General features: G+C 44.6%; 1 protein-coding gene and 3 pseudogenes across 3 annotated transcripts; all 4 read left to right on the top strand.

Annotated features, from left to right (window-relative positions):
- Positions 1 to 34180: 34180 nt before the first annotated feature.
- Positions 34181 to 35248, top strand: LOC143749590 (trace amine-associated receptor 13c-like; annotated as a pseudogene).
- Positions 35249 to 38014: 2766 nt separating this feature from the next.
- LOC143750411 (trace amine-associated receptor 13c-like) lies at positions 38015 to 109562 on the top strand (annotated as a pseudogene).
- Positions 57071 to 59126, top strand: LOC143750413 (uncharacterized). 3 transcript variants are annotated; one of them, XR_013207161.1, is made up of 5 exons: positions 57071 to 57130; positions 57834 to 58069; positions 58375 to 58413; positions 58527 to 58590; positions 58860 to 59126. XR_013207161.1 is itself a non-coding variant. In XM_077243468.1 (5 exons), exons 1-5 carry the CDS (start codon positions 57080 to 57082, stop codon positions 58994 to 58996), a joined length of 315 nt encoding a protein of 104 aa, XP_077099583.1. In that variant the 5' UTR covers positions 57077 to 57079; the 3' UTR covers positions 58997 to 59126. The 3 variants fall into 3 exon arrangements, 1 of the variants encoding a protein (XP_077099583.1); XR_013207162.1 differs by having other exon boundaries at positions 58018 to 58069; XM_077243468.1 differs by having other exon boundaries at positions 57077 to 57130; positions 58046 to 58069.
- A 21978-nt stretch (positions 109563 to 131540) lies between the features above and the next one.
- On the top strand, positions 131541 to 133737 carry LOC143749591 (trace amine-associated receptor 13c-like; annotated as a pseudogene).
- Positions 133738 to 144179: the final 10442 nt, after the last annotated feature.

A 144179-nucleotide genomic window follows, 5' to 3' on the forward strand; every position in this document is an offset into this window, starting at 1 on the left:
CTCAACTCACAGAGCTTGTTGTCTAGAGACTGAACGTTTGCTAGCAGAATACTGGGAAGCGGGGGTCGATTTGCACGCCGTCTTACTCTGACGAGAACGCCGGCTCTTCTTCCCCTTCTCCGGCTGCGTTTCCGCGGCCAAGCTGCCCAGACAAAGGGCTCCGCTGCCGTGTTTGTAAACAGCGGGGCATCACTGAAGAAATGAAAGTCCGGTTTTCGGTGTTCGATTGTGGAACCAATGTCCAAAAGTGTTTGTATGTCGTACTGAATAAGACAGACAACATCCGAGACAAAAAACAAAAGAACTGTAAACAGAACAAACAAAAAACTACCATGTTGTGACGGAGCTCGCAACGCAGCAGCCATACTCGGCGCCATCTTGAACTCAATAGAAGAACTCAACAAGTTCTTCATGAACTTCTGTGACATCGCAGTCTGTTCATAATAGTCACTTCAGAGCTAAGGCGGGGCTACAGATTAGGTGTCCCTAAAGGACTGTTTCTAGTAGTTCTGCATTGTAATGGATTTGCTTTTTCGTTGGTTGTTTGACATGGATTTTGACCAGGGTTCAACAAAAGGTAGGCTCTAAATTACTACCTTCCTGCTGCTGGTGTATCAATGGGTGTCGTTGCGGTTCTAACCAACCAACTCACGTAGTTTTCAGTCAGTGGACTGTCATTGGAAGGCGAGAACTAGCATTTTATTTCAGTTGTAGCCTACATGTAGCTTTGTTTTACGGGCTGTGAATTAAGATATCCTACAAGCCTGCTCTAATGAATCGCTTGTTGCTGGATAAGTTGTTGATTATGGCTCGAAACGAGTTTGTCTAGTTTGTGAAGTAGCATCGCTAGCTAAAGGCTACCGCTAGCTATTACTGCATTTTGATAGCTGTCATGTGTCATTCTTACCTTGATCTTGGTGTTTACATTTCAAAGCCATTTCCACCATCATTTTCCCCCGAGAGTATGCTATTATTCAATAATCTAACAAAAGCAATCACTATGAAACATGTAACTTACGTGCGTGTCTGAGGTGATTTAATTGCCACATCATAACCCCGTAACTCCAGCGCGGCAATACTTTGATGGTCAGTCAGAACAATGCAGAGTGCCGAAACTTGCCGCCTCCAGCACCTGCTTCAGCACATTATGTGACCTGTAATGTATGTGCTCGTGCAAAAACAAACTTCCCTACCCCCAAACTTACATCTAAGCCTACATACACGTCAAATACACAAGAATGATTATCGCCGTTCACATCGGCCCTATTTTGACATCGGAACGATACCGATGTGTACACAATTGACCATATTGGCCGATATTATATCGGCGACCGATATATTGTGCATCACTAGTTGTTACGGACCCCTTTTCGAAGCTGTCACATGCATTCCCCTGTAAGAATCAGTCAGCAAAGCAGGTTGCCCATCGTCTGTGGAATGACTTCTTTTGCATATGTGACCCTGGACCACAAAACCAGTCTTATGGGTCATTTTCTTTAAATTGAGATGTATACATCACATGAAAGCTGAATAAATAAGCTTTCCATTGATCTATGGTTTGTTCAACCTGGTCTCACAGGATTCCGTGAAATGTCCACGGGCCCTTAACTCAAAATCCGCGTAGCCATCACGAAATCGCCCCAAATTCCGTGATGCGGCCACGGATATAACTCCAACGCAAGTCAATGACACTGACCTTCCGTGGTCCACACACGGATACCCGTTTCAATGACGGAGTACAGAACTCACTCAACGGACGTGCTTTCTCATTTGGAAACGCAACATTTGAAGTATTAGTTCCTTTTCCAACATCAAAAGCCATAATGACGTTAACCTGACTGTTATTGTAGCTATTGCACTGTCCTGTCATCATACAAATTCAGTTTGATTCTGTTAGCCTAACCGAAGTCCCGTGATGGCACCACGGACCTCAACAACCTGACCTCACTCACTGGACGTTGTAATGTTGCTGGCTTGTTTAAAAACTTAAGCTTTATGTCGACTCTGTTGCAATGGCATGTAATTAACTTGACATTTTCTCGTCCTGTCATCATAAAATCCAGTTTGATGGCGTTTTACACCTATTGCTCGCTTGGCTATAGTCAGAACTAAAATCTGTGATAGGAGCACAGAGTGAGTCTGTGCTGAGACCACGGATAACTCCAACGCAAGTCAATGACACTGACCTTCCGTGGTCCACACACGGATACCCGTTTCAATGACGGAGTACAGACTCACTCAACGGACGTGCTTTCTCATTTGGAAACGCAACATTTGAAGTATTAGTTCCTTTTCCAACATCAAAAGCCATAATGACGTTAACCTGACTGTTATTGTAGCTATTGCATTGTCCTGTCATCATACAAATTCAGTTTGATTCTGTTAGCCTAACCGAAGTCCCGTGATGGCACCACGGACCTCAACAACCTGACCTCACTCACTGGACGTTGTAATGTTGCTGGCTTGTTTAGAAACTTAAGCTTTATGTCGACTCTGTTGCAATGGCATGTAATTAACTTGACATTTTCTCGTCCTGTCATCATAAAATCCAGTTTGATGGCGTTTTACACCTATTGCTTGCTTGGATATAGTCAGAACTAAAATCTGTGCTAGGAGCACGGAGTGAGTCTGTGCTGAGACCACGGATAACTCCAACGCAAGTCAATGACACTGACCTTCCCGTGGTCCACACACGGATACCCGTTTCAATGACGGAGTACAGAACTCACTCAACGGACGTGCTTTCTCATTTGGAAACGCAACATTTGAAGTATTAGTTCCTTTTCCAACATCAAAAGCCATAATGACGTTAACCTGACTGTTATTGTAGCTATTGCATTGTCCTGTCATCATACAAATTCAGTTTGATTCTGTTAGCCTAACCGAAGTCCCGTGATGGCACCACGGACCTCAACAACCTGACCTCACTCACTGGACGTTGTAATGTTGCTGGCTTGTTTAGAAACTTAAGCTTTATGTCGACTCTGTTGCAATGGCATGTAATTAACTATACATTTTCTCGTCCTGTCATCATAAAATCCAGTTTGATGGCGTTTTACACCTATTGCTCGCTTGGCTATAGTCAGAACTAAAATCTGTGATAGGAGCACGGAGTGAGTCTGTGCTGAGACCACGGATAACTCCAACGCAAGTCAATGACACTGACCTTCCGTGAGCCAGACACAGATCCCTGTTTCCACGATGGTGCACTGGACGTTGCTTTCTCAATTAGAAATGCAGCATGTGAAATAGCCTTTTCACTTAGATTTATACACCATATGCCATGTTAACCTGACGGCCTATGTTGTCCTGCCATTATAAAATTCAGTTTGATTATCTAAGCCTAACCAAAGTTCCATCACTCACTGGATGTTTTAATGTGCTTGCTCATTTAATCTAAGTCTTCAGGTCGACTGTTTTACAATGGCAATGCAGCCTATAATCAATTTTACATTTGCTCCGTCATTGTAAAATCCAATTTGATCACGTTTTCCATTTAGCCTATATCTTTACATTGCAGATAAATGCCTCTGTGTCTCTTGTGACATTACCACGGATCTGGATTGGATCTAGACCGGTCAACTTGGTCTCGTTCTATGCATTGCTTTTGTTGTTTACTCATTAAACTTGAATACTTCAGGTCAACTGTGTTACAATGGCGCTATTGCATTGTGCTATCATTAATTCAGTTTGATCAAGTCAGCCTTCCATGGTCGACACACAGATTCCCTCAACAGCCTGATCTGGATGTTGGTTAATGTTGTCTGCTCATTTAGAAACCTAAAGGCTTCAGGTCGACTTTACAATGTAAATGGGAAATGTAATTAAACTGACATTTTGCCTGTCAAAATAAAATCCAGTTTAATCATGTTTTGCAGCCATTTCTTTCAGTAGATTAAAAAAGTATCTGTAATGCAACCACCGATTCTTCCGTGGGAGACACACGGACTACAAACTCAGGTTTCACTCAATTTATCGTTATTTTGTTTGCTCATTTCAAAATAATTCATTTTCATGGCGTTACTTTTTCGATTAACCGAAATCGTGTGATGGACCCATTAATCATTCTTGTCAAAGTGAATTAAGTAGGACTATAAAGTCATTGTCTAAAAGAAGGACATTGTTATTGTTAGGGCTACTCATGGATTACCAATGCATGAACAATCAGTCGGCCCTAGAGTGATCCTAGGCCTATGCACAATCCACATTTACAGAAAACAGGCAATCCATTTCAATAGTCATTACATTGTCATCACCTGAGCTGGTTAAAGGAGGCAACATTAAAGCATGGAATGCTTGTACAAGGGATTATTATTTGAGCAGTATTGGGAGTGTGCTCATCCCCACATGTGTGGTGCAGGGCAAAAGTGGGCTGGATACAACTTAGAATAATGAGATGCCCGCACTCTGCTATTTTTCCCATACATGTATTGTGCTGCAACGTTTTGGCCCTGCATTTCTGCACAATAAAAGTATGGGAGAAATAGCAGAGTGCGGGCATCTAATTTTTTAAAATGTATTACTCATATGGACAGAGTTGTCAAAAATACACACTTCCCATACTCAAGTAGGAAGACTTTTACATTTCTTGTGAGACAACGGGCAATAATATTCAAGGTGGATTTTTTTTTATTTCCTTAAGACCATAATAATTTATCCTCTATACCATTTCCACAAAACATCATGTGAACTAGCCAAAAAGGAATGAACTTACAGAGAAACAAGCATTGTGATATACAAAGTAGACAGGCCAATAATGCAGTGTAGACAGTAGTATACGGTTGGTTTACCGAAGGTGGTTTAGAGTAATATAAATGAACTATAAATATGTGCAGTGAATTAGCAGTTACCATATAAGAGCAGAATAAATATGGCTATGTAATATAAACAATGCATGAATAACATGATATGTGCAATGTAGTATCTGTAACATTATAATAGTAGTAAGAATAATGCGTATGCAGTGTAAGAAAAACAAAATAAATATGGATATTCAGTATGAACCATATAGACATATGTACAGCTATGTGCAGTATGGTAACAGTACCTTTGTAGTGCAGAAACATTATGAGTAGTAAGAATAAGTGTATGTTTCAGGATGAATAGTATGAAGAGCAGTAGAACATGGCTATGTATAAGTGTAATTACAGTGTACATGTACATTTGTACATAAGCAGAACACAATGGGTCTCATTCATGAGACACGAGCAGAAAGAATTTGTGTAAATCGTGTGTAAAGTGGTTCTGGCGTACATTATCGATTCTTTAAAATGTTAGTATTTTCCAAATGTTAGTTGGTACGAAAGAAATCGTCTCGGTTACGTGTGTAACCCTCGTTCCCTGAGTAGGGAACGGAGACGTTACGTCGGATGACGACGAATGGGGTTTCGCTTAGAAAGCCTATCAACTTCGAGTAATACAAAACGAGCCAATGGCAAAGAAATGCCATGGGTCTGCGGAATTTGCATGACGTAACTCCGCCCCACCTCGTGGGTATAAAAGGAGGACGCCGGCAACAGGCAGATATGTTTCTTCGCTGAGGAGCCAAGACTGAGCTCAGGCGATCCCCGCGGTACAGCGGAAAGTGGCAGGCAGACGTAACGTCTCCGTTCCCTACTCAGGGAACGAGGGTTACATACATAACCGAGACGTTCCCTTTCGTTGTCACTCAGAGTTACGTCGGATGACGACGAATGGGGTTACCAGTCTAATCACGCCACCTTCTCAGCTGTCTTCCAGTGCCCTGCGTAAATCTGAGATCCCTGTCGTGAGACTGGCACGGACAAAGGACTCCTATTTAGCACAGGAATACCAAGGTACACTGGGGAGCATATCCCAAAGTTCAGGGGAAATATGCAATTACTGCCAACCCAGAGGGGGGGACTTAGAGAATACACATGTGACCCGAAGGAGACATGGAGAACACTGGGGTGTCCAGCCGCAGGTGGAATATTTCAACCCCAGGGGTGGCAAGGTGGCTTGCCAAGGGAAAGACACATGCTCAAGAGGCTTTCAGTGGAAATACACATGTGGGGGTCGCTCAGGGGAGGGACCATGCACACGGGAGGCACCTAGCCGACGCACAGGCAATAGACACAGGCGCCAACGTCAGGAGTGCTGGAGGAACTCAGGGCTTTCGGGGAAGCTCACCTGAGGAGAATATCGCAAGTATCCAGTCCGTGGAGTGGAATGGCGAGCAAGCGAAGACACCTGAGCGGGTCCAGTACTAGCTGGTTGAAGCGAGTACATGAGAGGACACTGGCTCCACTCGGAGATTGTAGAATCTGGCGAATGTGTTAGGTGTCGCCCAGCCTGCAGCTCTGCAGATGTCTGTTAGCGAGGCGCCATGCGCTAGAGCCCAAGAGGATGCCACACTCCGGGTGGAGTGGGCAGTCACACCAAGGGGGCACGGTCGACCTTGCTGCTGGTATGCCAAAGCAATGGCGTCCACTATCCAGTGAGACAACCTTTGCTTGGAGAGAGCCTTTCCCTTCAGCTTCCCACCATAACAGACAAAGAGCTGGTCTGAGGTCCTGAACACTGCGTCCTGTCTACATAGGCGCGGAGGGCGCGTACTGGACAGAGCAGTGCCAAGGCTGGGTCTGCCTCCTCCGGGGGCAGCGCTTGCAGGTTCACCACCTGGTCCCGGAAGGGAGTGGTAGGAACCTTGGGCACATATCCAGGCCAGGGTCTCAGGATCACGTGAGAGTAAGCCGGCCCAAATTCCAGGCACGCTTCGTCAACGGAGAATGCGTGCAGGTCCCCCACCCTCTTGATGGAGGCCAATGCAACCAGGAGCGCTGTCTTCATAGACAGGAACTTAAGCTCCACTGATTGCAACGGCTCAAAGGGAGCACTCTGCAGGGCAGTTAGAACCACTGAGAGGTCCCAAGAGGGAACGAGAAGAGGGCGAGGAGGATTCAGTCTCCTCGCTCCTCTCAGGAACCTGATGATCAGGTCGTGCCTTTCAACAGACTTACCTTCGACCGGGTCATGGTGTGCGGCAATAGCGGCAACATAGACTTTCAGGGTGGAGGGAGACAGCCTTCGCTCCAGCCTATCTTGAAGGAAGGAAAGCACGACACTAATCGAACATCTCCGGGGGTCTTCTCGGTGAGAAGAGCACCAGTTGACGAAAAGGTTCCACTTCAACGCATAGACGTGTCTCGTGGACGACGCTCTAGCGGAAGTGATGGTAGCCGCCACCGCTGGTGGTAGGGTACTCAAACCTGCCTCGTCCCATCCAGGAGCCACACGTGGAGGTTCCAAAGATCGGGACGAGGGTGCCATAGGGTGCCCCGTCCCTGAGAAAGGAGGTCCTTCCTCAGGGGAATCGGCCAAGGAGGTGCTGTCGCGAGGAGTACTAGTTCAGAGAACCAGGTCCGGGCGGGCCAGTATGGCGCGACCAGAATGACCTGCTCCTCGTCCTCCCTGACCTTGCGCAGGGTCTGCCCTGTCAGAGTCAGACACCAGCCGACCGCAACCAGAAGTGCACGGGCGAGGCATCTTTAAAAAGACGTGCCGCGTGCAAGCTCTTTTTGTGAGAGAAACTTAGTGCTGAAGCGCCCGCGGAGAACACACTCGCTGGCAAACCACGCTCAGATAAGCAGGAAGTGTGCACTCGCCGGGAGATCGCCGTCACACCAACACTGGAGAGTTGCTTGTCTCGTAAGAAGCTGACAATCAGAGATAGCTTAAGGAGTGAAGAATTACACTTGGCTCCGAAGCGAAAACATATCTGCCTGTTGCCTGCGTCCTCCTTTTATACCCACGATATGGGGCGGATTTACGTCATGCAAATTCCGCAGACCCATGGCATTTCTTTGCCATTGGGTCGTTTTGTATTACTCGAAGTTGATAGGCTTTCTAAGCGAAACCCCATTCGTCGTCATCCGACGTAACTCGGAGTGACAACGAAAGGGAACTACACCTGCTCCCAGCCACCCGTAAATAGTGCGTTTAACATCCGAACGTTTTGCTCATTAATAAGGCTGCATTTTAAATTCACCTTAATCGGGTACATATTTACACAGCATTTTGAAAAAATATTATATGTAGTAATTACATACGGTTTTTCTTTTTACTTTTATTACGAGAGCCAGTAATAGCATCTGCAAACGGAACAAGTCCGCAAGTCTTTTTTTTTGTATATTTTTTTCAAGCTGTTTATTCAATTGTTGTTGGTTTTTTTTTACAAGTCCGCAAGTCACAAGTGTTGCAGCCAAGCTTCATGTCGAACCATTTTCTTTTCACTTCTGGGACTGTTTGATTAACAGATGCAACTCCATTAACTGAATCTGTAATATGCTGCCAAGCATTTTTACCTAAAGCATTTAGGTAAAAGCATTATTACCTAAAAAAATCATTTTTTTAGGACCTGATGATACGCCACTATGTACGCTTGAAAATAAAATGTGGCGTTTTGAATGAACTTCTGATAATAAAACGCTTTTGACATGTTGAAATCCTTCCTTTGGTGTCATAATATGATGCTCATAAATAGTTTTCAGTCAGTTTTAATGGGTGGGATTTATGGTAATTGAGAGAATGAGCGTGTACGCGCGTCCCATTTACAACTGATTGGAATTCATTAACACACACATTTCACTATCAAATCTGACCTTTACGAAGTATTTGTGAATCAGGAAAAGAATTTTCGGGAATGTCTCTTTACGCGCAAATCACTCACATATTTACTTGTATATTTACGAATGTTTCATGAATGAGACCCTATGAGTGGGATTGGGCTAAAAAAAAAAAGGAAAAGGAAACACAAAGTTGACCGATTTTAAAAACAAAACAAAACAGAGCTGTCTCTTTCCTAATCTTCTGACTCTGGACTACTAAGGTCATACTCGTCATCAGTGTCCGTACTGCATTCTGTGTCCTGTATCTGGAGGTCGTCAACTATAGCACTGTACGTGCTCACAGCATTTTGGAATAAACTCTCCAGTATGGAGGACCTCCGCATGAGGACACATTTCCAACCAGCTGCAGCATCCTCTGACATATCACCAAAATCTGTAACATACAAAAACATAACAACATACATAAACATAAGAATTATAAGTATTGTTCCAAAATCATAGCATGTAGACCCACATAGACAGAAACATTTGGTTGTTTGTTGCATGAAATATTAAACAAGGGATAAAAGGACATTTAATTGTCATATACTGTAGTTACTGGGGCGGTTGGGGTTAAGGGCTGTGACTGTGTGTGATCGGGGGGGGGTGGGGCTGCATTGAGGTGAGGATAGGGCAAACAAAGTGTGAGGGTGGAGTATGACTAATATGGGTGTGATGGCAGTGGGACAAAAAAAAAAACAAAAAAAAAACTTGTTGCTCTTTTCCAGACTGGTACCCGCTCAACTCGACTTTTTAGCACTCTGTACCTACCACTTTTGGTTGCACCTCTGTTGAGGTTACAAAAATGATATGTAATTATTGGAGATTGCTGATTGGTCATTGTTATTACTAGCATCATAATGTTAACGTTCTGAGCATGCCCTCAGCAGCTATCTGTCAGTGTTAGCACGACAGGACGGCTGATAAGAGTAAATATTGCCATCTCCCCAAAAACGTGTCTGTATTGTGTTGAATACAGAATGCTGTTGATTTTATCTGCTATAGTCATTGCTGTTACCATCTTTTACACGTTGGTGATGCTACGGTAGTTTACTTCAGTGTCGCTATAGCAACCAGTTACATAAAATGGTACGTTTATTCAGTGGTAAACAAAACGTCTGTAACCGAACGGAGTACCGTAATTTCCCAACTATTAGCCACGGCTTATATTGATTTTGCAAAATTTCTTCAGCTATGAGGTTAATACACGGGGGCAGTTATTATGGAATTAATATGGTTTTGTTTCCTTTAACTTGCATAAAACACTGCCCTGCGGCTTATACACAATGCGGCTAATACACAGGAAATTACCGTAGTCAAGTTGAGGCGAGTTGAGCAGTAGAAAAGGGACTAATTTAGTGAGGGGGAAAAAAAAAATCAGAATTTGACTTACAGCCCATTCTGATGTTCCCTTTCGAGGGAACTCGGACTGCGTCGAACGACACTTTGGGGGAACGCCCCTCAGCGCAGCATCTCTGAAGCATGAATGAAACTAAGCCAATCTCTGATTGGTGTTGCGTCATGACGTAATGAGTGACGGCATACAAGCGGAAGCTATAAAGGACGCCGGCACACATGAGATGTCAGCTTTTTGTTCTTCAGCAAAGCGCTCTCTGTTTGACTTGTCTGTCGTATTTGGTGTTGTCTGTCACAAAGCATTACAACTATATATATATATACACATTTTATGGCGAGCCCAAGTTTCACTCGGTGTGTGCATCCCTGCCCTCGTTATATCACGGGTGGGGACACACATCGTTTGTGTACACATTGTTTGGGAGTGGAGCACGCGCTGGCAGCTCTCGAGGGGGCTGCTTGCGAGGATTGTGAAAAACTTCCAATCCGTGTGCTGCGCTCCCGCCTGGCCATTTAAAAAAAAATAAAATAAAATGGTCAGGCTCGCGTGCCCCGTGGTGCTGGACCCGCGTCTGCTGAGGCGGCGCGGCAACGCTATTCATGGGGCTCGCGAATGGGTCTGTTGCAATATAGAATCTATAGTGGCTCGGATCTCGCGTTTTCGAGGCAGCGCGTTGATTACGGGTCTACTCTGCAATAAGATTCTGTGACTTGGATCTCGCGTTTGTCGAGGCAGCGCGTAGATCAAAGGTCTACATTGAGGGTAGGTCTACAAGGTCGGCGGCCTAACCCAAAACCCATCGTCCCAGGAAAGCATGGTCGTCATCTCCGGATCAGACTCAGGCACAGCCGTATGCACACCGGAAGGTGGCAGCTGTGACGAGCCCTCACTTCCAGAAGACTCAAACCCACCTAGTGATGCTGCAACAGACATGGCCTCTTCCTCTGTAGCTTCAACTGAAACACGCGGGCCACCAGAGGGTAGACTCGCGGGAATCAGCAGTTCACTAGCGGGCACCGTCATTGAAGAGGGGGGCTGGGGTCACGGACACATAGTCGGCGCCTTGATCCAGACCGTAACCCTCAGGTCACCCTGGCCACCAGCCGAAGATCGGGGGGTGGATGAGGGGACTCTCACTCTTGCGAGTTCACCGAGTCTCAACCTATATATGACGCGATGATCAGGTTCCCATCGAGAACATGAGTCACCCACGAGCGCTGTTCAAGCATGATCAAAGCCCAAACACACTAGACAGCGCTCGTGCCCATCAGAGTCCGATACCAGTCAGGGTCACCCCATGAACCCGCCCCCCAACCCCCCCCCCCCCCCCCCCATCCCACGAACCCACTATTTGTCCAATAACCCACTATATTGGGCAAATGCCCCCCCCCCCCCCCCCTCCCCAGGGTTCACCGTGCAGAGTTTGGGGCCCCTGGGACATTTCTATAAAAATCCCACTCGCCCATTAAATGAATGTATTCGCCGCAGTGGTTTCGCGGACGCCGCTTCGGAAGGGCCGACCGACTAGGGGGCGCCGTTTTCCGACTCGCCACGGCCCCCTGGTGCGGGGGGAGAAGTTTGGTGGCCCTGGGTCCTCGTTCAGGGGTCGAAAGGGTGAAAAACACGTCACGGGGTCAAAAAGGTCAAACCAACGAAACGCGCTGCCATAGGGAGACGGAAAGTCGTAGGACCCCGAAACTCGGCTAGTGCCGTCGTCTCCCGTCCCTGAGTGGGAACCCCGAGTTTGAGGGCCCTGGCCGCTTTCTAAGCGTTTCCTAACCCCCGTTTGTGACGGACAGGGTTTTTTTCGGGTCGAGATTTTGAGTTTCTCCAATCTTCTCGAAACTCTGGATTCTGATAGACGGTGATGGGACTTAGACCTGAGTGCAAAAATGGATGCTCTAGACCCTTCCTGACCAGAGCTATGGACATCCCACGTAGCATTTATTCAATAGTAAAAAATAGTGGGTTCGTGGACAGTGGAATTATGGGATGGGACTTGGTGCTACGGACTCTGGGGGGCCCCCTGAGTGAAGTAAAATAGTTTTTATCAAGAATTTTTTTTTTAAAAAATTGCCTATCACAGAAACTGTCAGATCCCACGTAGCATTTGTTCCATTGTAAAAATAGTGGTTTCGCGGTCAGTGGAATTATGGGATGGGACTTGGTGCTACGGACTCAGGGGAGGCCCCTGAGTGCAGTAAAATGGTTTTCATCATGACAGCAACTTTAATTCAAATGTCTATCAGAGAAACTCTCTGAATCCCCATTCAATCGATGGCACGTGGGATTGTGTCCAATTACAGCTTGTTGCATGAAGGCCGGGGTTAGTACTTTTCAAAAATAGTGGGTTATTGGACAAATAGTGGCTTCGTGGACAGTGGAATTATGAGATGGCACTGGGTGCTATGGACTCTGGGTGGCCTGCTGAGTGCAGTCAAATAGTTACCATCATGACAGGAACTTTAATTCAAATGTCTATCAAAGAAACTGTCTGAATATCCCCATTCAATCGATGGCAGGTGGGATTGTGTCCGATTGCAGCTTATTGCATGAAGGCCGGGGTTAGTACTTTTCAAAAATAGTGGGTTATTGGACAAATAGTGGCTTCGTGGACAGTGGAATTATGGGATGGCACTGGGTGCTATGGACTCTGGGTGGCCTGCTGAGTGCAGTCAAATAGTTACCATCATGACAGGAACTTTAATTCAAATGTCTTTCAAAGAAACTGTCTGAATATTCCCATTCAATCGATGGCAGGTGGGATTGTGTCCGATTGCAGCTTATTGCATGAAGGCCGGGGTTAGTACTTTTCAAAAATAGTGGGTTATTGGACAAATAGTGGCTTCGTGGACAGTGGAATTATGGGATGGCACTGGGTGCTATGGACTCTGGGTGGCCTGCTGAGTGCAGTCAAATAGTTACCATCATGACAGGAACTTTAATTCAAATGTCTATCAAAGAAACTGTCTGAATATCCCCATTCAATCGATGGCAGGTGGGATTGTGTCCGATTGCAGCTTATTGCATGAAGGCCGGGGTTAGTACTTTTCAAAAAATGTGGGTTATTGGACAAATAGTGGCTTCGTGGACAGTGGAATTATGGGATGGCACTGGGTGCTATGGACTCTGGGTGGCCTGCTGAGTGCAGTAAATTAGTTACCAGGAAGTTTGCCCAATATAGTGGGTTATTGGACAAATAGTGGGTTCGTGGGATGGGGGCGTGGCCCGGGAGTGGGGGGGTGGTCCCGTGACTTTTGGTAAATATAGTGGGTTATTGGACAAAAATAGGGTTCGTGGGACGGGGGCGTGGCCCGGGAGTGGGGAGGGTTGGGGGGGGTCAACGGGAAGTTTGCGCCATATAGTGGGTTATTGGACAAATAGTGGGTTAGTGGGTGGGGGGGGGGGGTCTGATCACTCTAGTGGTCAATCGGACAAATAGTGGGTTAGTGGGACGGGGCACGTGTGGCGCCCCACCAAAGACGAAGGCAGAACTGCTTAGGGTGGCCTCGGGCTTCGGGGCACTCCCGTCGGGCCCCTGAGGGGGTCGGGGCACCCCGACCCCGCCCGCGTGGGTCGGGGGCCCGGGGAGGGTCGGCCTGCGGCGTCGGCCGACCCCCCAAAAATTTCGGGGGGTCGGCGCGCTCGTCCGCCAACCCCCGTCCGATTCCCATCGGCCCAATGACTGAATGGACGCTTTTTATTTTTATGGACTAGCTAGAGTAATTAAACCAATAATCAGATAACAAGGGGGAGGGATTAAACAATGACAAGAGCACATGGCTCAAAATAACAAAACACCCATGTGCATAACAAGACAGTACAGACATGTGACATAATCCCCTCCCTACGGAGCGGCTACCAGACGCTCCATCCGACCCGGGTGGTACAGGAGGGACAGGCCAGGGGGGAAACAGGAGACAGACCAGGGTAAAACACACAACACAAGAGTTCAGGAGGGAGGTGGAATGGTGGAGGATCAGGGGGAGGGATGGGGGGCCAGGTCCATGAAAGGGAACAGAAACAGGGGGTGATGGTTTAGCCGGGGACCAGGGCGAAGCAGAGAGTCCATCGGGCGGCCAGGGCGAAGCAGACAGTCCATCGGGCGGCCAGGGTGAAGCAGACGACCAATCGGGCGGCCACGGCGAAGCAGACGACCCATCGGGCGGCCAGGGCGAAGCAGACGACCCATCGGGCGGCCAGAGCGGTGAAGACCCATTGGGCGGCCAGGGCGGTGAAGACCCCTCGGGCGGCCAGGGCGGTGAAGACCCCTCGGGCGGCCAGGGAGGTGAAGACCCCTCGGGCGGCCAGGGCGGTGAAGACCCCTCGGGCGGCCAGGGCGGTGAAGACCCTCGGGCGGCCAGGGCGGTGACGACCAGGGCGAGGGCGACCATGGCACAGGAACAGCAACAGACACCGGCTCATGAACAGACCCCGGCTCATGCACTGGAACAGGCACTGGCTTTGGAACAGATATTGGCTCCGGCTCTGGAACAGACACCTGCTCAGGAACAGAAGACCCCTCGGGCGGCCAGGGCGGTGAAGACCCCTCGGGCGGCCAGGGCGGTAAAGACCCCTCGGGCGGCCAGGGCGGTGACGACCAGGGCGAGGGCGACCATGGCACAGGAACAGCAACAGACACCGGCTCATGAACAGACCCCGGCTCATGCACTGGAACAGGCACTGGGTTTGGAACAGACATTGGCTTCGGCTCTGGAACAGACACCGGCTCAGGAACAGACACCGGCTCAGGAACAGACACCGGCTCAGGAACAGACACCAAAACTGTAACAGCCACAAGAACAGACACAAACACAGAAAAAAACACTGGCTCTGGCGCTGGAACAGGCACTGGCTCTGGAACAGACATTGGCTCCGGCTCTGGAACGGGCACTGGCTCGGCCTCCGGCTCTGGAACGGGCACTGGCTCGGCCTCCGGCTCTGGAACGGGCACTGGCTCGGCCTCCGGCTCTGGAACGGGCACTGGCTCGGCCTCCGGCTCTGGAACGGGCACTGGCTCGGCCTCCGGCTCTGGAACGGGCACTGGCTCGGCCTCCGGCTCTGGAACGGGCACTGGCTCGGCCTCCGGCTCAGGAACGGGCACTGGCTCGGCCTCCGGCTCAGGAACGGGCACTGGCTCTGCCTCCGGCTCAGGAACGGGCACTGGCTCTGCCTCCGGCTCAGGAACGGGCACTGGCTCTGCCTCCGGCTCAGGAACGGGCACTGGCTCTGCCTCCGGCTCAGGAACGGGCACTGGCTCTGCCTCCGGCTCAGGAACGGGCACTGGCTCTGCCTACAGCTCAGGAACAGCAGACACGGGCATATCCAGGATCCGAGCCAGACGCTTCAGATAGTCCGTAACTGCCTTGGCGGCCACACAAATGGGCATTTCCGGATCTATTTCAGACTGGGCAGACGTGACGTGAACAGTCTCTCGCTGGGCAGACGTGACGTGAACAGTCTCTCGCTGGGCAGACGTGACGTGAACAGTCTCTCGCTGGGCAGACGTGACGTGAACAGTCTCTCGCTGGGCAGACGTGACGTGAACAGTCTCTCGCTGGGCAGACGTGACGTGAACAGTCTCTCGCTGGGCAGACGTGACGTGAACAGTCTCTCGCTGGGCAGTCGGGGCGTGAACAGTCTCTCGCTGGGCAGACGGGGCGTGAACAGTCTCTCGCTGGGCAGACGGGGCGTGAACAGTCTCTCGCTGGGCAGACGGGGCGTGAACAGTCTCTCGCTGGGCAGACGGGGCGTGAACAGTCTCTCGCTGGGCAGACGGGGCGTGAACAGTCTCTCGCTGGGCAGACGGGGCGTGAACAGTCTCTCGCTGGGCAGACGGGGCGTGAACAGTCTCTCGCTGGGCAGACGGGGCGTGAACAGTCTCTCGCTGGGAAGACGGGGCGTGAACAGTCTCTCGCTGGGCAGACGGGGCGTGAACAGTCTCTCGCTGGGCAGACGGGGCGTGAACAGTCTCTCGCTGGGCAGACGGGGCGTGAACAGTCTCTCGCTGGGCAGAGGGGGCGTGAACAGTCTCTCGCTGGGCAGACGGGACGTGAACAGTCTCTGGCTGGGCAGACGGGACGTGAACAGTCTCTGACTGGGCAGACGGGACGTGAACAGTCTCTGACTGGGCAGACGGGACGTGAACAGTCTCTGACTGGGCAGACGGGACGTGAACAGTCTCCGAATGGACAGGCGCAGGTCTCCTCCCTCCCTTCTGACGGATATGCGCAGACTGTCTAAAACCATCGACAGGGCTGGCTAAAATAATAATAATAATAATAATGCATTTTATTTAAAAGCGCCTTTCTGGACACTCAAGGTCGCTGTACAAAGTAAAAAAACACCAGAATATGTCAAATTAATCAAGAGAATAAAATAAAACATAAAGCATAGCACAAATACAAGTAAACAGGACAATGGATATTTCACAGTAAATAAGATATTTTGAACAGGTAAGTCTTGAGTAACCATCGATGGAGTACCAACACTGGACGGATCCAGTGACGATGATTCTCTTCCCGAAGAGACCAGTGGAGAAGACTCTGCTGCCCTCCTCTCCTCATTCCTTTGAGCGCACAGGGAGAAATATTTTAAAAGAGAAATCCCATTCTCCCTTTCAGCAGGACAAAGTTCGCTCCGCTGAATCCACATAATGGCTCGTTCGTTCTGTCACGGTGCGTGGTGTGGAATAAATCCGTGGATTCAAGTGCAGAGTAAGAAGTATTTAATAAAGACAAAAACATAAAATAAACAAAAGAAAACTACAACGTACAAACTTAATCCAGAACAAACAAGGCAAGGCAGGGCAGGGCAGGGCAGGGCAGGGCAGGGCAGGGCAGGGCAGGGCAGGAACAGAACTCAACACGACGAATACACGTAACAAATACAACGAACGAGCACAGGACAGCAAACACAGGAAGACTAAATAGGGAGGCAAACAAAGGAGGGTAACGAGACAGACAGGTGGAGCAATTAAACCAATAATCAGATAACAAGGGGGAGGGATTAAACAATGACAAGAGCACATGGCTCAAAATAACAAAACACCCATGTGCATAACAAGACAGGACAGACATATGACAGTACTATTGAGCAATGTTTACAATATGAGAGGTGTACACGCATCTTTTGTGTCTTTGTTGGTATTGGGTTTGGCTACTCCCTTACTGACTTAATCCCAGGTGGAAATTTTCTAACTGACTTGAAAAACATTATGCTCCTAGTACGTAACATCTGTTTGGTATTTAATGGAATATATTTTCTTTTTATTGTGCCCCAATTTAGCAGGATTTAAAGGGGGTGTATGTAACATAGTTAAAAAGGTTCAGGTTAAATCCTACTAAATGGGATTACTGTGCCACTTGCTGTCATAAATTTGTACCTGCAGCAAATGCTAGTAATGACGAAGGATTATGGGTAATCCTCAAAGCAACGGAGGATTTTCCCTGAGGTAACGTGTCTGTGAATGTCCGTGGACTAAACAATGCTAACTCACTTGAAAAGCATGTAAAACTTAAGCTAGATTTCTTTGGTTAAATAATGTGTTGTTGATTACTTTCGCCATGTTTTTATAAAGTCAACCATCTGGTTATGTGTTTTATAGCCAATAGAAAGTCTCTCCAGTATAGCTAGCTAACTTTAACATGATGCCGTCTTTCCAGACAGAGCATGCGCTGTTTGTCCACATGAGATGACTATTCAACACTGTTGTTCTTTGTCATGAATGCAGGTATGTTACCATATGTGGTTATAAAGTGTTGTAATGTTTGAACATAAAATTGAAGTATTTTCTGCTGTTTGTCTGCGTCCTGTATGTTCAATTGTAACAAAGTTACATATTTGTTTGCACATAACGGTTAACATAAAATGAAAAGGTAACTGTAGGAAATCTGTGTAATTACATTGTTTTATGTTGTTTACTCGCAAGATTAAGAGGGACAATTTGGTGTGTTTTATTTATTTAGTTTATATGAGTTTAAGTCCACTATACGATCAATGTGTCAAACTGTACTGTACTTTAGAGTAGTGCATACAGTAATCTCCTAAAAAGCAACAGAGGATTTTCCCTGAGACAGGGCATGCACTGTTTGTCCACATGAGATGACTATTCAACACTGTTGTTCTTTGTCATGAATGCAGATGTGGAATAAACCTGCTGTTACCATAAACCTGACGGGCTCTGAGAGATTATATCAGACAGAAGACATATCACAGAAGTCACACCAGGACTTGAACTTGATTCTCCCAAAGCACATGTTGGCCCACTTGCCCACTGTCACTTTCACCAGTTCATCATCCAGCTCTTCACTACATTTCTCAACATCCTACTTGACCCACACCTTCACACCATCAGCCATCACCTGATTACCTATCACCATCACCTGTCACCACCACCACCTGCCTGCACTCAGCACAGCTAATCACACACTATATAGTCACCACATTCACAGCACTACATGGTCTGGTCTCGTCCTTACGTGATCTCACAGACGCTAACCAAACACTTACATGTTATACTTACCTCGAAGATCGCTCTTCAGTGTTTCACCTCCGATCATCTACTTCTGTCATCCGTCTTCTGTCTTCATCCCGCTATTTAAGGATGGGCAAATGAAGCCTCATGAAGCCCTGAGGCTATCCCCTGAATCTTTGAGGAAATACATTTGGGGATACAAAGCATCAAGAGTGTTGAAAACAGCGCCATCTTGTGGCAGGTCAAATTTATAGCACCCATATTTATGACCAGCTGAGTGCGCAGCGCCATTTTATCCATTAAAGGGTAACTAAACCCCTGGTCAGAGTCTGACTCCACCCACTGGCAATATTTGAAAAATGCTGGAAAAGTGGGCAGAGCCCAGTGGAGGGGGGCATGTACCTGAGACGCATCTCTTTGTATGGAACCTGCCTACGTCACCAAACATCCAATAGGAAAATTCAACTGCAGTAGCCACCGTTCAACCTGAAGAGGGCAGCACTCAGACGTTTTTACACCATATATTGTAGAATTAAAACACTTTAAACCCAAATCTCAAAAAATTTACTGGAATCACTGAACAGCATTTATGAAGCTCCATTCTTACAGATCATTAACTAAAAACAGTTGTTTTAGTGTTTAGTTACCCTTTAAGCAAAAATAAAAGCCTGACAACTTAAAATATTCAGTTTTCTGATAATATAATTCACATATTAAAGTGTGGCAATAAATTAAATGTAACAATTATATTAAAAATAATTATAAAATACCAACAGATCTGCTTGATGCAAGTAAATGTTGGTCTAATTATTTTATGGCTTCTATGCTGCTGTTCATGTGTCAGAATATATGATCATGTAAAATAGGCTATTGGCTTATTTAGCCGATATACTGTATATATAAACCTAGAGCAGTGGTCTGGGTTCAAACATTCCGACACGCAAAGTGAAGCATTCATGTGACTAGAAAGAAAGGAAGGCCCAGTCCCAATTCGCCTACTATCCGTCCTAAATAGTATTCGAAAATAGAATTAGTCCGTCCCAAATCGTAGTATGTTGAAATGAGTGTTCCAAAGATACCCGGATGGTCTACTATTTCCGGTCAGAATCCAAAGTGCAGATCAATGCACACTCTAACGGCTAATATTGCCCACAACCTATCGCGAGTTGGACGAGGATTCGGTTAGAACTACAAACACGAGAGAAAATTGTAAAAAAAAAAAACACACTACAGATATGGAGGATGAGCGAGTCCGGCGGTTATGTAGAGAGAGTAGTTCATAGCAGACACCACCTGTCAAAATGAGTGATTGACAGGTGGGCGTGTATATCCGTTGATCTTCCCCCGCCCCTTCCGGTTACACTTTCTGTCAAAATGATGGATGGTTACCTTTGACCTAGTTCCGCCCCTTGCGGTTACAGCTTCTGTCAAAATGATGGATGGTGACAGTTAGTTTGATCGTTTGAAGTTCATTTGATCAAGAAAAGGGAGGTATTGGGCTTTGATGTTAACATAAGCTTTGATTTTACAGTTACAAAGTGATGTGACAGTTAGTTTGAGATGTATTGTCTTTGATGGTGACAGTTAGTTCGAGATGTATTGGCTTTGATGGTGACAGTTAGTTTGATTGTTTGAAGTTGGTGTTTTGGTCACCGCATCCCCTAAATATCCCTGAGCTTTATCAAGGGCAGCTGTGAAAGTGATAAGAAAAAATGGTGGAAGTTTATCTGTTCTGTAAAACAATATAAAATAAAACCTCACAAAAAAAGTTTAAAATAAATGTAGAACTATTCACTGAACCAAGCATTTCAGTTTAAATAAAATGGTGAAAGTTTATCTGTTCTTTAAAAGATTATAAAATAAAATCTCACACAAAAAGTTTGAATAAAATGTAGAACTATTCACTGAACCAAGCATTTCAGTTTAAATAAAATGGTGAAAGTTTATCTGTTCTTTAAAAGAATATAAAATAAAATCTCACACAAAAAGTTTGAATAAAATGGAGCCACGAAAATATAGCAAACAATCCAATGTATGAATGATCTCACACTGTCTAAAATCATAGAGAGCGAGCGTCTATGTATGTGTGTGTGTGTGTGTGTGTGTGTGTGTGTGTGTGTCTGTGTGTGTGTGTGTGTGTGTGTGTGTGTGTGTGTGTGTGTGTGTGTGTCTGTGTGTGTGTGTGTGTGTGTGTGTGTGTGTGTGTGTGTGTGTGTGTGTGTGTGTGTGTGTGTGTGTGTGTGTGTGTGTGTGTGTGTCAAAGCAAGAATTTCCCTCCCTCCGCATTGCTGAGGACCTTGGAAGTTTATCTCACACAGAAGTTGAAAAAGCATTATGTTCACTTAAATGAAATGATTATAAAATTTACATTTAGTCATTCACAAATATTTGACACTGACTCAAGTTGAAAAACCATGCTGTTCAATTAAAAGTATATAAATTAAACAAAAATAAAATCATCTTACTGTTTCACCATGGTTGAAAAACCCACAAGTGTTTCCCCTGAAGTCTTTATAGTTTCCTGGTCAATGACGTCACCTATGTCGTAGCGGGCTTCTATTGGACTGATTTTACACGTGCTTCACGACGTATCACGCAGAGCGTTCCCACCGCGTCTCAAACGCAGCTCGAGTTCCCTTGAAAGGGAACCCAGAATTTGCCTCAACATACTCAGAGTTTTCACATAACCTCCTTACTGAAACAGGCCCCTGGTCAAAAAGAAAAAGAAAAAAGCTGTTTGCTTGAGAATCAATGATTGGATCATTATTGCAGTGATTATTTCTAGCATGTTATATGTTTGGCAACAGTTCTTCTAGCCCTAATTGATGAAGTGTGTAGCTTTTAATTTCTTAAACAATCATGGCGATGGATGACAATGTCAAGATTCATCTGGCTCAAATTTTGAAAAATGTTTTTTTTAAGGGAATGAAGAATCACTTTCACACATAAATTGGCACCTCTGAGTCCAGATCTTAAATTCACTGAAAGTCTTTGGTATGTTAAGTAATTGGTGATATATAAATTGTGTGTGATGATGAGCACATGGTGACATGCCTGCTGCAATATCTATATGTGTCCATTTTCAGGGATTGATCTCAGAGAAGTATCTCCAAGTTTAAAAAAAAAAAAAACACAAACAAATCTCCAAAGTACCAACACATCTCCAACTGCTGGACAGCTCTAACATGCAACACAATAGTATTCAAACATTTGACATATCAATATAAATGTACAGTATTTGCATTGGATATAAAATATAAAAACAAGTGACATCTGCAAAAAAAGAAAAAGAAAAAAAAATTGTTGTATGAAGCCAAATATTTTTGTCAAATGTTTTGTTTTAAAACTTTTTATCTTTCTTTAAAATAAATGCCTCTTCTTGTTATTTTTAATTTAAACTCCTACATTTTGTTTCTATGGAGAGTGTGTCCAAATGCAAATTTGGGTTACTGTATTATCATTGACATTTATAAGCCCCAAAACCAGTCTGTCTGTGTGCACCTGGCCACTGAACTGTCATTCAGATAGTGACTTTGCATCTTTGTTAGTTTGACCAATTAATTGGTTTTGGATTAATGAATTTATCATCTAAGGAAATCTGCTTTTATGTCTATTTGGTATTTCACATAGGTAAATAATCCTTTGGACCCTGTTAACCTTTGTTCTGTATTCAAAGTTCTGCTGCAGTGACAATCCTCCAGTGATCTGTTCATTAAGAGTGTGAAGCAAACATAGTCAAACAAACACAATACTGAATACACTGATGCTGCATTGTGCTCAGAGGTCTGTGAGTTTGTTTGACAACAAAAATGAGACACATGAATTTAGAAAATTCTGCTTTTATGTGATGCTATAATAATGATTACAGGTTTCAGTATAAAGTAGGAACATTGACGTATTGGCCAGTGAAACAAGTTTACCTAGTATATTGCTGTATTACAGAATTACTAAAGTTGTTTACCATTCGAAAATTCCCATAATGTACCACAGCCATTGACGCATGAAGTCATGGCTTTTGTAGGTGCATCAATGGACTTGATCACAATATATAGATTAATCACTGCAATTGCACACATTTACAGAGACATTGTGATGCTCATCATTAGCCATATTTCTATCCACCTATTTTTATGCGAAATTTAACACTTTATATTACGACCCGCAAACAACTGCGTAAGTAAACCGAAATTACAGTATACGTTTATGTAATTATAGTGTACTTCCGTGTAGGTATAAGGGAACAATATGTTAAGTTTTGGGTAATAAAGGGGTAACAAGGAGATATTCAACCTGCAAAGAGCTGCATAAGTAAACCGAAATTACGGTGAACGTTTCTGTAATTATAGTGTACCTCCGTGTAGGTATAAGGGAACAATATGTTAAGTTTTGGGTAATAAAGGGGTACAACCAGATATACAAGCAAATTATTTATAATGTAATTATTTTAAAACTAACAGGTACCTATTCTGTTAATATATTCCAGGCAAGAATTCCTAAAAGAAGAGCAAGAAAAGAAAGAAGAAGAAAAGCAAGAGAAGCAAATAAAAGGGGGGGATATAATGTGTTACTTTGTTGTTTGAGTATACTGTAGAAAAGACAATGTCTTATTAAGATGAAAAAGTGTTTTTAAATTTTTTTGTAAAATAAAAGTCAGAAATTAAATGGGAACCCTTTATTGTATATTTACTGCACTTACCCTGTAACTACACAGAACAAAGGGGGTAACAAGCGCCACTTTAATTTACAGCCCGCAGGAGTTACACTTACCCTGTAAATACACAGTTGAATCGGCTAACAAACACTACTTACTATAACAATACGAAACAAATTTTTTTAATTACACAGTATATTTGCCCTGACATTTAAGTGTCATTGCAATACAATGTGATAAGGTAAGTACTAAGTACTACATGGTACGTTCTAAATTAAAATCATAGCAGAAACTAATTTTTTTGGCTTAACGTTAAGTAGTTTAGTAAGAAAAGCCAATAAATTCATTTTTTATCATACTGTGCTTATATACAGCCATGTATATATATATATATATATATATATATATATATATATATATATATATATACATATATATATACACGTTTAATTTACAACCCACAGATGTCAAAATTACCCTGTAACTACATTGCACAATAACATATTTTGCCAGAAATGTGATAAAACCTTTTATATACAACAGACGTACAATTTTTGCCAGGAATATATTAACAAACTAGGTACCTGTTAGTTTTAAAATAATTACATTATAAATAATTTGCTTGTATATCTGGTTGTACCCCTTTATTACCCAAAACTTAACTTAACCCTTATACCTACACGGAGGTACACTATAATTACAAAAACGTACACCGTAATTTCGGTTTACTTACGAAGTTCTTTGCAGGTTGTATATCTGTTTGTTACCCCTTTATTACCCAAAACTTAACATATTGTTCCCTTATACCTACACGGAAGTATACTATAATTACATAAACGTACACCGTAATTTCGGTTTACTTACGCAGTTGTTTGCGGGTCGTAATATAAAGTGTTACCAAATAAACACTGAATGGAAACGCCAAGATGCGCATAAATTAAAAAAATGTGGATAAAACGAGCATGCGGTCCATATATAAGCTGCAAATGCTCTGCATACCAAAGTCATTTGTGGACTCGCTAATTAATAATAACTCTATACATTACTATAAATTCACCTGTTTGATGTGTAACATAAAGCCTAGATGATAAAATTTTGGTAATGTATCCATCCGCCATGTATTTTTTGCCAGACAACTGTAATTTTCTTTGAATCTGCCAGTTACCGAGGGTTTGGGTAAGCGGGTAAGCGGATCCACAACAGCTTTGGCGCTACAACTTTGTTTATTTATATTATTTTTTTTTTATTTATCATTTTTTAAATTTTTTTTATTTATTGTAATTATATTGTTATTATTATTTATATTGTACTTATTATTAATTCTTCATTTAAAAAAAAAATACTTCCAGCATACATTGACGCCTACCATTGTGTTTTTTATTTGCCATCTCTGATCTGAGCCAATGCGCCCTACCGTTTAAAGTTGAAGCATGTAGTTTCTGCGACACTAGTGTAACGCAATGTGTTTAACGATGGAGTTTTTGTTCAGCGCAAGTTCCGTACACTCTTTCTATTCAAGAGTAGTGTTAAATCATTTAAATAATGCCTCCTCGATTACCATTTCCCTTTTTTTGCATCAGATGAGGTCGCAAAGTGCCAATTTTTTTTCAATCAAGTGGTATTGTCATTTCAATACAAGCATCGGTATAGTGTGTGATATAATAGTGCTTTGAAAACGTCTCCGGTTACCTAACGTAACCACGGTTCCCTGAGAAGAGGGAACAAGACACTGCGTCACTGTTAGGTTGTGCTACGGGGTACAGTAACCCAGACCAATGAGCTGCTCAGTTCAAGTACACCCGCATTTGCATATCAGCTACAATATCAGGCTGCACTGAATACAGGGCAGCATAACAACATTAATCGCATATCAGCATGTATATGATACAGCGTCAGCAGCCGTAGAGACAACAAATATGAGCAAACGCAGTTAGATCAGAACAGCCAGTTTCACTGAAAGATACTGACACGGTTCATAAATTCATTGTTTCCTTCTTGTCTTGTGTTTATGTTGTTGTGTAGTGTACGTGTGTAGTGGTAGGGTCCGAATGTCATTGTCTGATCAGCGTCAGCTGATCGCTATCACTTCACCTGCTGCTGTTAATCTCCTCACCCTTTAAATACTCACTGTTGCCTTATCCCCTTTGTCAGATCGTTGTTTGATGTCTTCCGTGTTGGTGTTCCAGTCTCGTGCCTCTGTGTTCCTGCCTTGTGTTCTTTGTGGATTTCGTTCTGTGTTCCGGATTCAGCATCAGCGTTCACCACCTCACTTAGTCTCTGCAACTACTGTTCCTTGTCCGACCATCAAAGTCCCTGTGCCACCTGCATTCACTATCCTGTCTGGACTTTCTATTTCACCAAACCAATAAACTGTAGGGCTGTGACTCTTTGGGTAGGCAGCGAATCGGTTCGATTCAGGATTCATAGGTTTTCGATTCGATTCAAGAACGATTTTTGCAAATTCAGAAAGATTCGATTCAATGCGATTCAAAAATTTTAATTCACATTAAAATTCGATGCGATTCGATTAATTTGATTCTTCATTTTTTATTTGCATTCATAGGATTATTTAAATGCTTCCCCCAATGGGTCTTAGTCAGGGTGTGAATTACACAGTGGTCTTCGGGGGTCAGAGAGTGGGGACAAAAAAAACAAAGACATTTTGTCTATTGTTAATGTTAGTTCATGTTAGTTTTTAATGAATCTATTATTATAAAAAATATTTCCAAAGCCTATAAATTAGTATTTGTAGAAATGTAAGCCAAGATTTAAAAAGGCGTTAAAAGTATTGTTAGTTCATCATGCTAACTATTTTGTAGGATAGTGTTAATGGATACACAACCTTAAAGTGTTCCTGGTACATTAAACATCCTTTTATTGTGAGACTAAAAATAGCATGAACTTTCCCAACTAAACCTTAACTAACTTTTCCTCTTGGAATAGTAAGTATTCCTCATGGAATACTCTTTGTTCTCTTTATACTGAACATTTTCCTTATGATTCTGAAAGAAAACGCGCCGGGTGTCTACTTGTGCTATAGTAACGATTACGAATGCAACTTTAATGCGTATGTGATTGATGGATAAACCACTTGCTCTTATTTCAGTGTAATTAATATTGTAGTTCAACAGTTTCCTCCGTACATTCAGTTTAACGACATTAAGTTAAATTTCATTTATCATTCACCGGAAGCGTGTGCATTTTAGACACATATTATGCGTTTGCTCTTTCTGTAATAAATGCGCACCCTTGAATAAGTGGGGTTTTCAACTGCTCAGGCAAGTAAAATAACGGCGACGTTTCCACGCAACGAACGCGTTGTTTCATAGCAGTGCCCACGCAATGACATGGCAGCTTTATCAATGGCTTGAGCGGTTTGACTCAAGACTTGCTTTCTCGATAGAGAGATCTGCTCATGTGAACATCAGTGGCTGTCCTGAGGAGAGCTCAAACATGGACTGCTCAAAAATCTGTAGATGAGAGCTATATGGGACCGAGCGCGAGCGAAATCCAATGAAAGATGGTAGAGAGTGCAGCGAGTATCTGTGAAGGAGAGCTGTGAGGACGCGAAATGACACCACACAACGCCTCATTAATTTGCGCATGTAGTCATTTATTGTTTATATATTTTAAAGCACTGAATCGCTATAGAATCGCAAATTATTAACCATCTGTAGAGCATTCCTAACCAGATGCTCAATGCATTTCTCCCTTCAACCCAGGACTTTCAATACGGAGCGAGCCAAGGTCGCATGTTCTAACATTACTGGTGGGAGAGCAGCGCTATGGGGAACGGCGGTGTGGGAGAATCAAGACCCATGCTGCACCTCGTTTCAGACACTCTCCACCGAGATGAGACGGGTCTTCGATCGTGCCGTGGCCGGGAGGGAGGCGGCCAGAGTATTGTCCGATCTTCGCCAGGGGGAGAGATCTGACTCGGAGTTTTCAATTGAGTTCAGGACCCTAGCAGCAGAGTGTAGATGGAACGAGGAGGCACAGTGGGACATGTTCCTGCATGGGTTGGCTGACCACGTCCAGAGAGAGATCTTCGCCCTGGACCTCCGAACATCACTTAACGCCCAACTAGAAGCCCGAATATCGCAAGTCGAGCAACGGGTCACATCCACCCGCACGCCAGGAGGAGCCGAGGGGCCACGGATCAGCGGCAGGGACGTAGTCAGCCCCGTCTACGATCATGAACCCATGCAGGTAGGGCGAGCTCGGCTTTCCCGGGAGGAGGTCCCAGGGCCTCTGCCTCTATTGCGTAGGCGCTGGCTATTCCGCTTACAACTGCCCGGTAAAAGGCCAAGCCCGATAGTAAGTATGAGGCTACTATCGGGTGGGATCTCCGCCGAGAAGACCTCATCTAAACCTATGCTCCTCCCAGTAAGACTAAGATGGCTATCCACAACCACAACTGCAAAGCACTTCTGGATTCTGGGGCCAAAAGTAATTTTATGGACTACACATTTGCACACAAGTTTCAGATCCCTCTAAGACCCCTCACACACAAGATTGCTGTTCACGCTCTCAATGGTCAAGAACTCCCCACCAACTCATTCACCACTGAAGACATCACTCATATCACATCAGGCAACCACTCCGAAACTATTTTTTTTTTACATACTGGATTCACCCCTCGCACCCATCGTCCTCGGACATCCCTGGCTCATCCTTCACACCCTCGAGTAGACTGGCATCAAATATCTGTTTTGGAGTGGAGCAAGGAATGTCATAAGTCTTGGCTTGTGTCTGCTTGTCCGTCTGCGTCTGTATCTGTGTTTCAGGAGGAAGCAGTGGATTTGTCTAACGTGCCCACGGAGTATCTTGACCTGAAGGAGGTGTTCAGAAAGTCTCGGCTGCTTCTCTTCCTCCGCATCGTCTCTATGACTTTGCTATAGATTTACTGCCAGGTAAGTCTCCGCCTAAGGGCAAGTTATATTCACTTTCTGTCCCAGAGAGGGAGGCTATGGAGAAATATATTTCTGATTCTCTAGCAACCAAGTTCATCCGTTCTTCCTCTTCTCCAGCGGGGGCTGGGTTCTTTTTTGTGGGGAAGAAGGACGGTTCTCTGCGACCTTGTATTGATTACCGGGGGCTGAACAGCATCACAGTAAAGAATACTTATCCTTTGGCATTGATGTCTTCAGCCTTCGAGAGGTTGCAGGGAGCGTCCATCTTCACGAAACTGGATTTACGTAATGCTTATCATTTGGTTCACATTAGGGAGGGGGATGAGTGGAAGACTGCTTTTAACACCCCCAGGGGGCACTTTGAATATTTGGTCATGCCTTTTGGGCTGTCCAACTCCCCAGCGGTCTTCCAGGCCCTCGTCAATGACGTGCTGCGAGAAATTATAGATCAGTTCATATCTTCTCTCCAGGAACATGTGCAGCACGTCCGAGAGTGCTTGAGAGGTTGCTAGAGAATGGGTTTTATGTCAAGGCGGAGAAATGCGCTTTTCATGCACAGTCTGTTCCTTTCCTAGGGTACATAATTTCGTCTGAAGGAGTGGGTATGGACCCTGTGAAGGTTAAGGCTGTGGTGGAGTTGCCAAGCCCAGATTCCCGTAAGACCCTACAGAGGTTTCTGGGGTTCGCCAACTTCTACTGGCGTTTTATTCGCAACTTCAGCCAACTAGCCGCGCCTCTGATTGCCTTGACCTCCCCAAGAACTACGTTCAGGTGTTCGGACACAGCCAAGGCTGTGTTTACCAAACTGAAAGGCCGCATTGTTTCAGCTCCCATCCTTATTGCCCCAGATCCTTCACGTCAGTTCGTGGTGGAGGTCGATGCGTCAGAGGTGGGGGTAGGCGCAGTGTTATCCCAACGTGCTTCTGCAGATGACCAGATGCATCCTTGTGCGTTTTTGTACGTAATGACGACATTGGTAACAGGGAGTTGTTAGCAGTCAAGTTAGTGTTGGAGGAATGGCGTCACTGGTTAGATGGGTCGGGGTACCTTTTATCATCTGGACTGATCACAAGAACCTAGAATATATCAGAACTGCCAAAAGATTGAACTCCAGGCAGGCTCGGTGGGCACTTTTTTTTTGGTCGTTTTGATTTTTCTCTCTCGTACCGCCCGGGTTCCAAGAACATCAAAGCCAATTCTTTATTGCGCATTTTTGACCGTTCCCAGAAACGCTTGCGCCAACTTCAAGCAAAACAATTACAATGGTGGACTACATCGTCTTTCTGCAAATGTTTCTCCTGGCTTTGCCATCGAACGCCCGTCTACTCCCGAGTGCATTTTACCCAAGACCCTATTTGTCTCCACACTCACATGGGAGGTCGAATCGAAGGTCAAGACGGCCTTAGAAGGGGTAAGGCCTCCGCCCGGTTGCCAACCGAATCGTTTATTTGTGCCGGAGGGATTACGGTCTGACGTTATTCAGTGGGGTCATTGCTCCAACGTGGCTTGTCACCCATGAGTGAACCACACTAGTTTTTTAGTCAAACAACGATTCTGGTGGCCACTTATGGCTCGTGACATTCACAGTTTCGTTTTGGCTTGCTCGGTTTGTGCCACTGGTAAGACTTCCAATCGACCCCCAGATGGGTTACTTCAACCGCTGCCTGTCCCTTCGAGACCCTGGTCCCATATCGCTCTAGATTTTATTACCGCCCTCCCGCCCTCCTAGGGCAACACGGTCGTTTTGACTGTGGTGGACCGGTTCTCCCATGGCGGCTCATTTCATTTCCTCACCCAAATTACCCTAAGCTAAGGAGACAGCGTTGACAGTCTTAGATCACGTCTTTCGCTTACATGGCCTCCCGATGGACGTGGTCTCCGACAGGGGACCCCAGTTTGTGTCCAAATTTTAGCGAGAGTTTTGTAAGTTACTGGGAGCGACTGTTAGTCTGTCTTCAGGGTTCCATCCCCAGAGCAATGGCCAAACCGAGAGAGCCAACCAAGATCTGGAGAGGGTGTTGCGATGTTTAGTTTCCAAGAATCCTTCATCATGGAGCCAACATCTGTCTATGGTGGAGTACGCCCACAATGCATTTCCAGTGTCGTCCACGGGTCTATCTCCGTTTGAGTGCAGTTTAGATTACCGGCCACCAATTTTTCCCAATCTGGAATCCGAGGTCGCGGTCCCCTCCGCTCACGCCTTCGTCCAGTGGTGTCACCGCACTTGGACTAGAGCCCGTGAGACTCTACTCCAGGTGGGGGCGCGCACCAAGGCTAAAGCCGATCGCCACCGGTCGAAGCCTCCCGTGTACGTCGTTGGTCAAAAAGTGTGGCTTTCAAAAAGGAACATTCCTCTCCGCTCCGTTTCTTATAAACCTGCTCCCAAATTCATTGGCCCGTTCACTGTGACAAAGATCATTAGTCTGGTGGCAGTCCGCCTCAACTTGCCTCCAGCGTACAGGAGGATTCATCCCGTCTTTCACGTTTCTAAAGTTAAGCTCATGTTTCATTCTTGCATTAATCCGCCAGTCCCGGTTCCCCCTTGTCGCGACTCGTAGATGCAGGGCTGGACCGGGACTAAAAATCGGCCCGGGCATTTTGGCCCAGACTGGCCCACTACATATAATCATAAACACAACCGATCTTTTCACGCCCCTGAATATGTATACTAACTCCTATTAAAACCACTAAAGCCATGTAGCCTAATGAGTGAGTAGGAATGAGTAAGAGTTAATAGATGAAATAACAACTAATTGTAAAATACAATCGAACTACTCCACAATGATGAATCATGAAACAAGCTATAAGCTGCATTGGCATAGCAATACCAGTGTTTGACACAGGATTTTTGGTAAATCTGTGGTGGGTGAACTTCTGTCCCTTTAGGGGGGTTCGAGGGAGCCCCCCGTAAGAAAAAATTGTGCTTTTTAATGTTAAATTCATCTATCTGGTGCACTTTGAGAGTTAAAAATTAAGAGCTCCAACCCATAATCAGTGTGCAAATTGAACAAAGAAAAACTCAAAACACTTTTAGCTGAGATATAGTGTCTGTCTGCATTACACTACTACACAATAATAGTTATAATATTATAGCCATATAAAACAAATGCACTGAAAAATAAAAGGAACTTTCATAATTAGTTTTGTACAAATTTCCATGCTTTAAAGAGATAAAAACATGATCTTTTATTTAGGTGGAAAACATGGTTTACAAACGCGTCTCATTACAATTCTAGTAAAATGCGAAATCGTCAACTATGCAGATGTGTAAATAATGCGTATCTGGGTAATGGGTTCCTCACTCATTGCCTCAGTGTTCTGAAAATAGCCTATAGTTCTGCTTACCACAGTTCTCTACACTCACTTATTCTCTCCTGATCCTCCTCAATATCCTCATCAGACACTTGAAGGGCCCGTTTCTTTTTTTCACGCTATTTCTCTGCACATTCCTGGCGTTTCTTCTCCATCTCTGACTATTTTGACAGAGACACACTGACACTGCACGCGCGCTCAAAGCCCAAAGAGGGAGGAGTTTAAAGATGTGATTGGACCACCCTAGTGCCAATCAAGAAAATAACCAATGGGCCGCTGATCTTCGTGTTTCACGAAGCTGTGTTTTTTTTGTCCAATGCATTACACCGGCACAAAGATCCCAACGCCGCCAATTAAGCAAAACTAAACGAATGGGCCGCCGATGTATGAGTATTATGGGCCGTTTAGACAAAAAAATTGTTTTTATATTTTTTTTAAAGAATGATCTGTAGGCCTATCGGCCCAAAAAGCACGTCGGCCCACCGGGCAAATGCCCGGTATGCCAGATTGCCAGTCCAGCCCTGCGTAGATGGGGAACCCACATATTCGGTCAATCGTATTCTGGGCTCTAGGCGGAGGGGACGCGGATTCCAGTATTTGGTGGACTGGGAGGGTTACGGTCCGGAGGAGAGGAGGCTAGAGACATCCTAGATCACTCCCTTATGGATGATTATAATCGACAGGTAAGGGAGTCTGAGAACGCCAGGAGGCGTTCTTAGGTGGAGGGGTACTGTCACGGTTCATAAATTAATTGTTTCCTTCTCGTCTTGAGTTTATGTTGTTGTGTAGTGTGCATGTGTAGTGAGCGTGTCCGAATGTCATTGTCTGATCAGCGTCATCTGATCGCTATCACTTCACCAGCTGCTGTTAATCTCCTCACCCTTTAAATACTCACTGTTGCCTTATCCACTTTGTAAGATCGTTGTTTGATGTGTTCCATTTTGGTGTTCCAGTCTCGTGCCTCTGTGTTCCTGCCTTGTGTTCTTCTTGGATGTCGATCTGTGTTCACCACCTCACTTCGTCTCTGCACCTACTGTTCCTGTTCTGACCATCAAAGTCCCTGCGCCACCTGCATTCACTCTCCTGTCTGGACTTTCTATTTCACATAACCAATAAACTGAGTTACTTGCAATTGCTTCCTATCCTTCTTCATGACAGATACAGGGCAACATAACAGCATAATCACATATCAGTATGTACATGAGCACACCGTTAGCAGCCGTAGTGACAACAACTGTTAGCAAATGCAGTCAGATCAGAATAGCCAATTGCACTTAAGGATACTAGGCAACATATAAGCAGTAATCATATATCAGTGTGTACATAAGCACAGTGTCAGCAGCCGTAGCGGCGTCACTCACCGAAAGCACTTGTTACGCGATTTATGGCGGCACATTGAACTTGCACGTCCCTTAGTACAGTCAGCCATCATAGGCTGCACACGAAGTCCTGGAATGTTTGTCTGCGACTGACCACTGCACTGAGACAGGAGGGTATTCATCTCACGTGAGTGGAGGGAATTTCATCCTCCTTACACAACCAACCACTTCACTGATACCCCATTTTCACCAAAGCATTTTGAGAGCCTTTTCGGAGCCTGTGCCTACTCGCGAACCAGTTCTTTGTGTTTCGACAGGCAAAGAACCAGTTCTCGGCCAGGTAAATTGGTTCCAAAGCGGCGCCAACTCTTTGCTGGACTAGAAACGTTCTTATACCACGTCATGCTTACGTCGGGGGCTGGGGGAGGGGTTTAGAACACAAATGTGTTCTAAACGTCGTCTTCTGACCCCAATATAGGATTGTAAAGCCAAGAGAAACATCTGCAGAAAGACGATGTAGTCCGCTATTGTAATTGTTATGCTTGAAGTTGGCGCAAGCGTTTCTGGGAAAGCCAAGACGTATGGCAACGTACACAGTGATGTAACAACATTGTTCGCTGGGCTCTCTAGTCAGTTGAAAAACAAACAGGTTCTGAGAAGGTTCGCAAGTTGAACCAACTTTGAACCAGCACCAGTTCCGAACCAGTTCAAAGGGGTATGTTCAAAATATGTGAAAGGGGGTTGTTTAAGGTTAGGGGGTTGTCGTGGAGTGCTGGGAATTTTTTACTCTTTACACGACAAACCGCTTTACTGAGACAGGGGGCTGTTTATATTGTGTGAGTTCTTTTCCATAGACAGTAGGCCGCGCCTCTGAGGCGAGGGGCTGCTTATCGTGTGAAAGATGCATGAATGAAGACCCATGTGGGACCTGTACCGACATGAGGATACTAGCTGTGTTCTCCGCACTCGGCTCGCAGCTCTACTACGGAGGGGAGGGAATAACAAGCTGGACTTTCTTTATAACAAACAAACAATCCTTTCTTTGCTGCCGCTCGGCGTCGGGGGAAAGCATGATACTGGCAGACCATACCAGGTAAAGACCACGGCTCAGCACTGCTCTAAGGCAGGGAAAGCAACGCAGTATTGTCCTGAAGATTTGTCCTATCGGTGACGCAGTGTCGAGAGATCAACTCAAAAGGGAACTGCTTCGGAGCATTTGCGCCCCGGTGTCAACCGTCCCATCACTACTTAAGTCTACATTTATGGCTATTTCAAGTCAAGTCATGTTTTAGTTAAGTTCTTCAAGTCTATGTTTTGATTTGGTGTCACATCAATAAACTGAACGTGGGTTCATCATACTCGCCTTCAGTGGACCTTGTTACAGCATCACAGATTGTATTACTCATTCTTGTCTTTTGTATAGTATTCAAAGTCATTTTACGGTCAGTGTTGGAACCATTAGAAGAAAATAATTATTAGGCAGCATTAGAGTGGGTGGTAGATTGGTGGTTTGATCTAGACAGTATAAATGAAAGGACAGTAAGGAGAGCAGAACAAACTCCTAACAGGAGGAGACTCACTCATGGCCTATGAGACAGAGGATCATGAGACCCAATACTGCTTTGCCGCAATCAACTCATCATGTATCAAGGGAAAACGATCCACACATGAATACAATATCATGTATGTGTTTTTTTCATTGCTGTCAGCATGGACTGTGTTTCTGAATCTGCTGGTGATCATCTCCATCACTCACTTCAAGAAGCTTCACACTCCAACAAACCTGATTATTCTCTCTCTGGCTGTGGCTGATCTGCTTATTGGACTTATGATGGCTGTGGATGCCATCAAGTTGATTGAGACGTGTTGGTACTTTGGAGACACTTTGTGTGACCTGTTTATATTAATCATGGCTCTGCTCCTCTCAACATCTATTTGTAATTTAGTTTTAATTGCTGTTGATCGCTATGTGGCTGTGTGTCACCCTTTACAGTACCCACAGAAAATAACCACAACTAAAACCTTAATAAGCATCTGTCTCTGCTGGTTTTTCTCCTCGGCCTACAATATTTCCTATGTGGTTAGTGGCAGAATTTTTGAACGTTCACATAGAACTGACACATGCTATGGAGAGTGCTATTTAATATTTAATTTTTCATGGACAGTCATTGACCTGTTCTTTTCTTTCTTGTTTCCTTTGAGTGTGATCATAACTTTATATTTGAGGATATTTTATGTTGCACATCAGCAAGTAAAAGTTATAAACTCTCTGATGAAGGGTGGTAAATGTGTAATTGAAGGTTCATTGAGGAGGAAATCTGAGAGTAAAGCTGCTCTGACATTAGGAATTATTGTGACAGCTTATCTGCTGTGCTTCATTCCATTTTATATCTTGTCTTTAACAAGTACTACAATAATCTCTTCTGCTACAATGACATTTCTATTATGGACTATATATGCTAACTCAGGCCTGAATCCTATTGTCTATGCTTTATTTTACAGCTGGTTTAAAATATCGATTAAACAGATCTTGACTCTTAAAATATTGAAGCCATCATCCTCTCTCTTAGACATATTTACAAATTATTCATGATTCTTGTAGGAGGAATGGTTGTTGTTGTTTTTTTTTTCTCCTTTTAATAAAGCAAAAACTAATGTATAGTTATTATATCTAAGTTCCTAAACTGAACGTGAACACTAGATACCAGATGTATATGTGCCATAAGCTCATTAACAGGAAAAATGTAATGTAAGGTATTTAAAATGAAGGTAAATAATTACATTTACCTTGCAATTAGAATCAGATGTGCGTATGTTAAATTAGTTTGAGAGGCAGGTATGGCCATTACTTTAATTCCTTAATTGTGGGTATAATTAAGTCAACATTTTTTTATTAGTGTTTTATTTGATTGCTATGTATTTCTATTCTTATTAATGTATCATATATTAACTTGCATGTTAACATTTTAAAGTCACATTGTAATGAAATTGAATTGACTCTCCTCTGCTTTTTGTATCTTTGTGGGGCACATGGAGTGGAAGCCTATAGAGAGCATTTCCAAATCAGTCACTTGTGAGGTTCCATGACAGTTAGAATACCACTGCCTACTTATGTAGGTTGTTATACATAAAGTATCTGTAAATCACACTATTTATATGTAAATGCATCAGATATTATTTAATCAAGCCCCTGCCCCTTTTGTCTCAAAATGTATCGTGCCCCTCTCTGATAATTGTAAATAATAATTATTATTATTATTATTATTATAAATAGTATAATAAATAACAATACACTTATACACTTTTGCCACTTATAATAATAATTTTAAAAAATATGATATATTATATAATTATTTTGGTGGGAGCATTTGGCGGAGATGAAGTGCAGCGCTATGTGCAGCAGTTCACCGTGAATCTTCAAACTACAAGAGCAGCAGGCAATGTTAAGCTAATATGGTTGTTACATTTATCCTACCATGATACTGTAAAAGTTGCTACAGCATGCGAGTTATGCCTAACTAAAATAAAAGTATAACTCGATTTCAGCCGCATTCTGAGTCTGACAATGTCATTCGTTTTTATCCAAGGCAAGTGTTATTAACTTAGGGAAATACATCTAATGAAATTAAATCTTAAATCCATGTCCAACTCTAAATTGTAAGGAATTTATATCTTTGATTTCATAGTAACACTTTATAATAAGGTTAATGTGTTTATTATTCATGTATTAACTAACATGAACTAACCATGAGCAATACATTTGTTACAGTATTTGTTAATATTAATTAATAATAATACACCTGTTAATTGTTTGTTCATGTTATGTCACAGTCAGTGCATTAACTAATGTTAACAAATACAAATTTTGATTTTAATAATGTTTTAGTAAATTCTGAAATTAATATTAACTAAGATTAATAAATGCTGTAGAAGTGCAGTTCCTTATTAGTTAATGTTAACAAATTTAACTAATGAAACCTTATTGTAAAGTGGTACTGATTTCATGATAGCTAACACTATACGCATATAATAGGCGACATACATAAAATTTACAACATCAACAAAACTAAACATGAATTCCTCATAATTACCTTCTTGATTCTCACTGTTTTGTTTGGTAAAGTAGCCTACATGATGATGCAACATTTTAGCTCTTTTGGTTCTACTCTCTTGAAGTCAATGGGTTTTTGGTTAAATGCTTGAATGCTTTAGGTCTGTGTTTTGATATCTGTATTTGATAGCACAAGCTCAAGATATTTTCACTTTTTCTTATAACACTCTTATTAATTCTTTTATAAGTATACTATAATACTTATAATATAATACTCTCTTGTGATTTTTTAAGCTTTCACTTGTCTTGTAAAAGGCGGTTGCTTACAAGTTGCTAAAAAAGGCTACAGAGGTTGTCGTGGACATTAAATTTCATTAGCCGAACAGGTAAACTTATCTACTCACTAATGGGCTTTCACAGTCTTGTTGTGTTTATAATCGCTCTCTTGAAAACTTTAACTTTCAGGGAAATTGTAAATCGCAATTTTTTTTTAATGTTGTTGTCTGTTTGCGAAAACTTCTGTTTTTAGTACATGGTTGTCATCTAAACGTACCCTGAAAGAGTTGTTGGAAACTTAGTGATGGTTAAAGTCATGCAACCGTGGGGTTGTTCGTACGCTTCAAAATTCATAAAAGCTGTGTTCTAAATAATATTTAGTAATATTAAAATAATTCCCTATTTTCATTTGATGTGTTATGCATTCTAATTGTATCAACATATTTCCATAGAATGCCAAGGAAATAAAGGATAAAAAGGAAAAAAAAAACTCTTTTTTCTTTTTTGCCCTTTTTGGTCCTTCCGCCCCTGCCCCAGAGGAGGTCTGTGCACGCTACTGAGACAACACCTGATTTAAACAGCTAGAAACAATCGCTTGGCTCATCATAAGGACCTACTGTAGTCCTATGTGACCTACCCATATTGGGTCTGTGGTCACTGATGCACCTATAGTACAGCAGACAAGACTTCACATGAAGGTATGTTAGTGACTATGGTGCAATCTTAGCACAAACAATTCAGACACTGTGGCAATCTGTAATACAGGAACTCAATATTATAGAATAATATTTGAAAGTAAATAATTTTTTTTTTATGTTTTTGCTGGCTGATAAGTCAATATTCTTATACTTTGCATTGACACCTATTAGTGTGGATATTGCATCATGATTTTTATCTTTCATTTTGTCTTTAATGTCTTTAATGCACAGCAATTTCAAGGGTTGGAACAATTAAAAGAAAATAATTATGTCACCATGCATCATCAGAGTGGGCGGTAGATTGGTTGGTCAGTCTGATCCAGACCCTGTATAAATGAAAGGACAGAAAGGAGAGCAGAACAAACTCCTAACAGGAGGAGACTCACTCATGGCCTATGAGAGAGGATAATGAGACTCAATACTTATTCCTGTGATCAATGCGCATTACAGGACATGTGGTTCTGATTACATAAGTGTGATTCTTATGCCAAATTTACACTGCAAAGGTGGCACAGAAGTGCATCAGATGCAGCATTTAGGTGTCTTCACACAGAGTGTTTGTTGTTGCTCTGAGTTGGCACAAATCCATTTACACAGCAATTACAACTGTATACTAAAGGCTGAGGCAGGTCAAAGTTTATTTATTCTGGCTTTTAAGCAGCATTATGTCTTTACACATAATTTTGAGCAGACAAAGATCAGCCTACTCAGCTGTGTAAAGATACCTTTAGTTTTATCAAATTTTTATTCCATTAAGTTTATGACATTCAGTTTTGTTGAAGTAGGTATTGACACTGTATTACCTGGTATCTAGAATCTGATGCCGGGCCATGCACAGACATTCTGGGGGGCAGGTGCTCATATAAGAAAAAAGTTACTTTCATACTTCTTTCTTTATTTAATTAAGTAAATATGACCTTTGTTGGCATTATTCTGGAATTGGTAAATGAGAAAAATGAATGTTGTGCATTACTAAAATAAATTATACTATTTAATATCACTTGTATTATACTACAGATGCATTGGCATTGCAATTACAGTTGCAGTAATGATGTTGTGAAATTAGTGCTTTAAATGTAAAATTTTGAATATAGAAATATAAAAATAATTATTTTTTTTAATTAGTAAGTCTTAGTAAGTGTGTTCAACCGGTGGCGATCGGCCTGGGCCTTGGTTCGCAAACCCACCTGGAGGAGAGCATCCCTGGCTCTTCTCCAAATGTGTCTGCACCTCTGGACGAATTTGTGAGCAGAGGGAACCGTGACTTCGGATTCCAGGCTAGGAAAAATTGGTGGCTGGTACCCTCAACTACACTCAAACGGAGACAGGCCCGTGGACGACACTGGTAATGAGTTAGGAGTGTACTCAACCCATGAGATATGCTGACTCAAAGAGGACGGATTCTATGACACCAAACATCGCAACCCTCGTTCTAAATTTTGGTTGGCCCTCTCCGTCTGACCGTTACTCTGAGGATAAAACCCAGAGGAAAGACTGATATTCGACCCCGCAACCGACAAAACTCCCTCCAAAATTTGGATATAAACTGGGGACACCTGTCAGAGACCACGTCCGTCGGGAGGCCATGAATACGAAAAACGTGGTCTATGACAGCCACCGCTGTCTCTCTGGCAGAAGGTAATTTGGGCAGAGGGATGAAGTGAGTAGCCTTCGTGAACCTATCCACCAGGGTTAAAACCACCGCGTTACCCTGTGAAGCAGGGAGGCCAGTAACGAAATCTAGCGCAATGTGTGACCAGGGTCTCAAAGGAACTGACAACGGTTGTAGGAGCCCAGCAGGGGGTCGAGTGGAAGTCTTACAACTGGCACAGACCGAGCAGGCACAAAGAACAAAAGAATCGGGGCTGAAACAAAGCAGTCCTTGAGTTTAGTAAATGCAGTTTCAGCTGCACTAGACCACCTGAACGTCGTCATGGTGGAGGTCAAAGCAGTCAGAGGCGCGGCTAGTTGGCTGTAGTTACGAATAAAACGCTGGTAAAAATTGGCAAAACCCAGAAACCTCTGTAGGGCCTTAAGGGAATCTGGAGTTGGCCAATTCACCACTGCCTGAATCTTGTTGGGATCCATGCGCATCCCCTCAGATGACACAATGTATCCTAAAAAGGGGACAGACTGTGCATGAAAAGCGCATTTCTCCACCTTGACATAAAGCCCATTCTCTAACAGCCTCTGAAGCACTCGTCTGACGTGCTGAACGTGTTCCTGGAGAGACAAAGAAAAAATCAATTTGTCATCCAGGTAAACATATATGAACTGTTTGACCATGTCTCTCAGCACGTCGCTGACGAGTGCCTGGAAAACCACGGGGGAGTTGGACATCCCAAAAGGCATGACCAAGTATTCAAAATGCCCCTTGGGGGTGTTAAAGGTGGTTTTCACTCATCCCCCTCCCTGATGCGGACCAAATGATAGGCATTACGAAGGTCCAACTTTGTGAATAAGGAAGCGCCCTGCAGTCTCTCGAAGGCCGAAGACATCAGCGCCAAAGGGTAAGTATTCTTTACCGTGATGCTGTTCAGCCCTCGATAATCAATACAAGGACGGAGGGTACCGTCTTTCTTACCCACAAAGAAGAATCCCGCCCCAGCTGGAGAGGAGGAAGGGTGGATGAGTTTGGCTGCTAGAGAATCAGAAATATATTTCTCCATGGCCTCCCTCTCCGGAGCGGAAAGTGAGTATAATCTGCCCTTAGGCGGAGACGTACCTGGCAATGAATCTATGGCACAGTCATAGGGACGATGTGGAGGAAGAGAAGCAGCCCGAGACTTACTGAACACCTCCTTCAGGTCGAAGTACTCCCCGGCACGTTAGACAGGTCCACCTGTTCACTCTGCAACACAGAATAAGACACAGAAGAACAAGCAGACACCAAACAAGACGCATGACAACTCTCACTACAAGACATGATCGTGTTCTGACGCCATTTTATGTGAGGGTTATGGAGAGTGAGCCAGGGGTGTCCCAAAACCACAGGAGTGAAAGCAGAGTCAATGATTAGGAACCGAATCTCCTCTACTTGATTCCCTGACGTGATTAGACTCACCGGTCCCGTACAGTGTATGATGGAAGACCGGGGTTGTGTTCCAGGTTTCGGTCCATGAAGCTGCCCTGTGCCCCAGAGTCAACTAAAGCGTCACACCGATAATGAGACATGGCCCACTGCAGCCTGACCGAGAGGAGTGTGGATTAATGGGAGGATTCCTCCAAGGAAATACCACCCGTCAGTCACCTCATTCCTACTGACAGGCTCTGGCTTTTACCGGGCATTTACCCGCAAAATGTCCCACGGCTCCACAATACAGGCAAAGTCTCTGTGCTCCTCTCCGCTCCTTCTCCTCCCGGGAGAGACGAGCTCTGCCCACCTGCATGGGTTCAGGATCGAATGAGGGACCAACCGTATCGCAGGGAGGGATGACCGGGCGCATCTCTATATCCGGGAACCAGCTTCTATGTAGCTTGCGGTCTCGACGCTGCAGGCGTGAGTCAACTCGAATGGCCAAATCAATCAATCCGTCTAACGTTGTTGGTAAGTCCAGAGTGTAGATCTCGCTCTGGATACGGTCGGCCAACCCATGCAGAAACATGTCCCACTGCGCTTCGCTGTTCGATTTACACTCCTTGGCCAGCGTCCGAAAATCGATGGAGTAATCTGCCACCGACCTGTCCTCCTGCCGTAAGTCCGGCAAATCTCTCGCCGCTTCTCTGCCAGACACCGCAAGATCAAACACCTTCCTTAGCTCGTCACTGAATGTCTGGAATGACTCAATGCACTGATGTCCCTGTTCCCAAACTGCTGTTCCCCATAGCCCAGCTCATCCAGACAGCAGCGTTATTACAAACGCTACTTTAGAATCCTCAGTGGGAAATGACGAAGGCTGAAGGGCAAAAAACAGCGAACACTTAGTCAGAAATGTACGAGTTGGGGCTCACCCGAGTATGTAGCAGGAGGTGGCAGACGAGGTTCTGTGGTGTTGGCTGATCAGACTGTGGGTGGAACAGACCTTGAAGCTGGGTGGTAAGTTCGGAGACCTGCGCTACCAAGGCCTGAACTGCTCGACCGGTCGCCATAATCTGCTCATCCTGGATATCAAAAAGAGCGTTGTTGTTCCTCAAGATGACTTTTCACATTCACTTTCACTGGATCCATAACTGGTTAGATCGTTATGTCAGGTATGAAACACAATATCCAATAGCGAATTAACAGTTTATTGAATATACAAGAGAACAAGACAAAAGGCAGGCTGGAGAGTGTCTTGCCAAGCTGAATGAAAAGCAGAGGAATGAGGAAGTTTGATGCATTGTTTTGAGGTGATGGGGCGTTTACAGGTTCACGTTACTTCACATGGACAATTTGCATTTGAATTGCGTGTGCGCGCGTGGGTGTGGTCACATTAGAGATAACGAGCACGCTTGAGAAACTGGACCTCTCATTGGTTTCATATGGATTACTAAAACAGAGAATATTTGTTTTTAACATGAATTACATCTTTCTAAAGACATATCTCATGTCTTTGTGGCAAGTATTCGCTGAGTTATAGTAAATTTTCTGTCAAGTTTCAGAATGGACTTTACACTGAGAGAGATGGCAGAATGCACATCATGTTTATTTTCTTTATTTTACTAAAATCAAAACATTTTGTTTTTAATATGAGTGCATACAAATAAAAGACATTTAACAGTTTTGAATAATATATAACAATTATATAGACAAAAGTTATCTGAGTTTCTTTGGCACTGATAAAACAAGGGAAAAAAAGAAAGAAAAAAAAAAAACAAGGCTATCGTGATGGCTGACCCCTGGAGTTAAATCTGCACAGAAACCATTCAAGCCACAGCTGACAAAGACTGTATCGCAAATAGCTGTACATAAGCACTTAAGTTTCTGACTGATTCTATCCAGCTATTTAAAAATTAAAGGATGCATTATGTACGTGTGACTGTGAGGGACTGAGAGACGACTCTGAGAGAGAGAGGGATGATGTGTTCCATTCAGAAATAATCACCCTATTCTTTTCGACTTTATCATTCACTGTGAGAGCTTTGGAGCCCTGGGGCTCAAAAATAATTGGAATGATTTGGAAATCATTTACAGTTTTTTGTTGTTTTATCTGTTGATAATGATTAGACTATGAAAGCATCATTTAGGTAGTTTGGGACCCAGTGATTGTGTTTGTGTGTGCATGTGCATTATACAATACTACAGTTATATATATATTATTTAATGAATAATGTCTTAGTAGATTTGTATTCTACTCTTTAGAATAGAAAATCTTTTAGAAATATTTTTAGACATGTTTAAATAAAAAAGGAACTCTAATTAAAAACAATATTGAGCTCTGCTTCTATACCCTCATAGAACTTGGGAAGTAAGTGATTTGGAACACTCTACAGCTCTGCACACCACACAAATAGTGCTACTAATGTGGAGAGCAAAGAAGTATAATGTATAAATCAAGCTTCATGTTTGTTCAGGGAGGCCACGCCAGTCAAATTCACATCAGTTCACCCATGATTTGACAAGTACCTTGTTACAATGATCCTTTAAATTCACTCTATTCAGCCACCTTGTTAATGCTAGCTGCATTTAGACTCAACTACAACTTAGCTGATGGATGTCAGTGATTCTAGGCTAGTAATGTAATCTTGGTTACCTCTTTAGTGTATTTTCAATTGTATTAAGTCACGCTATCTTACAATTATGTGTTACTATCAAATATGTAAACTACTGAGTAGTGATTATCACCAAGCAACTGTCAAAATGATTGTTGACCATGTAATTGCTTGACCTCTTGGCCTTTCCCCACCCTGTGCCCTAGCGATTACCTTGACCCGGCTCCATGCCCTAGCGATGACCCCTGGGTATCCTCTGGGGATGAAAATGACCTATGACCATTGAGTAATTGGCTAATGTCTGTGACCTCATGAGTATAAGGTGTCTATTGATTAATTTTTGAACTTTGACAAGTTATAATGGAAGTCATGAAGGGTTCATTTTGAGTTCTGACATCAGGTTGTGTCACATGCAGCTCCCTCCCACCCGCCACATTCCAGTACAGGGGGATTGCAGGGACTGTGGAAGTGAGAAAAAGAGATGTTCTAATAATTAAACTAAATTTTAACAGAACATATGAATATGAATCACACACACACACACACACACACACACACACACACACACACACACACACACACACACACACACGCGCGCACGTATATTTCACAAGACTTCACTCTACCTGCAGTTGAAAAAGTTGAAAAAACATTCTGCTTCTTTAAAAGAATATAAATGAAATGATTATAAAATAAATATCTTACTAAAAATCTACTGAAACAATGATTTTAGTTTAGATAAACTAATAAAAAAAATCATCTTACATTTTTAGAGAGTTGAAGTATAGCTCCTAACATATAGTTGTCCATACAATGTATGAATGGGGTTTACAAAAATACAATAAGTTAAATAAAAAAGATCCCAGAGTGTTTCTCTCTCACACCAGTGTTTGACAGTCTGTGAGACAGAGGGGTGGGGTGTGTTAAGCGTCCAGACATTGTGAATGTTTGGTTTTTCATAAGACTTTAAATTAAAATATATATTTTATTTATCAGGGTATATGTAAAATAATTTGAAATTTAAAGTGTAATAAATCATCTCACCCATGTAAAATGTTCAGTAATTCCTCAAGTTGTATCTGTAATACAAATCACCACGTATCTTCAGAGAGAGCAACAATGAAGAGATTTAGAAACTGTGGAGCCTAGGGCTGTCCCCATTGATGGGATGCTTACAAGGTCGGTGTAGTGTGCTATTCAAATTTCTGTGACCTATCCTTAATCTGGTCATAACTATTTATTCTTTTCTATTCCCTCCCCTATTCTTAACCTGTTAAGGTCGTAAACCCGGTGTTCTGTCGATCTGTCCTACCTTGTCAGTTTTTCCTACCGTAGCGCAAAATTATAGCCATATCTATCGGTTCATCCTACCACATCGTAAAATCCTACTGCGCGTTTCTGCTTCGCGTCTGTGACTACATAAAATATTTCAGTGTAACTTTGCCGAATATTCTTATTAGGCCATGGTACGGTGATTTTACAGTGCAAAGTAACGTTACCTCATCAGATTGTCCTATGAAATAAACGGGTAGGATGATTTTACAGTGCAAAATACCTCATCAGATTGTCTTACCAGTATGAAATAAACGGGAAGGATGATTTTACAGTGCAAAATGGCTTTGTATGAATGTGCCCGTAAACAGTTCTCATTACTGCTATATATCTTTGTATAATAAAAATTAACATAAATAGAGAAAAACTTACCTCAGATGAAGAAGTTCTCACGCAAGTAGTAAAATATTATGGGCGTGTTGTTCAGCGTGACAAAAATGACGCAAAATTGATGTGCGCATGCGCAGTAAGCCTTGGTAGGACAATCTGACGGGTAGGATGGAATGTCAGGACACCGGTACCGTCTTGGAATTGCGTTATTAAGATCGTTATTATGATCGCCCTTTAATATTTAAAGGTCCTGATGAAACATTAACAGTCATATGTGATATCATTACAAAGCTTAGACCCTCTACTTTTCACACAAACCATCATTTTTTAATTCATTTTACATATTGCATAATTTAAATGTTTAAATTCCTCCACCCGCAACCGAAATACCGATCAAAAGTAAGTGTGATTATGAATTTGAATATTGATGGCATTGGTCAAATTTGATGAACAAAGGCAAGTCATATATCAAACAAAACCTTTCTTTCTCAGGATTTGTGCTATATGGTTTATTTAGTTGACATAATACAACAGATCAAATGATTGCAGAATTAATCGCGAAGTACATCTTTGATATTTGTAAACAAACTAGGAAAAGCGTTGCACTTCGTCTCCGATTACAGCATGTCTGAGCTAGTAGTCAAAAATATACATAGACTTTCACCTTAGACTGTTTTCTTCACAATGAGTCCATTTTCACCTTCATGTGAGTTTCGCTTGAGAAATAATCCCCCGTTGTGTCTCATTTAGTCCAGTAATGCAGGAAATAAATCATTGTTTTCATACGATCCACATGATATGTTATCGTCGCCGGATGATGATGAAGTACGCATCATTGGAAAGCTTATGATCTCAGCATTACATGAACATGTCGTGGACACACCTTTCCTCTAAACCAACCAGAGTCTGAGATATTCAGCGCGCATTTTTACCTCAGAGTAAAAAAAAAAGTAATCAGATCTTCTGCGGCGTGCAGTTTTGACGCACTCTTCTCAGATCTAATTTTTTTCTACCCCATTACTTATTTATTGCATGTATTGAGTCTCTTTTGAGAAGAACATGAAACATATATGGGAATATTTGTATTTATATGGGAAAAGTACTTTTAGCAAATAGTAAAAGTGAGATTTTTGGTGTAATTTTATTTTTTGCAGCCGGGACCCAAAAAGACACTAAAAAGCCACTTTGTCTCCCTTTGGTTTCAAAGCAATAACTTTTGAAAGCAAAATGTTAGACACATAATATTTTTTTCAGTGTTTGGTGACATCTAGTGGAATCAAATGGAACTTATAATATGTAGCTGTTGCACACAATACCAAAATTATACACTTTCAAAGAAAGATTCAAAGAAAAAACACACAAAAGCGCCTACTTTTTTGTGTTTCTTTTGATATTTTAAACACATACAATAATTTTTATTTCATTTGACACTTGATTTTGTTTGTTTAAAGGGTTTCCTATAAAATGACACCAATTATTTGCATTTACTTCACTGTATGTGGGTATGGGGAGCCATCAGATTTCGGTATGTCCAATTTCATGCGGAATTCCAAAATAAACCAAAGAGTTTAAGAACAGCCCCAACTTTATTTTGAATAGCATACAAATGTCTCCCTTTAGTTTCCCTGTCCCACTGATGTTGCCAATCTCTAATGGCTTCTTTCCATATTATACTCTTTCCTTCAGATTTTGACAGCTTAATATTTGCTTCAATATTCTCTTTTTTTATAGCTTGTTTGGCTAATTTGTCCACTTTTTCATTTCCCACAATGCCAATATGAGCAGGAATCCAAGTCAGTTGAATCTCATAGCATTTTTCCCTTATTCTTGTGTACTATATTGTCAACATCGTATACAGTAAATTCTGATGACTATTAGATATACCAGTCATGTGACTGTATGAAGCTGACATTGAATCACTTCCAAATTCTGATTATTTCAATCCATTCTAGAGCCATCATAATAGCGTATAATTCAACTGCATACACACTCAGATCATTTGGGGTTCGTCTGCTTACCTCACCTCTTTGATTAAAAATGTAAACTGCAGATCCAGTCTATCCTGTTTCTAAGTTCCTTTGATCCATCTGTATAAATCTAAACATACTCTTTATATTTAAAGTCTATAAATCTATGAAATTCCACCACCAGATTTGTACTATTGCTTACTGCTTTGATTCGAAGTAATTTAAAATCAACTTCCATGGTTTCTAGGTTCCATACCAGTGCATCAGGCCATATTACAGTTGGGCAGAATTCTTTTTCATACACTTCCAATTCTCTAACTGCCTCATCCCCTATCCACCCAAAACTGAACTTTTGTGCTCTCTCCCTTTCCCAATTAGCTTGCAGTATTATTTTAGTTGGATGACTATCTCCATGTCCTTTTAGATTTACCCAATAATTTACAAGCAATAGTTTACGTCGGATGTTCAATGGAATTTCTACCGCTTCAACCTGTAGAGCACATACTGGCGATGTTTTTACTGCTCCTAAACATATTCTCAGTGCTTTAGCCTGCATTACATCAAGCCTCCTAAGTACAGATTTGGTTGCTGATCCATATGCCACACTTCCATAATCGATCCTTGATATGAAAGCTTTAGCATAAAGTTCTGCCAGAAAGACTTAATTATTACGTCACTTATTACCTTCACATCTATCCAATCACGTCCTTATACTCGCTGTATAAAAGATTGGTACTTCCACACGTTTGAGTTTGCAGATGCTGTCGGGACAACTATCCCAGACAGCACTTCAGTCTAACCAACGTTGGCAATTGGAGGGCACCAGCGGCAAAGTATCGGAAGGGGTTTTCCCCTGCACACCAAAAAAACTTAGGTGAGGAAACCATCGGCGGGATGATTCTACAGCCACTCCAATTAATGCACACTCCGGAGATCGGCGGAGGAACCGCGAGGAACCATTTTGCCGATCCCGCTTCTTTTTTTTCTTTTTTCCACAAATGCTGCAGCTTACTAGATCTACGCAACCGTGGTCCACATCAAGCCGGTGGTGTAAAAGCGAAGGTATGTTGAGCTTGTGTAGATCCGTACGCCGCAATTTATTTTATATGATGATAATACCCAACAAACAGACAAAAGTATTGCCTTTTTTAACCAAGGGGGCGTTACACGTGCAAACGCATGCACGTTTGCACGTTTTTATGCTCGTGATCAAGTCTACACAGAAGCATCGCCTCGGTAGCAACGGACTCTCTTGTGATCAGTTAGTTGTTTATCCATTTCAAACACACAATTTCCAGGCCAGTATGTGATTATTTTGTTCTGTGTAACTTGTTACTTATTTTTTTATTGAAAAATATTATGTTAGAAAAACGTCGAGTTTTCTGAGAAATGTTTTCGATAAACGGATGACAGCAATTGGCCCCGGCCTGAGGATTAACGTTAACGTTACGTGTTTTTAGACATGGTTAGTTGTTATTGACTTGTTGACTTTAGTTACTGGCTGTTAATATGTTCGCATATTAAATATTTTCAGTGTGTTGTTTTAGACAGTATTTTTAGATGTGAGGGGAACTCGTTTTTCTCTTTCAGTCTGAGGTGAGGTAAGTTAACGTTAAGTTAACGTTAAACAGCCAGGTTAAACTAATAAACGGTCATAAAATTGACGGACTTCGTCACAAAAATGACATCTGTCCTTTTATAATATTAACCCCTTACACTCTGAAGGCATTTTTAATGATTTTGTCTAATTGACATGCTTAAAATTAAAGGCAGCTCTTTTGTTGTGCGTCTCTATGGTAACGTTAAAAGTAAACCTGTCAATCAAAGAGCTCAGTTTAGTAGGCCTACAAGCGCATCTGTAGACTGTAGACAGTCAGACAAAGAAGTGGTTATGAAGTAGTAAAGTGATAGTAAGTGAAGTAAGTGTTTTTGGACACACACCTATTCATCAAATATAGCCTTTATTAACCTTTGGAATTTAAACAAAATAGAATAATTGTTTTTTCAGTGCTCGATTTTCATCAAAATTACAGAAAAAGTTTGATAACCACTGCTGTGGGGTCACTCGTTTAGCTCTGTTAATTGGACCTGGGTGATTGTAACCCGTCTTGTCTTTCTGCGTTGTGTTCTGGGTTGTTCTCAAGTAAACACGGAGGCACGGGCAGTCACAATGCAGTTTATTATCTGCGGTCATAAACAATATGGCAATGAGTGTTGCGTGACATCAGGTTAGCATCTCAGTCAAATCCAGCATTGCTCTGCCTCTATTCACATTAATCACATTTAACCTCTTTTCATACAGAAAAACTACATACATTTGTAATCAAAACAAATACAAAGAAAATATCACAGATATTCCCAATAGAAAAACACATTGTAAATTCCCCTTAGTCATACATTAATTCCATTATATAAACTACACATATATTCATTGAGTCATCTCAAACAAATATGCACAAACACAAAAAAACATACCTGCGGTCATAAACAATATGAGTGTTGCGTGACATCAGGTTAGCATCTAGAAAAAATAGCATCACGTCAATACAATGTTAATGGCCTGCCGAACAGCTAGCTCACCACGTGCTGCAGCAGCTACCGAACTGCATTTAACATATAAAAACACAATATCGCGGCTCGTAGTTCATTAAGACTACTGCAAGATTCACTCATCATCATATACACTCTTACACGGTGATAAGTCAACAAATAAGTGATAATATCAACTTATATATCCGTTTTATTATCGGAGAAACCTGACGTGAACTCACCTCAGTCAAATCCAGCATTGCTCTGACTGAGGTCAAACTTGCGCGGCGCAAGTCCCCGGTCTGATGACGTCACACGCACACACTGCACTAACCCGACGCGCAGGCAGAATGAACCCAAAACGAAACTCCCAGTAATACAAAAAGAAATATATTTTGGTGGAATTCATAAGTATACAAATAAACCTGCTACATTCACCCCCCCTGAATTCCACCAAAATAACAACACCCCTGAATTCCATAATAAAACCAAAGATGCATTAATGTAAACACACTCGTACCCAGACCAAATAACAATGAGATCTAATCCCAAAGTTCAGTAAAAACTATCCGTAAAACAGATCAAGAGAAAAAAGAAGGTTGATCAGGCCCTCATCCTCTCAGGAACATAAAGGTGCAGCCTACACCCCTAAACATCTGGTCCCCTGGCTTGAAAAACCCCACAGTACGGTTTCACATTCAAGGATGGAAAAACAACAACAACAAAAAACTTAACGATGTGCACTCTAAATCAAACTTTGAGTCACAGTAGAGTCAGCATGTGAGCAGGCTTGAGTGGGGGTAGAGTCAGTCGGACTCGTATCAACGTCAGCAGGTTCATTTGACTGAACAGGGTCTGGGTCAGACAGAGTCGCTTCAGGTGGACTGGCCATGTCTTCATGAGTGCGAGACTCGTCCTCAAGTTCTGGAATAGAAGCTTCTTCAGCTGCTGAAGCCTCAGCAGCTCGATCTGGGTCTGACAGAACCCATGAGGACGTCCGTGCCAAGGAAGATTCTCGTTCCAGATTGCTCAGGTTTTCCGCATCTCCACAGACACTTGAGCCTTCAACTTCCAATGAGCTGACCAGAGACTGATTCTCCAGGGTGTCTCGGATAGGAAGGAAGCTCACGTCAAGCAAAAGGTTCCTGTGCACAACCTTGCTTCTGCCAGAGGCATCACTGATCTTGTAAATGTGAGTCTTGGGGTTCCGCTCCACTACCGTATACACTGCAGGTTCCCACTTGTCGGCTAACTTCTTCTTTCCTTTTTCTCTCTTGTTCGCGAGCAGCACTCGGGCTCCAATATGTAAGGAAACCCCTCTGACCTTTTTATTGTACTGATGAGCCTGCTGTCCCTGCTCTTTAGTGGCATGCTGCTGGGCGATGTTGGCTGCCTCAGACAGGTAAGATAGCAGGGTCCTTGAGTAGCTGCTGAAGTCTGTCACAGTGAGGTCGTGCAGAACAGACTGTAAGACATCATCAACTGGGAGCCTCGGAACACGGCCAAACATCAAGTGGAAGGGTGCATAGCCGGTTGTTTCGTGAGCAGTCGCGTTGTATGCAAATGTCAGCGTCTGGATCTGCTGTGGCCATTCTCGCTTGGCTCTGAGAGGAAGACTCCGTATCATGTTTCCCAGTGTACGGTTAAAGCGTTCTGTGCCCCCATTGCCCATTGGGTGATATGCCGTTGTATGAGACTTTGCCACCCCCGACAGCTGCAGCAACTCAGACACCAGCTCACTCTCAAAACTAGGGCCCTGGTCAGAATGGATGCGCACAGGGAACCCGTAGACACAAAAGACACAATCCCATAACTTTCTGGCCACTTGCTTGGCAGTCTGGTTCCTGCAAGGAAAGGCAAAAGCCATTTTCGTAAAGTGGTCAGTCGCCACCAGCACATCAACAGAGTTCTTGTTCTTATCCTCTGCTGACCAAAAATCAATGCAGACCAGTTCCATGGCAGCGGAAGTTTTAATACTTTCCAAGGGGGCTCGTGCTGAGGGCTCCGGAGATTTTGCAAGTACACACCTCTCACAGCATCGCACATGCTCTCTCGTGTCTCTCTCGATACTGGGCCAGAAGAAGCGCTGTCTCGCCAGATGGAGCGTCCTCGCCTGTCCTTGATGTCCTGCCAAGTCATGAACTCCCTTCAAGGCCTCACCCCTCAAACTGGCTGGCAGTAGCAACTGGAATCTTCTCATCCTACTCACAGGGTCCTTTGTTTCTCGGTACAAGACACCATTCCGAATGACTAGCCTCTCCCAGTGTTTCAGTAATGCCAACGAACTGGGGCCCATATTGTGCCTTTCTCGTCTGGATGGGCGACGTCTGCGGACCACAAACGGGAGTACCGAAGATATCGTGGGATCGTGAAGCTGCTTATCTTCCAATTCGTGCAGAGTGAGCGAGGGCAGGGTACACTGGCCTGCAGGTTGCAGCTGTTGGACATGTTGGCCAAGACAGAGAGCCCTGTTCTCCACACCACTCCTCCAAGAGCTGTGAGAGGCTAGAGCAGCTTTGACTTCAGCTGCACTGTAGGAGCCTGCAGTGTAATGTGGTGGCTCGTGCTGTTGAACCGCTTGGAGGTGTTGGACGCCCAGTCTGAATGTCTGTTGCACCTCCGCAGCCTCTGCACCTTCAGCCTCCTGCACTAGGCTACCATATGGCTCTTGGATGTGGGTCAGCGGGTTGTTGTCCGTCCACACAGTAAAGTCATGCCCTTTCAGCCAGTGACTGAACTTCTCAGAGACGCTCCACTTCAGTGCCATAAACTCAAGACGGTGAGCGGGATATCTTTGCTGTGACTTGCTGAGGGTCTTACTGGCAAAAGCAATGGGGCGAGCCTTGTCCTCCCCTACTGGCAATTGAGACAACACAGCCCCGAGCCCGTCCAGGGATGCATCAACGGACAGGATGAATGGTCTCGAGAAATCAGGATGGGCCAATACAGCACAGTTGAGCAGATCTGTCTTGAGCTTCCGGAAAGCCTTCTCGCATTCAGGAGTCCAATCCGCTGCAGTCAATTTCCTGTACATACCCGCACCTCCACCACTCCGACCAGTCCGGCCTCTCCTCTTCTGGCCTGCCGTCAAAGCAAACAGGGGATTGGCAATGGCTGAGCAGCCAGGAATGAAAGACTGGTAGAAGAACACCATGCCAAGAAATGACTTCAGCCTCTTTACAGATGGGGTACGACCATCCTCCTCCATCAAAGCCTCCTTTTGCATCTTGCAGATGACATCAACTTTGTTGGGATCCACCGCAACCCCACTTTGGTCAATGACGTGACCAAGGAACCTCACTGACCTCATCATAAGGTGGCATTTCTTGGGGCTCAGTTTGAGGTTGTTGTCTCTGAGCTTACCGAAGACCACTTGGAGCCTGTTTAGTGCTTCCTCTTCAGTGGGCGCAAAGACAAGTAGGTCGTCTAAGTAGCAGAGCAGGCTGGTGAAGTTAAGGCTACCAAAGATGCTCAGCATCATACGCATGAATGATGCTGGGCTGTTACAAAGCCCTTGCGGCATCCTGTTGTGCTCATACAAACCAACAGGTGTCGTGAAGGCTGTATACTTCTTGTGGTCTTCACACATCGGAACATTATAGAAGCCCGAGGTCAGATCCATTGTACTTAAAACAGCATTACCTCCCAGTGCAGCTAGACAGTCGGCCTGATGAGGCAGTGGGTGCGCATCTTTTAAAGTCCGTGCATTCAGCCACCTGAAGTCTGTGCAGATTCTGAGCCCCCCATCTTTCTTCCACACCATGACGAGAGGGGATGCATATTCACTGATGGACTTGCGGATGATCCCCCTCTCCTCCATGTCTGAGAGCACGCGTCGTAGCTGTTGGTAATGTGCAGGAGGGACTCTCCTGTATGGCATGCGAAATGGGCGATCGTCTGTCAGGCGAATGCTGTGCACAAACTCTCTCGCCTCGCCACAATCAAGTGAGTGTCTGGAGAAGATGTCTTCATACTCTTGAACCAGTTCAACAAGACGTTTCTTCGCCCAAAAGCTGGCTTGGCATGAGTCAATGTCCAAATCGCTCAACCCCAGGTTGGACAGGCGTTCTTTGAGGTCAGCATCCGTGACAGCTGAAACTATAACACTCTCTGGCTCCAAGCCCTCCATCTCACACAAACCTTGCTGAACGTTGAAGTCCTCCACAGCAAGACACGGGAACACATCAGCAATGATGGCATTACGTCTCAATGTGATTGGCTTCGGTGAGAGATTCGTCATCTTCAAGGGCACCCACCTGTCAGCCCACATCGCAGTGATGACACGACCCACAAGGACATCCCGTGGACCTGACCTGGAACCACATGGCTCCACAATGACTGTGCTGCCTGGAGACATCGACACCTTGCTGGACAGCCTACCCCACACTAGGTGTTCGTGCTGCGGTTCCAGTGTGACAGCATGAGGCAGCTTCAAAGGGCCGATCTTGTCTGGGACATCCTCACTCTTCCATCTTGTGGAGCAGGACAGCATATCAAGGAACAGGTCACAGTCTGACGGTACTTCCTTGCCTCCAGCTGATATGAGTCTCCAGTAGTTTTCATCGTTCTTCATGGTACGTGCGAGGTGCTTGAGGACGTTTGAACCGATGATAGGATCATCACGCTGGCCCGGCACAAGCAGAACAGTAACAGCGCACTTCACTCCATACACAGACAGCGTCAAGTCATAAACACCTCTGGGACGTGTCTGCTTTCCCCCACAACCCACAAGCACAATTCTTTCGGCTGATTCAGGCTCTTTAATAAGGACTCCCGCCACCTTGAGTAATGCTTCAGCCTCCTCACTCATCGTACAAGCCATGGATCCTGAGTCAATCATGCCCTTCAGTTCCACCTTGTCATTAACCACAACCTGGACGTAGAATAATTCACTGAAAGCTGGCACCTCTCTAGACCCTTGAACCACGACCTGAAGACCTTCTGGTACGGCCGAACAGGCATTAACGTAAAGTAGCTCCAATCTCGTCTTCAATGAGGGTTTCGTGATGATCCCCCACACTGCCCCTCTCCAAGTGTGGGCTCTCTAGTTTCCCGCCGGCGGCCCTCGTCTGGCATCAGCCTGGCCCACCCGCTTCCGTCCATACTTGTCACAGTCCTTCTTCCAGTGACCAGGAGCAAAACACGCGAGACACAGGTTTTCTCTCCTGCAATGTGCGAGCGTGGAGTGTCTGATATCGTCACAGACTCTACAACTCCTCCTCTGAAAGGGCATTGGAGCATATGATGGCTCTTGTGCAGGGGCTTGGACGTTCTGACGCACCACCAAGTGATCTAGAAGACTGATAAGTGCATTCATGCTATTCACACCAACAGCTGCGGCAGTGGCTGGAGTGGCGTGACTGGACTGGGGAGCGTGAAAGCATGCTGGTGACTGTGCATGTTGTGGAACAGACTGTGCATGGGATGGTTGAGGCAAATGAACAGCTGGTGAATTGGGCACAAACTGTTCTGCTAAAGGTGAAAGCTGTGATGTTGGTGTCTGATCTGATGCGTTAGCAAACATAGTGGCTTGAGGCAAAACGATCCCCTGGGAAAAAGGCAGCTGTAACTGGGGCTCTGCTGGCGCTGGTTGAGACAGCTCTGGCTCTCGTGACATGGCTGACTGGGTGTGAGTGACTATGTGTCTCTGTGGAGCATGAGAACTGGTCAGCGTGCGCATCCTTAGTTCCCTCTGGTAGGCGTCAATGCGTTCCTGGACCTCGCTCGTAGTCCACTCCTCAGCTGCCTTGAAGCTGAGTCTGTTAGAGAGTATGGTGTCTGGGCAAAACTTGATGAACATCATGCATACCTCCCGTCCCGGATCTTCAACACTTCGTTTCTGTCTCTTTAGGCACTCGTCAGCGATATCAATGGCGTTATTCAACCTGATCCAGTAGTCCATCACCCCTTTGTCTCGCAGTGGCCTGGTGTTGTAAAAGTCAGCCATTGGCATGGATGAGTAGGTCAACTCACTAAAGAGTTGTTTCAGTATGTCATAGACAAAGTCGGGAGTCGCATCAGTAGAGTTATGTCGTAGAGTAACCCGCACTACATCTCTTGCCTTTCCACTTAGCTTAGCTAATATCTCCTGTAGCTGCTGGTGTACTGGAACATTACTCTTACGAAAATATGCCCCTACCATTTCCACCCACTCCCGGACAGAACACTTATCACTGCTATCACCCCTATATATAGTCGGCTCCTTGGCATCAGATTGCATTACTAGCCTAACACCGGACAAATTAAACTCCGTCGGTTGCTGTTCAGGCCGAGAACCCCCCTTTTTTACAGATGTGTCGTGTGCTGTTACATCACTATTACGTTGCAGCTGGTCTGCAATAGACTGGCCAATCTGGCTGGCTAACTCTGTAATAAGGGCTCTTACATCATCACTAGAGGCTGATGTGGTACACTGCTCACTTGGGGAAAGACTGCGGGGAAACTGGACACGACTGGAACACGCCCTGGGCGTTCTCAACCCTCCCACATCAGGCGACTGAACCTCGTCCTTGAATAACCTCCCCCTCCCAAACCCCACAGTATCATACACATCTCGATAAAAAACCCCCGTACCGACTGGTGTATTTACTGAGTCCATTGTGCAATACTTGGGTGAAACAATACAGTCCCCACGGCGATCGAAGTGGCGTCGATACTCGAAGAATCCAGAAGGTCACGGCACCAATGTAACCCGTCTTGTCTTTCTGCGTTGTGTTCTGGGTTGTTCTCAAGTAAACACGGAGGCACGGGCAGTCACAATGCAGTTTATTATCTGCGGTCATAAACAATATGGCAATGAGTGTTGCGTGACATCAGGTTAGCATCTCAGTCAAATCCAGCATTGCTCTGCCTCTATTCACATTAATCACATTTAACCTCTTTTCATACAGAAAAACTACATACATTTGTAATCAAAACAAATACAAAGAAAATATCACAGATATTCCCAATAGAAAAACACATTGTAAATTCCCCTTAGTCATACATTAATTCCATTATATAAACTACACATATATTCATTGAGTCATCTCAAACAAATATGCACAAACACAAAAAAAACATACCTGCGGTCATAAACAATATGGCAATGAGTGTTGCGTGACATCAGGTTAGCATCTAGAAAAAATAGCATCACGTCAATACAATGTTAATGGCCTGCCGAACAGCTAGCTCACCACGTGCTGCAGCAGCTACCGAACTGCATTTAACATATAAAAACACAATATCGCGGCTCGTAGTTCATTAAGACTACTGCAAGATTCACTCATCATCATATACACTCTTACACGGTGATAAGTCAACAAATAAGTGATAATATCAACTTATATATCCGTTTTATTATCGGAGAAACCTGACGTGAACTCACCTCAGTCAAATCCAGCATTGCTCTGACTGAGGTCAAACTTGCGCGGCGCAAGTCCCCGGTCTGATGACGTCACACGCACGCACTGCACTAACCCGACGCGCAGGCAGAATGAACCCAAAACGAAACTCCCAGTAATACAAAAATAAATATATTTTGGTGGAATTCATAAGTATACAAATAAACCTGCTACATGATGCTGTTCTTTGTATAACGCGCATTTTCCTGTATTTCCTATTGCCACAAGATGATTGGCAGCAAGACAAACCCAGTGATGAAGGGATGTGCTCTCCTGAATGTAAGTTAATTAACACTCAGACGCAGAACAGAGTCTGTAAAACAACCTTGTAAGCAATTAAAGCTGTGTCACACACAGACATCTAGTCTGTGCAATCAGACTAGCTGTCTTAGTCTAAAACTACATACAGTCAAGTTAGTTTGACCCGAGAGCATGGTGGCTAGCTAGCTCTCTCTCTCTCTATAGCCCCTTTCACACAGAGATTCCGGAAAATACACGGATAAAGTGACCTGGGATTCGACCCGGGTTCGTTTGACTTTGGTTCATTCACACTGCCAGTGATTTTCCGGAATCAGAGAGTGCGTTCACACACAAACCTTAAAAATCCCGTAAAGACACGTGACATCGATGTAACATGTAATGTCTCAGCAGCGTCTATAGTTTGCTTATGAGCTGCGATTTCTCTCTCGAGAAACCACCCGTGTGCATTTTTTCTCTGATTCGATCATAAACTAGCGCATTACATACCGTTTCACTGCTTTCACTTCACTTCAGCGTCATCATTACGACACGACATTGATTACGGCTTGTGTTCACACAGCGCGCATTCCGGCACTGATCCCGGCAATGTTACTAGGTCCCCAACCCGGCATCGATCCCGGCATCAATCCCGGGTCGTGTTTGCGTTCACACAGAATGCGTTCTGGCAATTTCCTGGCAATTTCCCGGGATCAACGCGCTGTGTGAAAGGGGCTTATCACAGTTGACGCCGGTTCTTTGGTGTAGGCTAGGTTGTGCAGACTGCAAAAAGGCTGCCCTTATTCATACGGTCATTCTGACGGAATCTAATATGATCTGACACTGATTACCTGAAAGAATCAGTAATCTTTGTTTTAACCTTTTTAATCTTTGTGTTTCAAGTGTCAGTGAACACAAACATGCCGCAGTGTCGTGAAACCCCTCTATCCCGTCCAGGCCTACCACACAGGACCCCTCAAAGTAAGACATATTTTAGTGTATGATGTGTTTTATGTGTCTGTACTTCTTACTCTGTGTTATGCTAGGCTAGAGGCTGAGACGGAGTAGCTGGCTGCCTGTTTCGGTTTTAATTTGGGTAGGAAGTCTCTATCTCTCTCTGTCTCTGTCTCTCTGTCTGTCTGTCTGTCTCTCTCTCTCTCTCTCTCTCTCTCTCTCTCTCTCTCTCTCTCTCTCTCTCTCTCTCTCACACACAGTTTTATTAAAAACAGGACACAATTCGTACTTTGTATTTTTGTTAACACCTATATTTTTTCTGTTTTCCACAGGTCAAAGATTTGCCAGATCAGCTCCTGCTGGATGCACAGGTATTTTGGGCAGGTTCTCTATGCTGTTGTCAGTAAACTACTGTATTATGAGCTTTGCTTGTTAATTGTTTTTTTGTATAATTTTGTATATTTTCTTCCTGTACTTTCCCCAGCTGTTGAAAGGCTCCTTTTGGAAGACAGGCCTTAAATCACGCCCTATTCATCAGGTACTCCTGAGTAAGTCCTACAATGTGTTGAAGCAACATTCTGTCGCTATTCAACCCATATGTGGTGTCTGTATTTATATCAGTTGTTCTCGATATTTATATAGGCTACTGTCCTCACACTATTCTCAACCAAATGCCTTAAGTGTTTTTTTTTTGTTTTTTTGTAAAATGCTCTGACTTTTCTGAATTGTCTGTATAGAAACAATCAAACGAAGATATAGACTTTTGTGCTACCGTCTTATTTTTCCCCTGTTGCTTTATTTGTTTTGTTTTGTTTAGTTGTTGTGTTAAGAAATTGTGCCCAACAAAATTCCACTGAGGCTGACGTAGAGATGAGCGTGAGGAACTGGCTGCGGGTGAGCAGGGACAGGAATGAGGCGGGGCGAGCAAGCATCTTAAGTGAAATAATTGATTAGACTAATTTTTCATTTAAACTAACTAACTATTTTGGAGGGAATTTCTTATTTTTGTTGTACAGGTGAAACTCGAAAAATTAGAATATCGTGCAAAAGTTATAATTTTGATGATTATGGCTTACAGCTTATAAAGAACGTCTCGGGTTACAACTGTAACCCTCGTTCCCCGAGAATCGACACATTGGGGAACGCCTTCAGCGTGACGCGTCTGAAGCCTGTGTGGAACTAGGCCAATCTTGATTGGTGTTGCGTCATGACGTGAGCCGTGACGTTGCATGTGACGGTGAGCGGAAGCTTTAAAAGGATGCCAGGAACATAGCAGCGTCAGCTTTTGATAGTTCGAAGCAAGTCATTCTCAGGAGCGCGAGAAGTGTGGACGAGGGACGCAGAGCCTCGTTCCCCTCTCAGGGAATGAGGGTTACAGTCGTAACCTGAGACGTTCCCTTTCGAGGGAACTCGTGCTGCGTCGAGAGTCGACACATTGGGGAACGAAATGCCCACTGCGCCACACTGAGAGAATACGCCCTGATGTGAAGCAAACTGGCACACTCAAGACGAGAGAACACGTGAACCCAGTGTAGAGGCCAGATCCAAACTGTAGTGTTTTATAAAAGTGTGAGGGGAAGCCAAGCCTGCAGCATCACAGACTTCTTGGAGGGAAACTCCTGCTAGCAGAGCCTGAGAGGAAGCCACTCCCCTAGTGGAGTGGGCTTTTAACGCCAGAGGTGAAGGCAAATCACGCACCTCGTAAGCTGAAGAAATTGTTTCCACTATCCATCTGCTAATAGTTTGTTTTAAAGCAGGTGACCCCTTCCTTGGGGACCCAAAGCACACAAGTAGCTGATCTGATTTCCTCCAGCCCGAAGTTCTTTGCACATAGATCTCCAGGGCTCGGATCGGGCATAGTAGATGTAACTTCGATTTCTCATCCGACACATGCGTTGGAGGATGGAAGGCCTGGAGAATTATAGACCGTGCCACATTTGACGGCACCTTAGGCACATAGCCAGGTCTAGGGTGGAGAATGGCCTTTACTTTGCCGGGAGCAAACTCGAGGCAAGCAGGAGCGAAAGATAGAGCCTGCAGGTCCCCGACTCTTTTTAGGGACGTGATGGCGAGCAGGAACGCTACTTTAAAAGACATACATTTCTTAGTCACCTCATCCAAAGGTTCGAAGGGTGCCAGGGACAACCCCTCAAGAACCACTTCCAGATCCCACGTGGGGACCCTGGACTGGATGACAGGCCTCATCCTCCTAACTCCACGAAGGAAACGTACTATAAGTGGGTGTCTCCCCAAGGTTCCCACCCCTAGAGGCATGTGGAAGGCAGCTATGGCCGCCACATAGACCTTAAGCGTGGACGGGGAGAGCCCGTCAGAGAAACGACTCTGGAGGAACTCCAGCACTGAAGCCACTGGGCAGTTAACTGGGTCCACTTGACGTTCTCTGCACCATAAAGTGAATACATTCCATTTTAATGCATACAGTTTCCTCGTGGAGGGGGCTCTAGAGTTTAAAATAGTCTCGACAACCTCAATTGAGAGACCGGCATTTAAGAGTTGGTCCCCCTCAGGGGCCAGACCCACAGCTTCCATAGTCCTGAAATATTGTGCCCTCGGCCTGAGACAGAAGGTCCCTCCTGACCGGAATTTGCCACGGAGGGCCTGCTAGAAGAACCATAATGTCGGAAAACCACACTTACATTTACATTTACATTTATGCATTTGGCAGACGCTTTTATCCAAAGCGACTTACATTGCATTTCAAGGTACACATTTACATTCTTACAAGTTCTTGGGCCGGCCAGTACGGGGCTACTAGGAGTAGGCTGATCCCGTACCTCCGGACTCTCCCTAGAACCCCTGGGAGCCTCGGCCACGTCTGCACCATGGCATCCAGTCCCAGAGGAGCTGGATGCGTGAGGGAGTACCAGAGAGGACAGTGGGTGTTCTCATGAGAGGCAAACAGGTCCACTTCCGCCTGACCGAACTCCCTCCATATCATCTCCACCACCTCGGGGTGGAGTTTCCATTCCCCGGGCCTAAGCCCCTGTCTTGACAGGATGTCTGCCCCCACATTGCTGTCCCCAGGGATATACATGGCTCTGAGTGACAGAAGTTTTCCCTGGGACCACAGGAGAACCTGACGCGCCAGTCTGCACAGAAGGCGCAATCTCAGGCCCCCCTGTTGATTTATATATGAAACCACCGACGTATTGTCTGTTTGCACTAGAACATGATGGCCTCTGAGGTCCGGAAGGAAATGTCTGAGGGCCAGAAACACTGCCATCATCTCCAGGCAAAAACCGCACCCCAGCCTGTGAGGGATGCATCCGTGGTTAGAATCTTTCTCTGACACCGTGCTCCCAAAACAGTGCCTAGGGACAGGAAACCTGGTTTCTTCCACATGACCAAATAACGAAGGCATTAGCGCGTGACTTTTAATCGTGTGCGAAAAGGGTTGCCCCTCGGGGAAAACCCTCTGGTTCTGAGCCACCACTGCAGGGCTCTCATGTACAGCAGGCCAAGAGGAATCACGTTGGACGCCGCTGCCATAAGGCCCAGCACCCTCTGGAAGTGTTTGACAGTGATGGCCTGGCCTAGTTTGAGACTCGTTACTGTGATCAAGATGGTGTCTACACGAGCAGGAGACATCTGTGCCCGCATCGTGACAGAATCCCACACTACCCCCTGGAAAGTGGTTCTCTGAAGAGGGATTAAAGAACTCTTCTTGACATTGAGTCTTAAACCTAAGCACCTTAGATGGTTTAGAACAACATCTCGATGTTGAACCGCCATCTCCCTTGACTGTGCCAAAATGATCAGTCGTCGATATAATTGAGGATACGAATGCCTTGAAGCCTTAGAGGAGCAAGGGCAGCATCCATGCATTTCGTGAAGGTGCGAGGCGACAGTGCTAGGCCAAATGGAAGAACTCTGTATTGATACGTTTTTCCCCCGAAAGCGAATCTTAGGAACTTCCTGTGTTGGGGAAGGATGGAAATATGGAAGTAAGCATCCTTCAGATCTATTGTGACAAACAAGTCCTCGGACCTGACCTGACTCACGATAAGAGATATCGTCAGCATTTTGAACCTGTATCTCCTCAGAGAACGGTTCAATACCCTTAGATCTATTATAGGTCGTAACCCTCCATCCTTTTTGGGAACTATGAAGTACCGACTGTAGAACCCGGCTTCCCTTTCTTGGGGAGGAACCTGTTCTATGGCCTCCTTTGCCAAGAGGGACTGAACTTCTTGCTCCATAACCTGACCCTGCTGTGGACTGACAGAACCACCCCACTGAATCTTGGTGGACGATATTCAAACTGAATTCTGAACCCCTTTTCCACTGTGTGCAGGACCCACTGAGATGTATTTCGAAGACCCCTCCAGGCGTCTAGATAATCTACTAGGGGTATCAGTCTCTTGAGACTGACCTCGGGTGTTTTGTTTGAGATATCGGTGACCTGAAGCACTCGATTGGCAGGAACTAACCGACATAATTTTTCTACAGGCCTCGTGAGAGGGAACGCAGTCGACAGAGCCGCAACGTTTTCGGGCGGACACTGCGATTTGCGTTCGTTGAAAACTGATGTGTACCAAGGCGCACGTAGCGGCGGGAAGCACACATCGATTTCCTGAGGGCTCCGTGAAGGAGCGAGATGTTGTTGCTCGATCACAGGGGGACCACCCTCAGAGGCCTGCGCAACGCCTCTTCGTTGAAGCCTTCCTAGCCTGGATGACAGTCCTCAGATCTGCCCTTGGTCTGGAAGACTTGGACTGAGAGTGTTGCCCCTGGCTCCAGGCCTTTTTCGGGGGAGCACGAGAAGCAACACTCTCTTTCTGCTGCTGCTGGTGTGAGGAGCTGGCCGTCGCCTCATGGGACTGCCCCCTGGCAGCAGACCCGTGAGACTTGGAACGACGGCGGGGGATGAAATGTTTGAGTGCGGCTGACTGTCGTTTCGTCTCCTGAAACCTCTCGATGACAGTGTCGACTGCGTAGCCGAAGAGGCCAGAAGATGAAATCGGGGTATCGAGGAGGAAAGCCCTGTCCTTCTCCCCGATGCCCGACAGATTCAGCCACAGGTGTCTCTCCGTGGCTACCAGTGCTGCCATAGAGCGGCCAATGGCGCGGGCCGTCTCTTTGGTAGCACGGAGAGACAGGTCGACCGCTCAATGCATTTCTCGAATGTCGTCGAACGCGACCTCCCCGCTGACGTCCACCTCTTTGAGGAGGTCAGCCTGGTACGCCTGCAGTAGCCCCATCGTGTGCAGGCATGCACCAGCCCGACCTGCCGCCATACCTTCCCAACAAGCGCTGAAGTGGAACGGCAGGGCTTGGAGGGAAGCGCCGCAGCCCTCAGGGACGATGCAGCATCGGGCGAGAGATGAGATGCGAAATTCTCTTCAACCCGAGGCATCGTCCCATAGCCCTTCTCCCTCGACCCCATTATATTAGAATATAAATGGACATTGGGGCTAGAGAGACGAGAAGAGAAGGGCTTGTTCCACGATCTCGACACCTCGGTGTGGAGATCGGTAAACAATGGAAGACTCCGGTGTGGAGGTTGTGGCCAGGTTTGCAGGAAGCGCTCATCAAGCATACTTTTTTTTGACGCTTCCTGCTTTTCTAGGGGCCATTCGATTTTTTATTTACCCACAGCCCGGGTCACAACCTCAAGCAACTCCTCAAAGGCAGGGCAATGTGTTGATGGAGTTTCACATTCACCTGCCTCGATGTTCAAACTATCTAATCCCTCAGAGCCAGATAGTTTGAACATCGGGTCCTCTTCGCGGGCGGAAGAAGCCGCTGGGCGGGCTTCCACCTCGCGAGCGGGACCGCGGGAACTGGCCGATGAATGCTTGGAAAGTGTCTCAGCATTATCAGCCAGATCCCTTTGCGATCCCCATGAATGCAAGCTCCGCGCCGCCTCGACAGACGTGGGACCTGATCCATGGAGCGCGCGTGCCTGCCCTGATTCATCGAACAGGCCGAGGCGGGAGCGGAGCGTTCTCATGGGCATTTGATCACAGTTCGCACAGACAGCGCCCTCGAACGCTGCCCGTGCATGCTGCGCTCCGAGACAAACAACACAAAGCACGTGTGTGTCACCCTCGCTTAGATAGCGCGGGCAAGGGGACGCACATTGCCTGAATTGTTTCTCCTTCACACTTTTTACCTTTACCGAACAAACAACACCAAATAAGACACACAGTTTCACATATAACGCTTGCTGAAGAACAGAAAGCTGACGCTGCTATGTTCTGGCGTCCTTTTATAGCTTCCGCTCGCCGTCACATGCGACGTCTCGGCTGACGTCATGACGCAACACCAATCAAGATAGGCCTAGTTCCACACAGGCTTCAGACGCGTCACGCTGAAGGCGTTCCACAATGTGTCGATTCTCGACGCAGCGCGAGTTCCCTCGAAAGGGAACACAGAATTCAAAATCTCAGAAAATTAGAATATTACATGAAATCAATTAAAAAAAGGATTTTAAATACAGAAATGTCGGCCCTCTGAAAAGTATAATCATGCATATGTATATAATTTATATATACTAAATATATTAGTTTCACCTTTTAATTTGAATTACTGAAATACATGAACTGTTGTACGATATTCAAATTTTTGGAGTTTCACCTGTAGTTTTCTATGTGTGATTTGTGGAGTGTTAAAATAAATGATGCTGCTTTTGCAAAAACAAAGTAAAAAATGAACTGTCAAGGACATCTTCCGGTGCCCTCCTGTTTTGTAATTTCTCCCGGAAAACTCCTGTAGCCTAATTTGCATGACCATCAAACTTTTAAAATCACTGATTCATTCTTTTTTTTCTGTTAGACTGATATTTCCCAGGTTGTCAGAATGTGTATGATCAATTTAAACTTTTTTTGTCATAAAACCTGGCAACTCAAAAATAAGGACGCATTGCAAGTGGTCTAGTTGCCTAATTCTCAACATGTCAAATTGTTAGGGAAGAAATGTTATGATTAGCACATCACATAAACTGTTATTGAGTGTTGTTGAACTTGTGTCCTTGGAACACGATCTGACAGCAGTTATCCTAAACAATAAGACATAACGGTGGGATCCTACTAGAGCGGCGAAAGCATTCAGACGCCTCGCTCCCTTTGACTTAACCCTCTGGGGACGGATTGGGCGGTACCGCCCAAAATGACATACTTTTACAAATGTGTAATAATCTTAAAAACTATTAATGATAGAGAGGTGTGGTCTTTTTAACCGTCTTCCTCAGATTCCGCTGAAAACAGTGATAACTTATCCGACTTGTAAATATACACACTTCCTTGTTGCGCAATACCACTATGTAAAAGGCCAATGAAATCGATGTTGTCTGGCAGATTCCGCGAGCAACAACCAATGGAAAATTGCCGATGGAGGAATATTTTTCTTACCCAATCAGAGGAAGGTTACCATGACGTATTCTAGCAAATCAGAGGACTCTGTAGCCTTGCAAGGGGTGGTATTTTATAGCAAGGAATATGACGCAAACAGCGTCGAATGGAGAGAAGGAGAGAGAGCGAACGGAGGCTTATGGAGCGGATTATCAGAGATTCCCTTTCAAGGGAACTCGAGCTGCTTTGAGACACGGTGGGAACGCTCTGCGTGATTGCGTCGTGAAGCACGTGTATAATCAGTCCAATGGAAGAGCGAGACGTCATAGGCGGTGACGTCATAGACCAGGAAGCTATAAAGCACACCAGAAAACAGACCGCGACAGCTTCTGTTGCCTTCAGCAAGCGATCTGTGTATTCTGTCCTTGTCATATTTATTGTTGTCTGTCAACGCTCCGCTCCCGCCGGACGTTCTTCGAGGAGGACGGTTCGGTTCGCGCTCCCCGCGCGGGTCCCGCTGTTGCCGATGCACGGCGGCGACTCGCATTTTGGGGCTCGCAAACGGATCTGACAGCGGGGGTTGGGACGGGCCCCGCCCTATCTCAGCTTTCACCTGCCAGATCCAGTGCTGGCGATTTCCAGTTCCGAGGAATTGGTATCGTTAGTGTTTTGTTTAGAAAAAGAGAACAAAACAAATAAAGATATTAAGAAAAGGCAGATGTTTGAGTTTTCAATAAATGAATAAATAAGTCAGCTCATAACTCTGTTAAATAAAGAGGAGCTTTAAAAGGAGGTTTATCTAGTGCTGTTGCTAGTTAAATATTTTCTGGCCAGCTGAACATTATGAGAGTGAAAATAAAAAGAGTTTATTAGATGAAATAAATCTAAAAACAGAAAAACTCTGTATCTCAGCCTCCTCGTCGGGGACTGCCGTTTTTTCCCCATCTCCACACCACACTGAGGTGTCGAGATCGTGGAATAAGTCGGTTTCTATTTTATGTGTTTAATGCCCAACGTCTAACTATAGTAATGCTATGGGTATTAAGTATCATGGTATGACAGTGCCTCGGGTTAAAGAGACGCTTGCTAGCTTTCTCTCTCCCGAGTCGGCGTCATCATTTTTAACCCCGACGTTACCCACCAGCCATCTAAATAAAAAATTTTTATTAGGCAACGCTGGTGGGTAAATTATAAAGACATGGAAGAATGTGAGGTTGTCAGCACTGACGCTATTCGAGAATTGCGTCGTGCAAAACCAGATAAACTATACTGGGGAGGGACGGTTTCGAGAAATCGTTTCTCCTCTGCGTCCTCTGGGTGGCGACTCTCTGAGGAGGGTCGCAGCACGGCCAGTTCGGTGGCCACGGAGTGATATATTTATATATATATATATATATATATATATACGTTTTTCTGATTTAAAAATAAAGAAAAATAAGATAAAATTATGTCTGTTCTTCTGGACGCTCCGCTTTCAAAAAAAACAAAAACAAACTAAGAATAAACCGTTCAGCGGCGTTCCAGAGGTTTCTTCCTCACCAATCTAATGTTCCTGAGACTGCTGGGCGGAGCAGTCTCAGTCTACTAAGCTCCTCGCAGCACAGAGTGCAAGAACGAGCATCGCCATTTGGGCTCCTCCACAATCGAAGGGGACTTGGGTGGCGGTAGCAGTCTAGCCAGTTAGAGATATGCAAGATCTGAGGACTATTTTATCTCTAAAAAAGCTTGGACAATAGGAAGCCCTGACGCCGAGGCTATCAGGCTTCTAAAGGGTGGTCCCCTCCGGGGTAGGGATGGTTTTGAGAAAATCGTTTCTCCTCGGCGCCCTCTGGGGGGCGACTCTCTGAGGAGGGTCGCAGCGCTGCCAGTTTTTGGGTTTTCAGGTTTTCCTGACGGTTCGCCGTTCAGGACACCAAGGTGTCAGTGTCCCCAAACGATCCTCCGAGGGGGGTCGTAGAGCAGTCAGTTCGGTTTCCCTGCCGGTTCGCCGTTTCAGGGTGCCGAGGTGCCTGCTTTTTCCAATGATCCTCCGAGGAGGGTCGTTGGAACTAAATTATTTAAAGGGAGGCAAGATCTGAGGACTGTCGTCATCTCTAATAAAGCTTCTGAGGGCTCCTCCGGGGCAGGGACGGTTTTGAGAAATCCTTTCTCCTCGGCGCCCTCTGGGGTGCGACTCTCTGAGGAGGGTCGCAGCGCTGCCAGTTCGGTTGTTCCCTGCCGGTTCGCCGTTCAGGGCACCGAGGTGTCAGCGTCCCCATACGATCCTCCGAGGAGGGTCGTAGAACGGTCAGTTCGGTTGTTCCCTGCCGGTTCGCCGCTTCAGGGCACCGTAGTGACTGTTCAACCAAATCCAGAGGCCAGTCTTGAGAGACTGGTTCCCCTAGTAGAATTTCTGGCAGCGTGGAAACTACTGCCACATATTTCTCGGTGGGTCCTGCAAACTATAGAAAAGGGTTCAGAAATCGGTTCTTGTCCGCCCAGATTTCTAGGGGTCCTCCCCACTGTGGTGGACCCCGAGCAGGCTTTGGTTATGGAGCAGGAAGTACTGACACTTCTGCAAAAGGAGCTGTAGGAGGGGTTCCTCCTCCCGGCAGACAGTCAGGGTTTTAATGCCATTACTTCATTGTTCCGAAAGAGGATGAGGGGTTGCGTCCTACTCTAGACCTGCGTCAATTAAACAGCAGGTTTCAGAATCTTAAGTTCAAAGTATGCTTACGCTAAATATGATTGTGTCACAGATTCAGTCCGAGGACTGGCTTGTCACAATAGACTTAAAGGACGCTTACTTATATATCCATCCTCATCACAGGAGGTTCCTGAGGTTTGCTTTCAGGGGCGAAGCATACCAGTATCGGGTTCTTCCATTCGGCCTAGGTTATCACCCCACACCTTTTACAATATGCGTGGATGCAGCTCTGGCTCCTCTGAGATTCCAGGGCATTCACGTATTAAATTATATCGACGATTGGTTGATTATAGCTCAGTCCGAGCTTTTGGCAGTTCAACATCGAGATGTCGTTCTGTCCCACATAAGGAGGTTGGGGTTGCGGCTCAACACCAAAAAGAGTGTACTCCTCCCAGCTCAGAGGACCACTTTCTAGGTGTATTATGGGAATCGACAACAATGCAAGCACGTCTGTCTCCTGCACGTATTTCTGCGATTCTCACAGCCGTAAAGAATGTAAGACTAGGTCAGTCACTCACTGCAAACAGTCTCTGAGACTGTTGGGGCTCATGGTAGTTGCGTCTAACGTAGTTACTTTTGGCCTTCTGTACATGAGACCCCTGCAGTGGTGGCTCGGGACCAAGGGGTTTTCTCCGAGGGGAAATCCGTTTTCGCATGATCAAGGTCACGCGGCTATGCCTTCGTGCCTCGGTCATGTGGAAGAAAATTTGGTTCCTCGCCCAGGGCCCAGTGCTGGGGGCTTCTTGTCGACGCGTCACGCTATCGACGGATGCTTCCCTCACAGGATGGGGGGCGGTCATGAGTGGCCGCTCGGTGAAAGGTCTTTGGCTGGGGCTCATGGCAGTTGCGTCCAACGTAGTTACTTTTGGCCTTCTGTACATGAGACCCCTGCAGTGGTGGCTCGGGACCAAGGGGTTTTCTCCGAGGGGAAATCCGTTTTCGCATGATCAAGGTCACGCGGCTATGCCTTCGTGCCTCGGTCATGTGGAAGAACCTTGGTTCCTCGCCCAGGCCCAGTGTTGGGGGCTTCTTGTCGACGCATAATGCTATCGACGGATGTTTCCCTTACAAGTCGGGGAGAATCATGAGTGGTTGGTCGGTAGGGATGGGAATCGAGAACCGGTTCTTCTTCAGAACCGGTGCCCGGTGAACCGATTCCTTGGAACCGTTAGCATGCTTGCTTAACGATTCCTCTTATCGGTTCCGCTCGTTGCAAATGTGTCATGACGTCACACACGCGCTACGTTGTTTTGGTTATATTTCACATTCCAATTACTTTAAAAGCCTACATCTGGGCACATTTCGGCTTTTATGACCAACCTGGTAAGCGCGACCTGGAGAAGAGACAGTGCGTGTGCGCTCATGTCATCCACCCGCCCTAATGTTATCTGATTTAGGTATCCGCACCCGATGGTCAAATTACAAGTATTCTGTGTTACGCGTGATTATAAATGGATGATCGTCTTCAACAACGGACTCGTTGACGGATGCGCGCGTCTCTGGGTAACATTATACACTGATGAATGAGCGCTGCTTTTAAATGAACATTTCTTTAAAACAAAATTGATTTGACAGAATTTCATTTTCTTAATGGCATAAACAGACTTTAGTCCCATGAAACTTTAACTGGAATGTCACGGTTTCTGTCACTGCGACTTCCCGAACAGGCGAACACAAACACACACACACACACACACACACACGCGTGCGCACGCACACATCACTTTTGAAGTAAAATTGAAAATTGGATGCAGTGCATCGAGATATCGAATTGAACTGAATCGATGACATGATAATCGTAATCGAACCGAACCATGAGACCAGTGTAGGTTCAAACCACTAATACTCTGTGCTGTGTCTTCTGGTCAGATGTTAAAGCGAGTTAATACAAACAAACACATTTGTACTTATTCCCTCACCCAATGAGAATCGATAAGAGAATCGATAAGGAATCGAATCGATAAGCAATATCGATAATGGAATCGGAATCGTTAAATTCTTATCAATTCCCATCCCTATTGGTCGGCGAAGGGTCCGGACAACACACTGATGGTCTCGTATATCAGAGCAGATATCCTGTTGAGGCAGGGGCTGTGGCCCGGGGAATGGAGACTTCACCCCGAGGTGGTGGAGCTTCTTAGGGAGAACTTCAGTCAAACTACAAGTCGACCTTTCGCATCACTTGTACAATGCATTGCCCTTGTGGTTCTCCCTCATGCATCCAGCTCCGCTTGGACTGGATGTAATGTAATAGGTGTGGTTGCCGCTACACCTATACGCTTTTCCCGATATCTTTGCTCCTGGGAGCTCTGGAGTTGTGGATACTGTGGGCTCGGCCTCTGAGGGGGCCCAGCTCATAGATTCAGGTTTCTCGACCAAGGTCGTGGAGACCATACTCCAGTCTAGAGCTCCCTCCACGAGAAGACTAATATGCTGTTCTCTGCCTGGTGCAGAGAACGCCTTCTGAATCTCGTTTCTGCCCTGTTGGTACAGTACTTGATTTCTGTAATGAATGTTTCTTTGCTGGGCTATCTCTGAGGAGAGATCCTTAATTTCGTCTTCTCCGTGGTACATGAGGCTGAGGCCTGCACGTACTTGGATTTGCACCTGGTTGGTGGTAGTATTTCTTCACCCCAGATCGGGTTGTATTTCTAGGTCCCTACTAAATGTGCGAGTCATTTGTGCTCCAGGCCTTCTGTCCTCCACCTTTAATACCCCAGATCAGGAAAATCTTAAAACTGTTATGCCCTGTCCGGGCTTTGGATGCTTAGGTCCACAGAGCTGCTCAGTGGCGTTTATCAGAACAATTATTTGTCTGCTTCGGGTAACCTAAGATAGGTTGCCCTGCATCTAAACAGATAATGAGCAAGTGGGTAGTTGAGGTTATCTCACTTGCTTATGAAGCGGCCGGACAGCGTTCACCTGTGGCTGTTCAGGCCCATTCTACAAGGAGTATGGCTGCCTCTAGGCTTTAATTTCGGGTGTTTCCCTTCAGGATATTTGTAATGCGGCAGGCTGGTCCTCACCTCATACATTTGTCAGATTTTATGACCTACACCTCTCCACTCCCGGGGCTAGGTTGCTTGCTTCTAGTGTGCGCAAGGACTTCACACAGAACGGGCATTTGTCTTATGGCGTAGTGGGTATGGGGTTCCCACCGCGTCTCAACGCAGCTCGAGTTCCCTTGAAAGGGAATGTCTCAGGTTACGTATGTAACCCTGGTTCCCTGAGAGGGAATGAGACGCTGCGTTCTCCTGCCATACTTCCTGCATGCCCTGATCGACTTGCTTCAGGCTTTTTCAGAACCTGTCGCGGTCTGTTTTCTGGTGTGCTTTATAGCTTCCTGGTCTATGACGTCACCGCCTATGACGTCTCGCTCTTCCATTGGACTGATTATACACGTGCTTCACGACGCAATCACGCAGAGCGTTCCCACCGCGTCTCAACGCAGCTCGAGTTCCCTCTCAGGGAACCAGGGTTACATACGTAACCTGAGACGTTAATATGAGAGACAGAACAATTATATATATATATATATATATATATATATATATATATATATATATGTATACACACATACAATTATAGCATTATTTATTGTTGTAGCACTTTTATGATTGCAAGCAGTAAACGATTTACGGTGGAACAAGCTCTGGAACAATTACTGGAGAGTGACGAGGAGAAAGCATTGCTTAGAAAATTCTAAGCATTCCTAAGAAAAACGCCTGGGACTATTTGTAAATAAAGTTAAATTTTTCATTGTTCTTTACACATTTTATTTAACAATTACACATGTCTGTCAAGAAAAGGCTTTGACAAATATATTTTTTGTTCAAAAACTGTTCACTATTGTTGTTTGATGTGTGATATTCAGAAATAAATGACAAAAATCGAATTTCCGTTTTTGAAATTCTCTAGTTTATTGTACATTTTTCACTCATACTTCCTTTATAAACACATTACATGCATGCTTATGTTAGCTTAGGGTCTTCTGAATCTATAGATACACATAGTGTTCCATCTCCATTACATATGGTTTATAAGCCCAAATGTAAAAATAAAGAAAACGGACCAAAAGGTCCCCAGAGGGTTAACAATGGAACAGCTGATTTTCAAGAATGCTGTGGCGTTTCCAGCCGAAAATCAGATGTTCCAGTAGTCAATGGGAGAGCGAGGCGACCGAATGCTTTCCTCGCTCTAGTGGGATTGCGCCGCATAGGTCATAATAATTATATCGGGTTTACGTTGGCTCACAGTCGGCTATCATTTCGGGTTTTACGTTAGCTCACGGTCGGCGATCATTCTAATGCCACCATCTTTACGACATCTTGCCGATTATCTACCCATCTCCATAAGAGATCGGCACTTTATGTCGGGCAGGCACACGCGCCCCAACATCGGCAAGAGCTAAATTGTTGTCTGGGATTGCTCTTGTTCAGTCGCCAACCAACATGCTTCAGGACACGCATATTGTTTACGATTATGTAGTTATACGATGAATATGTCTCACCGTCTCTTCTGCTGCATGTCGAGTTCCTGCTTCAGTGCCGCATCTCCCTGTGGGCTCAGTGGTCTTCTGAGAATTTGATCAGCCATGGCTTCTCAAGAGAAGTCCTGCTCCGTCAAGGCCAAAACACCGGGTAACCCATCACTTTCTGCAAAACGAGAGGCGATCTTCTAACACTGGTTTTCACTGGTTGAGGTACTTATTGGCCCTTTTAGCTGAGCCATTCATAGCACAAACAAAACAAACCCTGACAATTGATAAAATAACACGTTTACACCTGATAATCTTATTAGATGACTAGATAATTGCATTTGAAAGATTTTTACTTTTAGTAAAAAAATTGCAATAGTTTGTAAAAGGTGTTTTAATGCATGTTTGCCCTGGGTTTTTGTTGCAATTACACTGTTCTGACCACTACTGGTCACAGTGGAGACAGGTGTCGGATTGTTTCGAAGCCTCGGCACAATATGGCACATTTGATTCAACGGTTTCAGTGTTCCACGAAGCCTTGATCTGCCCACCACTATGCTCACATGGGCAATTGCAAAATACTTACAACTGCGCAACTGAATAGAAATAAAATAAGCTTAAGAGTAACCGAATATTAAACTGGCTTTAAACTCATGCCATGTTCAGCGGGTGTGCTCCTCATAACGTCTGCTTTCACCACTGTTCGGTAACATTCAAAAAATAAATCAACGCCACCCAGAAAGCTGTTGCTATGGTAGCACGGGCCAAGTACCATGCGCTTATCAAAACGCAGCAATCTGAATTTCAATAAAAAATAAAATTTCCCCCATAATTTTAAATTTTTCATGTTTTGTTACCTTCCGTTAGCAACGCCAGCCACGTAAGTAACACCCTTTTCATACAAGGCTTCATTCAATTTTGCATGAACAACAAGGCCGATTCCCATACGCACAGGCAGTGATACGGACGCAGTAAGGTATTGCAGTAATACGAGTGATTAAAATCATCATTTAAACAACCAAAGCAGTCCGAAAACAATTCATACAAGTCACACAGGGCGCAGCTATCTTGGATTCCGTATCTTGCTCTGTGTCCTCATGGTGTCCGCCTTACGAGCTGGGTAATCTGAAAGAAGGGGGACGCGCTGGTGCGTGAACGCACCATAACAGTCATATGATTAGTTTGATAATAACGTCCTGGTTGCGTATGCAACCCACCGTTCCCTGAAGGAGGGAACGGAGGACGTAGTCGACGGTCGACTGAAATGGGATCAAGCCAGGGAGCCTATTGTCTTCCAGTATTATTGAACGAGCCAATACACATTGGCGTGCGAGATCTGCATCTCACACTCCGCCCCGCAGAGCGGGTATAAATACGGAAGTAGATGCACGCACCATTTGCTTTTCGCTGAGGAGCCGAGCGTAACTCGGAGTCAGCGGTGGTCCAGCGGTAGTGGCAAGGGGACTACGTCCTCCGTTCCCTCCTTCAGGGAACGGTGGGTTGCATACGCAACCAGGATGTTCCCTTTCAGTCCATAACGTCAGACGTAGTCGACGGTCGACTGAAATGGGATCACCCTTTGAACACACCACTAACGCTGCCACCTTCCAGTGCCTAGACAAAAGCCTTCTGATCCTCCCGACGTTTTAGCGGAAAAGGACAGGGCTTAGGCCAGGAAGTCGCTGCTGTTCCACAAGACCCACTCAGTTAGACTTGGTAACACTGGGAAAGCGTGCCCAACATCGGAAGGAAGGGACGCTGCGGAAGCCCAACCAACCCCGAAAAAAGGGGGGGGGGGGGGGGGGGGGGAATACAAATATGAACTGGGCGGAGGACCGGGCAGTATAACATATGGAATATCACTGGGGTGGCTCCAGCCTAGAGAGGGGGGAGACAACACCGATTTACAATGACGGCAGGACTCTGCCAAGGGAAAGACACGGGCTCACCTTGGGGAGCCGTATCGTGGAAGATTACACACATGGGGTCGCCGTAGGGACCGCAACGTATGGACCCAGTCTAACACGGGTTCCACACTGCATACGAGTGGTAGGCGTAACACCGGACGTTCCGCCACGTCCGACGTTGGAGGGGTGCGGGGGAGCTCAACAGGTTCCGGATATGGGAATTCAACTGGAGCAAAATGGCGCACGTATCCGGTCCGTAGGAGGGGAATGGCGCAGCAAGCCGACACTGAACCGGGGCTCACGGTGTTACTGGCTTCTATGAGAAGAGAGCACACTGGAAGCAACCGGTTCGACACGTAGGCTATAGAATCTAGCAAACGTATTAGGTGTCACCCAGCCCGCAGCTCTACAGACATCTGTCAGCGAGGCACCCTGCGCCAACGCCCAAGAAGCGGCAACACTCCTTGTGGAGTGAGCTCGCAGTCCGGGGGGACAGGGTTCACCTTGGGACTCATACGCCAAGATGATGGCATCCACTATCCAGTGGGCCAACCTCTGCTTGGAGACAGCCTTTCCCTTCCGCTGATCTCCGTAACAGACCAAGAGCTGCTCTGAGGTCCTAAAGCTTTGCGTTCTGTCCACGTATAAGCGCAGAGCGCGAGCGGGAAGAGAAAAGCCAGGGCTGGGTCTGCCTCCTCCGGGGGAAGCGCTTGCAGGTTCACCACCTGGTCCCGAAAGGGGGTGGTAGGAACCTTGGGCACATATCCAGGCCGGGGTCTCAGGACAACGTGAGAGTTAGCCGGCCCGAATTCCAGGCACGATTCGCTGACCAAAATGCGTGCAGGTCCCCTACCCTCTTGATGGAGGCCAAAGCAAGCAGGAGAACTGTCTTTTGGGACAGAATTTTTAACTCTGCTACCTGCAAAGGCTCGAAGGGCGGTCTCTTCAGTGCGGTTAGCACCAGAGATAAGTCCCAAGAGGGTATAGAGGGGGGGGGGGGTTTCAATCTCCTCGCTCCCCTCAGGAACCTGACGATCAGATCATGCTTCCCCAGGGATTTCCCGTCTACTGCATCGTGATGTGCGGCTATAGCGGCAAGATACACTTTGAGGGTGGAGGGGGACAGCCGACGCTCCAAAGCCTCTTGCAGGAAAGAAAGCACGGAAATGATCGAACACCTTCGGGGGTCTTCTTTGTGAGAAGCACACCACTCAACGAACAGGTTCCACTTCAGGGAGTAAGCAAGCCTCGTAGAGGGAGCTCTCGCTGAAGTGATGGTATCTACGACTGCCTGTGGTAGATTACCTAGAACCTCCGCGTCCCGTCCAGGGACCACACATGGAGTCTCCAACAGTCTGGACGCGGGTGCCATATGGTGCCTCGTCCCTGAGAGAGTAGGTCCTCTCTCAGGGGAATGGGCCAGGGAGGAGCTGTCGAGAGGAGAAAAAGTTCGGGGAACCAGGTTCGGTTGGGCCAATAAGGGGCAACTAGCAAAACCTGCTCCTCTTCCTCCTTGATTTTGCACAGTAGTTGTGCCACCAGGCTCACTGGGGGAAACGCATACTTGCGGAGGCCCCGGGGCCGGCTGTGAGCCAGTGCATCCGTGCCGAGGGTCCCCTCGGTGCGGGAATAAAACAACTGGCAATGGGACGAGTCCGGAGAGGCAAACAGATCTATCTGTGTGGCCCCGAAGTGGTCCCATATCAGCTGGACCGCCTGGGGATGGAGTCGCCATTCCCTGGAGGCCACAATCTGTCGTGAGAGCTCGTCGGCGGCACGATTGAGCAGGCCAGGGATGTGAACGGCACGAAGCGACCTCAGATGCTTCTGACTCCATAGGAGGAGGTGGCGGGCGAGTTGTGACATGCGACGGGAACGTAGACCACCTTGGCGGTTGATGTACGCAACGGTCGCCGTGTTGTCCGTACGGACCAGTACATGCTTGCCGAGCAGCGTCGTCTTGAGGCGTCTCAAAGCAAGGAGCACTGCTAACAACTCGAGACAGTTGATGTGCCAATGCAGGTGGGACCCCGTCCAGGTGCCAGCTACTGCATGCCCATTGTACGTGGCCCCCTGGCCGGTGTTGGAGGCGTCTGTGGAAACCACAGCATGCCTGGACACTTGTTCTAGGGACACACCGGCCAGGAGAAACGAAAGGTCCGACCACGGGCTGAGGGTTTGGAGGCAGGCCGGGGTGATTTTCACACGGAGCATGCCTCTCTGCCATGCCCACCACGGGACTCGGTCGCGAAGCCAGTGCTGGAGTGGTCTCATATGAAGCAGGCCGAGCGGCGTAACTGCGGCTGCGGCTGCCATATGCCCCAGGAGCCTCTGAAATTGTTTCAGAAAAACCACTGTACTGCTCTTGATGAGATTCAGGCAGTTCAGCACCGACCGGGCGCGATTCTCTGTGAGGCGCGCCGTGTGTTGGACAGAGTCCAGCTCCAAACCGAGAAAAGATCTCTTTCGACAATTTGGGTACCACTGGACTCCGGAGAGCCAATGGTGGAACGGTGACCATCTGAAGAGCTAGTCCCCCCATCCCTGGGTGGCCTGTCTCAGGAATGCTCCTGACACTCGCCCCCTGGCTGGGCAGTGACTGAGACAGACCGGGCGGCCTGCCTGCTGCTGGTTCTACGCTGGGGCCTGGGTGAAGGCTGTTGCGGAGACCCCGCGGAACCGAAAGCAGCGGCAGGGGGACGCCCTCGGCGACGAACGGGCGGAGGGTCTATCACCGGCGGCAGGGTGGAGGCAACAGCGGGCCGCCGGGATAGGGTGTGTCGGGGAGCCTCCGTCTGAACCTGGGTGGCAGAGAACTGTTGAGCGCAGCTCTCCGCCATGTCGCCGAACAACCCAACCTGGGAAATTGGGGAGTCCAGGAACCGGACCTTGTCCACATCCGCCATCTCAACCAGGCTGAGCCAACGATGGCGTTCCTGGACCACCAAGGTGGACGTCGCTAGACCGACCGCACATGCCGCGACACTCAAACCCTCGTAGACCTGCAACAACGCCAAGGCATGCAAAGAGGAAGCGGCTTGCCCGCAAGCTCTGTAAGCTCTGACCGCCAATCCTGACGCGAACTCACAGGCCCGCGAGGGGAAACAAGGATCCCCCATCCAGGATGCAGCGGCCGTTGGACATAAGTGAGTCGCAACAGACCGCTCCACTGGAGGGATAGCCTCATAACCCTTCACCGCTCCTCCGACAAGGGTAGTGAGGGAGGAAGAACTACTTAAGTCGTTTTCAGCAATAAAAGGTGCCGTCCACGATCAAGTAAGCTCTTCATGCACTTCGGGAAAGAAGGGCACTGGGGCGGCGGGCTGAGAACCAGCACGGCCCGCACCGAGATACCAATCATTCAACCGAGACTGAACAGGACACGGTGGAGGGTTCCACTCGAGCCCGACAGCCTCGGCGGCCCGTTTCAGCATAGCTAACAATTCTGGATCCGGCTCGTGCAACATTGAACTCCCAGAGGGAGACAACGCAGCCGAGTCGTCATCTCCAGAAGTCAGCTCACCCTCCGATGCTGCAAACGATGTCCTGTCCTCCAGGGGAGCCCCGAGTGAAACCGCTGGCCGACCCATTACAGATGGACCAGCGGACAACACCGGAGGCTCCAATGGCAGCAGTGGAAGGGAAGGGTGAGGAGCCCACAGGGAATGGTTACCGGGCGGGACATCCAACACTACCCTCCGGTCACCCATCCCACACAGCACCCGTGCAGGGTGGGGCATGGTAATGGGGACTCGCTCTCCGCGAACGAAGGCGAGTCTCGCCCTCAACACTGCGACAGTCATGTTCCCACAGTGAAAACATGAGCTGTCCACAAAAGCTGTCTTAGCGTGCTGTAAGCCCAAACACGTGATACAACAATTGTGACCATCAGAGAAGAGACAGGGAACGACCGCACCCAGAAACGCACGGGCAGAATGACATCTTGAAAAAGACGCCAACGCACCCGTGTAGCTCTTTCAGAAAATAGGACCGTCACCAGTGCCGGAGCACACAGGGGAATGACCGCTGCAACACTAACACAGGAATGGTGCACCTTGTGTCAGTGAAGCACTCACTTTCTCGCCCTCAACCGACCGTCAGACAAACAAACACAAACAGAAACTTGGTTGCTGTGAGAACAGCAGTTGAGAGCTTGAAGCTCGCGATCACCGCTGCACTCGCACTGCAAACACCAACACCAGGAGAGACTTCCCAAAGAAGCGCCGACACACTCGCTCGTTGTACAACAACACTCTTCAGATCCAGACATGAAGCTCGGCTCCGAAGCGAAAGGCAAATGGTGCGTGCATCTACTTCCGTATTTATACCCGCGCTGCGGGGCGGAGTGTGAGATGCAGATCTCGCACGCCAATGTGTATTGGCTCGTTCAATAATACTCGAAGACAATAGGCTCCCTGGCGTGATCCCATTTCAGTCGACCGTCGACTACGTCTGACGTTATCGACTGAAAGGGAACAAACTTATCACAGTGGATAAGACTTGAGTGACATTGTTTTTACTCAACCGTATGATTATAGGTTCATGTATCTTTCTTTTCAAGAGACTCGTTGTGGCCAGTTATCTCCCTGCTCGAATAAAACTATTTCTACAAAGAGCAACTTGGGAGCCACGTCAGGCATATGCTGCATATCTGAGAAATGGATTATATGCTTAAACAGACGGATCATCAAGTATCATTGAGGTATCGATAGTATCTTCTTGACGGGACGCTGTCACCTTACTTCAGGTAAGCATCGCATTAAGTCAGTTTCGTCTGTGATATTAGCATTAAGAAATTCCATGACATATGGTTAGACGAAGGGTGTATGTCCGATCTCAGATTCAGATACCCAGATCAGTAAAGGCCAGATAAAATTCTAAGCTCACTCAAGCTCCGTTTCAGCTGCGCTTCACAAAGTTTCCTATAGCCGTCGCAGCGTCTTTTGGGGCTTGAAGTGGTCTCTAAACGCATGTTGCTCATGCTAATGAAGCAAAGTTGCCATCATAAGGCAGATCTTCTGTCAGACGATTATGCTATTTCTGTGAAAAAAAAAAAAAAAAAAAGGGCGCCGGTACTCTGTTGTACTGGCAATCATGACATTTGAGTTTTCTACAGTGAAAAACAAACTGTTACGGCCAGGCGGTAGCTGCAAGCATATGGCAGATGTTGTGAACTTTTTCTTCTCAAGTGTAGAAAAGATAGAGTTGCAGACCAGGAGATTGTTGAGGTATAAGTTATTTATTTCGACGCTGTAGTCATCTCAATCAAGTCTAACTAAGGCAGTATACATTTAGTTCATATACCCTTTCAGGGGGAGGAGTTACATAAAGGTGGAAACAAAAGCATGTAAATGAGGCATACGGGTTAAGGAATGTGCCCTAGACTGAGAGTGTTACCAATCCTAATCCAATCAGCATAATAGTGTAATGTAAATATCCTAATCCAATCAGCCTGACTCTTCACCGATACCTTCACATTATCTTAATGGCCAGGCAGTGCATAAAGACAAAAGGTGATAGTCTCAGTGCTCTGACCAATTTAACTTACAATAGAGAGCTGGACAGACAGGAACAGGCAGGTTTGTGACATCATTTACCTTAGATATAAAATTCACACTAATAAACTTTCTCAGTTTCTATACTATTGTATTGGAAGCTCAATTAAACATTTAAATAAAATTTGTAATCCTACTTTTCCCCCTTTGAGAGTTCTAAACAACTCTCACATTATATACAAATTTAAACACTTAAAAGTTCATTCTTGTAACTTGTGATCGTTACAGGCACATAACGCAAGTTCTGTGTTTGCTTTTCTGCAATTGCATGCTGACACAGAAACAAACATGCAATTTTAGGGTCCATGACGTTCCTACGGGTAATAGTCTATTCTGATAGGAACTGTGATTTTCTTGTGAGAGGCGTGATTCATATGTTGAATGAAACACTTGATACTGTGGACGCATAGATAGTACGCCAGTAGAACAAACAACAACATAATTGCTATTTCCTTTATCCACAGCCAGGGTTTACCAATCAAGTTTCCGAACCATGAAGACTTATCTTCAGTCATCTGATGTAATTTTGCTGAAAGATCAAGAATGTCTTGTTGGATTTTGTTCAAGTTCTCTGTTGGATCCATTAACCCGGTGCAGCACTCAGGTCCGATGATGGTGCAGGCTCCTCCTTGCGTCGCTAGAATGTAATCCAAGGCCACTCTATTCTGTAAGATCATTATCTTGTGCGAAGCGAGAGTGTCCGTGATGTTACCAAGGGCCAAAGCCGTATCATTGGCCAATTTCTGTACAGAATTCGATAAGCTTCTGACTTGATCAAGGGCTTGCATGACACCATAAGATGGTATTAATGCTCCAAGAGTTCTTGACCACCATGTTTGTGCACAAGTGAGTCCTGGAATGCAGCCATCTGCTTCGTTAGTGGTAGGAGCTGAATTTTGTAGCTGTGGGGAGCTTGGGCTGGAGTGTGTATTTTCTCTGATAGCTGGTAGAACATAAACCAGGGTGCACCTTCCGTTGAATTGGCTGGGGAGGATGCTGTAGACAGAAGTTCCACATAACCAAAAAGTGTCAGTTGGTGGAGAGATCATACACAACTGATTTATTGCAAAAAAATTGGGTAGGGATGGGTTTTCTGGAGAAACACTCTGTTAAGTCATTTTCCTCTTTCTTATCTGTGGTAGTAACGTACACATGGGATTCTGTTCCTCTTTCAATCACAAAGCTGCAACGTTCACAAGGAATTTAACCCAGTGGAGTCCATGCTGGAGCATAATTTTCCACGCACCAATAGAACATCATTGGCAGGAGTAGATCTGTCATGATGGGAGTAGCTGAAGTTAGGTTGCAGGATGGTAATTCTTGAATGCAACACAGAGAAGCGGGAGGAATTGTTATTTTGTGACATGTATCCTTGTTGTATAATCCACTGGTATGATGATTGAATAAGGTACACGTGTCACATTTGGAGATAGGGTGGGCCACCCATGGGATTCCTGCTCCTACTGAAGGTGCGTGTGACATGCAAACGTTCTTCCCAGCAAACAAGGCATTTCTTGACATATTCATCAACTCTAAGAATATGTTGTTTCTGGAGTCCACACTTTGTGCGATGTCTATGATGCTTAGTAGAACGACAATCTTGATCATGTTGATGAATGACTGAAGGTTTCGTATGTGAGTCTCTGCATTGTGTATTTTTTTCTTTTTCTTTTCTTTATCCTTTTGTGATAGTTGGCTCGGAAGTGGGTCAAGTTGTTTCTTGAGGTTTTCTTGTGGCTTCATACGCAGATGACGAGGTCAGTGCGTATGGGTCTCGGGAAGTCATCAGTGGTATCTGCAGAGAGTAAGAAAGAAAACAAAAGACAGGAGAGCAGTATTTGTTCAAACACTAGGGTTGTAAACTTTTTCTGGGTCTGCTATTGTTGTTCCATCTTTCCCTATTTCTTAATTCCTTTGACACCTAAAGAACGCAGTGAGGTAAGGATTGACTAGGATAGGGCCTATGAGGGATTCTTCACCGAAGGGTTGGCCCCCGACGCCTGTTGCAATCGGTTCTTCTCTCGGCTCCCCACTGGTTCGTGTCCTATCCTATCCCTGTTGGAGCAGGAACAACCTTACAGTGTGACACATGAGTCCAGGTTTTCCTTCCCTGACACAATACTGCAGCTGCTGTAATCCACATCACTTGATGTGGCCCATGCCACTTTGGTTCTAATGGAGGAAACGTCTTTGTACAGATCAATTATTGATTCAGGAGGCATAATTTTCTTCTGTGCTGCACTACCTGAACACACTTGTACAGTTGCATAGAAAACAAGCCTGTTTAGCTGCCATATCAGCAAGAGCATTACCTTTAGCTTCTGTAGTATTAGTTTTGAGATGTGCTTTCACTTTGATCACTGCTAATTTCTTTGGAAGTTTCATGGAAAACATTAGATCTTTCACTAATTCAGCATGCATAATGGGGGATCCCGCAGAAGTTAGAAACTGCCTGGTTTGCCAAATGACACCAAAATCATGAATTACCCCAAAAGCATATCTGGAATCTGTGTAGATATTAGCAACTGATCCTGAAGCTAGCGTGCATGCTCTTGTTAGGGCTACTAGTTCTGCAGCTTGAGCTGAAAAATGATCTGGAAGACGTCCTGAAGCTAACACTTCCGTGGTGGACGTTACTGCATAACCTGCTCGTCTGTTACCTTTTTCTTTTACTTCACTCATAGGTGTATATGTAAGCGTAACACAATCGTGAGTAATTTCTCCTTCATCCTCTAACAAAACTTCAGTCATAGCAGACATCATACATGAGGACGGATTTGTGACAGGTGCACGCTGTAAGACAATATTTGGCATTATTGTGGACACTGCATGAGGGCTTTTTTACATTTACAGTCTGATCTAACACTATTAATGATGAAAGGCCTGTGCTGTAAAATAACATTTAAGGCTGTGAGTCTACTTTAACCAGTGTCCCCCAAAGGAAAAACTGAGATAGTCACTTTCCTTTTGTTCTATTAAACAAAAACCGAAGTCTTTTATCTCTGTTGCAAGTTAGTGGGGAAATTAAGCACTCACAGCCCAACTGGTTAACAACTAAAACAGCTGCCCAACGAGCTTAATGACGAGGGGAGGGGCTGCTTCAGAGCAGCCAGCAGGCTGAGCAGAAACTGAGTTACATTGTTAGTTTCTCTAACATTCTTTTTGTTTTTTCTACACTCTTTTCCCCAATGTCAATGTTTACCACAATAATAACAACTACTGCCCTCTCTCTTAGGACATTTGCGTTTCTGTTGATTCTCTGTGTTGACCTTAAAGGATGTTGCTGCAATTTTTACTCTTTCCTTGACATCAGAGTCTCTTTCCCATGCAGCCAAACTGTCTAAGTTGTTTTGTATGGTTCTAGTGGACCATGTTAAGTCTAAGAAAGGTAATGCTTTTCTATGTTCTGACAACAGACCATCAAACCATGTGCAAACTAGGGGACCATTATCTTCTAGCACCTTCTCTGAAGTGTCATCTATACCACTGTATGCTGCTGCTGACTGACAAAATCTTTCAGTGTACTCACTAACATTCTCATGTTTCTTCTGTACACAACTAGTGATCTTTGACCAGTCCATGTTTGGTCCAACAATGTTCTTTAATGGCTTCAGAACTCCCTCTCTCAATTCATCTTTTCTGGCATGTTGTAGTTCAGAAGTAACAGCAGACTCAAAACTGTTGAATTCAGATTCAGTTAGAATTTGTGACATCAGCTGTGTGACTTCTGCCAACGACATGTCGTAAAGACGCATTTTACTGATCAATGCCCTTCTGAATTCAGAAAAATCTGTGCTTACTGAAGGTAAGCTTTGGGATAGTCTTTCTATGTCTCTAGGTCCGAGTGCTTTGGCAACATTTGGTTTTGGACAACAGAAGAGTTGGGAGGAACACTTTCAGTTCTATCAATTCCCTGAGATCTTCTTGCGACACATACCTTTACTGAATCTACAGGCTTATCAGTTACTGATGGGATGTCTACATCTGTTTCAAAGAATGCTTGTAAGTCAGGATAAGTTTCATCTGACTGTTGGTCTTCTGAGTCACATTTGGTTGAGGCCTTGTTATGGCTCACCTTTGTCTTGAAACAGGACACTGATTGGAGGACATCCTGGTTGAAAGGATAACAGTTTAGTGGGAGTTTTTCGAGCTCCGTCGAATCGATTCATTAATCCTTGATTTTCTTCTTTTAACTCATTTATAAACAAGCACTTTCTATTTTTATATCATGGGAACTTATCCTCGCTACTATTCCTTATAAAAAACAATCGGATTACTTTGATATCGCTACTTAGATCCAACTTTGCGAATCTCGGCTACTGGCCTTTTGTCCGCTAGCATTTCACGCGTGGCCTCGCGCCTACCGACCGTCTTATTTTACACCCGTTTCACTAAAAGGATACAGGTTATATCCAGCATTTCAGTCCTAAATTAGTAGTGATATTGGTAGTATCACTACTAATTTACTGTTCATCTGTTATAATGGCTAACATATCGGATGTGTGTCTAACGTTACCTCTGAGTGCAGGTGAGGACACATTCGAGCTGATTTCGGTACGATTGGAGCTGGAATCGGTGGAGAAACAGATCCCTGGTCTGCTGGAGAAACAAGCCGAGCTGCGGGACGGGCGATCAGCGCTTGAAACGTCACGCGCCGATGCTCATAAGTCAGTGGTTAGTAACTTTTTGACTCCGACTTCGTCTACTCCGTGCGTTTCTCTGCCCAGGAGGACGCGATCATCTCTGGCATCATTCACTCCGGCACCGACACAACACCATGGACCCTGGGTGATCCCACAGCGAAAGACACGAGCCAGGACCAGAGCAAGAACCTCACCGCCCCTCCCGGTCTTCGAGATCTCCACCCGGAACCGCTTCTCCCCCCTTCGTGAGTCGGAACGCGATGACGCCGTGATCATCGGCAGTTCCATGGTCCGTCATGTCCGCGCTACCTCAGGTAAGGGTACGGTGCGCACTCACTGCTTTCCTGGTGCTCGTGTTCTTGATGTCACCGCACAGGTTCCCGAGATCCTGAACGGTGACGAGCGCGTCGGAGCTGTTGTGCTGCACACGGGAGTGAATGACATCAGGCTGCGGCAGACGGAGGTTCTGAAGAAGGACTACAAGAGCCTGATCGAGACGGTACGCAGCACAGCACCTGAGGCAACGATCATCGTGTCTGGACCGCTTCCCACGTACCGACAAGGACAGGAAAGGTTCAGTAGATTATTTGCACTAAATGAATGGTTAATGTCATGGTGTAATGAACAGAAACTGCTCTTTGTAAATAATTGGAATCTGTTCTGGGAGCGACCTAGGCTCTACCGTGATGATGGCCTGCACCCCAGCAGAATCGGAGCGGCTGTTCTGTCGGACAACATCTCCAAGACGTTACACACCATATGACTTGAAAATCAAAGTCCAAATCACAGTCTTTGCTGTGCCAAATTAATTGAAATAAGTAGTGTAGAACATTATATAGAAACTGTGTCTATTCCTCGTTTAGTCAGGCCATATAATAAATTTACTGTAGGATCTAGGAAAAATCTTATTGTAATTAAACCTGAAAATCTAAATATCAGTGAACAAAAACAATTTCAAAAACTAGGTCTTCTAAACATTAGATCGCTCACACCTAAGGCGGTTATTGTAAATGAAATGGTCACAGATAATAGCTTCGATGTACTTTGCTTACTGAAACCTGGCTTAAACCAAATGAGTATTTCCGTCTAAATGAGTCTAGTCCACCAGGATACTGTTATAAGTATGAGCCCCGTCTGATCGGTCGTGGCGGCTGTGTTGCAACAATATATAGAGATATTCTTAATGTTACTCAGGAAACAGGTCACAGGTTTAATTCGTTTGAAGTACTTGTACTAAATATTACGCTCTTAGATGTAAGAAAGAAATCCCTATTATCTCTAGCCTTGGCTACAGTATATAGACCTCCAGGGCCCTATGCTGATTTCCTAAATGAGTTTGGAGAGTTTCTCTCAGATCTATTGGTCAATACCGATGTTGTAAACTTCTTCCTTCTTCAGTGTAGAAAAACTCAGAAGCGAAAACCAGGAGACTTATTTAAGCAGGATTCTTTATTTGCTGTAGTCTGCTTCGTAACCCAAGTCAAGTCAAGTCTAATCTAGTCTTTACATTGTAGTTTATATACATTTCAAGGGGGAGGGATTACATTGTGATGAACAAAGCATGTAAATGAGCTGAGACATGAGAACAGGAAAGGCATAGACTTCTCGTACTGAGATGAGACAAATGGTCTCAGTAATAAAATAACAGGTGTTCAAACTTGCTCAGCATGACTCTTCACCCGGTAAACAACGAGAACAGGAAAAGCCTAGCCTTCTAGTACTGAGATGGGACAGTCAGGAATATCCCGCTGGGAACCCCTACCGTTTGCAGAGATTTCCTGGTCTCATCATTTCTAAACTTTCTCAATATAAAATACTATTGTATTGGAAATCTAAATTAAACATTTAAATAAATTTGTAATCCTACACCGATAAAGCAATAATTGTTGGAGATTTTAACATACACGTAGATAACACAAATGATGCGTTAGGGACTGCGTTTACAGATTTATTAAACTCTTTTGGGGTCAAGCAAAACGTCAGTGGTCCCACTCATCGTCTAAATCATACACTAGACTTAATTATATCATATGGAACCAATACAACTGATATAGATATTATACCGCAAAGTGACGATCTCACTGATCATCACATGGTAACTTGTATAATACGTACTGCTGAAATTTGTCATGTTGCGCCACGTTATAGACCAGGCAGAACAATCGTTCCAACCACTATAGATAGATTCTCAAATAGCTTACCTGATCGATCTCAGCTGCTCAGTGAACCCAAACAAACAGATGAACTAGAGGAAATGACTAGCAGTTTGAGCACCATTTTCTCTAGTACATTAGATATTGTTGCACCAATTAGATCAAAAAAGGTTAGAGAGAAAACGTCTCAGGTTACGTATGTAACCCTGGTTCCCTGACAGGGAACGAGGCGCTGCGTTGAGACGCGGTGGGAACGCTCTGCGTGATTGCGTCGTGAAGCACGTGTATAATCAGTCCAATGGAAGAGCGAGACGTCATAGGCGGTGACGTCATAGACCAGGAAGCTATAAAGCACACCAGAAAACAGACCGCGACAGCTTCTGAAAAAGCCTGAAGCAAGTCGATCAGGGCATGCAGGAAGTATGGCGGGAGAACGCAGCGTCTCGTTCCCTCTCAGGGAACCAGGGTTACATACGTAACCTGAGACGTTCCCTTTCAAGGGAACTCGAGCTGCGTTGAGACGCGGTGGGAACCCCATACCCACTACGCCATAAGACAAATGCCCGTTCTGTGTGAAGTCCTTGCGCACACTAGAAGCAAGCAACCTAGCCCCGGGAGTGGAGAGGTGTAGGTCATAAAATCTGACAAATGTATGAGGTGAGGACCAGCCTGCCACATTACAAATATCCTGAAGGGAAACACCCGAAATTAAAGCCTAGAGGCAGCCATACTCCTAGTAGAATGGGCCTGAACAGCCACAGGTGAACGCTGTCCGGCCGCTTCATAAGCAAGTGAGATAGCCTCAACTACCCACTTGCTCATTATCTGTTTAGATGCAGGGCAACCTATCTTAGGTTACCCGAAGCAGACAAATAATTGTTCTGATAAACGCCACTGAGCAGCTCTGTGGACCTAAGCATCCAAAGCCCGGACAGGGCATAACAGATTTAAGATTTTCCTGATCTGGGGTATTAAAGGTGGAGGACAGAAGGCCTGGAGCACAAATGACCGCACATTTAGTAGGGACCTAGAAATACAGCCCGATCTGGGGTGAAGAAATACTACCACCAACCAGGTGCAAATCCAAGTACGTGCAGGCCTCAGCCTCATGTACCACGGAGAAGACGAAATTAGGGATCTCTCCTCAGAGATAGCCCAGCAAAGAAACATTCATTACAGAAATCAAGTACTGTACCAAAAAGGGCAGAAACGAGATTCAGAAGGCGTTCTCTGCACCAGGCAGAGAACAGCATATTAGTCTTCTCGTGGAGGGAGCTCTAGACTGGAGTATGGTCTCCACGACCTCGGTCGAGAAACCTGAATCTATGAGCTGGGCCCCCTCAGAGGCCGAGCCCACAGTATCCACAACTCCAGAGCTCCCAGGAGCAAAGATATCGGGAAAAGCGTATAGGTGTAGTGGCAACCACACCTATTACATTACATCCAGTCCAAGCGGAGCTGGATGCGTGAGGGAGAAACACAAGGGCAATGCATTGTACAAGCGATGCGAAAGGTCGACTTGTAGTTTGACCGAAGTTCTCCCTAAGAAGCTCCACCACCTCGGGGTGAAGTCTCCATTCCCCGGGCCACAGCCCCTGCCTCAACAGGATATCTGCTCTGATATACGAGACCATCAGTGTGTTGTCCGGACCCTTCGCCGACCAACCACTCATGATTGCCCCCGACTTGTGAGGGAAACATCCGTCGATAGCATTATGCGTCGACAAGAAGCCCCCAACACTGGGCCTGGGCGAGGAACCAAGGTTCTTCCACATGACCGAGGCACGAAGGCATAGCCGCGTGACCTTGATCATGCGAAAACGGATTTCCCCTCGGGGGAGAAAACCCCTTGGTCCCGAGCCACCACTGCAGGGGTCTCATGTACAGAAGGCCAAAAGTAACTACGTTGGACGCAACTGCCATGAGCCCCAGCCAAAGACCGTTCACCGAGCGGCCACTCATGACCGCCCCCCATCCTGTGAGGGAAGCATCCGTCGATAGCGTGACGCGTCGACAAGAAGCACCCAGCACTGGGCCCTGGGCGAGGAACCAAGGTTTCTTCCACATGACCGAGGCACGAAGGCATAGCCGCGTGACCTTGATCATGCGAAAAACGGATTTCCCCTCGGAGAAAACCCCTTGGTCCCGAGCCACCACTGCAGGGGTCTCATGTACAGAAGGCCAAAAGTAACTACGTTAGACGCAACTATCATGAGCCCCAACAGTCTCAGAGACTGTTTGCAGTGAGTGACTGACCTAGTTTTACATTCTTTACGGCTGTGAGAATCGCAGAAATACGTGCAGGAGACAGACGTGCTTGCATTGTTGTCGAATCCCATAATACACCTAGAAAGTGGTCCTCAAGCTGGGAGGAGTACACTCCTTTTGGTGTTGAGCCGCAACCCCAACCTCCTTATGTGGGACAGAACAACATCTCGATGTTGAACTGCCAAAAGCTCGGACTGAGCTAAAAATCAACCAATCGTCGATATAATTTAATACGCGAATGCCCTGGAATCTCAGAGGAGCCAGAGCTGCATCCACGCATATTGTAAAAGGTGTGGGGTGATAACCTAGGCCGAATGGAAGAACCCGATACTGGTATGCTTCGCCCCTGAAAGCAAACCTCAGGAACCTCCTGTGATGAGGATGGATAGATAAGTAAGCGTCCTTTAACTCTATTGTGACAAACCAGTCCTCGGACTGAATCTGTGACACAATCATATTTAGCGTAAGCATAATATGCTGTTTAATTGACGCAGGTCTAGAGTAGGACGCAACCCCTCATCCTCTTTCGGAACAATGAAGTAATGGCAGTAAAACCCTGACTGTCTGCCGGGAGGAGGAACCCCTTCTACAGCTCCTTTTGCAGAAGTGTCAGTACTTCCTGCTCCATAACCAAAGCCTGCTCGGGGTCCACCACAGTGGGGAGGACCCCTAGAAATCTGGGCGGACAAGAACCGAATTCTGAACCCTTTTCTATAGTGTGCAGGACCCACCGAGAAATATGTGGCAGTAGTTTCCACGCTGCCAGAAATTCTACTAGGGGAACCAGTCTCTCAAGACTGGCCTCTGGATTTGGTTGAACAGTCAGTACGGTGCCCTGAAGCGGCGAACCGGCAGGGAACAACCGAACTGACCGTTCTACGACCCTCCTCGGAGGATCGTATGGGTACGCTGACACCTCGGTGCCCTGAACGGCGAACCGGCAGGGAACAACCGAACTGGCAGCGCTGCGACCCTCCTCAGAGAGTCGCACCCCAGAGGGCGCCGAGGAGAAACGATTTCTCAAAACCGTCCCTGCCCCGGAGGAGCCCTCAGAAGCTTTATTAGAGATGACAGTCCTCAGATCTTGCCTCCCTTTAAATAACTTAGTTCCAATGACCCTCCTCGGAGGATCATTGGAAAAAGCAGGCACCTCGGCACCCTGAAACGGCGAACCGGCAGGGAAACCGAACTGACTGCTCTACGACCCCCCTCGGAGGATCGTTTGGGGACACTGACACCTTGGTGTCCTGAACGGCGAACCGGCAGGAAAACCGAACTGGCAGCGCTGCGACCCTCCTCAGAGAGTCGCACCCCAGAGGGCGCCGAGGAGAAACGATTTTCTCAAAAACCATCCCTACCCCGGAGGGGACCACCCTTTAGAAGCCTGATAGCCTCGGCATCAGGGCTTCCTATTGTCCAAGCTTTTTTAGAGATAAAATAGTCCTCAGATCTTGCATATCTCTAACTGGCTAGACTGCTACCGCCACCCAAGTCCCCTTTGATTGTGGAGGAGCCAAAATGGCGATGCTCGCTGTGCTGCGAGGAGCTTAGTAGACTGAGACTGCTCCGCCCAGCAGTCTCAGGAACATAGATTGGTGAGGAAGAAACCTCTGGAACGCCGCTGAACGGTTTATTCTTAGTTTCTTGAAAGCGGAGCATCCAGAAGAACAGACATAATTTTATCTTATTTTTCTTTACTTTTAAATCAGAAAAACGTATATATATATATATATATATATATATCAGTCCGTGGCCACCAGCAGGAAAACAACCGAACTGGCCGTGTGCGACCCTCCTCAGAGAGTCGCCACCCAGAGGACGCAGAGGAGAAACGATTTCTCGAAACCGTCCCTCCCCAGTATAGTTTATCTGTTTTTGCACGACGCAATTCTCGAATAGCGTCAGTGCTGACAACCTCACATTCATCCATGTCTTTATAATTTACCCACCAGCGTTGCCTAAAAATTTTTTATTTTATTTTTTATTTAGATGGCTGGTGGGTAACGTCGGGGTTAAAAATTATGACGCCGACTCGGGAGAGAGAAAGCTAGCAAGCGTCTCTTTAACCCGAGGCACTGTCATACCATGATACTTAATACCCATAGCATTACTATAGTTAGACGTAGGGCATTAAACACATAAAATAGAAACCGACTTATTCCACGATCTTGACACCTCAGTGTGGTGTGGAGATAGGGAAAAACGGCAGTCCCCGACGAGGAGGCTGAGATACAGAGTTTTTCTGTTTTTAGATTTATTTCATCTAATAAACTCCTTATTTTCACTCTCATAAAGTTCAGCTGGCCAGAAAATATTTAACTAGCAACAACACTAGATAAACCTCCTTTTAAAGCTCCTCTTTATTCAACAGAGTTATGAGCTGACTTATTTATTCATTTATTGAAAACTCAAACATCTGCCTTTTCTTAATATCTTTATTTGTTTTGTTCTCTTTTTCTAAACAAAACACTAACAATACCAATTCCTCGGAACTGGAAATCGCCAGCACTGGATCTGGCAGGTGAAAGCTGAGATAGGGCAGAGCCCGTCCCAACCCCCGCTGTCAGATCCGTTTGCGAACCCCAAAATGCGAGTCGCCGCCGTGCATCGGCAACAGCGGGACCCGCGCGGGGAGCGCGAACCGAACCGTCCTCCTCGAAGAACGCCCGGCGGGAGCGGAGCGTCCTCACGGACAGTTTCTCGCAATGCTCACAGTCAGCCCCCTCGAGAACTGACTGTAGCATGCTCCACTCCCAAATAGTAACAAAAAGCTGATGTGTGTGTCCCCACCCGTGATATAACGTGGGCAGGGAACAACACAAAAGCTGCTTGCTCTCTTTTGCCATAATATATATATATATTGCAACTTGACAGACAACAATAAATATGACAAGGACAGAATACACAGATCGCTTGCTGAAGGCAACAGAAGCTGTCGCGGTCTGTTTTCTGGTGTGCTTTATAGCTTCCTGGTCTATGACGTCACCGCCTATGACGTCTCGCTCTTCCATTGGACTGATTATACACGTGCTTCACGACGCAATCACGCAGAGCGTTCCCACCACGTCTCAACGCAGCTCGAGTTCCCTTGAAAGGGAACTAAAGCACCTTGGTACAACAGTGCTACGCATGTTATCAAGAGAGAAACTCGTAACTTAGAGCGTAAATGGAAACAAACTAATTTAGAGGTCTTTAGAATTGCGTGGAAAGACAGTATGTCACGTTATAAAAAGGCTTTAAACGCAGCCAGGGCTGAGCATCTCCACAAACTAATAGAACATAACCAAAATAATCCAAGGTTTTTATTTAACACCGTGGCTAGACTAACAAATACAGTGATGTGAATAAGTTAGGACACCCATGCTAAAGTTGCCTAAAAAGAGGAATAAAAAATCATCTTTTGGAAATTGATCTTAATGCTTTAATTAAAAAAATGAGGATAAATCCAACCTTTAAAGACACCAATTTTCTTTGTGAATGAATAATGTATCATAAATAAATAAATGTTCTTCCTTAAAAAACAGGGTGCATAAGTCAGGACACCCCTATGTTAAATCCCCATAGAGCCAGGCAGATTTTTATTTTTTAAGGCCAGTTATTTCATGGATCCAGGATAATATGCATTCTGATAAAGTTCCCTTGGCCTTTGGAATTAAAAAAGCCCCACATCATCACACACCCTTCACCATATCTAGAGATTGGCATGGTTTTATTTCAGTTAGCCTAATAGCTGGTTTGATTTGCATTGAAAGATGATCTTATGGAAAGTACCCCATGCCAATCTCTAGGTATGATGAAGGGAATGTGATGATGTGGGGATATTTTAATTCCAAAGGCCATGGGAACTTTATCAGGATGCATATTATCCTGGATCCATGAAATAACTGGCCTTTAAAAATACAACTCTGCCTGGCTCTATGGGAATTTAACATAGGGGTGTCCTGACTTATGCACCCTGTATTTTAAGGAAGAACATTTATTTATTTATGATACATTATTCATTCACAAAGAAAATTGGTGTCCTTAAAGATTGGATTTTTCCTCATTTTTCTAATTAAGGCATTAAGATCAATTTCCAAAAGATTATTTTTTATTCCTCTTTTTAGGCAACTTTAGCATGGGTGTCCTAACTTATTCACATCACTGTATACAGACATCACCAGAGCAAAATATTCCGTTACAGTATAGTAGTAATGATTTTATGAACTACTTAAATGAGAAAATAGAAAGCATCCGTTACACAATTGTAAATGTACACTCTTTTATGGTGTCTTATGATTCAGCCTCAATTATCGCCCCTCTGGAACAACTACACCGCTTTACAACTATAGGACAGGAAGAGCTAAATAAACCGCAATTAGACCCAAACAACTTAGCAAATTACAGACCCATTTCAAATCTTCCATTTATGTCTAAAATACTAGAAAAAATTGTGTCCGCTCAATTGTGCTCTTTCTTGCAAGAAAATGAGATATATGAAAAATTCCAGTCAGGATTCAGACCGCATCATAGCACAGAAACTGCGCTAGTTAAAATTACAAATGATTTACTTTTAGCTTCTGACCAAGGCTGTATCTCAATACTAGTTCTACTCGATCTAAGCGCTGCGTTCGACACTATCGATCATAAAATTCTCCTGGATCGACTACAAAACTACACTGGTGTTCAGGGACAGGCATTAAGCTGGTTTAGATCCTACTTATCAGACCGTTATCATTTTGTCTGTTTAAATGGGGAAAAATCAAAGATAACGTCAGTAGACTATGGAGTGCCGCAAGGAACGGTGTTAGGCCCTCTGCTATTCTCAATATATATGCTCCCACCTGGTAATATTATAAGAAAACATAGAATTAATTTCCACTGTTATGCTGATGACACTCAATTATATATTTCATCACGGCCAGATGAAAACACTAACTTATCAAATTTGACAGAGTGTCTCAAAGATATAAAATGCTGGATGACGCGTAATTTCCAGCTACTAAATTCAGATAAAATGGAGGTATTACTTATTGGTCCAAAAAAACTACCCACAAACTCACTTACAATACAACTTTAATATAGAAGGATGTCCTGTTACTTTATCCACTACAGTAAAAGACCTGGGTGTTATACTAGACCGCAACTTGTCTTTCGAAAATCATATTTCATATGTTACAAGAACAGCCTTTTTCCACCTTAGAAACATTACAAAGCTACGTAACATGCTATCTGTTTCTGATGCAGAAAAGTTAGTTCATGCATTCATGACCTCGAGACTAGATTATTGTAATGCTATATTAGCTGGCTGTCCTGCATCCTCAATAAACAAGCTACAGTTAGTGCAAAATGCAGCTGCTAGAGTTCTTACTAGGTCAAGAAAATATGATCATATAACACCAATTTTATCATCTCTACACTGGTTACCTATCAAGTTCCGTATCAATTACAAAGTACTATTACTGACCTATAAAGCCCTAAATGGTTTAGCTCCTGTGTATTTAATGGACCTTCTATCGCCCTACAATCCATCGCGTTCTTTAAGATCACTAAATTCGAGGCTTCTGGTCATTCCTAGGATATCTAAGTCCACTAAAGGAGGAAGGGCGTTTTCACATTTAGCTCCAAAACTCTGGAATAGCCTTCCTGATATTGTTCGAGGCTCTGACTCGCTGTCCCAGTTTAAAAGTAGATTAAAGACGCATCTCTTTAGCCAAGCATTTACATAATGCTTACCTTTTATACCACTGCTGAATCAGATCAAATGCATTTAATATTATAAAACTTGAAGAGTCTGTAGGTTATTTGTATAGGTTGCATAGTATTTACAGTCATTACGTTCCTGTGTATATTGCGTGAATGGCGGGTGGTTGGGTAGATATTGTGTTTTGCGGTAGGTGGTATGCCATACGGAACCGTTGCCACTGAACCTGCTTTAACGACGACAGTGGGGCTCGACAGCCTTAGTCAAACGGGTCGGCGCGTATGGTTGGGCTGCAGAGAGATTGTGAGATTGTGGTAGGGTCTCAGCAGCAGGAGGGATGTAGAGGTCAGTAAGCAGGGCTGAGTTGAGTGGGGGACGGAGGGGGGTGACTCTGGGACGCAAGAATCACTGTCTTCATGTTTTTTATCATTTACGCCCGTGTTATGGAAATCATTATGAACAGCATCTACGCTAATTATTTTCCCTTTTTGCTTTTCTGCTGTTATCTCGGGACGCGAGTCCCGGGAAAAACGGCGTTCGTCAGCTCCAGTTTGTATCCAGCCTTTCACGGAGACTTCAGATACCCCAATCACAAAGCCTGTGAAGAGACGACTCAACACCGGCGATATGGACCCTCTATGGTGGACGGCACTGATCCTCAACAACTCGTCTCAACACCGGCGTGATTACTTGGACTTCCAAAAGATGGAAATGGATAAATATTCTAAATGTTCCGATCCAATCTGACTTGTAATGCTGCCCGAATCATAAATCATGCACTGTTCCTTCGTTGGCCAGAGGAGAACTGGCCCTCCGACTGAGTCTGGTTTCTCCCAAGGTTTTTTTCTCCATTCTGTCACCTGATGGAGTTTTGGTTCCTTGCCACTGTTGCCTTGTCTTTTGGCTTGCTTAGTTGGGGACATTTAATATTCAATAATATTATTGATCTGCCTTACTTAAGGTGGACGTTGACGCAATTTTCTTTTAGAAACAAACTCTGTTATATTATTTTCATTTTATCACTGTGAAGCTGCTTTGATACAATCTGTATTGTAAAAAGCACTATACAGTATAAATAAAGGTGACTTGACTTGACTTGACTTGAGTCTGCAATTGTTTGTTTTGTTCATTTAACTTATCAATACACCTAGTTTGTTCCTGTGCAATGGATAAGCTATATTCTCTATGGCAACAGATTATGCCTTTCATGTTTTTCTTCCTGATACATGCACCTAACACCTTCTTGCATTCTTCAATAGACCAAACTTTGTCTGGATAAATACCAAATTTCTTTGTCAAATCCAATCTAACTGACTCAGTCACTATGGAATCCATTTTCTCTCCTAACAATGACTTGAACTCACATTCTGTCCATAAAGGGCTAGCTAGTCCATTTTTCTCAGTTGATGGAACTAGCCTAGCATTTCTTCTAACCATTTTGTGGATTTATTTTGTTACCACACAATCAAAAAATGAACTTCTCTGATCAACAGAGGGTATACTTGTTAACACAGATCAAATCTTGTTAAACTTCCTTGTTACCAACACATCACAAACTATTAGCATGTTACGCTAATCTTCCCTAAAAGAAAAATGCAAAGGATCTTTCACCTTCTTAACTTTTAGAGGATAAAACAAACAAAAACACTAAATCTTCTCTGATCAAAAGAGGCTACACTCGATAACACAGTTAACCTTCCTTGCCCAGAGCAAACGGTAACACACAAAATATTAGCAATTTATACTAAAATCTTCCCTGCCTGAAAAAAAACGTTTTCCACTTCCCTGGCAAAGCAGAGGATAAAACAATATTAACATGTACGTTAATCTCCCCTGCCTGAAAACAGAGGGTACAATATATTAGCACTTGATGCTAATCTTCCCTAACTTTATAGAGGATAAAACACTTCCCTGGCAAAGCAGAGGGTAAACCAGTTTGCTAACACACTTTTAACAGTTGTTAAATTTTCCTGATTAAACAGAGGATGAACCTTCTTAAGCAAAGTAGAGGACAAACTACTGTTAACAGTTTAAACTGTTAACTGTTGTAACTGTTGTTAAACGTCCCTTGTTGAACAGAGGATTAATCTTCTATGACTACACAGAGGATGTATCACCTTCCCTGGTAAAGTAGAGGATAAGGCTTCCCTAACTTTACAGAGGATAAAAACAATTCTTCTCTGCTGAAAACAGAGGATTGCAAATATTAGCAAGTAATGCTAACCTTCTCTGTGAACAGAGGATGAACAACAAAAAAACAAATAACTAGCACATAATGCTAATTCTACTCTGTGGACAGAGGATCACCAAAAAACAAAAACAAAATAACGAGCACGTAACGCTAAACTTCCCTGCCTGAAACAGAGGATCACCAAATAATAACACGTAATGCTAAATTCTTCCCTGCCTGACAACAGAGGATCACTTTCATCTCTAACAGAAACCTTAGAGGATAAGCAATATTAACATGTACGTTAATCTTCCCTGCCTGAAAAACAGAGGATACATTTCATCTCTAAAAGCAACTTTAGAGGATAACTTTAGTTAACAAACCCTACAGCTGTCTGTTAACTTCTTCTCTGGCGGCGCAGAGGAATGACAAATTTGTACTGGTCTTCAGTGGTTCTTTGAATAGAGTGAAACTCACCAAATCGTTCGCTGTACGGAAAGGTTCCGTCTGGAAACTCAGTGGGAAAGTTCTTTCTTTGTTGAGCTTGAAGTTTCAAGATTCGGTCTGGAACTGGAAAGTCAGATCTTTGTTGAGCTCAATCTGGATTCAAAAGATTCAGTCTGGAACTGGAAAATCAGATGTTGAGATCTTTGTTGAGCTTCAGTTCTGGAACTCAGTTAGCTTTGTTGAGATATTTGAGCTTTGAAGTTTCAAATCAGTCTAGAAAAGTTCATTCTTTGTTGAGTTTCAGTTTCTCCACCCGGGTCACGGCACCATACGTTGTGAACTTTTTCTTCTCAAGTGTAGAAAAGATAGAGTTGCAGACCAGGAGATTGTTGAGGTATAAGTTCTTTATTTCGTCGCTGTAGTCATCTCAATCAAGTCTAACTAAGGCAGTATACATTTAGTTCATATACCCTTTCAGGGGGAGGAGTTACATAAAGGTGGAAACAAAAGCATGTAAATGAGGCATACGGGTTAAGGAATGTGCCCTTGACTGAGAGTGTTACCAATCCTAATCCAATCAGCATAACAGTGTAATGTAAATATCCTAATCCAATCAGCCAGACTCTTCACCGATACCTTCACATTATCTTAATGGCTAGGCAGTGCATAAAGACAAAAGGTGATAGTCTCAGTGCTCTGACCAATTTAACTTACAATAGAGAGCTGGACAGACAGGAACAGGCAGGTTTGTGACATCATTTACCTTAGGTACAAAATTCACACTAATAAACTTTCTCAGTTTCTATACTATTGTATTGGAAGCTCAATTAAACATTTAAATAAAAATTGTAATCCTACACAGGCCAACTGCTTGCTTCACATGATTTGTCAAGATCTGAAGTCAGTCACGTTGTGAGAAATAACAGAAATGTTAAATTAGAAGATCTGCTCAATCCAGCTAGATCGTACTTCACGAAGGCACGGCTCCCTCTACCTTAAAAAGCTGATACTTCTGCTTGGTTCAGTTTATAACGTTTTGCTTTTCTTCCAGATTCCTCTAATTCCCATCTCAATAATGGCCGGTGGTTCCTTCCTTGTTTTCAATTACGAAAATCATAATCAAATATTCTCGCATTCGTAAATTGCTTGCAGTTGTTTGAGTAATAAGTGAATGAAAGTTTGCAGTGAAAAGACTCGGGAATTAGGATTGCTAACCTTACGTAAAATCAAAGGCATAGATAAATCCTCTAGCACCTCCAGATAAACATCTGCCTATTACCTTGCTCTTTCTCAATTACTAATTATCTCTACCTACTATAATCCCTATTCTTTATATACATATTCTGCTAAAAGCCGTGTTTTATCTGCTCTTACGGCTTCACGTGTCTGGGGATTTCAACTCAAGAAATGTAATATTTGGAACCTGCTGTGCTTTTCTTCTATTATGCTTCTCACCTATTTTGTTTAATCTTCTTTAGCACTCTAAGAATGACGGCCAAGACTCCGGCGTCACCCTAACACTCCAAAATCAAAAAATAAATAAATAAATTCCCTTCACATCTAGATTTAAAATTCTTAATCCACCTAGAACTTCGGAGCACCTCTTTCTAAGGCCTGACTCAGGACTCCTTTATCTATCGTTATTAAAGCTGCGGTCTATCCCCCTCTCCCTATACCGGCCATTTCTAGAGAATAGGGGCAGCTACTGCTGCAGCTGAACCAGGAATCTCTACACCAGCTATTAAGACCATGGGCAGATGGTCTGTCCTCCGCATCCAAATCATATGCAGACCCGATTCAAAACCATTCTTGAAGCTCAGCAAGCTCTCCATTAATAAATAAGGTAAATACCTATGCAACTACTGGTGGTGGTGTTATGCTATTTCATTCTCATTACCGGCCAATGAGTCATCGTCCATGAGCGACTAGTGGACTATCGTCTATGTCTGGCAGTGGCCTGTCCCAGTGAGGCCTTGTCTCTATGTGGCTGTAAAAAAAAAAAAATGCAAGCGTACGATATACGTTCAGCGTGGTCTACTGTGACCGTGTAGCCAAACGTGGCCTTGTCCCGCTGCCCCGTGGCCAGTTATGGTAATGGTTCTGTGTGGCCGTTGTCTTTGTGTGTCCTTGTTTTTGTGTGTCCGTGAACAAGACAAGAGCGCGCAAGTCGTTTTTCTGAATATCCAGTTCTTCTGTTGTTTCAGTGTAGTATCTACCACAAGGTAAGGTTGTTTTCAATTCTCTGGTTATTTCCTTTTTTTGCCTTCTCACAAATTTGTATTTTAATTAGACGCGTTCCCACTTTATATAACAGCCGCTCTGAATAGTATTGCAGTTTAGATTTTATAGCACTAAAGTGGCACTGCCACAAAAGCACAGGATAGCAATAAGTAGATGACTATAATTGTAAATCATACAAAATAAATGCCATGATCATTAGATTTTATACAGGTGTTGCTATAATTATTTAGTTAATGGTGATCAGCAACCAAATATTGATAATGTGGAAGTTACTGCCTTTTGCCTTGGCATGACTTCTCATTCTTTGCTGACAATACAAAGGCAGAGTACAGTAACGTTAAAATAGTGGTCAAAAGTCAAGTTTGAGCTCAAGATTTTTTTATGTAGATAATTTTCATTACTTTCATTACATCTAATTTCCCGATTTTCAGTGTCCTACCTATAATTAATTTGGCGGGACAACTAAAAATCTTTAAAGTCATTTTTCTCAGTTCCACACTCTAGCGAGTTAAGGTCTTTTGCCTTTGTAGGGCAGAATGGTGGTATATCATAACTCAAAACATATTTTCAGGAAAGTAATAAGATCAGAACCAATGGACATTATAATAAGCTATCTGCTATTGAAATCAGTGTGAATAGATGCAATCACTCTCTATCACAAACAACGTTAACAAAGTGTGACAATGAGACCACAAAAAAATTGCCTTTCGTCTGAGTTGTATGTGAGATGTTAACCATACTTTATTAACTTATTAAATTAACAGATCCATAACTTATTCACTATAAATTAAACAAATGCGTTGATACTCAAACAAACACTAAATTTGATTGGAAAAAACTTTGACTTTAGCAAAGGATCTTGAACATCCAAAAACATCAGTAGACCAGTAGTACTGTGCAGTATTGGACTATGTTAGGCGTTAAGTGTACTTCTTGTCACTCCGTGCAGCACTGAGTAGCTGTTTCTTTCAAACATGTAACACCATCCAAACAGTGATACCACACATAAATAACCTATAATCTACAAACTTTTCTAAATTTAATTATAACACTATTTTTATTATTGGTAAGAAAATCTATTTATTTATGTATGTATTCAGACCTATTGTTAATTATATAGTATTAAAGGATGAAATTCTCTAGATTTATTAAGCATACGTCATTTTCTTCACACATACATTTTTATTATTAAATATGTATTAACCTGTTAACCGTTTCCAGAGCGTCGGCGCACTGAAGCGGTTTTTTTTTTATTTAGTTCAAATTTACTATCAGATTTAATGTTATACCTTGACAAACTATACATCATTAAAAAGATATAATACTCAAGATTCAGTATTTGACCACTATTGTATTCTGAGAAACTTATAGTGACAGTTATGTCTTAATTTGTGTCAGGAGTTATGAAATGGAAAAATGAGTCGATACCTTTAATATGAATTATGAGCGTCAGCTGGTCCATTCATAAAAAACACTCCAAGCTGTCGTCATGACAGCGATTCGCAAAACATCGTCCCTCAGGGCTTTAGCTCAAAAATGTGCAGACTTGGAGAAATATTGATATATTCTCATAGATTCACATCATATTTCTATAGACAGGAATAATATTTGTTGAATTTATACCCAAATGTGTCGATGTAATCATTATGATCGCTTCTTACTGAGATGTGCTGTGTTTTCAATTCATACCAATAGCCTGAGGGCGCTATATGCACAATAACAGTCCATATATGGATCACGAAGAAGACCCATAGTCATGTGACATTCCAGGACGTCACTGATACAGAAAGTAGCTGACAGAGATCGCTGTAACATGCAGATAAAGATGTTTTGAAGACAATAAACATGATTGCAATGATATTTGAGTTACCTGTGTTCTTCAAGCCATGCCAGGTATTTCATAATAATATATTATATTTATAATGCAATGCTAATCGATATAGATTTCATCATCGTGCAGAACACTATAAATAATAAATTTTCTGTCGGATTTTTTTTTATCTGAAGCCAAATTAGATCACAGAAGATTATTTAAAACACTCGACTTGCGTTATAAAGTAAGTTTGGAGCACAAACATGGTTTCAATCTCATAAATGGTCGTGTATTGATGGTGTGCTAAGCTAACATGCTAGCTAGCCCAGGTGCACCTGCCACCAGCAGTTATTGTTTTATGATTTTTTTCTAAATAGGAATGCTTACTGAAATGTTTCAGTGCATTTGATACCAGTTTCAAATATTTAGTGAGAACTTTGATAAAAGAACTTAGGGTTTGAAACCCTATGAATAGCCTGTGAATAGCCAGTCGTTAGTAGCTATAATGCAGACAAAAGAAATGCATATTTAGAGCCATAACCAGTCTGGAGAGGTGTAAATGTGTGCAGGGAGAGACTCACACTGAATGGGGCTCGTTTGCACCACAAAATAATAGAGACAATAGACTGATTAGATGACTCAGAAGATGACTAAACATCAGTTTGCATTTTAGAGTCTAATCAAAATAAAGTAATTTGACATGATCTTGAAAAACATTTAACTAAATACAGAGTTTTAGACTTATCATTTTCAGATTTTAAATATAAAATGGTCACACATATGGCTTTAGCTGCAGTGCATTTCTAGATTGCTCCAGGGCCAACTTCAATTTTATTTTTATGAAGATGTTTCATGAAAGTAAATTTCTAATAACTTTACAAAACTTTGAAGCTATTTAAACATTTTTTTTTCATTATGACAATAATTATTTCTACATTTACAATAAACTACTAGCTGTCAGCTTTCAAATGAGATCATACTTGTGCTTTTAGTGCAAAGGGTTCATGAACTGTATCTGTTTAAGTTTGGGTATGCCATTTCTGGGGATTTTTCAAAAGTGGCCTTGAAGGTTAACAGGTTAAAGGGCACCTATTATGCCCCTTTTTACAAGATGTAATATTGGTCTTGGGTGTCCCCAGAATGTATTTGTGAAGTTTCAGCACAAAATACCCCACAATTAATGTATTATAACCATTTGAAAATGTCATTTTTGTGGCCTGTTTTAAAAAGAGCTGTTTTGGTGCGTACCACCTTAAATGTAAATGAGCTGCATATCCCCGCCCAGCCTTTGGATGAGGGCGTAACTTGCAAACAACAGTCGGTAGAAAGTGAATGGCTGACAGTGAGAGACCCGCTGTTTTGTATGGCATTCAGCCGTACATGTTTGAACCGGAATCAGACCCAGATGATGAAGAGACTCCGGCAGAAGAAACACAAATGAGAATGGACCAGGACGCCTCGGAATGGTTATTTGATACATTTATGTACTTATAGAGTTGTAATAGCATCCCCTTTGCAATTATGGATGTGCAAAACACACACAGACACACACAAACTGTGATAACGTTGGCGCAATTTTTTTAAACTACAAACACAAATACTGTGATAACGTTTGCTACGTACAAACGAAATTAAATTTATGCGAGGTACCTGTTGCGTCATGTTTACATTACTTGTCGTACAGGTGCTTATGTGGCAAATGTGAGAAGATGGCTACAGAACAAGAAAATATATGCTGCTGGGAGATAGAACAGGTATTAATTTATTTACATTTGTAATTGTTGCAAAAAATAATACGTGACATAAAACTGTCTGACGCTATTTGTTGTATGGAAGGTTACAAGACGGATGAAAAAGCAATTTTGATGTCTTGTCTTTACAGAAAACATGCACAGTTTTTAATACAATATCTTTAAAAAATATATTTATAAACGTGTGGTCACACACTATACAAACAAGATTTAAATTATGACACAGACATCCTACAACGACGACAACAACTTTAGACGCATTTGTTGTTGAATTGGCTGACATCAATTGAAATGACTATTTGCTCAAAAATCATAAAATACCTTTACTTCTACTGGAGGTGACGTTGGATCGCGAACAGTAGGCAACGATCCACACTTGAGGATTAACTTTGAAGCAAGACCTGCTTTGAATTGACCCTCGTTCACAAAACAGTCTGTCAGAAAATGATTCGCGCATTAAATAAACGTATTTTGGAAGTTTAAGTGGTGCCTTTCCTTCCTAAATAAAATCCATCCACTGCGCTTTCAGTGGCTCTGATGTCGGAAGTAAGTGAAAACTACTATGAACATTATTACATCCCACAACAGAACAGTTATGTTTCTTAGGAGACATTTTCGAGAAGGCAGCACAAATCGTTAGAACACCGGCTGTCGTTGAAACAATGGAGGATGGTGAACAGATCACCGAGGGCGGGGTCTATGCCAAAACCATAATGTCAATCAAACCACGTTGGTGGAGCTTGCTCAATTCTACGTCGCACTGAGCCGAATCTTAGTACAGCTCGTTCTGAGACAGTGCTTATGATTTATTGAGATTGTAAAAAAAACACTGGGTGGATTTTTATCATTCTAGGGTGGTTTTGCTCACATACTGCCAACACACATGTTCAAACACCATTTAAAAGTGAATTTTGCATAATAGGTGCCCTTTAAATATATATCTCTCTTATTTAAAAAATGCATGTGTCTGACTGTGTACCTTAACCATAATAAACAAATCATACCATAATGTATGGAATATGGATATAATTCATTTACTTTGTAACATTATTTCTTAACAAATGGGCATAGGCAGCATATGAAAACGTAATCAATCAGAACATTATTGAGCTGTCAATAATATAAATGATATAAAACTGTCATTACACTATCTGCTTCGGGAGATGCTTGCGGTATGAAGAACTGTGAGATGGTGCTTTGATTTGCATGGGATGATGCGTTTACGACAAATCGGAAATATGGGACAAACCGCATCCCGTATTGATTCAAAACGGGATGCGCTGTTTATTTCACAAATACGGGACGATTCCGTATTTTAAGGGACGGGTGGCAACCCTATATGTATTCTTTGTTTAAATGTAGTCGTATGTTTTAAATTGTTTCATTTATTAATACCCATTATACGCTTGATTGTCTCTGTCTGCTGCTCACCTAACAAAGTCTCTTAAATGTGTGATCTTAAGCTACAAGCTTGATATTGTTGAGTACTTTAGTTAGTAATCTTATAGAACAGATGTTGTGGGGGGGGGGGGGGGGGGGCTGTCTGCACATGTCTTTTACTTTCATTTTGTATTTGTTTTATTTATTTATTAAAGTTTATTGAATGTTCTCCCGTTCCCGCCTCATTCTTCCCATAACATCTAAACTGTGTTACAGTGTGTTTTGTGTATTTTAATGCTTATTAAAGTATCGCAACATTATATAATCTACATGCTAGCATCAAACTCTTTAAAAATCAATTGAGTCTCCTGTGCTCTTTGCATGAAGAGCTACTGCTTATGTAGGCTGGTTTACATAAAGTGTCTAAATTACAGCATTTATGTATAAAAGCATCACTCGTATATTCATTTAAATAATTAGGAGAGGTTGCTGACCTTGCACCAGACTCACCTTTACCCATTTATCACTGATATTACTGCTTAGCATCACAGTATCTATGTAAATGTTGATATAACATGACATAAAAGCAGAATTTTCTGATTTCATTTTTGTCTTGTGCATAGCCATCTAGTCTGTACAGGGAGAAAAAAAAACATTTCACTCCCAAGGTTAATACTGTGGATAGAAAGTAATTATTGCATTATGAAGCATCAGGGAAGGTAGTAGATGATTGTTAGGCCAGTATGAGTACTACTGCACTAATGTTCTGCTGTAAAATGTCTATACAACTTGGAAATACAAGCTTTAGCATTAGCATTCTGCCAGGAAGACTCAATTGTTACGTCACTTATTACCTTCTCATCTATCCAGTCGTGTTCTAATACTTGTAGTATAAAAGATCGGTACTTACACATGTCTGAGTTCACAGATGCTGATGCTTACATTCACCTCCATCCTCCCCACCACCACCTACAAGGCTGGTCCCTTCCTCTCCATCCTCCCCACCACCACCAGGATAGTCCCTTCCTCTCCATCGTCCCCTGCACCACCAAGATAGTCCCTTCCCCTCCATCCACCCCACCACCACAAGGATAGTCCCTTCCCCTCCATCATCCCCACCACCACCAGGATGGTCCCTTCAAAAACCTCCCTGCCTTCGTCTTCAGGCAGGAAATACAGATTCCGTACACTCGGATTGCGAGCTACGGACGGGGCCTATGCCAAAGAAATGTAAAGCATACTTGCTTGCTGGGCTGTTAATAATGCATACTTGTTACGTTATTTTGCCTCCTGAGTCTTTCTGGTAGCACCCGTTGGACCCCTTTGATATGAAACAGCCCTATATTATAAGAAACTGGCACACCAAGCTGACAGTCGGCTGTCGTTGAGCATCTTTCAGGTCAGTTTTTGCAGTGTGTTCTGCAGCGTTGGCATAGTCGACCACCATCACTGGCTTTTCGGTGTTGTGTAGCTGTCAGTGTGAGAGATCATTCTAGTTGGCAGTACAGTTTAGGGAATCGGTGCACACGAAGAAAAATGAAAGTGATGAAAGCAAGCAAATGACAATGTTAAGAAGCCACACAAACTTTTAAATCATGTTATCTGAGTATTCCAATTCACAAATATTTTCATGATAGCATGGTCTTCTGGAATGAAGAAAGTGAAGACCAAGGGATCAACATTTCCTCTCATGCAGGGACAGAAAATACATGCTAGTTGGCTGATGGCAGATGTAGAAGATGCAAGGCAACACAGCAGTCAGATTTGTTGCCATTAGCTCTTTAATGTCAGCTTGGTGTGTCACGGCCTATATTCCTTACACATGGTATCCACAGGCTGTAGTGGACAAACATGCACACACATAAACACTGCTTTAGGCAGGGCTAATCCACCTTTCTTGTCGCTGCAATATTAAATAATTCATCATTAAATAAGATTTTTTGAACTTTGTGTGGTACTAATTGTGAATAATTATCTAATTGGTGGTTATATATTTATGCTTATTGTTACTAAAAAGTTTTAAAAGTTTTGCAATATCAAAACAAACTCACAGACCTCTGGGCACAATGCAACGTCAGTGTATTGCGTGTGTTTGTTTGCCTATGTTTTCTTCACACCCTTAATGAACAGATCACTGGAGGATTGTCAGTGCAGCAGAACTCTGAATACAGAACAGGTGTTAACAGGACCCTCAGGTTAACTTCTAAAATACATAATAGACACACAAGTGGATGTCCCTAGATGATTAGTTTCTGTCTGAAATTTGTAATTGATGGTCAAATTAACAAAGATAAAAAGTGACTGTCTGAATAACAGTTCAGCGGCTCATCAAAACACAAGAGATACTAATAAAATGTGAAAAAAAAGTTTTGAGAAAAGCTCCCATTGTCAAGGTATGTCTTTGTGCCCTTATTTTATATAGTCTTTTAGTTTGTAGTTTCCCCTTGTTGGTCTGTTTCCAGCTGTGTCTAGTAGTTAGTCTCATTAGCCCTTGTGTGAGCAAACTGTGACTCTTGAACCTTGACCCTCTCACCCTCTTCCCTCATCAGGAAAAAAGTTAACTCAGCCTAGCTTACTATGTCCTCTTCTGTAGTACTGCACAAGTTAACTTTGACAAGAAAAGCAACTAGTAGGCAAAACGGCGCAGTGAGTCGCCAAAATAAATCACCAAAAGGAAACAAAATGTAATAAAATGCAAATTATCATTACAAACTATTAACACAGAATTACTGTGTGCACTTTCGAGCCAGTAATGAAATAACAAATGAACAAATTGCAAACTGCTCACTCTTCTACTCTGACGTCTACATCTCCCGCGAACAGAGGATCATGAGACTCAATACTGCTTTGCTGCCATCAACTCATCATGTATCAAGGGAAAACACTCCAATCATGAATACAATATCATGTATGTGTTTGTATCATTGCTGTCAGCATGGACTGTGTATCTGAATCTGCTGGTGATCATCTCCATCTCTCACTTCAAGAAGCTTCACACTCCAACAAACCTGATTATTCTCTCTCTGGTTGTGGCTGACCTGGGGCCTGTTTCAGAAAGGAGATTAAGTGAAAACTCTGAGTATGTTAACCCTGAAATGAGGGAAACTCTGGGTTTTCTGTTTCAGAATGGGAGGTAAGTCAAACCTGAGAAAGCAGGGTAAGTCAAGCCCATTTCTGAAAGAGAGCTAACTTATACTCAGAGTCAGTTACCATGGTAACTTACTCTGTGAACCTAACCTGTTCGGGAGCAGGTTTACGTCCGTAAACCCAGAGTTTATTTCGGTTTCCTCCCCTTTTTTAAAGAGGAAGCAGTGTTTAAACACCTCATTCATTCTTTCGGTACATTTATTCATTGCTGTTTTTTTCCCCCAAGTTTTTTAATAAGATGAAGTCTATATAACTTCTTAACTGGCAACTGCAAATACAGTAGATTAGAGTTACATCATGTAGTTCTAAACAAATTCTACAGAATTAAACTGTGGCATTCACTGAAAATCACTGAAGTGTGTTCATCTGTTAACCAGAAGTTGATGGACCTTCCTCCTACTGTTCTTCCACACTCTGGGGACGGGGGAGAGATATCTGTTTATACTTAGATATAAACTTAGATTCTATAGGCTACTCCACATAAATAATGTGAAGAAATGTGAATGTGTAGATTGTTTGATGTGTAGACACATAATATTAACATTTCCTCCCTCTCTGTGGCAGCAGAAACTGTTTCTTCATCCCCATCGTCCTGTGAAGATGAGCATTTGGTTGAGCACATTTTTTAATACTATTTGTCATAATTTCTGGTGTATTTAGTAGACTACTTACAACTGTCTGGGGTTCTGTTGGGACAGGAGGCTCCAAAATACAGATATTACCATCAGAATCTGTTGGGAGCAGTAAAAAACCCAACCCAAAGTAAAATATATGGAAATATAAAAAACAGCCTATATAAAAATATATAGGTTTATATTGTTGCTTAAAAAAAAAAGTTTGCGTATTGCTGGTGAGAAATATGCAGACCTCTTTTTGTCTGGCGCTGTTACCATGGTGACTCATAATATCTGCGCTCCATTGATAATGGCTTTTTATAGTTGTGGTGCGCACGCTTAACTCAGAGTCAGTCAACTTAGAGTTGATTGTACTTACTCATTTCAGCTGTTCTGAAACCGAAAACTCAGAGTTTTCCATCTCAGGGTAAGTCAACTCAGAGTTCAAGTTTTAACTCAGAGTTGGTTGAACCTCCTTATTGAAACAGGCCCCTGCTTGTTGGACTTATTGTTATGCCTGTGGATGCCATCAAGCTGATTGTGTTGGTTCTTTGGAGACACTTTGTGTGATCTGTATATGATAATCATGGGATTGCTTATCTCAACATTTATGTGTAATTTAGTTTTAATTGCTGTTGATCGATATGTGGCTGTGTGTCACCCTTTACAGTACCCACATAAAATAACCACAACTAAAACCTTAATAAGCATCTGTCTCTGCTGTTTCTTCTCCTATACCTACAATATTGGCTATTTAATTAGTGCCAGATATTTTGAAAGTTCCCATAGACCAGATGTGTGCTATGGAAAGTGCTATTTAGTAATTAGTTTTTCATGGACATTTATAGACCTGTTCCTTTCATTCTTGCTACCTTGTACCCTTATTATAGTTTTATATTTAAGGATATTTTATGTTGCACGTAAGCAAGTGAAACTTTTAAACTCTCTGATGAAGGGTGGAAAATGTGTAATGGAAGGTTCCGTAAGGAGGAGATCTGAGAGAAAGGCTGCAATGACATTAGGAATCATTGTGACAGTTTATCTGCTGTGCTATATCCCATACTGTATATTGTCTGTGACTATGTACTATGACACTATGACATAGTGTCTGCCACTATGACATGTCTAATATGGACTTTGTATTTTAACTCAAGTCTGAATCCCATTATCTATGCTTTATTTTACCGCTGGTTTTAAATATCAGTTAAACACATCCTAACTCTTAAAATATTGGAGCCATCTTCCTCTCTCATGGACATATTTACGGATTAAGAATAATTGAATGTGGGTGTTGATTTTGTTATTATTTTTCCCCCACTGATAGCACAAACTCTAATGCTAACATGTAGTTCCCCTTCAGGGACTACCGCTGCGTGAAATCGCAGTGGGAACGCCCTCAGCGTGACGCGTCTGAAGCATGAATGAAATCAGTCAATGGAGAGAATGAGCGTACGGCGAGTGACGTCATCGACCAGGAAGCTATAAATATCCCCTGAGTACACAATACGCCAGCGTTTAGTTACTTCAGCAGCTCTGTGTGTGTCTGAATCTGTCGATTGTGTTTGTCTGTTTTGTCAGGAGTTTTCACTATATATATTTTATATAAAAAAACCAATATGAGCGAGCAGTATAAGAAGTGTGTTCCCCCCTGTACTCGGTACATCACGGGTGGGGATTCACACGAGCTAAGTGTGGCTTGTTTGGGAGTGCAGCAATGCCCAGTCGGCTCTCGAGGGAGTCGATTGTCAGCATTGCGAGCGTTTTCCCTTGAGAACTCTGCGCTCGCGGCGATCGCTCTTCGAGGAGAGTGATTTGCTGCGAGCTCCCCGAGGCTCGGGTCCCGCTTCTGTTGAGGCAGAGCGGCGGCGCTTGTCTTGGGGCTCGCAGATGGATCTCGCTGGCGACGTTGAGACGGGCTCCGCCCTATCTCAGCTATCTCCGGCGAGATCTAGTGCCTCTCACCCGGCTCTGGAAGCACGCGCTGCGGCGGTTACTTCTGCCCGGGTGGAGGCACATGATGATGTTGAATTGAGATTTTCCAGTTCTGAGGAGCTGGATGTCGAAAGTTTATTATCAGAGAAAACTAGTTTATCACATTATACTGCAAATGAAGAAGGTTTGATGGATGTACCCAGGTGGTTTGATGGATGTATTATCTCGGGCTGTTGAAAAGCTAAAAAAAATAAAAAAATAACAGTATCGAGTGGCCAGCTGATAGACAGGTTTCTAGAATTAAAAGCAATCTAGATGATAGATTTCTGTCTGCACGACCTCAACCTTCTAGCCGGTGCTTACCGTTCTTCCCAGATCTTCATGCTGAGGTTTCAAAGACCTGGGTTAGACCGGTTTCAAGCAGAATTTACACAAATCAGTCCAATGCTCATGGTAACATTGTTGGTGCTAAATCTGCTGGTTATGTGACGATACTGTAGGCGGAGGAGACGCTTGCGAGCTATCTCTCTCCTGCTTCATCGTCTTCACTTAAAGCACCGGCTCTTCCACCAAAAAAATAAATAAATAAATATATATACCTCTGTGCTGGTGGGGAAGGCTTACTCGGTGGCTCGGCAGGCGGCTGCATGTTTGCATACGATGACTTTTATGCAGGCTTTTCAGGCCGACCTGCTCAAAGGAAATCTGAGGGGGGTCCCCGCCGAGAGAGACTTGCGTTCACCTCCCTTAAGGGTGCCCTGTCTCTCCCGGCGCCCTCAGGGGCCCGTCCTACTAACCCTGCCGAAACAGGGCGTAGAAGGGTCTGGCGAGTGCTTTCCCGAGGGACGCTCGCCGCCTCTAAGGAGGGTTCTAGTGTGTTCAGACCAGTCGTTCCCTGCCGGTGCGCCGTTACAGGGCACTGTGTCTGTCACGCAGAATGTTCAACCAGAGCAAAGTCTTTCGTCAAGTTCGTCTTCAAAAAGAGCACAGCAGAAGCGGAGTGTCACGTCTCGTGCCCCCCTGCAGAGAAACTGGAGGGATGAGGCGGGGTGCTCTCCGGCGCGGCCTTCTCGGGGCAGGACTGATCTGAGGACAGTCATTGTCGCCAGAAAGGCCGCGTCGAAAAAGTCCTGACGGGCTGAACGTCAGGACTCTGAGTAGTGATCGACCGATATTGATTTTTTATAACCGATACTGATACAGATTATTTGCATGTGTATGTGCCCGATAACCGATATGCAGAACCGATATTTATTTACTGTTATACTTCTGTTTTTGGCACAATTATTACAACACAAATGAACTGAACAAACCATTTTATTTATAACAATCACTCCCTCCTTGCATACAAAAAAAAAACATTGATATTTATACACAAATAAATAGAGGGGTCTGAGTTAAAAAAATAAAGTGCACTGTTACTAAGTGTCTTTGTTTAAAAATAAAAGCTTTGATGAGGTAAAAAATAAAGCACAAAAACTATTCTAACATATTTGGATATGTTTATTTGTTTTCATAAATGGTAAACTAATCAAATTACAATAAAAACATTTATATTATTACATTATATAATTTATATCTAAATTATATATTTATAAGCATCAGCAGCAACAATGTTAACAATAGGCAAAATAAATGTTAAAAGTCTAATGTTTTCATATGGAAAAAATAATTGACAGGGGAGTCATATCACCTTTGCAGAAATGTAATTCATTTTAAACAGTTTTAGAAGGTTTATGTGTCGTTTAATAGGTTTAAAATAAGAGTGAGGAATAATTCACTGGGTAATATTAATTCACTGCATAATATTAGCTGGAATAGCCTATAACATCAGGAAAGTAACAAATAAAACAGCATACACATCATTGCATTTTCCAACTAGTATGTTATTAATTATTATTAATATTTTTGTCGGTCTAGATCATGAAATGCTTTATGACAAAGTGCTGTTTATCTATGCATTTACACATAACTATAACATTAGGCTATACGTTACTCAACCGCGATCGCGCGTGCAGATAATAAATAATTAATTTCCACAAAGCGGTATATTTAGATGTGTATTAGCGAAATAATTGCTATGTAGTAAATGATAATATAATCTAGGGTGTTTAAACAAGATAATCTTGTCAAAAGTTTCATTCAGTGGCCGTGCTCGAGCATTCCTGATCATCAACCCAGTGAGTGCTCAGCAATATGAACGAACTTTTTTTTCGAGACTAATGGTGAGCAAATACAACAGATAGAGAATTAAATTCAGCGCTTTTATTTTCAACATGCACTCATTCATGTCTGTTTTATTTAATTAGTGTAAAGTTACGTCTTTATTGGGGAAGGACGTGACGGATTAAGCTACGTGGCTCAATGAGTTAGTCTCAATTTTTTAGAACCAAGCTGCATAAATAAACTATATCAGGCATTTATGTCTCAAATCTCATTTCTGCATGTCTGTTATGTTAAATAAAGTTGAATAATTAAAGCAAAGCAAGTAGAACATATACTTTACCTGTGCACAGAGTTGTTATTGACTGATCTCCTCAGACGCGGGCTGCAATGGCGGAATTCTCAAAACGGCCACAAGATGGCGCCGTTTATCGGAAAATCCGATATTACAAAACCGATTCCCGATTATGGGAAAATGCTTAAATATCGGGAAAAATATCGGTAAACCGATACATCGGTCGATCACTAACTCTGAGGGTGGTCCCCATCGGGAAAAACTTGAGTTCACCGCACAAAAACACGGTGCCCTGTCTTTCTCGATGCCCTCAGGGGTCTGTTCTACTAACCCTGCCTATACAGGGCGTAGAGAGACTCGGCGAGCGATTTCCCGAGGGACGCTCGCCCCCTCCAAGGAGGGTTGTGGAGTGCTCAGACCAGCTGTTTCCTGCCAGTATGTTACAGGGCGCTGTGTCTGTCACTCGGGATGTTCATCCGGAGGCCAGCCTCGAGAGGCTGGTTCCCTTAGTAGAGTTCCTGGCGGAATGGGTCCCCCACCCAGCAGGGAGTTAGGATACTACTTCATCGAAAAAAAAAAAAAATCCTGACGTGCTGAACGTCAGGGTTCTGAGGGTGGTCCCTATCGTGAAAGACCTGAGTTCACTGCACAAGAACACGGTGCCCTGTCTTTTCCGATGCCCTCAGTGGTCTGCTCTACTAACCTTGCCTTCACAGGGCGTAGAGAGACTCTGCGAGCGATTTCCCGAGGGACGCTCGCCCCCTCCGAGGAGGGTTGTGGAGTGCCCAGACCAGCTGTTCCCTGCCAGTACGTTACAGGGTGCTGTGTCTGTCACTGGGGATGTTCAAATCAGATCCGAGGACTGGTTTGTCATGATAGATCTAAAGGACGTTTACTTCCATGTATCTATCCTCCCTCAACACAGGAAGTTCCTGAGGTTCGCTTTCGGGGGCGAAGCGTACCAATATCGGGTTCTTCCGTTCGGCCTAGCACTGTCACCCCGAACATTCACGAAGTGCACGGATGCTGCTATAGCCTCGCTGAGGTTACAGGGCATCCGCTTTCTGTACTATATAGACGATTGCTTGATTCTAGCTCAATCGGAACAACAGGCGGTTCGGCACCGAGATGTCGTTCTTGCTCATATCAAGTGACTGGGGCTGAGGCTCAACGCCAAAAAGAGTGTTCTTTCTCCATTACAGAGAACCACTTTTCTAGGTGTAGTGTGGGATTCAACGACGATGCAGGCACGATTGTCACCTGCTCGTATTGCTTTGATTCTCGCTGCAGTAGATCAGGTCAAGCTAGGCCAGTCATCCACTGTAAAACAGTTCCAGAGACTGCTAGGTCTCATGGCAGCTGCGTCCAACGTGATACCTCTTGGCCTCTTGCACATGAGACTGTTACAGTGGTGGCTCAGGACCAAGGGATTCTCCCCGAGTGGAAATCCGCTTCGCATGATCGTGAGTTTGCGACGGTGTCATCACGCCCTGATCATGTGGAAAGATCCTTGGTTTCTGTCCCAAGGCCCTGTGTTAGGAGCTCCTTGTCGTCGCGTTATGCTAATGACAGATGCCTCTCTCACGGGTGGGCTCAGGGTCTGTGGGAGGACCATCATCGTCTGTGGCACTTAAACTGCCTAGAGATGTTGGCGGTGTTTCAGGCTCTGAAACACTTCCTCCCAGACCTAAGGGGCCACCATGTTCTTGTCCAGACAGACAACACATCGGTGGTTTCTTATATCAACCATCAGGGGGGTTTGCGTTCTCGCCCGCTTTACAAACTGGCACGTCAGATCCTTCTATGGTCCCAGGGGAAAATTCTTTCTCTGAGAGCTTTTATCTCCCGGGGTATTTAAATCAGGGGGCAGACATCCTGTTAAGACAGGGGCCGAGGCCCGGGGAATGGAGTCTTCACCCCGAGGTGGTGGAACTCCTATGGAAACATTTCGGTCTTGCCGAGGTAGACCTATTTGCTTCTCGAGAAACATCACACTGCCCGCTGTGGTTCTCTCTCAGCCATCCAGCCCCGCTGGGGTTGGATGCGATGGTACATCCGTGGCCGAGGTCACGCTTGTACGCTTTTCCCCCGATCGCTCTGCTCCCAGGAGTTCGGGAGAGGGTTCGCCGGGACGGGCTCAGTCTCCTGCTAATAGCCCCGTTCTGGTCGGCCCGGGTATGGTTTGCGGACCTAGTGTCTCTCCTCAACGGCTCTCCCCTAGAGATACCGATCAGGAGAGATCTGCTCTCTCAGGCGAGTGGGTCGATCCTTCACCCCCGTCTAGAGCTATGGAGGCTGTGGGCTTGGCCTCTGAGGGGGCCCAGCTCATAGATTCTGGTCTCTCGGCTGAGGTCGTTGAGACCATCCTCCGATCCAGAGCTCCCTCCACGAGGAAGTTATATGCCACGAGGTGGAAACTTTTCACCTCTTGGTGTGGAGAGCGCCAGCAGGACCCAGTTAACTGCCCGGTTGGTACAGTCCTGGATTTCCTGCAGGACCGTCTCTCCACAGGGTTATCCCACTCCACACTGAAGGTGTATGTGGCGGCCTTAGCTGCTTACCACACCCCTTCAAGTGGAGGTTCCCTCGGGAAACACCCGCTTATGTCTCGCTTCCTTCGTGTCACCTTGAGGCTGAGGCCTGCAGTTCGCACAAGGGTACCAGCTTGGGATCTGGCCGTCATCTTAGAAGGTCTCTCCCTTGCTCCTTTCGAGCCCATCGAGGAAGTTTCGGAAAAGTTTCTTACTCTAAAGACTATCCTTCTTCTCGCTATCTCATCTCTAAAAAGAATTGGAGATATTCAAGCACTTTCGGTGGCTCCCTCGTGCCTGGAATTTGCTCCTGGTTGGTTAAGGCCTTTCTCTTTCCGAGACCAGGTTATGTTCATAAGGTTCCAACTGTTTCAGTTAGACCTATAGTTCTGCAGGTTTTCTGTCCTCCGCCTTTTCTGACGTCAGACCAGGAGAAAATTAATTTGCTGTGCCCAGTTTGGGTTTTGATGCTTACGTCCACAGAGCTGCCCTGTGGAGGAGATCGGAACAACTGTTCGTCTGTTTGGGTCACCTAAGAAAGGGTGTCCTGCATCTAGAAAAAGGATGAGCAAGTGGGTGGTCGAGGCCATCCCACTTGCTTATGGTTCGGCCCATCAGCCTTCACCTTTGGCTGTAAGGGCTCATTCCACCCGGAGTATGGCTGCTTCTACAGCTCTTCTTTCAGGAGCTTCTCTTCAGGACGTTTGTGATGCGGCAGGCTGGTCCTCACCGCACACTTTCGTTAGATTTTATTCCCTCGATTTTAGCTCCACTCCCGGGGCTCAGGTTCTCTCGTCGGTTTGTGTCTCCTAATGACACACGACGGGGATTTGGTCGTATGGGGATGTGGGTATTGCGTTCCCACTGCGATTTCACGCAGCGGTAGTCCCTGAAGGGGAACGTCCCGGGTTACGTATGTAACCCTAGTTCCCCGAAGGGACGGACGCTGCGTGTCCTGCCATACTCTCGGCATCCCCTTGGGTCGCTGCTTCAGTAACTTTTAAGCTGGCGTATTGTGTACTCAGGGGATATTTATAGCTTCCTGGTCGATGACGTCACTTGCCGTACGCTCATTCTCTCCATTGACTGATTTCATTCATGCTTCAGACGCGTCACGCTGAGGGCGTTCCCACTGCGATTTCACGCAGCGTCCGTCCCTTCGGGGAACTAGGGTTACATACGTAACCCGGGACGTTTTTAACCCTCTGGGGTCCAAGGTGTTTTTGGGGTCCTTGAGATGTTTTGACATGCCCTGACATTTGTGCTTTTTTTCAGTTGCTTATAAACATATTAATAGCAAAGGTGTACATTCACTCTATATAGCACAAACGGGGCTACCATAATATGTGATCAACATGTATGTATATGTTTGTATTTTTTAAGAGAATCTTCTTCTTCGGCGGTCACTCGAGACGAGTATGACTGTCCTCCCCGTCGGGTCATTTTTATTTGTGGATCCTCAGGTGGCTGTAAAGGCCGATCTGTGATCCACAGATTCTGCTGCAATGTTGGCATTGGAAGGTTGAGGTATTGTGTAGTGGAGGAGCCTTCCTCTGTTTGTCCTTGCGTTGTTTCCGCTTTACAGCTGCGGCACGGCGGAGTTCTGTTTCGTGGTGAGCTGCACCTTCAAGCACTGCCTTTCTCCAGTAGTCCCTGTTAAACGCTAGATTTTCCCAGTCGCCGGACATGATGTTAAACTTTTTCAGGCTGGTCTTAATATTGTCCTTAAAGCGTTTCTTTGGCCCACCAGGGGCTCGCTGTCCTTCCTTTAGCTCGGAGTACAGGATCTGCTTTGGGAGACGGTTGTTGGGCATCCGGATGACATGTCCTGTCCATCGGAGTTGGTGCTGCATTATGGTGGTAGTGATGCTGGGCATATTTGTTTCTTCCAGAATACTGGAGTTTGTACGTTTGTCTTCCCAGTTGATCCTCAGGATTTTCCTTAAGGCTCTTTGATGGAATATTTCCAGGGCTCTAAGATGTCTGCTGTAGGTTGTCCAGGATTCCGCTCCATATAGCAAAGTTGGGAGAATCACAGCTCTGTAAACCAGGACCTTGGTTTGAGCCCTCAGGTCTCGATCATCAAAGACTTTTGTCCTAAGTTTGGCATAGGCTCCGCTGGCACAGCTCAGGCGATGTTTAACTTCACAGTCTATATCAGCTTTGGAGGAGAGAATGCTGCCAAGATAGGTAAAGTGGTCCACGTTTTCCAGAGTGGTGTTATCCACTTTGATAATGGGCTGTAGTGATGGCTGGTTAGGTGGTGGTTGATACAGAACCTGAGTTTTCTTGATATTCAAGACCAAACCCAGGGCTCTGTATGCCTTGGCAAAGGCATTCAGAATGCCCTGGAGGTCTTCAGGGGAGTGCGCTGCTATGGTGTTATCATCGGCGTATTGCAGCTCCATGATGGTGGTATTCCTGACTTTACTCTTGGCTTTAAACCTGTTGAGGTTGAAAAGCCTCCCGTCAGTCCTATAAAGGATTGGAATCCCCTGTGGCAACTCTTGGCCAGTAAGGTGAAGTATGACTGCAATGAAGATGGCAAATAGGGTGGGTGCAATGATACATCCCTGTTTTACCCCAGTTTCTACAGTAAATGGCTCAGATTCAGAGCCACCGTTGAGCACTGTGGCTGACATGCCGTGTGTTGCGTGGATGTTTATGCGTGGTTATTGAAAAAAATAAAAATGAAAGTTGCTGAAATAAGACCACAAAACACATACTAAATGTGTCCACAAGACTTTTGACTAATGGATGTTGTCGCTTCGAGTTCTGGCTTCAAAATGATGTGAAAATCATCCTGCCTAATCGTTCACATAAAACAATACATTGATTTAAACTTTGAAAAACAGGTTTTTTGTCAGAAGAGGTTTATGCGTGGGAGTGGTAATGGCCTATCAATATTAATGAGATTCAGACCAGGGGTGTGACATAGACACTCCCCCAATGGTTAATGGCCCATCAAGTGAAGCAGCCTGAATAATGAATGAGAGGAGATTCAAAGGTTTTGTTTTTCAATCTGTTTTATTGTAATTCCTCTATGTGGAGGAACTCAATGTTCTAAATTTGCTCTAAGCAAATCAAATGTGGCCCTCTTTGCAACGGGTGTCTGATGATCACCATCATCTTTATAGCTGTAAAACAAACAAACAACTGTGAGCATGTTTATTACACAAAAAAAACTGTATTTCAATCACTAAAAGTAATAATGGCCAGACATTGACAAAAAAAAATGTTTGCAAAGCCATACAGAAACATGATTTTTGTATGGACTATGTAAAACCGGAATACGTAAACAGAATTATACTAATATCTGAAAGGAAGGGAATAAGTGTACTTACTAAGTATCATTTTCAATTGTTCTCAAAACTGAACGACTCCTGTTGCGTGCTCTCCCAGTGCGAGTTGCAGGTGAAGGTGAGAGTTCCCCTTCAGGGACTACCGCTGCGTGAAATCGCAGTGGGAACGCCCTCAGCGTGACGCGTCTGAAGCATGAATGAAATCAGTCAATGGAGAGAATGAGCGTACGGCGAGTGACGTCATCGACCAGGAAGCTATAAATATCCCCTGAGTACACAACACGCCAGCTTTTAGTTACTTCAGCAGCTCTGTGTGTGTCTGAATCTGTCGATTGTGTTTGTCTGTTTTGTCAGGAGTTTTCACTATATATATTTTATATAAAAAAACCAATATGAGCGAGCAGTATAAGAAGTGTGTTCCCCCCTGTACTCGGCACATCACGGGTGGGGATTCACACGAGCTAAGTGTGGCTTGTTTGGGAGTGCAGCAATGCCCAGTCGGCTCTCGAGGGAGTCGATTGTCAGCATTGCGAGCGTTTTCCCTTGAGAACTCTGCGCTCGCGGCGATCGCTCTTCGAGGAGAGTGATTTGCTGCGAGCTCCCCGAGGCTCGGGTCCCGCTTCTGTTGAGGCTGAGCGGCGGCGCTTGTCTTGGGGCTCGCAGATGGATCTCGCTGGCGACGTTGAGACGGGCTCCGCCCTATCTCAGCTATCTCCGACGAGATCTAGTGCCTCTCACCCGGCTCTGGAAGCACGCGCTGCGGCGGTTACTTCTGCCCGGGTGGAGGCACATGATGATGTTGAATTGAGATTTTCCAGTTCTGAGGAGCTGGATGTCGAAAGTTTATTATCAGAGAAAACTAGTTTATCACATTATACTGCAAATGAAGAAGGTTTGATGGATGTATTATCTCGGGCTGTTGAAAAGCTAAAAAAAATAAAAAAATAACAGTATCGAGTGGCCAGCTGATAGACAGGTTTCTAGAATTAAAAGCAATCTAGATGATAGATTTCTGTCTGCACGACCTCAACCTTCTAGCCGGTGCTTACCGTTCTTCCCAGATCTTCATGCTGAGGTTTCAAAGACCTGGGTTAGACCGGTTTCAAGCAGAATTTACACAAATCAGTCCAATGCTTATGGTAACATTGTTGGTGCTAAATCTGCTGGTTATGTGACGATACTGTAGGCGGAGGAGACGCTTGCGAGCTATCTCTCTCCTGCTTCATCGTCTTCACTTAAAGCACCGGCTCTTCCACCAAAAAATAAATAAATAAATAAATATATATACCTCTGTGCTGGTGGGGAAGGCTTACTCGGTGGCTCGGCAGGCGGCTGCATGTTTGCATACGATGACTTTTATGCAGGCTTTTCAGGCCGACCTGCTCAAAGGAAATCTGAGGGGGGTCCCCGCCGAGAGAGACTTGCGTTCACCTCCCTTAAGGGTGCCCTGTCTCTCCCGGCGCCCTCAGGGGCCCGTCCTACTAACCCTGCCGAAACAGGGCGTAGAAGGGTCTGGCGAGTGCTTTCCCGAGGGACGCTCGCCGCCTCTAAGGAGGGTTCTAGTGTGTTCAGACCAGACGTTCCCTGCCGGTGCGCCGTTACAGGGCACTGTGTCTGTCACGCAGAATGTTCAACCAGAGCAAAGTCTTTCGTCGAGTTCGTCTTCAAAAAGAGCACAGCAGAAGCGGAGTGTCACGTCTCGTGCCCCCCTGCAGAGAAACTGGAGGGACGAGGCGGGGTGCTCTCCGGCGCGGCCTTCTCGGGGCAGGACTGATCTGAGGACAGTCATTGTCGCCAGAAAGGCCGCGTCGAAAAAGTCCTGACGGGCTGAACGTCAGGACTCTGAGGGTGGTCCCCATCGGGAAAAACTTGAGTTCACCGCACAAAAACACGGTGCCCTGTCTTTCTCGATGCCCTCAGGGGTCTGTTCTACTAACCCTGCCTATACAGGGCGTAGAGAGACTCGGCGAGCGATTTCCCGAGGGAAGCTCGCCCCCTCCAAGGAGGGTTGTGGAGTGCTCAGACCAGCTGTTTCCTGCCAGTATGTTACAGGGCGCTGTGTCTGTCACTCGGGATGTTCATCCGGAGTCCAGCCTCGAGACGCTGGTTCCCTTAGTAGAGTTCCTGGCGGAATGGGTCCCCCACCCAGCAGGGAGTTAGGATACTACTTCATCGAAAAAAAAAAAAATCCTGACGTGCTGAACGTCAGGGTTCTGAGGGTGGTCCCTATCGTGAAAGACCTGAGTTCACTGCACAAGAACACGGTGCCCTGTCTTTTCCGATGCCCTCAGTGGTCTGCTCTACTAACCCTGCCTTCACAGGGCGTAGAGAGACTCGGCGAGCGATTTCCCGAGGGACGCTCGCCCCCTCCGAGGAGGGTTGTGGAGTGCCCACACCAGCTGTTCCCTGCCAGTACGTTACAGGGCGCTGTGTCTGTCACTGGGGATGTTCAAATCAGATCCGAGGACTGGTTTGTCATGATAGATCTAAAGGACGTTTACTTCCATGTATCTATCCTCCCTCAACACAGGAAGTTCCTGAGGTTCGCTTTCGGGGGCGAAGCGTACCAATATCGGGTTCTTCTGTTCGGCCTAGCACTGTCACCCCGAACATTCACGAAGTGTACGGATGCTGCTATAGCCCCGCTGAGGTTACAGGGCATCCGCTTTCTGTACTATATAGACGATTGCTTGATTCTAGCTCAATCGGAACAACAGGCGGTTCGGCACCGAGATGTCGTTCTTGCTCATATCAAGTGACTGGGGCTGAGGCTCAACGCCAAAAAGAGTGTTCTTTCTCCATTACAGAGAACCACTTTTCTAGGTGTAGTGTGGGATTCAACGACGATGCAGGCACGATTGTCACCTGCTCGTATTGCTTTGATTCTCGCTGCAGTAGATCAGGTCAAGCTAGGCCAGTAATCCACTGTAAAACAGTTCCAGAGACTGCTAGGTCTCATGGCAGCTGCGTCCAACGTGATACCTCTTGGCCTCTTGCACATGAGACTGTTACAGTGGTGGCTCAGGACCAAGGGATTCTCCCCGAGGGGAAATCCGCTTCGCATGATCGTGAGTTTGCGACGGTGTCATCACGCCCTGATCATGTGGAAAGATCCTTGGTATCTGTCCCAAGGCCCTGTGTTAGGAGCTCCTTGTCGTCGCGTTATACTAATGACAGATGCATCTCTCACGGGTTGGGGGGCGATCATGGATGGTCGCCCGGCTCAGGGTCTGTGGGAGGACCATCATCGTCTGTGGCACTTAAACTGCCTAGAGATGTTGGCGGTGTTTCAGGCTCTGAAACACTTCCTCCCAGACCTAAGGGGCCACCATGTTCTTGTCCAGACAGACAACACATCGGTGGTTTCTTATATCAATCATCAGGGGGGTTTGCGTTCTCGCCCGCTTTACAAACTGGCACGTCAGATCCTTCTATGGTCCCAGGGGAAAATTCTTTCTCTGAGAGCTTTTATCTCCCGGGGTATTTAAATCAGGGGGCAGACATCCTGTCAAGACAGGGGCCGAGGCCCGGGGAATGGAGTCTTCACCCCGAGGTGGTGGAACTCCTATGGAAACATTTCGGTCTTGCCGAGGTGGACCTATTTGCTTCTGGAGAAACATCACACTGCCCGCTGTGGTTCTCTCTCAGCCATCCAGCCCCGCTGGGGTTGGATGCGATGGTACATCCGTGGCCGAGGTCACGCTTGTACGCTTTTCCCCCGATCGCTCTGCTCCCAGGAGTTCTGGAGAGGGTTCGCCGGGAAGGGCTCAGTCTCCTGCTAATAGCCCCGTTCTGGTCGGCCCGGGTATGGTTTGCGGACCTAGTGTCTCTCCTCAACGGCTCTCCCCTAGAGATACCGATCAGGAGAGATCTGCTCTCTCAGGCGAGTGGGTCGATCCTTCACCCCCGTCTAGAGCTATGGAGGCTGTGGGCTTGGCCTCTGAGGGGGCCCAGCTCATAGATTCTGGTCTCTCGGCTGAGGTCGTTGAGACCATCCTCCGATCCAGAGCTCCCTCCACGAGGAAGTTATATGCCACGAGGTGGAAACTTTTCACCTCTTGGTGTGGAGAGCGCCAGCAGGACCCAGTTAACTGCCCGGTTGGTACAGTCCTGGATTTCCTGCAGGACCGTCTCTCCACAGGGTTATCCCACTCCACACTGAAGGTGTATGTGGCGGCCTTAGCTGCTTACCACACCCCTTCAAGTGGAGGTTCCCTCGGGTAACACCCACTTATGTCTCGCTTCCTTCGTGTCACCTTGAGGCTGAGGTTCGCACGAGGGTACCAGCTTGGGATCTGGCCATCATCTTAGAAGGTCTCTCCCTTGCTCCTTTCGAGCCCATCGAGGAAGTTTCGGAAAAGTTTCTTACTCTAAAGACTATCCTTCTTCTCGCTATCTCATCTCTAAAAAGAATTGGAGATATTCAAGCACTTTCGGTGGCTCCCTCGTGCCTGGAATTTGCTCCGGGTTGGTTAAGGCCTTTCTCTTTCCGAGACCAGGTTATGTTCCTAAGGTTCCAACTGTTTCAGTTAGACCTATAGTTCTGCAGGTTTTTTGTCCTCCGCCTTTTCTGACGTCAGACCAGGAGAAAATTAATTTGCTGTGCCCAGTTTGGGTTTTGATGCTTACGTCCACAGAGCTGCCCTGTGGAGGAGATCGGAGCAACTGTTCGTCTGTTTGGGTCACCTAAGAAAGGGTGTCCTGCATCTAGAAAAAGGATGAGCAAGTGGGTGGTCGAGGCCATCCCACTTGCTTATGGTTCGGCCCATCAGCCTTCACCTTTGGCTGTAAGGGCTCATTCCACCCGGAGTATGGCTGCTTCTACAGCTCTTCTTTCAGGAGCTTCTCTTCAGGACGTTTGTGATGCGGCAGGCTGGTCCTCACCGCACACTTTCGTTAGATTTTATTCCCTCGATCTTAGCTCCACTCCCGGGGCTCAGGTTCTCTCGTCGGTTTGTGTCTCCTAATGACACACGACGGGGATTTGGTCGTATGGGGATGTGGGTATTGCGTTCCCACTGCGATTTCACGCAGCGGTAGTCCCTGAAGGGGAACGTCCCGGGTTACGTATGTAACCCTAGTTCCCCGAAGGGACGGACGATGCGTGTCCTGCCATACTCTCGGCATCCCCTTGGGTCGCTGCTTCAGTAACTTTTAAGCTGGCATATTGTGTACTCAGGGGATATTTATAGCTTCCTGGTCGATGACGTCACTCGCCGTACGCTCATTCTCTCCATTGACTGATTTCATTCATGCTTCAGACGCGTCACGCTGAGGGCGTTCCCACTGCGATTTCACGCAGCGTCCGTCCCTTCGGGGAACTAGGGTTACATACGTAACCCGGGACGTTTTTTATGTTTTAAGAAAAAAAAATTCTGGGTTGAACAAAAGTCCTTCACTTTAGTATCTAGAATTTACCTATACTGTATCAGAAGGACGTGTGAGATAGTGTTTCATCTTTAAAAATTATATAAAGCATCAATACAGATATTAAACATGGTAAATGGAGTTTACCGACTCTTTCTGGGAAAACGGAAGAAAATCAGGCTGTAATAACAATTCATATATTAGTAATAATGTCTGACTGAGAAGAAACAACCTTGAGACTCTACATTGATCTTGTTGCTTAACTGTTCCATTCCTTGCCAATCTGACCCAGTATGGATATGGTTTCATTTTCCACTGTGGGGCTGATAATAGAGCTCAATGAAATGTAATATAAATGTGTTAGTCAATGCCTTGGTAACACAAGGTAACATTTTCCTGTTATCACTGTAAAAGCTGCCTTGAAACAATCTGTATTGTATAAAGAGTTAAATATAAATATAAATAAAGGTGATTTGACTTGACAAGTGTTTACAGATGGTGTGAGATGTAAATAGCGAATGCATTATGGAGGATAACCAGATATTTCTATTATGAACTTGTGTTTATTTCATTCAAATGCAATTGGCATACAGAGAAACTGGTAGCCAATCAACAGAAAAGTGACCAATCCTGAGTGGCGACATCACTACACCCAGCCAACCGTGCTGAGAATTCTGGGACGAGAACAGTTTGTAGCCGTGCAGAAACAAGCTCAAGAAGAAATACAACTATAATGGTGGTTTCTTATCTGAAACACAAAATAAAATATTTTGAAGACTGTTTGTAACCAGACAGTTTTAGTTCCTGTTGGGGGCTTACCAGAGAAACATTTTCATAGTTTCTAAAACTTTTTGTTTATGGACTGTTAAAACAAAATGTTAAAACATTTGGTAGCCTAACTAAACAATTTAATTAAGTTTAGTAATAGCATATTACCATGTTTAAATGGTGCAATGACTGGTAGGCTATTGCTTTTATTATCTCTTTGATACAAATTTTAATATTTCAATTCAATTATTGTGGTTTGATTTCAATCTTGATTCAATATCGATTCATTTTGATAAATTGTAGTTTCAGTAAATACATGTTAACTTTTCTCAATAAAGAAAATGTCACCTAATGCTGTAAACATGGGCTACAGAGAGCCCTGTCAGCTGGTATTATTAAATGTTAAAAATAACAACTCAAATATAATAAATATAAATATGATCCAGTTTTTATTATAATAACAACTTTATAATATTTTAATGATATAAGTAAAAATATAATAAATATGTAATAGTACACATATTTAGCAAAATACTAATTTATACTAATACTAAATATATATAAAATACAAATGTTTCTAGCCAATTAACGTGCTATGGCCATTAAATGTTTTTTTCTGAGGTAAATGTAACGTTATGTGACATTGTTCTCCAGCTGTTTTATTGACCTATTTCCGCAGTTGAGAAAGTCTGATTTATCGATATTATGTATGAGGCATAAACTCTCACAGTGTTGGGTTTGTGTTCCCCAGGTGTCCACTAGATGTCCTCCTTCCCCACGGTGTCATTCACTCCATGAACTACATTTCCCACGATCCTTGGCTTATCATTGCACTCAGCTGTTCCTCATCACTGATCATTGCACTCAGCCATTTCCCAATTATCATTGACAATTCCCTGTGTATATAACCCTGTCTGTTTCAGTGTGTGTCACGGAGTCCTTGCATTTATCACGCCACTTCTGATGTCCTGTTTTCCTTGCTTCTTGTTTTGTTTCCTGTGTATGTTGGATTGCCTTTGGATTTTGACCCTTGCTTGGACTTGTTTACTATTTTGGTTTACCCTCAAATAAACTACTGCTTTTGGATCTGACCTTTTGTTTCCTGAGTGTGGATCGTGACAGAAGGCCTCCGTCAAACCCAGATCCAGCGGTATGTTTTCTAATATCTCTTCCCCAGCCACCGAGCGGGAGGGAAGGGAGTTTTTTAAGGGGACCCGGTTGGTCAAGTTTCGCGGGTCCCGTGGAGGTCACAGTGGAGGAGGTAGTCAGGAGATGATCCCTTTTCCGGTGGTCCGGGTTCCGGTGGTCCGGGGAAGGAGAAGGAGGAGACACAGCCCGTCTGCCCAGTCAGAGACTGTTCACATTGCGTCTCCCCAGTCAGAGACTGTTCACGGTCCGTCTGCCCAGTCAGAGACTGTTCACGTTCCGTCTGCCCAGTCAGAGACTGTTCACGTCACGTTTGCCCAGTCAGAGACTGTTCATGCTCCGTCTGCCCAGTCAGAGAATGGTCACGTCAAGTCTACCCAGCCAGAGACTGTTCACTTCCCGTCTGCCCAGTCTGAGACAGATCAAGAGATGCCCATTCGTCTGGCCGCCAAGGCAATGCTGGACTATCTGGCTCGGATCCTGGACATGCCAGTGTCTGCTGTTCCTGAGCCGGAGCCCGTGTCTGCTGTTCGTGAGCCAGAGCCTGTGTCTGCTGTTCCTGAGACGGAGCCCGTGTCTGCTCTTCCAGAGCCAGAGCCAGTGTCTGCTGTTCCAGAGCCAGAGCCAGTGCCTGTTCCAGAGCCGGAACCAGAGCCAGTGCCTGTTTCAGAGCTGGAGCCAGTGTCTGCTGTTCCAGAGCCGGAGCCAGTGTCTGCTGTTCCAGAACCGGAGCCAGTGTCTGCTGTACCTGAGCTGGAGCCAGCGCCTGTTCCTGAACCAATGTTTGTTTCTGTGTTTGTGTCTGTTCTTGTGGCTGTTACAGTTTTGGTGTCTGTTCCTGAGCCGGTGACTGTTCCTGAGCTGGTGTCTGTTCCTGAGCCAGTGCCAGTGGCTGTTCTAGAGCCAGAGCCGGTGTCTGCTGTTCCAGAGCCGGAGCCAGTGTCTGTTCCAGAGCCGGAGCCAGTGTCTGTTCCAGAGCCGGAGCCAGTGTCTGTTCCAGAGCCGGAGCCAGTGTCTGTTCCAGAGCCGGAGCCAGTGTCTGTTCCAGAGCCGGAGCCAGTGTCTGTTCCAGAGCCGGAGCCAGTGTCTGTTCCAGAGCCGGAGCCAGTGTCTGTTCCTGAGCCGGAGCCAGTGTCTGTTCCTGAGCCGGAGCCAGTGTCTGTTCCTGAACCGGAGCCAGTGTCTGTTCCTGAGCCGGAGCCAGTGTCTGTTCCTGAGCCGGAGCCAGTGTCTGTTCCTGAGCCGGAGCCAGTGTCTGTTCCTGAGCCGGAGCCAGTGTCTGTTCCTGAGCCGGAGCCAGTGTCTGTTCCTGAGCCGGAGCCAGTGTCTGTTCCTGAGCCGGAGCCAGTGTCTGTTCCTGAGCCGGAGCCAGTGTCTGTGCCGTGGCCGCCCGAGTGGTCGTCTTCGCCCTGGTCGCCCGAGTGGTCGTCTTCGCCCTGATCGTCACCGCCCTGGCCGCCCTCGCCCTGATCGTCACCGCCCTGGCCAGCCGGGGGGTCTGCCCCGCCCAGGCCGCCCGAGGGGTCTGCACCGCCCAGGCCGCCCGAGGGGTCTGCACCTGGCCCCCCATCCCTCCCCCTGAGCCTTTACTGTTCTGCCTCCCACCCTCGCTTCCTTCGTGGGGCCAGACGACTGAGGCCTCCAGTAAGAACCAAGATCCCTTCATGAGACTTAGCAATAGTTCTCGAAGGTCTGGTTGAGACCCCCTTTGAACCTCTAAAGTCAGCGTCTTACAGACTTCTGACCCTAAAGATGGTTTTTCTTATGGCTATAACCTCTCTAAAAAGAATTGGGGATATGCAGGCTCTGTCAATATCGCCAACCTGCTTAGACTTTGCCCCAGGAATGGTGAAAGTGATTTTGCATCCTCATCCTGATTACCTGCCTAAGGTAACTTTCTCGGCTGTACATCAGGTCACTCTAGAGGCCTTCTGCCCTCCACCGTTCACAATGCTGGAGCAGGAGAGATCTCACAGACTATGTCCAGTTCGTCCTCTTCAGACCTACGTCCACCGCACTAGCAAGTGGCGTAAGTCAGAGCATCTATTCGTTTGTTATGGGGGCAGCAACAGAGGTGCTGCCGCCACCAAACAGACCATGTTACATTTAGTCAGGGATGCGGCCGCCCGAGGGGTCTGCCCCCGCCCAGGCCGCCCGAGGGGTCTGCCCCCGCCCAGGCCGCCCGAGGGGTCTGCACCGCCCAGGCCGCCCGAGGGGTCTTCACCGCCCTGGCCGCCCGATGGGTGGTCTGCTTCGCCCTGGCCGCCCGACAGGTCGTCTGCTTCGCCCTGGCCGCCCGATGGACTGTCTGCTTCGCCCTGGGGCCAGTGTCTGCTGTTCCAGAGCCGGAGCCAGTGTCTGCTGTTCCAGAGCCGGAGCCAGTGTCTGCTGTACCTGAGCTGGAGCCAGCGCCTGTTCCTGAACCAATGTTTGTTTCTGTGTTTGTGTCTGTTCTTGTGGCTGTTACAGTTTCGGTGTCTGTTCCTGAGCTGGTGTCTATTCCTGAGCCAGTGCCAGTGGCTGTTCTAGAGCCAGAGCCAGTGTCGTCTGTTCCAGAGCCGGTGTCTGCTGTTCCAGAGCCGGAGCCAGTGTCTGTTCCAGAGCCGGAGCCAGTGTCTGTTCCAGAGCCGGAGCCAGTGTCTGTTCCAGAGCCGGAGCCAGTGTCTGTTCCAGAGCCGGACCAAGTGTCTGTTCCAGAGCCGGAGCCAGTGTCTGTTCCAGAGCCGGAGCCAGTGTCTGTTCCAGAGCCGGAGCCAGTGTCTGTTCCAGAGCCGGAGCCAGTGTCTGTTCCAGAGCCGGAGCCAGTGTCTGTTCCAGAGCCGGAGCCAGTGTCTGTTCCAGAGCCGGAGCCAGTGTCTGTTCCCGAGCCGGAGCCAGTGTCTGTTCCCGAGCCGGAGCCAGTGTCTGTTCCCGAGCCGGAGCCAGTGTCTGTTCCCGAGCCGGAGCCAGTGTCTGTGCCCGATGGGCTGCGTCTCCGCCATGGCCGCCAGATGAGCTGTCGTCTTCACTCTGGCCGCCCGATGGACTGTTAGCTCCGACCTGGCTGTCAATTAGGCCATCGCCCCTTGTCCCTGTTCCCCTCCACGGACCTGGCCCCCCATCCCTCCCCCTGAGCCTTTACTGTTCTGCCTCCCACCCTCGCTTCCTTCGTGGGGCCAGACGACTGAGGCCTCCAGTAAGAACCAAGATCCCTTCATGAGACTTAGCAATAGTTCTCGAAGGTCTGGTTGAGACCCCCTTTGAACCTCTAAAGTCAGCGTCTTACAGACTTCTGACCCTAAAGATGGTTTTTCTTATGGCTATAACCTCTCTAAAAAGAATTGGGAATATGCAGGCTCTATCAATATCGCCAACCTGCTTAGACTTTGCCCCAGGAATGGTGAAAGTGATTTTGCATCCTCATCCTGATTACCTGCCTAAGGTAACTTTCTCGGCTGTATATCCGGTCACTCTAGAGGCCTTCTGCCCTCCACCGTTCACAATGCTGGAGCAGGAGAGATCTCACAGACTATGTCCAGTTCGTCCTCTTCAGACCTACGTCCACCGCACTAGCAAGTGGCGTAAGTCAGAGCAACTATTCGTTTGTTATGGGGGCAGCAACAGAGGTGCTGCCGCCACCAAACAGACCATGTTACATTTAGTCAGGGATGCTATTGCTCTTGCCTATGAGGCGCGCGGCCAAGCTTCGCCAACGGGTTTAAGGGCTCACTCCACCAGAGGGGTCGCCTCCTCTGCTGCCTTGGCAAGAGGTGCCCCCTTGCCGTTTGTGTTTGTGATGCGGCAGGCTGGTCCTCTCCGCACACATTCATAAGATTTTATATTTTGGATGTTCATGCCACTCCGGGCTCTCACATCCTTAAGTCGACATCACAAGCTAATGTCTAGGGCTTTCTTGCGTTCTTGTGAGCACACCTACACAACCGTAATGAGTCCAGACACCTTCAAGCACGGCGGCGTGGGGATTCTCGTTCCCAATGCGCTGAGCAGCGCAGAATCGATTGTAGCTTTTGAAAGGGAACGTTCCGGGTTACTTGACTGTAACCCTGTTCCCTGAAAAAGCGGAACGAGATGCTGCGCTGCTTTTCCATGCTAATGATGTCTCAGGATTGCTCTTCAGACAAAATATCCTTACGATGCACCTGCGGCTCATCTATTTATAGCCTTGCGTCGCGGGTGCGCGCCGATGACGTCACCGAGCTATATTACTTCCGGTCAATTCCATCAACGTGTTTACACATTATATTCACAGCAGGTCACAATTAAAGACGTTCCCAATGCGCTAAGCAGCTCAGCATCTCGTCCCACTTTTTCAGGGAACAGGTTTACAGTCAAGTAACCCGGAACAATCCCTTGGGCTGGATGGCCATCTACGACTGCACCCCGCCCCCTCAATTTTAATTATTAATTGGTTCATAGAAATGTTAATTTCCGGGGTTGGGAAATAACTTTCTATTTTACAGTAATACAAAGAGCATTTTAGTGACCATCATGAATCATTAAATAGACTTTGTTTGCAGGGCAGATAATCAGAATCAAACACGTATTATGCACAAGTTTCATTAACTAAATCACAAACATAACTAATCTAAACACAACATACACACAATCACACAAACATGGGTAAAATGGTAAGTGACAGAATGAAACCGGAAGCAGGAAATGGAACTATGGAAAATATCCATTTAACTATGAAAAGAACCATCAGCTTATCATTTTCAGAGCACCATATTAAATGTATACTTGCAGTGAAAGCATTTCGTGAAGTTCCGAAAGAAGGATTTTGATGGTTTCATGAGTCTCAATCGATTTCTTATTCGTTGAATGAAGAAATGGTGATGAACTGGCAAGGTTTGTTTGATCATTCTGGTTGAAAGTTCTCCCTCTCTCCGTGAGCACATGGCTGGTTGTAATTCAATGCCTGCTGCTCTGGGGCCTGGTGCGACCACGCAGGACAGCCACCCGAATGTACCGAGAAGGCCAAGAAGAGTTGATGCTTGCCCAGTCAGTGTCTGACTGGGTTGGGAGAGTGAAGGCATAGCAGGCTGTGGTTATGCCTGCCGATGCCTATGGGCCCAAGTGGGGGTCCCCAAAGACGCATCAACATTTAAAAAACATTCAGAAAAAACGTTAATAACTTAATGGGAATGTTAGCAAAACATACTAAGAATATTTTTTTGTTATCTGGGAATGTTGTTCTAAGAACATTTTCTCTCAATATTATGAGAACATCAGCCAAGTACAAATAACATCATAAAGATGTTCCAAGAATGTTGTTCTAAGTATATTTTCACTCAACTTTACGATAATGTATTTAACTATGGAAACATTATAAGACTGTTCCAGAAACATTATTTTAGGAATGTTTTTTTAACTAACATTTACATGACTCTTACATAACGTTAGTGATGTTAGTGAAGTTATGGGAAAGTTCCCTGTTAGCTAGGTTACTGATTAAAGCAATAACCACCACACCTGTGTTTAGTTCAGTTCCACCTCTGCATTCATGTGAAAATACAAAACAATAAATAAACAGTGAAGAAATGAAACACAAAAACCAAATGCATTTGCTTTTGAACAGCGTCAGAGAATCCTAAACTGGACTGAATAAATGGCTTGTATTTCAAAGCTAATTTTCAAAAAAGAAATTAAAAAGAAATTATTAACACACACACACACACACACACAAAAAAAATACATTAGGGTGGGCGTCAGAGGGGTTGGTTCGTTTGATCCAGACACGGTATAAATGAAAGGAGAGCAGAACAAACTCCTCACAGGAGGAGACTCAATCATGGCCTATGAGACAGAGGATCATGAGACTCAATACTGCTTTCCTGCCATCAACTCATCATGTATCAAGGTGAAAACGCTCTAAATATGAATGCAATATCATGTATGTGTTAAGGCGGGCATACACTGTGCGATGTCTGTGCGATTTCAGCAAGGTATCTATTCACACTGAACGAGTAGATCGCATGCGATATAAAACCAAAGCTCAGGATTTATGTGCTCACACTATACGGTCCGAACGTCGAGCTGCGACTTGACTGCTCACACTATACGTGTGCAATATGTGCGATAAACCCCTGTGCTGGGTTGGTAGACGATATCATGTATCCAGAGATATTGTCCAAACAAGAATCAGTTATCAATATTAAGATGAATTAGCACTTCCAATTTATGTATTAAATTATTATTAGTATTATTGTATTAGGGAAGGCTAATTTTATTATTAAATTGATCTGCTATTATAATTAATTTGCCACGCAATAATTTCACAGCACATCGCCGCAATGCGCTGTGAGGATAATAAAATATTACATAGAAGCTTACTCCTCGAGGAATAATAATAATACAATTATATGCCTATAATTCATTATAATCGACCTAAATGTTTTAGACAATTTTCAATGAGGATCCTCTTTGAAAATTGTCTAAAACATTTAGATCGATTAGGCTACAATGAATTATAGGCATATAATTATATTAACAGTCTATAATATGTCTGAACACTGCAATAATTAGTCATCAATGAAAATTAAAAACAGGTTTATTTCAAAAACATTGTTTAACAAATTAATAAAAGAGGCTCGGTGCTACATCGCAGCTTGGAAGACGTGGGTAGGCCTAATAACTGGACAAACTGGAGGTAAGCAACAGTAATTTGTAGCTAGTTTCAACTACAGAACTTAAAGAGTTCCCTCTTTTCGTTTTTTTTTTTTGCTGCAGATTGAAATGGTTAAAATCTGTTTTCGCGCAGGCGCAGTGAGGGATAAAACACTGAGTTTAGGGCAATCGGTTCGTAGCTCTGCTTCAACTGTGCGATATAGTCACGAGGAGCGAACAAAATTTCTGACATGCCAGAAATTCATCCGACCATCCGATTGCCGATCGGGAGAGGTTAATCGCATCTCGTTTCCCCTTGTATACTGCACGACAAACGACGCACGACAAAGCTGAAAATCGGCCCGACCCAAAAAAGAGTCGCACGAGTCAGAATTCGGCTCAAAATCGGACGAAATTCGCACAGTGTATGCCCGCCTTTAGTAACATTCCTGTCAGCATGGACTATGTTTCTGAACCTGCTGGTGATCATCTCCATCTCTCACTTCAAGAAGCTTCACACTCCAACAATCCTGATTATTCTCTCTCTGGCTGTGGCCGACCTACTTATGGGACTTATTGTTATACCCATAGAGGGCACTAGGCTGATTGAGACGTGTTGGTACTTTGGAGACACTTTCTGTAGACTGTTTATTATAATCTTTGGATTGGTCTTCTCAGGATCTCTTAGTAATTTAGGTTTAATTGCTGTTGATCGTTATGTGGCTGTCTGTCACCCTTTACAGTACCCAAAGAAAATAACCACCACTAAAACTTTAGTGACTATCTGTCTTAGCTGGGTTTCTTTTTCAACTTATAACACTATCATTGTAATTCATAATGGATATTTTGACACTTCACACAGAACAGACATGTGTTATGGAGAGTGTTCGGTCACGATGGGTTTTGACTGGAGAGTTACTGATCTGTTCATGTCTTTTATTTTTCCATGTACCCTAATCATAATGTTATATTTGAGGATATTTTATGTTGCACGTCAGCAAGTGAAAGTTATAAACTCTCTAATGAAGGGTGGTAAATGTGTAATGGAAGGTTCAGTGAGGAGAAAATCTGAACGTAAAGCTGCTCTGACATTAGGAATTATTGTGACAGGTTATCTACTGTGCTATATTCCGTACTTCATCTGTTCTATATCAGTAATCTCTTCCACAACCATAAGTGTTTTGACATGGGTTGTGTATACAAATTCAGGTCTGAATCCTCTGGTCTATGCTTTATTTTATTCCTTGTTTAAAAAGACTGTTAAACACATCTTAACTCTTAAAATATGTCAGCCAAAATCCTCTTTGGTCAACATTTTTACAGAATATCAATTGTAAGTAATTAAACTGGTAAAGCTGTCACTCATGAATGTAGATATAATTATCATTGTATAATTTATCTTTGTAATTTTCAAAACATGTATCAGTGTGTAGCTTTTTTAATGGAGTATGTTTGCTGTTTAAATCTCAAATGCAGATATTGTCAGAATTGAACAATTAAGTAAACTTCTTTAGACACATTGAAATTAAGTGACAAAATTGTTTATGAATTGTGTTGCATTGGATCATTAAGTAAACTAAGTAAACAGTATAAATCCTCAATCTACTGGAATAATGAAAAAAGGTAGATAATACTGTATGTACTTTATACCTTCATTAGTGATGCCTCATCTTTGTTAGCATATAGGAAAAAAACCATGACAAAAAAGAAGTCGTAAAGAAGAGTGGTTGCCAACCATGATCCCGGAGTAGGACAGCTCTTCACAGTTTAGATGTCTCTCTTATCAAACCTGATTCAACTTTTCTGCTCATTAATAACCCAGCTAACAAAAACATGTTCTATACCTATACCTAAATGAATGTGCTATATTTATTAGATCAATATATTTGTTCCCTTTCGAAGGGAACTCAACAATACGTCATCGACGCTATGGGGAACGCCTCAGGCGTGACAGGTGTCTGAAATCACTATCAAATGACGTCAATCACATTGACCGGCAACAGCCCGTGAATCATTAGAGTAAATGATTAACATGCGACCTGGAAGTATATAAGGGCGCCTTGCAAACATGACAAATCACCTCATCGTCTTCAGGGACTGTTTGTTTGAAACGCTATTCAAAGTATACGGAAGAGGTAAGAGAAAGATGAAACGCACAGCTAAGGCAGATTGTTTTCGTATGTGTGCCGACCCGTGTCCGAGGTTTCTGACACTGGCTGACACACACGAGCTGTGCGTAATTTGCTTGGGAGAAGACGCACGGGAGGTTCTCGAGGGAGCCCTCTGTGCGAACTGCGAGCGTTTTTCTCTTAAAACGCTCCGCTCTCGTCTGGCCCTCTTCTCGAGTGAAGGGGGTTCAGCGTCTGGTCCTCATGGTGCGGGTCCCGCTCGTGCCGAGGCCGAGCGGCGACTTACATCATGGGGTCTGCCAAATGGAGCTCTTCGATCGCCTCTAGAGGGCTGTAAACCTCTCAGATGATTCGACGGCTGACGAGGGCGAACTGCAGTTCGATGAGGAAGATTACTCACCGACTGTACCTGCAGTTGATGCTCTTCAGGACGCGCAGGAGATGGCTGAGGAGGTTTATGATCAGGTAGATCCTGAACCTCCTCAGCCATCCTGCCCCATGTATGCAGAGCTGGTGGATGTGATGGAGCGCGCTGCCAACAAGCTGCAGCTGCCCTGGCAGCGCGCTAGAGGAGAGACCGCTCGCGGTAGGCTCGACGATCGGTTTCTCCCCGGCCATACACCACCAGCTCAGGTGAGCCTTCCATTCCTTCCTGATCTTCATATGGAGATCGAGAGGGCATGGAAGAACCCATACTCTGCCCTTATCCATCGACATCAGCGGGCTAGTTTCGCTGATGTTGAGGGGATCGGAGTGCATGGGTACGTGTCAATGCCGCCCATTGACGAGACGTTTGCGAACTATCTCGTGTCTGGGCGGGCAGCGACACTGAAAGCTCCAACCCTGCCATCCAAACCGCTGAAAACAACGACTCGTTTCAATGGCAGAGCATACACGGCAGCAGGTCAGGCCGCTGCTACAATGCACACCATGGCAGTGTTACAGGCGTACCAGGCCGACCTGCTGGGGGATCTCGACCAGGGGGCAGGGATTTCCCCTGATGCGGTGCCTCAGCTGCGCCGCAGCGCAGATCTGGCTCTCCGGGCTACCAAGCAAACTGCTGCCGCGATCAACAGTCGATGGCGGCGATGGTGGCCACGGAGAGGCATCTGTGGTTAAATCTAGCCGACATCGGGGAGAAAGAAAAAGCCGTTCTACTCGATTCGCCGGTTTCGGTTTCTCTCTCAAGGAGCAGGTCGCAGAGAAGGCATGACTCCCGCAACAGGAGAGATCTAAGGGAGGTTATCCAGCGCAAACGCACACAGCATCGGTGATGGTTAACCTCCCCGGAGGGTCATGAAATCTGCCCTCTCCTCTCTCCTGACCCCCAGGCGTTCTTTACATCAGCCCTGGGGATGGGCCTATGATGAGAACTATGTTCTGACGGCCCACCTAGGCTTGATTTGTGTAAACGCCCCTTTCAGGCATGTGAAGTGGCAGATCCCAGGTTCCTAAAAGAACTATCTGGCGGGTCTTTACTTTGCACGCCGCAGGTGAGCTGACTGGTCTTTTGGAGAGTATTTTTTTGTGATTAAAAAATAAAAATTTTCTCTTTACAGACCGCGTTCCCTGTATAGAGTTATGAGGTCATGTCAAAGTATTAAGGTAAGAGAACTTTATTGGATTATTAGGGCCCTGAAGTTCCCTGTTAGGTGGCCAGAACGGTAACTGTGTTAGCCTTCAGGCTGCTAAGCCACCTCAGGGTAGAGTAGTTGGTCTCTCTCTTTTCGAAGTTTTTACTTAAGAGTGTTGACTGACGCTAGTGCTTCAGATAGATCTGATGTCCGGCCCACGGGACCGTTTTGACTTCCCTGAGTGTTTCGCCCCTTGAGCTCTGTTTGGGTTTTCAGTAGGCTGAGCGATTCTGCAGCCCTTTGTATGGAATAATACAGACTATATTCTTTAGTGGCTGTGGCTTCTCCGAGCCCTCAGATAGATCTATACTTGCAGGCTTGCCCTCACCGCCTCTGTAGCTGGCCAAGGCTGTACCTGGGATATTTAGGTGTTCTGCTTAATTTAGCATTTCTTCCTCTGACTCTTCACGTTGTGAATGTAGGTTTCTAGCATCCCTGTATAACAGCCTCCTCCCGTGGGAGTCGTTAGGCCAAGGCCCGCCCCCTTCTCTGCTTTCTCATAGTTTCTAAAACTTTTTGTTTAAGGACTGTTAAAACAAAATGTTAAAACATTTGGTAGCCTAACTAAACAATTGAATTAAGTTTAGTGACAGCATATTACCATGTTTAAATAGTGCAATGACTGGTAGGCTATTGCTTTTATTATTTCTTTGATACAAATTTTTATATTTCAATTCAATAATTGTGGTTTGATTTCAATCTTGATTCAATATCGATTCATTTTGATAAATATTAGGTTCAGTAGATACTTGTTAATTTTTCTCAATAAAGAAAATGTCACCTAATGCTGTAAACATAGGCTACAGAGAGCCCTGTCAGCTGGTATTATTAAATGTTATAAATAACAACTCAAATATAATAAATATAAATATGATCCGGTTTTTATTATAATAACAACTTTATAATATTTTAATGATATAAGTAAAAATATAATAAATATGTAATAGAACACATATTTAGCAAAATACTAATTATACTAATACTAAATATATTACAAAATAAAATAAATTCTAGCCAACTAACACGCTATGGTCATTAAATGTTTTTTTCTGAGGTAAATGTAACGTTATGTGACATTGTTCTCTAGCTATTTTATTGACCTCTTTCCACAGTTGAGAAACACTGATTTATCGATATTATGTATGAGGCATATACATTTCGGTAAGTGGTATTGTATCTTTCAACATAGGCTACCTATTATTGTTTATTTGTATTTATTTACTATTAACTATAGTAAAGAGAGATTATTGGTTCACATGCCGCCAGGCGCTACAGCGATCTGTCAAGTCATATTTAAAAGCGGGCAAAATAGTATTTTTTGTTTGAATTTCGTAATAAAATTGACAGAATATGAGAGCTGAAAATTTGTTTCATATCAAAAGTAACCTGCTTTGTCTTGTCTGTCGGTGTCAGTGTCCTCTTTTCTTTGCAATTTTTCTCTGCGTGTGAAAATGGATGTGTGGCGTGAGAGCGTTTGAAAAGTGTCAATGGCGTGAGTCTCACGCTGAATGTGTGAGTTGGCAGCTCTATTACTCCTGGTCCGGTGGAGCCTATTCCCAAAATGGTCACCGCAAGATTCCAGAGTCTCGTCCCAAGATGGCTGCCGCCGTTTCCAGAGTCTCATCCCAAGATGGACGCCGCTGTTCCAGTCTATTCCCAAGATGGCCGCCTCCGTTCCAGAGTCTCGTCCAAAGATGGTCACCGTCGTTCCAGAGCCCTCCGCCAAGATGGCCACCGCCATTCAAGAGCAACTTTAGGAAGATGGTCAGGGTGAGGGTGAAAAATAGCTTTGACCAGTCCTGGGGCAGAGTCTAAGCAGGATGGTGAAATTGACAGAGCCTGCAAATCCCCAATTCCCATCAAGGACTATGGCCAAGTCCTACGAAGGGATCTTTGCTCAAACAGGAGGTCTCAGCCACCTCGCTCCATGGATGAGGTGGGCGATCAGAGGGTGCTTCCTGACTGGAGCCCCATCAATAAGGGCGTGGCAAGCCAATTTGGCGGCCACAAATACCATGAGAGTGGCGGGCATAATTATAATTTTTCCTGCAGAAATTCCAGCACTGAAACAATCTGGCAGTCGAGTTCCTCCTGCAGGCACCATCTGTCAAAGACACCCCATTTAAGGGCATATATCCTTCTTGTGGAGAGAGCCCTAGTACTCTGTAGAATAGTCTGTACGACATCAGCTGGAAGCCCAGAATCCATCAGTTGGTCCCACTCAAATGCCAAACATGAAGGTTCCAAAGCTTGGGCCGGGGATGAAATAGTGTCCGCTGTGCCTGAGACAGAAGATCCTTCCTGTTCAGAATCACCAGGGGTGAGCCGTCGAGGAGGGATATTATCTCCTAAAACTAAATTCCAACAAGGTGGCAACAATAAGAGGCAAGACCCTTGTTGACGGGCCTTGGTCAGGAACTTGGGAGCAGAGCGATCGTTGGAAATGCATAAAGACACAGTCTTACCCATGCATGGGCCATGGTGTCCAGACCAAGGGGGGCTGGGTGATTCAGAGAGATGTAGAGGGGACATTACGCTGTTTCCAGTGAAGCGAAGAGGTCCACCTATAATACATAAAATCCTAAATCGGTTGGACTAACTCGGAGTGGCATTTCCATTCCCTGTGTGTCCCAGCCTGACAGAAAGTCTACTCCCACATTCAAATGCTCAGGGGTGTAAATCACCCTGAGGGACAGGGACCTTTCCTGAGTCCAAAGCAGAACCTGCTGCACTAGCTTGTTCAGATGGGCCGGACGCAGTCCACCTTGGCGTTTTATTTAGGCGACTAACATAGTGTTGTCTACCCGCAGTAGGGCATTAGAACCCCTTAAACGGTTGGCGGCAATTGATGTGCTAATCGATATGATGACCTCTCTAGATCCCTTGGGCTGGACGGCCATCTACGACTGCACCCCGCCCCCTCAATTTTAATTATTAATTGAGTCGTAGAAATGTTAATTTCCGGGGTTGGGAAATAACTTTCTATTTTACAGTACAACAAAGAGCATTTTAGTGAGCATCATGAATCATTAAATAGACTTTGTTTGCAGGGCAGATAATCAGAATCAAATACGTATTGTGCACAAGTTTCATTAACTAAATCACAAACATAACTAATCTAAACACAACATACACACAATCACACAAACATTGGTAAAATGGTAAGTGACAGAATGAAACCGGAAGCAGGAAATGGAACTATGGAAAATATCCATTTAACTATGAAAAGAACCATCAGCTTATCATTTTCAGAGCACCTTATTAAATGTATACTTGCAGTGAAAGCATTTCGTGAAGTTCCCGAAGAAGGATTTTGATGGTTCCTTGAGTCTCAATCGATTTCTTATTCATTAAATGAAGAAATGGTGATGAACTGGCAAGGTTTGTTTGATCATTCTGGTTGAAAGTTCTCTCTCTCTCCGTGAGCACATGGCTGGTTGTAAGTCAAGGCCTGCTGCCCTGGGGCCAGGTGCGACTACGCAGGACAGCAACCCGAATGTACTGAAAAGGCCAAGAAGAGTTGATGGTTGCCCATTCAGTGATGGTACAGTTGCAGTTTTCTTCTGAGTTGGAATGAAGAAATTACAGTCATACTCTGTTGGGAGAGTGAAGGCATAGCAGGCTGTGGTTATGGGCCCCAGTGGGGGTCCCCAAAGATGCATCAACATTTAAAAAACATTCAGAAAAAACATTAATAACTTAATGGGAATGTTAGCAAAACATTCTAAGAATATATTTCTGTTATCTGTGAATGTTGTTCTTAGAACATTTTCTCTCAATATTATGAGAACATCAGCCAAGTGTAGCAGAATGAATGAATCAGATGAGTGGGGATGATTGACATTAGTGAGCACCTATCAGTGAGGAATTTCGTCTATTTAAGACCTAGTTGGCTGTAGCTTGGGATGAGTCACGTCCGGCCCCTCCCCTTCTGTTGTTGACGGTAGCTGCAGCCTGTCTTCCTCCCCCCTTTTCTTTCGGCTGTCTCGGTGGGTGGATTTGGGACTGCTCACCTCTCAGTATCCTTGTATTCCAGCTAAACGGCGGCTTATATGAACTCAGAGTATCCGTGCCCGTGAAGTGATAAGCACATTGTGAAAGCACATTGTGTAAGCACATTGTGTAAGCACATTGTCCCTTTTCGGATTCTTCCTCTCGTCCGTGGTGTTTGCTTTTTCTGCTGTCGCTACAGTTAATGTTACAGCCCTGTCGCTTCTCTGCTGCCATACTGTGAGAACATCGTATCTCCCCACTAATAGAGGGGATTGTTGCTGTCTGGTTTTACTGATTTATAGTTTTATTTTGTTTATTTTTGGGTTGACGCTCACTATGTGTAGAAAAAAGAGCGCAAAACGTGTTTGCTCTGTGCGAGTCTGTCTCCCCTGTTGTTTGAATTGAGTTAATGTTTTCTTTTAATTCTTTGTACATCAACTGTGGTTGATTGTTATGACGAGTGTCTGTTTCATGACTACACTGTGATACTATCAAGCTGCGGTTGATTGTAATTGTTGAAGTTTGTTTATTAATTTTGATTTACTTTCAGGTGCTGGGGTCCCACGGGTGAATGATTTCTTGTGGTGGTGGTGCTCCTCTGAACGTTTGCCATGTGACACGTTGGAAGTGTTGTGGTGTGATCTGAAGTGCACGGTGGTGTGTGTGTGTGTGTGTGTGCTTTCGGCTAACTAGTTCAGGGATCACTCCTCCTGTTGTGTGCCTCAGCCCTGTAAGTCTGTGTCGTGTTTTTTTTTTGTGTTTTTTTGTAAGCTGTGTAAGTATTGGTGAAGTGTGTTGTGTATGTGTTTGTGATTTATTTTATTTTATTTTGAAACTTTGTCAGCCATATACCTCTCTTTCCAGCCTTCAGACGCTGTCTTGTACCATGGTTGCATTTTAATGTGATTTATTTCCTCGCTCCAAACTTTGTATAAATAAAGATTCTGTATTTTTGATACCCATGTTTCTGCCTACCTTTTTAAGAGAGTCGAACCTGAGTGACCTAATCACAACAATTTAAGTGTCATTCATATTTCCCTGGGTGAAATTCCCAGGGTGGCGTAGTCGAAATTTCTTGTCTAAAACCTGTACCACTTCTGCCACACAAGTAGGCTACTAATAACATCATAAAGATGTTCCAAGAATGTTGTTCTAAGTACATTTTCACTCAACTTTACGAGAATGTATTTAACGATGGAAACATTATAAGACTGTTCCAGAAGCATTATTTTAGGAACGTTTTTTTAACTAACATTTACATAACTTTTACATAACGTTAGTGAAGTTATGGGAACGTTTCCTGTTAGCTGGGTTACTGATTAAAGCAAAAACCACCACACCTGTGTTTAGTTCAGTTCCACCTGTGCATTTATGTGAAAATACAAAACAATAACAAAACAGTGAAGAAAGGAAACACAAAAACCAAATGCATTTGCTTTTGAACAGCGTAGGAGAATCCTAAAATGGACTGAATAAATGGCTTGCATTTCAAAGCTAATGTTCAAAAAAGAAATTAAAAAGTAATTATTCACACACAATAAAATACATCAAAGTGGGCGTCAGAGGGGTTGGTTCGTTAGATCCAGACACTGTATAAATGAAATGAGAGCAGAACAAACTCCTCACAGGAGGAGACTCAATCATGGCCTATGAGTCAGAGGATCATGACATTTACATTTAGTCATTTACAGTGTTGTGCAAGTTACTCCCAAACTGTAATACATTATATATTACTTGTTACTGTTATTTAAAAGTAATTAATTACCTTACAATATTACTGTCTCAGAATTGTAATGCGTTACATTACTGCTGTATTACTTTTGAGTTACTTTCACCAAAATAACTATACAAGAGTAGAACTTAACATTCTAAAATGACTAGGGCTGTAAGGATATGCCATATCATATGAAACCGAAATCGCGACACTCAGATCCACGAACCTGCAGAATCGCGACACACCCCTTCCAACTCCCAGCGTTATCAATACCGTCCAGATCCAAAATACCACATCTTTAAATTACTATTAGTATTATCTGAAGTTAACTTAACATTATAAAATACGTAGACCTACACCACAAAACTAGTTGAGGATAAATTATTTAAAATTTGGGAATTCCAGCGTTATGGACATTACATTTGCAGTCAAAACTTGAAATATAAATTCTCAGAAAATGCATTAATACCAAAATATTGAAACGTCTGTTTATCCATAGGCTCCTCCCTGAAAGGAGTCCAGACATTAGAAAAATATCAGTCTACACATGCGTTTTATATTTAATATTAGGGAAATAGACAGTCATGCGTGACAAAAAAAAAATCTTTAACTTTTAGGAGGCAACGATTTTTTTGTTGTTGTAATTCTGTGAATTAAACTGCGCAAATCGGATGAAGAAGGGTTGGCTCTCCACAGAACATAAAATATTCATTTTATTTTATTTTTCGTGTTCGCATTTATGAGGAAAAAACAATGTTACAGACGTGACAGTTCTCCGTTATGGACGCGACCGCTATGAAGCGGCACTAAAAGACTGCTTTAAAACTTTCACAGAGACCTTACACACACACAAAGCCTTTCTTTAAAGTGAATTTCGTTTTGTATTAATTGTATCTTAATTTTAATCAATGTTTCGTCAACCAATTGCCTGGATTTAAGCGCGTGAACTGGAGCGGGTCTCATAAATGAACCGAAACTCAGCGTATAAGGTAGCCTATTCACGGACTTGAAAAATATATCTATATTGAAATGTCTACTTGTAAACAGAACAATTCAAAACGAAAGAAAACAGACTGCTCTCTGCTTATGAAATGAAATGTGCATTTCTCTCTGGTGCATTCACTAGGCTACTGCGAAGATCGCGAGGCAGCATCGTCAACTTCATCTTGACTTTATTAATAAACAATTAAAATGTCTCCTTGCTATATTTGACATATTCATAATCATTGCTTTTGCCGGTTCTTTGTGACAGCTTTTAGGTGCTTTATCGGCAGCGCCGCCGCCCTTATGAACGCGTCACCACCGCATCAAAAACATGATTGCGTGATGAAAACATGAAAAATAGCACATAAACATAGCCTAACTGTTTAGAAAAAAAACACAGAACGAATAGCCTAATGCCCATACGTCCTATCGCGAATGTATAGTCTTCTTCATGCCATCTTCACCATTAGCTACTTTTCCACTGGCCAGCGCGAGCACAGAGGCCTAAATCATACCTCACGGCACTCCTGTAAAAAATAAATCGCTATACAAATATATCAGATGCTGCCATTTAGTCTTTATTTACAGACTTGGACACCACACGCGGCTATTGACTGACCACGAACAGGTAATTTAGCCTACTTGCATTTTTCATTCGTTAATGTCTCGCGGTCTTGCTGTTTTTTGTTGTTGTTTGTTTTACAATTAAAACTAAAAGTCTGTTGTAACGCAAGCCTTACTGAACATGTACCGAGTAAAATATTACTGAAAATTGATAAGTAATGCCTTACACTACTGCGTTACAGCAAAAAGTAATATGTTACTGTAATGCATTACTTTTGTAACGCGTTACTCCCAACACTGGTCATTTAGCAGACGCTTTTATCCAAAGCGACTTACATCTGAGGACTAAAGCAAGCGAGTCATCGTGAAGAGTGAAGAACGACGCAAGAAGTGCTCAAAATACACAGTACAGGCATTGCTCAGTAGCAAAAGCCAGACAAGGGAAGATTTAAAAGGGAAGGAAAGATTTAAAAGAGAAGAAGAATTTTATTTTATTTTTTTTATATTTTTTTTTTATGTTAAGTACTCACGGAAGAGATGAGTTTTCAGTTGTCTTTTGAATGCTGTCAGGGATTCTGCATTACGGATGAGGGTGGGGAGATCATTCCACCAGCATGGAACCGTGAATGAGAATGTTCTGGAGAGTGATTTAGTGCCTCGCTGTGATGGCACCATGAGCCGTAGCTCCTTGGCCGATCGTAGGCTTCTGGTAGGGACGTAGACTTGTAGTAGGGAGTGAAAGTAGGACGGAGCTGAGTCTG

The sequence above is a fragment of the Siphateles boraxobius genome, unplaced genomic scaffold (assembly GCF_051911475.1).
Source record: "Siphateles boraxobius isolate OS27281-9 unplaced genomic scaffold, OSU_SipBor_1 25, whole genome shotgun sequence".
NCBI classification, from domain to species: Eukaryota; Metazoa; Chordata; class Actinopteri; order Cypriniformes; family Leuciscidae; genus Siphateles; species Siphateles boraxobius.

Bases quoted from the DNA above. Each gene is read 5' to 3' on its own strand.
- LOC143750413 (XM_077243468.1), top strand. From the start codon at position 57,080: ATGATTGGCAGCAAGACAAACCCAGTGATGAAGGGATGTGCTCTCCTG. The intron at 57,131-58,045 runs GTAAGTTAATTA...TATCCCGTCCAG, and splicing joins AGGGATGTGCTCTCCTGAAT to GCCTACCACACAGGACCCCT. The intron at 58,414-58,526 runs GTATTTTGGGCA...TACTTTCCCCAG, and splicing joins AGCTCCTGCTGGATGCACAG to CTGTTGAAAGGCTCCTTTTG.